At 41.6% G+C, this 111,531-nt stretch overlaps 3 protein-coding genes across 5 annotated transcripts; 1 reads left to right on the plus strand and 2 right to left on the minus strand.

Annotated features, from left to right (window-relative positions):
- Positions 1-10,957: 10,957 nt before the first annotated feature.
- Positions 10,958-19,245, minus strand: ANKRD60 (ankyrin repeat domain 60). The gene is given in 5 exon segments (XM_038750731.1): positions 10,958-11,117; positions 11,119-11,387; positions 12,575-12,740; positions 14,208-14,338; positions 19,071-19,245. Coding segments are annotated over 5 exon segments (882 nt in total). The 5' UTR covers positions 19,237-19,245; the 3' UTR covers positions 10,958-10,967.
- Positions 19,246-25,591: 6,346 nt separating this feature from the next.
- Positions 25,592-73,599, minus strand: LOC119931521 (serine/threonine-protein phosphatase 4 regulatory subunit 1-like). 2 transcript variants are annotated; one of them, XM_038750261.1, is made up of 20 exons: positions 73,582-73,599; positions 73,297-73,341; positions 59,593-59,725; positions 58,631-58,737; positions 54,630-54,772; positions 54,229-54,375; positions 52,115-52,222; positions 49,530-49,595; positions 48,735-48,893; positions 48,011-48,183; positions 45,738-46,195; positions 43,611-43,813; positions 42,306-42,395; positions 40,592-40,777; positions 39,954-40,115; positions 39,436-39,536; positions 32,007-32,127; positions 30,751-30,885; positions 29,187-29,328; positions 25,592-27,136 (listed from the first exon to the last, which is right to left on the minus strand). In XM_038750261.1, the coding sequence occupies exons 1-20, from the start codon at positions 73,586-73,588 to the stop codon at positions 27,021-27,023; spliced, it is 2,802 nt and encodes a 933-aa protein (XP_038606189.1). In that variant the 5' UTR covers positions 73,589-73,599; the 3' UTR covers positions 25,592-27,020. The 2 variants fall into 2 exon arrangements, with proteins under 2 accessions (XP_038606189.1, XP_038606187.1); XM_038750259.1 differs by having other exon boundaries at positions 25,592-27,146.
- A 6,599-nt stretch (positions 73,600-80,198) lies between these two features.
- RAB22A (RAB22A, member RAS oncogene family) lies at positions 80,199-95,862 on the plus strand. Of its 2 annotated transcripts, XM_038750193.1 has the most exons (8): positions 80,199-80,458; positions 84,310-84,389; positions 90,576-90,657; positions 90,904-90,975; positions 91,064-91,170; positions 93,439-93,548; positions 94,163-94,204; positions 94,336-95,862. In XM_038750193.1, exons 1-8 carry the CDS (start codon positions 80,423-80,425, stop codon positions 94,491-94,493), a joined length of 687 nt encoding a protein of 228 aa, XP_038606121.1. In that variant the 5' UTR covers positions 80,199-80,422; the 3' UTR covers positions 94,494-95,862. The 2 variants fall into 2 exon arrangements, with proteins under 2 accessions (XP_038606121.1, XP_038606122.1); XM_038750194.1 differs by having other exon boundaries at positions 94,163-94,428.
- The last annotated feature ends 15,669 nt before the right edge of the window (positions 95,863-111,531 follow it).

A 111,531-nucleotide genomic window follows, 5' to 3' on the forward strand; every position in this document is an offset into this window, starting at 1 on the left:
GGCAAGCCACTTCTCTGTGCCTCAGTTTCTTCAACCCTCTTGTTCTGCGAACGTATTTTTTTATGGTATTTGTCAAGCACTTACTATGTGTCAAGCCCTGTTCCCAGGGCTGGGCTAGATACCAGTTAATCAGGCCAAATACAAACCCTGTCCCAAATAGGGCTCACAGCCTAAGAGGGTGATCCAGGTTCTGAATCCTGGATCCTTGTTACTCATGATGAATCCAGGAGAGGAAGAATGCAGGGCAAATACCCTGCATTTGTTACTCACCTTGTTACTCATGACGAATCCAGGAGAGGAAGAATGCAGGGTCTGGGACTACTTGAAGAACAGGGGGCCTTGGGCAAGCCACTTCTCTGTGCCTCAGTTTCTTCAACCCTCTTGTTCTGCTAACGTATTTTTTTTATGGTATTTGTCAAGCACTTACTATGTGTCAAGAACTGTTCCCAGTGCTGGGCTAGATACAAGTTAATCAGGCCAAATACAAACCCTGTCCCAAATAGGGCTCACAGCCTAGGAGGGTGATCCATGTTCTGAATCCCCATTTTTCAGTTGAGAAAACTAAGGCACAGAGAAGTTAAGTGACCTGCCAAAAGGTAACCCGGCAGACAGGTGGCAGAACTGGGATGGGAGTCAGAGGTCGTAGGTTCAAATCCTGGCTCCGCCACATGTCTGCTGTGTGACCTTGGGCAAGTCACTTAACTTCTCAGAGCCTCAGTTACCTCATCTGTAAAATGGGGATGATGACTGTGAGCCCTGCGCGGGACAACCTGATCACCTTGTATCCCCTAGCACTTAGAACAGTGCTTTGCACATAGTAAGCGCTTAAAAAATGCCATTATTATTATTATTATTAATAGAACCCAGCTCCTCAGGTTCCCAGACCTGAGCTTTAACCACTAAGCTGCGTGGCTCAGTGGAAAGAGCAAGGGCTTTGGAGTCAGAGGTCATGGGTTCGAATCCCGGCTCCACCAATTGTCAGCTGTGTGACTTTGGGCAAGTCACTTAACTTCTCTGTGCCTCAGTTACCTCATCTGTAAAATGGGGATTAAGACTGTGAGCCCCACGTGGGACAACCTGATCACCTTCTATCCCCCCAGCGCTTAGAACAGTGCTTTGCACATAGTAAGCGCTTAATAAATGCCATTATTATTTATTTATTATTAAGCTGCATTAGGGACTGTGTTCAACCTACTTGTCTTATATCTACCCCAGCACTTGTAATAGTAATAATTATTATTATTATGGTATTTGTTAAGCACTTACTATATGCCAAGCACTGTTCTAAGTGCTGGGTTGATACAAGGTAATCAGGTTGGACACAGTCCCTGAACCATATGGGGCTCGCAGTTTGAATCCCCATTTTACAGATGAGGTAACTGAGGTACGGGAAAGTAAGTGACTTGCCCAAGGTCACACAGATGATACGTGGAGGAGCCGGGATTAGAACCCGATTCCTTCTGACTCCCGATCTGTGCTCTTATCCACTAAGCCACGTTGCTTCTCAGCAGTAGTTGGTACAGTACTTGGCACACATAACCACTTCAAAATACCATAATTACTATTACTCTGTGGCTCAGAGCACGGGCTTGGGAGTCAGAGGTCATGGGTTCTAATCCCAGCTCCGCCACTTGGCTGTGTGACTTTGGGCAAGTCACTTCACTTCTCTGTGCCTCAGTTACCTCATTTGTAAAATGGGGATTAAGATCGTGAGCCCCACGTGGGACAACCTGATCACCTTCTCTCCCCCAGTGCTTAGAACAGTGCTTTGTTGCACATAGTAAGCGCTTAACAAATACCATCATTATTATTATTATTTTATTATTAATCAGAGGAAGAAGTAAAGGCAAGGACAGAAGCAGGGACCCCACGATGCAGACCAGGAATTTCTTCTAGTTCTAGTTAAATTGTGATGGATCCCAATTAGATGTGCGCACCCCTTCTGGTGTGTGGATGGATCCTGGCCCAGGAACTACAGTTTAAAAGCAACACTGTATTTTGAGTGTGCAGTTAAGAAAAATTATGGGTCCTCAAAGTGGGCATTAGGATGAGCTTTGCTTCACTTTGATCCCTCCTACCCGCTTCCAGCCCACCCTTCGCCCCAAGGCAATAACAGAACAATAGCTGTAATAGGATATTACACAAACCCTGTCTGAGGTGGATGGGAAAATATAATTAATAAAAACGATTGTAAAAGCATTGTAAAAAAAGAAATCCAGACTCAACAGTGGCCCGACTGGCTAATACTGTTGCTGGCATATACCAGAATAGCACACTGGAAATTTAAAAAATACAATCATCCTGGAAAATTCCAAGCTTTTCCCATTTTTGACTATTTTTTGTATTCTTTATCACTAATTACAGCAATGAATTCATAATTCATAACTTCAACACAAGAAAAACCCCACCAGGCCTCTATCATATTCCAAAAACTCATAAAGAAAATGCCAGTCCAGCAATTACTGTGGTCTGCTGACACAAGAGTTAAGTAAAAACAAGAAAAGCAATATTTTTAATCTCAAATGTATTTTATTTCCTTAAGACTCCTGATTTTAGGAACTGCATAGGTGGCCAGTGAACCTAGTTGACCTGAGTCTAATGTCCAAAGCCCTTGGATTGAAAATATTTTTCCTTCATCTTGAAACTAAAACTTTAGTTGAAAGCTGTCCTTAACCATTTGTTTCCTTTCCTAACAAATTTTCTGCATGGACTCTGTGCTGTGTAAGTTTCACCTATTCCCTGAGGTTTTAACATAGTCTACGGCAGATTAGTCTACTCTAGATGCTATTAAGGATTCCAGCTAAACTAGCAGAAATGGTTGTTTTATTCCAATCAATGAATGGTATTTATTGAGCGCTTACTGTGTGCAGAGCACTGCATTTGGGAGAGTACAATACAATAGAGTAGTCACAAAGTCTATGCACTACGAGTTTATAGTCTAGAGGATTGCCATTATTTATATTCATTCAATTACAATTTTCATTGATCAATGAAAACCAGAACCAAGAATTAAACCCTTCGACACTATAAACTCTCAACCCGTCACCCTTCCAGTTTGCACCAAACGGTGCGAACAGTAATCTCTTACAAGGAGATTACCTGTATACATGTATATATGTTTGTACATATTTATTACTCTATTTATTTTACTTGTACATATCTATTCTATTTTATTTTGTTAGTATGTTTGGTTTTGTTCTCTGTCTCCCCCTTTTAGACTGTGAGCCCACTGTTAGGTAGGGATTGTCTCTACATGTTGCCAACTTGAACTTCCCAAGCGCTTAGTACAGTGCTCTGCACACAGTAAGCGCTCAATAAATATGATTGATTGATTGATTGATTGAGAGGAGCTTGGGAGAAGGAAGGAAGGAAGGAAGGAAACAATGAAACACTGCCTGCAGTTTCACTCATTCATTCAATTGTATTTATTGTGCGCTTGCTGTGTGCAAAGCACTGTACTGAGAGCTAGTAAGAGTACCATATAACAACAAACAGACAATTCCCTGCCCACAACGAGCAACTGAATAAATAGGGAATCTGCAAAGGAGATTTTTCACAGAGAGGCCTGTTTTCCAAATCCTGGGGTACCGTCTTTGTCTCTGCTGCAGATCAAGATCCGATCTGTATTCTGCAAGGTTCCCTTTTGGGCTGGAGTCTGATTACTTTCAATCCCCGGCCTCATTACCTTACACCACTCTGCAATGAACTGCATAAGCCACTTATCAGCCCATAATCCTGATCTATCCAAGTCATTTTCAGTACGTTTGTTCTCTCTTCTGCAGTTACTGCCCACTCCCTATTCCATGTCAACAGCAAACCTGGACACCTGGAAAATTACACCATCCAAGGTCACACCATCAAATGTGAATGTTCCTATGAGCACACTCTGTCCTTACTTTCATCTGTAAGAGATTTATTCATTCGCTTATTATCAGAGACCAGCTCAGTTAATTGTGACTGGAACTTAACCCACCCACTTGATTTATACAACCAAATATTCACCGAATCGTTTGGAATTCAACTGCAGCCCGGCTCTTCAGTACCTCAAAATGAGAGGGTTGTAAACCGGGTCAGAAGTCAGAGGGATGAGGTCTGAATCCTTGACTTCTATTTGGAGTCTTGGAAAGCTTGAATTCTGGAGATGCTTTCCACTTTTCCAAAGATTTGTCTCCCAGTTTCCCGGCTTGAGTAGTAATTGGCTCAATATCCCACTTGGAAAGAACACTTTTACAAAGATATGAAAGCTGTAAATTAAACTGGTGAAAACAGCATGTGAAAAAATGCACTCCCTTTTATAAATGATATCTTTTGGCACATAAGCCCAAGTCAGATTTGAATTTTGACAGAAACAGAGAGCTCAATCTTTGGTGGAGATTCCGATTATTTAGTCAGCATCCTTTGTTAAAAATGGGACATCTCCCTTTGTATCACAACATGGGTGAGCTATTGTCTAGAAAACAATAAGGTCTGCCACCTACTACTACCACCAGAAAAAGTTAAACATCTCATTTTCTTTAAATGACAGAAGAGAAAAAAAGACTACTCTAAACTCACAGTATCTCACGTGATACATTTTGTTAATTTGATTTTGTGCTTTTAATTGGACTGGAATTACTTAAAAATGTTTTTTTTTTTACATATTCCCAACAATGCCCTGACAAAGAAGGCATCCTCTTTGAATTTTTGGTGTGAAAAGGTTAATTCAGCTTTCTTGGGCTCATTGACATACTGATGTCTGAAGGATAGCCTGCTTTGTATTGATTTGGATAAATTGTATTATAATAATAATGATGATGATGGTATTTGTTAAGTGCTTACTATGTGCCGAGCACTGTTCTAAGTGCTGGGGGGAAACAAGGTGATCAGGTTGTCCCACGTTGGGCTCACAGTTTTAATCCCCATTTTACAGGCGAGGGAATGGAGGCACAGAGAAGTTAAGTGACTTGCCCAAAGTCACACAGCTGACAAGTGGCAGAGCTGGGATTAGAACCCATGACCGCTGACTTCCCAAGCCTGTGCTCTTTCCATTGAGCCGCACTGCTTCTCTATGCAGATCAGTAAATCAGCGATTGCTTCAGATTTGTAAAACATAAAAGATGAAGGCATTTTTATTTTTTAATCCTTTAATCTGTGAAATTCAGCAGAGAGAGATGAAGGAACTGGGAAATTAGCCTAAGGTTGCCTTGGGGAAGCCCTGATATCACCTTCTTTCATAGTTCTATACCAGAAGCCTATCACCAAAATTGAGTTATCTTTCAGCTGTGTATCCTGCCACAAAATGAAAAAGCTTTCGATTCAGACAATTTTTTTTCTTAATTGAAGTCTAGAAACACTTAGTTTTCTCGAATATATTCACTTCAGTATTTTCACTGAAACAGTGGCAAAGATTTCTGACAAAGAGCCCAGGAGAAATGGTGAGTGAGAAGTCCTTGGCAGGTTCCCCTGGAAGGAAAGGATGAGGAAAAACAACTGTATTAATAGGGTCCATCACTTGCCAATTTACATCAAACACGAGCTGTAAGGGCCCAGACAAAAAGGTTCCACGCTGCAGCCATGCAAGAAAAGCAGACAACATGTAATGTGACGGAGGAACAATTTTTTTAAATGCTTTTAGAGAAAATAAGGAAGCTTCCTACAAAGATACCCAACAAGATCCATGCAGACTGAAAGATAAAACCACCATAAAACACTCAGTATTCATAATGACTTTCTTCCTAAATATAATAATTGAAACTGCAGAGGCAAAGGTTCGGTGCCTCTGGGCCCCTCTTTCCTCTTGGTCAAGGACAAACCCCCCCGTATGACCTCTGCTGAGCTTCAGAGGAAATTCCAATTAATGAACAAAAGCCAAAAATGAAACATTCTAAATTTCTGAAAAATTCACATTAGAGAATTCAAGTTCAATTAAAGAATTGAACCAGTCTCCAGGCCTAAAAATGAATTTCATTGCTACTTAATTTCAAAATGCTAAAGAGTAGTTCATCTGCTGAGTTTATAGATCCTCTTTAGAAAGGCTAGAGCCTGACTTTCTCGTTTCTATAATATTTAAAATTTTAGTCTGAAATATTGTCTCCAAATAAACGCGCCGGAAAGCAATTCATCTAAATGTTGGTCTCAGAGTGCCCTCTGCTGGGAATTTACAGAATTGTCTGAAAATTCCCTCATGCTCTGACTATTGTCACTATTCCTACATAATAATAATAATAAAATAATAATAATAATAATAATGGCATTTATTAAGTGCTTACTATGTGCAGAACACTGTTCTAAGCGCTGGGGAATTTACAAGGTGATCAGGTTGTCCCATGTGGGGCTCACAGTCTTAATTCCCCTTTTACAGATGAGGTAACTGAGGCCCAGAGAAGCGAAGTGACTTGCCCAAAGTCACACAGCTGACGAGTGGGCGGAGCCGGGATTTGAACCCATGACCTCTGACTCCAAAGCCCGTGCTCTTTCCACTGAGCCACGCTGCTTCTCTTAGCCTTCATTTTGGAAAATGTTACTGATGATATCCTGTCCATGTGTGTGAGGGGGGCTGAAAAGACCATATGTTGTCTGCGCTTCCTTCCTGCCTTCTTTGCACTTAAAGCTATATCCTTGCTGCATTAAAGCAGTGTGGCTCAGTGGAAAGAGCACGGCCTTGGGAGTCGGAGGTCATGGGTTCGAGTTTCAGCTCTGCCACATGTCTGCTGTGTGACCTTGGGCAAGTCACTTCTCTGAGCCGCAGTTCCCTCATCTGTAAAATGGGGATGAAGACTGTGAGCCCCACGTGGGACAACCTGATCACCTTGTATCCCCCGCAGCGCTTAGAACAGTGTTTTGCACATAGTAAGCGCTTAATAAATGCCATCATTATTATTATTATTAACACATAGAGCACAGGCCTGAGAGTCAGAAGGTCATGGGTTCTACCCCTGCCTCCTCCACTTGTCTGCTGTGTGACCTCAGGCAAGTCGCTTCACTTCTCTGTGCCTCAGTTGCTTCATCTGTAAAATGAGGAGTAAAGCTGTGAGTCCCATTTGAGATAGGGACTGAGTCCAACCTGATTACCTTGTGTCAATCCCAGCGCTTAGAACAGTGCTTGGCACATAGAAAGCGCTTAACAAATATCATTATCATTACTATTGTTATTGTTGTTATTATTATTATTATTATAAATGGGCTTGCTCAGTGAAGGGCCTGGCTCGAGTTTTCAAGCCTGCCTCGTGGCATCCTGATTTGGGCAAAGTTTCTGTTAAGCACCTCCTGTCCTGGTTGCTGCATGCCCAGTTCATCTGTCTCCCTCAGTGGTCTCCTAACGATCTGCTGCTCTTTGCATTTAGGCACCCCTTTCAGTTAACCGTAACAGAGCTGCTTAAGCATCTTCACTTCTCTGTGCCTCAGTTACCTCATCTGTGAAATGGGGATCAAAACTGTGAGCCCCCTGTGGGACAACTTGATCACCTTGTAACCTCCCCCAGCGCTTAAAACAGTGCTTTGCACATAGTAAGCGCTTAACAAATGCCATCATCATCATCCTGCTGCCTTTCTTTCCTATCATACGACTTGTCCAGTCGAGCTGCGTCGCAGCGAACACTGCTTCAATGCGGGTGAGCAGAACTGCCAGCAAGCTCTGGAAACAGACCTAAGCATCCTAAATCACCCACGCTTCCAGGCTCTGAGCAGGAGAGGAGGTTCAGCCTATCTCCTACTGATTTAGGAGATTCAGTTAGTGGTTCTTGAGCTCTAGTGCCCTTATTATCTGGGCAATCTCCAAGTAGGTTATTTTCTGCTGCTTCCTCTTCCTAGCTGTCTGTCTCAGACTCATATGAGAGGGTGCTTTGATTTGCTAAATATTTTTAAGCATGTTGCAAAGCGGCATTTCATAAACAATGCTTCAAGATCTGTGCAGCAATGATCTTTTCCACCTTTGGGATCTTTTTAGCCACTGGGGATCATTTAGGGCATTGAAGCAGTAATTCCTTGAAACGTTTCTTAGTACTTGGAAGGAGTGGGAAGCAGCGTGGCCCAGTGGATAGGGCACATGCCTGGGAGTCAGAAGGATGTGGGTTGTGATCCCGGCTCCGTCGCTTGTCTGCTGGGTGACCTTGAGCAAGTCACTTAACCTCTCTGGGCCTCCATTACCTCATCTGTAAAAATGGAGATTAAGACTGTGAGACCCAAATGAGACAGGGACTGTATCCAACCTGACTTGCTTGTACCTATCTCAGCACTAAGTATAGTGCCTGGCACATAGTAAGTACTTAACCAATACCACAATTATTATTATTACTATTCGAGGGAGATACCTGAGTTCCATTTCAGACCTGAGGGGAATAGTTAAACTGTGAATTCCTGTGAGCTTCCAGTAGGGAAGAAAATTTCAGGAGCATATACAACGCAATGTAGACATAAACTCAGCCTACAGCTACCCCCATTTGGAACACCGATTGCCATTTTATGTTAACAGTTGAGGTGCTTGATTCTGAACTTCCCAAGTGCTTAGTACAGTGCTCTGCACACAGTAAGCGCTCAATAAATACGATTGATGATGATGAAGGTGAAAGGGGCCAAGAACCATGTACTGTACTTTGAGCCAGATGCTCCAAGTGTGTAAGCTACTAATTCTGTAGGAAGCTGCATTTACTCCTTCCAAGTACTAAGAAACGTTTCAAGGAATTACTGCTTCGATGCCCTAAATGATCCCCAGTGGCTAAAAGGATCCCAAAGGTGGAAGAGATCATTGCTGCAGAGATCTTGAAGCACTGTTTATGAAATGCCGCTTTGCAACATGTTTAAAAATATTTAGCAAATCAAAGCACCCTCTCACACGAGTCTGTGAGAGACAGACAGCTAGGAAGAGGAAGCAGCAGAAAATAACCTACTTTGAGACTGCCCAGATAATAAAGGCACTAGAGCTCAAGAACCACTAACTGAATCTCCTAAATCAGTAACTATTAGCTAAAATGAAAAACTCAATGCAACCTCTATCACAAAGAATGAAGATATAAAAAGTGAAAATAGAAGAAACAGCAGAACCAGCATATTTCACAGACTGTAATAACCCATGTTATTTGTATACAAATGATACATAAATCTGAACAAATCTGGGACTAAATCAGAGCATTCTAGGATTTCAGTAGTATTATTCGAAGGGGGAAGGTGTGACTGAAAGCACTCTTGAAAGCACGGAAAGACTGATAATGTGCCTAACAACTTTTCCATTCTGCCCACACATGAATTACTGTCCTTTGCTGCAAAAGTCTAATTAATCTCACCTTCTAAAATCAACACCTTGTGTTTGAAAGTAAGACCAAAGCAAGGTGCTTCAAAATATGTTCAAAACAGGTCTGGAGGATGGTGGGGAAGGAAGTAGAAGCAGAAAATTACAAAACTCACGAGAATGCTGATTATGCCTTCCCTCCTGGGAGGAGTCTGCCCCTTCCAATAGTGAGCTCTCCTCCCACCTATTCCTCCTACCCACACAAAACCCCCCTCACCCCCGCCCCCCGCCCCAGGGACAGAGCAGAGTCTCTTGAAGGAACACATCGAAAGGAAGTCTTAGCTTCCTGGCCTGGGTTGTATGTTCCTGGTTGATCTAACACCACTAGAATTTCACCTGGCAATACATTTCTCTCTGCTTAGCCTGAGAAGCAGTGTGGCCTAGTGGATAGAGCACAAACCTGGGAGTCAGAAGGACCTGGGTTCTAATCTCAGCTTCACACAGCTGTGTGACCTAGGGCAAGTCACTTCACCGGGCCTCAGTTACCTCATCTGTAAAATGAGGATTACAATCTTAATGTAAAATGAGGATTAAGACTGTAAATCCTATTGGGACAGGGACTCCTTCCCCTCCCCACAGTACCTGCATATATATAAACATATATATATATATATATATATATATATATATAATATATGTTTGTATGTATTTATTACTCTATTTATTGATTGATTTTATTTGTACATATTTATTCTATTTATTTTATTTTGTTAATATGTTTTGTTTTGTTCTCTGTCTCCCCCTTCTAGACTGTGAGCCCACTGTTGGGTAGGGACCGTCTGTATATGTTACCAACTTGTACTTCTCAAGTGCTTAGTACAGTGCTCTGCACACAGTAAGCGCTCAATAAATACGATTGAATGAATGAATGAATGACTGAGTCCAATCTGATTAGCTTGTATCTACCCCAGTGCGTAGTACAGTGCCTGGTACACAGTAAGCACTTCAATGAATACCTTATAAAAAAAACAACAAAAAGCCTCTATCTGAAGTTAAAAGCAAGCAAGGGTAGGTTCATTAGGGCTCATTTTTAGGTTTGGCCCAGCCACTTCCCCAAGCAAAAGCATTCAGGCAGCGAGGTGGTGAAACGTATTTCTAGACTGTGAGCCCACTGTTGGGTAGGGACCGTTTCTATATGTTGCCAACTTGTACTTCCCAAGCGTTTAGTACGGTGCTCTGCACACAGTAAGCGCTCAATAAATACGATTGAATGAATGAATGAATGAATGAACGGTGGCTGGTTCCTGGCAATCAGATCATCAACTTGGCCTTTGCAGCTTTGAACCTCAGGGGTTTTAAGGATTATCTTGTAAACCTCTTTTAGATTATTTTTCTGTTGCTATTCTTTCCTGTTCAAAGAACTAATTACATTTTGACTTTGGACATTCTCTGGTTGGAGAATTGAATTCAACTGGGTTTTGGCTGGTGCTTTCGATCACACATTGTGGATCACACTGAATACAGGAAGTTTCAGTCCAGTAGTTTTCGTCCTAGTTCAGTGTTATTCAGCTCAGTGGCCCCAATTTCAATCTCCTGAAGCAAATAAGTTTCAGGGTCTCGTACAGTGCTATCCCTTCACCTTCGAACTGTTTTCGAAGGGAGGCACTCTTGGACCCCCCAGAGTAGGCATGGGAACATCACGATAACTAGGTGTGTTCAGGAGTCATTAAACCCGGAGTTCTGGAAAACGTGTACATGAGGTAATTTAATATCTGAGCTGAATTAAATGTAATGTTTCCATTACACTTATGGCTAAAACCTCTCTGGAATCACGCGGGGATGTGTATCCTGAAAGTCTATCGGAGAAAGCTTTAGCGTGATTCTGGATGTCTCCATGTCTCCTCAGGTCAGAAATGGAACTCGGTGGAGTCTTTAGATACTTGTAGGCTCCTGCTCTTTGCACTGCTGGATACTCTCTTTTTCCACTGAAAAAGGAAGAGTTTCTGTTCACTCTGCTTGCGCCTCCATTGCCGTGCCAGGCTCATTGCTGTTTGCCCCTTTGAGTCCCTTTCAGAGACTAGTTCCTCGTGTTGCAGAAGTAAATCCACACAGTTAACATTGCCCATGGAAGAAGCAACATGAAGAGCTGTTCTACCCGCTGGAGTTTTTTTCATATAGTCGATACCTGAAAAAGCATAAAAGGCTGACATCAATCAACGGTACTGACTGAGCGCTTACTGTGTGCGATGCACTGTACTAAGTGCCTGGGAAAGTAAATAATACAACAGGGTTGGTAGGCAAGATCTCTGAACACGTGGAGCTTACGTAGCACAGGACAAAAGCGGCATGACCTAGTGGATAGAGTTTGGGCTTGGGAGTCAGAAGGTGATGCGTCCTAATCCCGGCTCTGCCACGTGTCTGCTGTGTGACCTTGGGCAAGTTACCTCACTTCTCTGTACCTCAGTTCTCTCATCTGTAAAATGGGGATTGAGACTGTGAGCCCCACATGGAACAGGGACTATGTCCAACCTGATTTGCTTGTATCTACCCCAGCGCTTAGTACAGTGCTCGGCACAGAGTAAGCGCTTAACAAATATCACAATTATTATTACTACCAACCAAAACAAGTTCTTCTTGTGATCCCGTTTGAAAGTGCAGGCAATATTAAGACCTGATTATATAATTAATGTTTTAAAGAACCCATCTTTAATTCATTCATTCATTCAATCGTATTTACTGAGCGCTTGCTGTGTGCAGAGCACTGTACTAAGCGCTTGGGAAGTACAAGTCGGCAACATATAGAGACGGTCCCTACCCAACAACGGGCTCATACCAGACTCTCTCCTGCCCAGTCCATACTTCACCCAAATCATCCTTCTACACATCTCTAGAACTCCCTCCCCCTCCATATACATCAGACCACCCCTCTCTCCACCTTCAAAGCATTACCAAGGTAATATCTGGTCCCACTTAAGCCCTCTTTTCCCTGGACTGTTCTCCCTTCTGCGTACATCAATCTGTGACCTTTGGACACTTTATATTTGCCCCAACCCCACAGCACTTATGTACATATCTTTAAATTACATACTGTAAATTAATTATTTATTCATACCAATGAATATTAACATGTCTGCTCATTCTGTTGTACTGTACTCTCCTAAACGCTTAGTACAGTGCTCTGAACATAGTAAGAGCTCGATAAATATGACTGACTGAACTCATAGTGACATTAAAAGGCTTCTAGTCTTGGCAAAATACATATTTTCTGTCTAAACTGGAAAAGTCATTGGTTAGAAAGATAACAGACCAAAGAGATGCCGAATGTTTTCTACAAAAAATAGTACATCACAAAAAACAAGGGGTTGATATTACCATTTTGTAGGAAATAGTGTACCACGGATGAGTGGTTTCTATGTGCTGCAATATAAAAGGCCACAAAAGCTCTGTGAGCCACCCATTCCTTCTTCTCCTTGGCTCCTAAGCACTTTGAATGTGCAGTTTGGTAGGAAGAGTCTTCAGTAACTCCCAAACAGGATAGCTGGCAGGAAAACAATTGTAATGAAAGTTAATGCTAATAGAAGTATTTATTTTAAAGAAGAGATCCCCTTAACTCTCCTCAAGAAAATCTTCTCGAGTCCAGTGCTCACAATAAGGTTTCTGATGCTTTTGGGGAGAGCACCAGGAAAACACAGTAAAATTTTCTGAACTGTGGCAGACTCCCAGACAGTTGAGACAGACACAAGCTTATAATGGCCAAGAAGTCCATTTGTACATGGAGTGAACCTAGCAGGCCTCAGTCCAACCCCCAAAACATGACCAAGTGAACTGTTTGCCTCAAGTGAAAAGGGAACTGGACACAGGTGTACATTTTCTTCTTGGAAATAATAATAATAATAATAATAATGTTGGTATTTGTTAAGCGCTTACTATGTGCCAAGCACTGTTTTAAGCACTGAGGGGAGGGTACAAGGTAATCAAGGTTGTCCCACATGGGGCTCACAGTCTTCATCTCCATTCTACAGATGAGGAAACTGAGGCACAGAGAAGTCAAGTGACTTGCCCAAAGTCACACAGCTGACACAAGTGGAAGAGCGGGGATTTAAACCCATGACCTCTGACTCCCAAGCCCGGGCTCTTTCCACCAAGCCATGCTGCTTCCCTAATCAAGTGTCATCTTTGCCTCAGGCAGACCTGGTCACTGTTGAAGCTCAAACTTATGCATAAACAGATAGAGCCAGATAGGTGAAGAGACACAACAAAAGGTGACCCCCCAAATGAAGGATTGCACTTTAAAGAGGTAAAATATTTCCCTTTGGAAAAAAGCTATTTTTTTGTTCCAGTCACCAATGAGTTCAAACACAGCAATCCTGGATTCAGTATCTATCACTTGGTAAATCTTCACTTGGTAAAGGCTTGGGTACCAAACATACACACAGATTCCAAAATCCCAACAGAGGATCCTGCCTTTCCGTCTCAGACCCAGGGAGTGGAGTGAGGGAAAGAGAAATGAAGTGAAGGGAGACATTTCCATTTCTGCTCTGCTCTGGAGAGAGCAAAATCACTACTTTAATTTTCAGTGTCCAGCCTCCCTCCACCTTGGCTCCTGCCATGTCTTGGAAATGGCACCTGTGTTCACAGGCAAAGGGAATTCAAAGGAGAAAGGGGATAAATTAGAGAGGTAAATTTAGAGTTGGGTAGACTGAGATAGACTTTTGCAGAATGCTGTTAAAGACATCATCTCTGTTAGGCTGTGCTGGTGTAGTTCATAGAATATAACATATGAGACAGGTAGAAACACAATGAACAAATACAAGAACAAGAAATAGATAGGAGAAAGAGGAAGGAGGGAGAGAGAGAGAGAGAGAGAGAGAGAGAGAGAGAGAGAGAGAGAGAGAAAGAATGAACTAGGAAATAGAGAAAAAATAAAAAGAGAAAATGTATTTCTCATTCAAAGCTGGGCAAGGACCAGACATTTCTGCTAATCAAATATAAGAAGCACAAACACCTTTTTGATGTCCCCTTCTATTGCAGCCAGGACAAGATCCTCCCATCCATCTTCATGCCAGATACACATTGTAATAATTCCACCAGGAACAATATCATGAAATCTTATTGTAGACTCATCCATCAAGACTCCTGCAGGGAATTTGTTTTGTTTTGGGTTTTTTTTTAAAAAAAAAAAAGAGCAAAGAGTAACTATTACACTGGTCAATTGAAGAGATTCTTTGACCCTGAACATCAAGAACACATCTCTGCACACTTCACTTGATGCCTTTGTGAATTGTTTTGTAATTATTGAGTTTAAAAATCTTATCTTGATTACAGAGCCCCACCAAATGTACACATAGTTCTTATTTTCAAAATCTTCAATCATAGCTTGTAGAGTGTAAAAATGGAAGGGTTAATAAAACATGATTTAGTGTGTCACATTAAAATGCAGGCCCATGTAAAGGCCCTTCACCAGGAGCATAAAGGAGTTGGAAGATCATGGCCGGGGCCGCTCAGGGCGGGGAGCGGGGCGCTCCGGGGCCGGGGCCCGGGAGCTAGCCGAGCTCCACTCTCCAGGTAGGCGCTCCCCCACACCCTTCCCCTCCCCTTGGGTTCTATATTTGTCCATATTTATTACTCTATTTATTTTATTAATGATGTGTCTATATCTATAATTCTATTCATCCATTTTGATGGTATTGACGCCTGTCTACTTGTTTCGTTTCGGCGTCTGTCTCCCCCCCTCTAGGCTGTGAGCCTATTGTTGGGTAGGGACGGTCTCTCTTTATTGCTGTATAGTTCTTTCCAAGTGCTTAGTACAGTGCTGTGCACCTAGTAAGCGCTCAGTAAATACGATTGAATGAATGGGTTCTAATTCCGGCTCCTCCACTTGTCTGCTGTGTGACCTTGGACAAGTCATTTCACTTCCTCTGTGCCTCAGTTACCTCAATCAATCATCATCATCATCAATCTTATTAATTGAGCGCTTACTGTGTGCAGAGCACTGTACTAAGTGCTTGGGAACTACAAGTTGGCAACATATAGAGACAGTCCCTACCCACCAGTGGGCTCACAGTCTAAAAGTTTACCTCTAAAAGTCCCAGTTTACCTCATCTGTAAACTGGGAATTGAGATGGTGAGCCCCTCTTGGGACAGGGACAGTGTCTGACCCAATTTGTTTATATCCACTCCAGAGTTTAGCACACTTAAATACCACAATTAGTATTATTATTATCAAAAATTCTCAGAATATAATGAACCAGCATGCTTCACACACAGTGATCTACACGTGGACTCAAACTACATATAGCTCCTCTTTCTTGATACCCTCGTTTCTCGTCAAACACATTTATGACATCAAATATCTGTTGAGTAATGGGATTATGACCTCAGAGTTGTCTTCCCTCTTCCCACTCTTGGTTTTCCTGGATTATTTCCTTAGGGACTCTAAATGGTCAGGAAAGAAGACCTTGAAAGCAGTCAACAGCTGCTCTGAGCAGTAGACTGAAATAATAATGGTATTTGTTAGGTACTTACTATGTGCCGAAGCACTCTTCTAAGTGTTGTAGTAGATACAAGGTAATCAGCTTTTCCCATGTGGGGACTCACAGTCTTAATCCCCATTGTACAGATGAGTTAATTGAGGCCCAGAGAAGTGAAGTGGTTTGCCGAAGGTCACACAGCAGACAAGTGGCGGGGACGGGATTAGAACTCACGTCCTCTGACTCCCAAACCCGTGCTCTGTAAACTCGTTGTGGGCAGGGAATGTGTTTATTAATAATAATAATAATAATAATAATAATGATGGTATTTGTTAAGTGCTTACTATGTGCAAAGCACTGTTCTAAGCGCTGGGGGGATACAAGGTGATCAGGTTGTCCCACGTGGGGCTCACAATCTTAATCCCCATTTTACAAATGAGGTAACTGAGGCACAGAGAAGTTAAGTCCCTTGCCCAAAGTCACACAGCCGACGAGTGGTGGAGCCGGGATTAGAACCCATGACCTCTAACTCCCAAGCCCGGGCTCTTTCCACCGAGCCACGCTGCTTCCCGTTTATTCTTGTATGGTACTCTCCCAAGCGCTCAGTACAGTGCTCTGCACACAGTAGGAGCTCAATAAATACTATTGGATGAATGAATGAGGGTTGGGGTTCGGAGGGAGGCAGGGATCGCGATGTGGGAGAAGGAGGGGGAGGGAAGGATGGCATGGTCCTGCCCTGGAGGTATCCCTGCTGAGGGGAGATAGCAGTAGGGAGTATCACTGTTTCTTGTATTGTTATAATAATAATAATAATAATAATAATAATAGCATTTGTTAAGCGCTTACTATGTGCAAAGCACTGTTCTAAGCGCTGGGGGGGGATACAAGGTGATCAGGTTGTCCCACGTGGGGCTCACAGTCTTAATCCCCATTTTTACAGATGAGGGAACTGAGGCTCAGAGAAGTTAAGTGACTTGCCCCAGGTCACACAGCAGACTTGTGGTGGAGCCGGGACTCGAACCCACGACCTCTGACTCCAAAGCCCGGGCTCTTTCCACTGAGCCATGCTGCTTCTCTAACTAAAAAGTGCTCAGTAATAATAATAATGATGGTACTTGTTCAGCGCTTAATATGTGCCAAGCGCTGGGGTACATACAAGGTAATCCGGTTGTCCCACATGGGGCTCCCCGTCTTAATCCCCTTTTTACAGATGAGGGAACTGGGGCCCAGGGAAGTTAAGTGACTGGCCCAAGGTCACACAGCAGACAAGTGGCGGAGTCGGGATTAGAAGCAGCGTGGGTTAGTAAAAAGAGCCCGGGCTTGGGAGTCAGAGATTATGGGTTCGAATCCCAGCTCTGCCACTTGTCAGCCGTGTGATTTGGGGCCAGGCACTTAACTTCTCTGCGCCTCAGTTACCTCATCTGTAAAATGGGGATTTAGACTGTGAGCCCCCCGTGGGACAACCTGGTCACCTTGTAACCTCCCCGGCATTTAGAACAGTGCTTTGAACATAGTAAGCTCTTAATAAATGCCATTATTATTATTATTCTCTGGGCCTCAGTTCCCTCATCTGTAAAGTGGGGACTAAGACTGTGAGCCCCCCGTGGGACAACCTGATTCCCATGTATCTCCCCCAGTGCTTAGAACAGTGCTCGGCACATAGTAAGCGCTTAACAAGTACCAATATTATTATTATTATTATATGCCCGTTGTTGGGTGGGGACCGTTTCTATATGTTGCCAACTTGTACTTCCCAAGCGCTTAGTCCAGTGCAGTGCACACAGTAAGCGCTCAATAAATACGATTGACCTCTCCATCCCCCCATCTTACCTCCTTCCCTTGCCCACAGCACCTGTATATATGTTTGTACATATTTATTACTCTATCTTACTTGTACTTATCTATTCTATTTTATTTTGTTAGTATGTTTGGTTTTGTTCTCTGTCTCCCCCTTCTAGACTATGAACCCACTGTTGGGTAGGGCCCGTCTCTATATGTTGCCAACTTGTACTTCCCAACCGCTTAGTCCAGTGCTCTGCACACAGAAAGCGCTCAATAAATACGACTGACCTCTCCATCCCCCCATCTTACCTCCTTCCCTTCCCCACAGCACCTGTATATATGTATATATGTTTGTACATATTTATTACTCTATTTATTTATCTTGTACATACCTATTCTATTTATTTTATTTTGTTAGTATGTTTGGTTTTGTTCTCTGTCTCCCCCTTCTAGACTGTGAGCCCACTGTTGGGTAGGGACTGTCTCTATATGTTGCCAATTTGTACTTCCCAAGCGCTTAGTCCAGTGCTCTGCACACAGTAAGTGCTCAATAAATACGAATGACCTCTCCATCCCATCTTACCTCCTTCCCTTCCCCACAGCACCTGTATATATGTATATATGTTTGTACATATTTATTACTCTATTTTACTTGTACATATCTATTCTATTTATTTTATTTTGTTAGTATGTTACTAGAGAAGCACCGTGACTCAGTGGAAAGAGCCTGGCTTTGGAGTCAGAGGTCATGGGTTCAAGTCCCAGCTCCACCAACTGTCAGCTGTGTGACTTTGGGCAAGTCACGTAACTTCTCTGTGCCTCAGTGACCTCATCTGTAAAATGGGAATTAATCAATCGTATTTATTGAGTGCTTACTGTGTGCAGAGCACTGTACTAAGCACTTGGGAAATACAAGTTGGCAACATATAGAGACAGTCCCTACCCAACAGTGGGCTCGCATTCTAGAACGGGGAGACAGAGAACAAAACCAAACATATTAACAAAATAAATAGAATAGATATGTACAAGTAAAATAATAAGTAAAGATATGTACAAGTAAAATAATAAAATAATAAATAAATAAATAAATTAAGACTGTGAGCCCCCCCCACCCCGCCCCCCGTGGGACAACCTGATCACCTTGTAACCTCCCCAGCGCTTAGAACAATGCTTTTTACATAGTAAGCGCTTAATAAATGCCATTATTATTAGTAGTAGTAGTCCAGTGCTCTGCACACAGTAAGCGCTCAATCAATACGATTGATTGATTGATTGATTGATTGATTGATAGAGAAGCAGCGTGGCGCAGTGGAAAGAGAACAGGCTCTGGAGTCAGAGGTCAGGGGTTCAAACCCCGGCTCTGCCAATTGTCAGCTGTGTGACTGTGGGCAAGTCACTTAACTTCTCCGGCCCTCAGTACCTCATCTGTAAAATGGGGTTAAGACTGTGAGCCCCCCGTGGGACAACCCGATTCCCTTGTAACCTCCACAGTGCTTTGCACATAGTAAGCGCTTAATCAATGCCATCATTATTACTGAATTAGAACCCACGACCTCCGGCTGCCAGGTTTCCCCCCAAAGCCAGGCTGCTGGGGGAGCCCGGGCGGCTGTGCCCACCTTGGTCGAGGTAGAGGAGCCGCTGGCAGTGGAGCGGGATGCCCGCCACCAGCTCCAGCTCCTCCTTGAGTTGGCGTGCGGTGGTTTGGGGCCCGCAGTGGGGCAGCCAGAAGGTCTCTCCGGACAGCGGGAGCAGCACCCGCAGGCCCAAGGACCCCTCACACATCAAGCCACCCACGCCCAGCGGCTCTGTTAGGGACGGGACGGGACTAGACTGGACGCCCACGCCCCGCACGATCCCCCCGCCAACCCCACGGGCCCGGCCCCACCTTCCTTTGTCCGGCCCCGCCCGTGGAAAGAATCATCAGCATCATCATCATCAATGGTATTTATTGAGCGCTTACTATGTGCAGAGCACTGTACTCGGCGCTTGGGAAGTACAAATTGGCAACATAGAGAGACAGGCCCTACCCAACAGTGGGCTCACAGTCTAAAAGTGGGCTCACCATCATCATCAATCGTATTTATTGAGCGCTTACTATGTGCAGGGCACTGTACTCGGCGCTTGGGAAGTACAAATTGGCAACATAGACGGGCCCTATCCAACAGTGGGCTCACAGTCGAAAAGGGGGAGACGGAGCACAAAACCAAACCTACTAACAAAATAAAAGAAATTGAATAGATAGGTACAAGTAAAATAAATAGGGCAATAAATATGTACAAACATATATACATATATACAGGTGCTGTGGGGAAGGGAAGGAGGTAAGATGGGGGGGATGGAGATGGGGACGAGGGCTTCACTTTTCTGGGCCTCAGTGACATCTGCAAAATGGGGATTAAGACTGTGAGCCCTATGGGGGACAACCTGATCACCTTGTAACCTCCCCAGCGTTTAGAACAGTGCTTTGCACATAGTAAGCGCTTAATAAATGCCATCATCATCATGGGACAACCCGATCAACTTGTAACCTCCCCGGCGCTCAGACAGTGCTTTGCAATCAATCAATCGTATTTATTGAGCGCTGTGTGTAGAGCACTGGACTAAGCGCTTGGAAAGTACAAGTTGGCAACATATCGAGACAGTCCCTACCCAACAGTGGGTTTACGGTCTATAAGAGTGGGCTCACAGTCTATTGCACATAGTAAGCGCTTAATAAATGCTATTATTATTACTATTACCCAGGGCTGACCCCGCCCTTCACTGGCCCGGCGTTCATTCATTCAGTCGTATTGACTGAGCGCTTACCGTGTGCAGAGCACTGTACTAACCGCTTGGGAAGTACAAGTCGGCAACACATAGAGACGGGCCCTACCCAACAGCGGGCTCACAGTCTAGAAGGGGGAGTCAGAGAACAAAACCAAACATACTAACAAAATAAAATAAATAGAATAGATATGCACAAGATAAATAGAGTAATAAATATGTACAAACATATATACATATATACAGGTGCTGTGGGGAACGGAAGGAGGTAAGATGGGGGGGATGGAGAGGGGGACGAGGGCTTCACTTCTCTGGGCCTCAGTGACCTCATCTGTAAAATGGGGATTAAGACTGTGAGCCGTATGGGGGACAACCTGATCACCTTGTAACCTCCCCAGCGTTTAGAACAGTGCTTTGCACATAGTAAGCGCTTAATAAATGCCATCATCATCATGGGACAACCCGATCAACTTGTAACCTCCCCGACGCTCAGGCGGTGCTTTGCAATCAATCAATCGTATTTATTGAGCGCTTACTGTGTGCAGAGCACTGGACTAAGCGCTTGGAAAGTACAAGTTGGCAACATATAGAGACAGTCCCTACCCAACAGTGGGCTCACAGTCTAGAAGAGTGGGCTCACAGTCTATTGCACATAGTAAGCGCTTAATAAATGCTATTATTATTACTATTACCCAGGACCGACCCCACCCTTCACGGGCCCGGCGTTCATTCATTCAGTCGTATTGATTGAGCGCTTACCGTGTGCAGAGCACTGGACTAAGCGCTTGGGAAGTACAAGTCGGCAACACATAGAGACGGGCCCTACCCAACAGCGGTCTCACAGTCTAGAAGGGGGAGACAGAGAACAAAACCAAACATACTAACAAAATAAAATAAATAGAATAGATATGCACAAGATAAATAGAGTAATAAATATGTACAAACATATATACATATATACAGGTGCTGTGGGGAAGGGAAGGAGGTAAGATGGGGGGGATGGAGAGGGGGACGAGGGCTTCACTTCGCTGGGCCTCAGTGACCTCATCTGTAAAATGGGGATTAAGACTGTGAGCCCTATGGGGGACAACCTGATCACCTTGTAACCTCCCCAGCGTTTAGAACAGTGCTTTGCACATAGTAAGCGCTTAATAAATGCCATCATCATCATGGGACAACCCGATCAACTTGTAACCTCCCCGACGCTCAGACGGTGCTTTGCCATCAATCAATCGTATTTATTGAGCGCTTACTGTGTGCAGAGCACTGGACTAAGCGCTTGGAAAGTACAAGTTGGCAACATATAGAGACAGTCCCTACCCAACAGTGGGCTTACGGTCTAGAAGAGTGGGCTCACAGTCTATTGCACATAGTAAGCGCTTAATAAATGCTATTATTATTACTATTACCCAGGACCGACCCCGCCCTTCACAGGCCCGGCGTTCATTCATTCAGTCGTATTGATTGAGCGCTTACCGTGTGCAGAGCACTGCACTAAGCGCTTGGGAAGTACAAGTCGGCAACGTATAGAGACAGTCCCTACCCAACAGCGGGCTCACAGTCTAGTTTTAACAGTCCTCGGCGTCGCCATCAACGGTCCAGCCCCGCCCACCCAGGGCAGGCCCCACCCGTGGAAAGAGCCCGGGTTTAGGAGTCAGAGGTCATGGCCCACTGTTGGGTAGGGACCGTCTCTATATGTTGCCAACTTGTACTTCCCAAGCGCTTAGTACAGTGCTCTGCACACAGTAAGCGCTCAATAAATACGTTGAATGAATGAATGAATGAAAGGGTTCAAATCCCGCTCCGCCACTTGTCAGCTGTGCGACTCTGGGCAAGTCACTTCAATCAATCAATCAATCAATCAGTCGTATTTATTGAGCGCTTACTGTGTGCAGAGCACTGTACTAAGCGCTTGGGAAGTACAGGTTGGCAACATATAGAGACAGTCCCTACCCAACAGTGGGCTCACAGTCTAAAAGGGGGAGACAGAAAACAAAACCAACATACTAACAAAATAAAATAAATAGAATAGATATGTACAAGTAAAATAGAGTAATAAATATGTACAAACATATATACATATATACAGGTGCTGTGGGGAAGGGAAGGAGGTAAGATGGAGAGGGGGACGAGGGGGAGAGGAAGGAAGGGGCTCAGTCTGGGAAGGCCTTCTGGAGGAGGTGAGCTCTCAGTAGGGCCTTGAAGGGCCCTTCACTTCTCTGGGCCTCAGTTACCTCATCTGTAAAATGGGTATTAAGACTGTGAGCCCCCCCCCCATGGGACAACCCGATCAACTGGTAACCTCCCCAGCGCTTAGAACGGTGCTTTGCACCTAGAAAGCGCTTAATGAATGCTATTATTATTATTATTATCATTATTATTACCCAGGACTGATCCCGCCCTTCACTAGCCCGGCATTCATTCATTCAATCGTATTTATTGAGCGCTTACTGTGTGCAGAGTAGTGTACTAAGCGCTTGGGAAGTACAAGTTGGCAAAATATAGAGGCAGTCCCTACCCAACAGCGGGCTCACAGTCTCATTCATTCGTATTTATTGAGCGCTTACCGTGTGCGGAGCACCGGACTAAGCACTTGGGAAGTCCAACTTGGCAACGTACAGAGACGGTCCTGACCCAACAATGGGCTCACAGTCTAGAAGGGGGAGACAGGCAACAAAACAAAACACGTAGACGGGTGACAAAACCCCTCCGCTGTGCGGCCGGTTGGCGTTGTCATGGTTCCCCTTTATGGACGATGCGGAGTGGGAGCCCCAGGGCCTGGATGCGGCCTAGTTTTAGCCCGTTTGGGGCTTTTAGGCAACGGGAAAGGGAGCACAGTCAAGGTGGCACGAAACAATCATCTTCCCCAGCCACTGCGGAAAAAAAAAACATGATAAAAAAAGTCAATACACATAGTTACACCACTGCCATCTTCTCGGACAAAGGCGTTGAACAATAATGGTGTTTGTTAAGCGCTTACTACGTGCCGAGAGCTGTTCTAAGCAGTGGGGTGGATACAAGGTAACCAGGTTGAACACAGTCCCTCTCTGCCAGGGGGCTCACAGTCTTAATCCCCATTTCACAGGCGAGGTAATTGGGGCATGGAGAAGCGAAGTGGCTTCCCCAAGGTCCCACAGCGGCCAAGTGTTGGGGTGGGAATTAGAACCCACGTCCTCTGACTCCCAAGCCCGTGCTCTTGCGAGTGCCTTTGCATCTTGAGGGGGGGTGGCGTGAGGGGCGTTGGATGGTAAGGAACGATACTTCAGGGGCAACAAAATCCCAAGCCAATGCAGAATGAAACCCAGGAGTTCTCACACACTGCAAAATATTGCCCTTGTATCCAGCTGCACTTCAGGGCTGTCACCAATTTCGTAGTTTTTATATTATCAAGTGGTATTTACGGAGCGCTTACTATGTGCGGAACATATATATACTGTATTAAGCACTCGTTAGAGACATGCCACCTTCCTAAGGTATTTTATTTAGAATGCAAAATATTTTACCACGCTACTTGAGACTTCCTACACAAAAATATCTACTTGGGGAACAAAATTTAAAGAAAACTTGGTAACTCGCTGGAACGCCTTCCCTCCTCAAATCTGACAATCACTGTCCCCCACTTCAAGGCCGTATTGAAGGAACATCTCCAAGAGGCCTTCCCCAACTAAGCCCTCCTTTCCTCTTCTCCCACTTCCATCTGCATCACCCTGACTTGTTCCCTTTATTCATCCCCCACCCCAGCACCACGAAACTTATATAAGTATTTGTAATTTATACTTATATTAACGTCTGTCTCCCCCTCAAGTCCGTAAGCTCATTGTAGGCTGGGAATGTGTCTGTTTATTTAGTGTACACTCCCAAGATATTAATACAGTGCTCTGCACACAGTAAGTGTTCAGTAAATACAACTGAATGAAGTACTTTTTAAATTATCTCCTTTATCGATTTCTGCTGGAGTTGTGTTTCATGGGGGGTAAAGGGATGAAGAGGTGGAGGTTTAAGACAGTAAAGAAGCATGTTGCATGAGACAATCATGAGTTTTATTAAGATAAATACAAACATAATGTTACATAGTTTCTATATTTTGCCCATTAGAGCACTTCCAGAGTGCCCTCACTGTTTGGACTCTAAAACCTGTTTTCTGACACGTCATTAGGGGAGAATAGTGTAAAATGCAATGGGTATTATACATCAGTAAATGGGCTAGTAAATGACCACTATACTTTTCATTTGAAGCATCTAATGATTTCCCACAGAATCTAAGCATCACATTAAATTCTTGTCCCTTAAAACCAGTATAAGTTAAACTTGCTTTTATGAAATTATACATTTGCTCCACATGTATTTTTACACAATATAACCTTTTTTTTGAGAAATGAAATGTGAACACAGTTTAAAATCACTGCAGGTATCTACAGTGACAGGCTTAGAGAGCAATTTTTAATTTTAAAAATCACAACCATTGAAAAATGGACATCTTGGAAATATGAGCCATCGGATCTTTAATGTTACAGCTACACACTGTCTATTTGTACTGCTTAAATATCAACTATTTATAAAGTTCAATTATAAAGAACCTGTTTTAAAATGGTTATGAATTTTCAGAGCTAGAAAGGTGCTTAAATCAACTGAGAGATTATTTACAATCTGGAAAGTTATAAAATGGTTCATTAGCCTAACAGAATATTGAATGAAATATCCCACAAAAAAAAATGCTTTTTAAGTGGATTATTGGAACTGACAGACTAGTGGAAATATGAAGAGCATAATGATAAAAGTAAAAAGTATAATTAAAAACATATCTTTGCATATGTTCAAGAAGTAGGGTCAGTGCTTTAGAAATTTATAATAGTTCAAAATAGGGGGGGCAAGAAAAAATTTTTTTATAAAATTTACGCTATTAAAAAATACTAGCAAAAATTCAACATTAGATAAAATACTAAGACTACTAAAAGATTTAACAGTTAAGCCGCAGTCATTAAAATGTGATTGAATTAGAGAGGCATTTGTACTAAATCACAGAAAAATTGAAATGTATATTTTGTGGATTTTGAGAGCTTGAATCATTTTAAAATCTTAACACTCATCCTAAAATTTCTAAAAAATTATCTTGCATGCAAATCCTACACCTCACAAAATAAAACCTAATTTTGGTAAATCTTAATATAAAATTAAGTCCTGTACAAAACACAGAATTCCAGTAAGGTAAATTCTTATTGCTAGGCCACCAAAACCAGTTGACAATCCCAATTTCTAGTCAGGAAAGTCAAAACTGCTTAAATGCTGTGGTAAAATAATGCCTTTAAAAACTGAACATAAGCTTTCAAATATTAATTTCCTCTTGACTCAAACAAATGTGTCTGCAAACCTGCAGCCATGGGCAAAATTGTACAACTACGTTAACTCCTAGGTTTAGATTTTAATGAACGTGAAACAAGAAAGTGATTTTGTAACCTTCAAGCAAACAGAAAGAAAAGTTTTAGAAGTCCTCTTTTTAAGTTATTTCTTAGATTAAAAAATGAAAACCTAAGTGGTTCCTCCAAGAAAATATGAAAAAACAGTAAGTTTGCATGGACATTTACAAAATCTATCTTTAATAGTAAACAGGATAACGCAGAACCTAGAAAACTACATTTTAGAATATTGTGGAAGACAGTTCACAACAACAACAACGATGACGACAAAAACGGTCCAACTTCAATAGTTTCCCCTAATTCCGAAATTACAAGTGCTTGGTTCTTGGACTGGATATAGTTAAATCGGAAGCAATATTTCACCTTCATCCCCTCCCCTGCCAAAATGATTACTGTATGTGCAATAGGTACATGTAACCGTAGTTGTTAATTTTTGTGACGTTTAGCTAAAAGTTAATGCCCAGATATTAAAATTCCTATTTTGAATTCATTAATTTTGAATAACTTTGCTAGATAAAATGAATGGTTTGTCAGTTGTAACTTCCACTAATGTCAACATATACATTTACTCATACAGTTCCAGCAGCAAGAACAGGAGAGGTCGAAGTGCTCAAGAAAAAAAATTTCCAATAACACATTATAAGAATAAAAACTACCATAATATCAAAAGTTATAAATCTTCCTTCAGTACAATTTTAAATGTATTAAAAAAACAAAAGTAATATGGGATTTTAGTTTTAACAACTTGAAATACAGTATAAACTATATATGAAGTATTTTCTGTTTATGGATATATGATTTATGTGGGATTAATATATTTTCTTTTTTCAATAATTATTCACATATGTACACCAATATTTAAGTAAAAAATAAACTGCCATACTATACACTATTCTAAGAGAGGGCATAAGTGCATCCAAACGTTACAGCTTGCTAGCTTCGGGCTTCCAGGTTTATAAACCATTCCATGCTTACAGTAAATTCATTAATAGTAAACATATTTTAAAATAATATGCTATAAAAAACATACATTACTGTGAGCCATTCTGATAATATGGAGACAATGCATAATCCTTTAACCAAAATGATCTACACAATACGAGATAATTTCCAAAGAAAATAATTAAAAGCAAGTTTTACGGGGAAAGCAAAAGCCTTTCTGGTTTGGCAAAATCACAATATGTAATCATCCAATATGAAATGTATCACAGTTGCTGGTAGACTTATTTAGCAACCATTATGAAATTTAATAAATGTTTCCTTTCCAAGCAGATATGAAACAGTTTGACTGCTTTGTGTTACCACAAACCACATACGCAAAAATGCGAAATCATCCCTACTTAGATTTGTAACAGAATCATTCACTTTGCTTTTCCAGAGCGGTAGTGTTTATAATATTCTGATTTGGCTCCAGGGTGGCAAAAAAGGAAACATCTTGATCTCGGTCTGACTGCAGAGCTGACACAGTTTCTTCAACAACTTCAAGGTGAGGGTTACCAGCATTTCTAAAATAAGCTTGAAAAAGGAGAAAATAGCTTTATTCAAGGTTAATTACCGTAGGATACATAAGAATTCCTTCAACCACACCTCAGCACAGAAAATAGTTTCTCATGGAAAAAAATTCCACAAAGTCTTCTGGGTCACAACCCAATTTCCCATGAAAATGAGACCTCTATTATTTTTACGCTTCCTTCATAGTCTCTTTCCTCTTTGACCACGACCACAAAAACTAAGGCTTTTCAGTTGACTGCATTATGTGTGGGATCCCAAATATTCTGAAAGGGTCTGTTCTAACTAAAACTGAATTGGATGCCCAATCAGCCTTGAAGCAAAAATTTGAAGGAAACTTCTCTCCCGTCTTTTTAAAAAATATTCGGATCAGAGATGCCTTTATTATTACTTTACCATGGAAAGGAACCACAAGTAATGTCTGAGTAATAAAAACATAGCTGCAACAATGCCTGCAAGTAGTGAAGGGAGGTTGCCAAATATGCCAGTTAGGTACAAATTTATTTCATCTATTCAAATTTCCAGTTCATCTATTACTTCCATTTAACCTATATCCAGTACACTGAGGAGTTTATTACCAAATTTGTGGATGTTACGGCCCCTTCCCTTTTCCCCCTCTGGCTATTTGTCTCTTTGCCCCTGCATTGCCCTATTTAGAGCTACACTAAGAGTACATACTGGGGAAGGAGAAAATGCTGAAATTCAAAATTTGTCAACTTTGCTACTCGTTAATAGGTCTGACAAAAGGTACGATGAGGGGAAGGTTGAAACTACTGACTCAAATGAGGTTCTGCATGATGTTGATTTCAAATAGTCACGCCACCCGGTATCCTATGGTAAACTATGAGCCACTCTGATTGACATTATGGAAATTCTAGATGTACAATGTAAAGGATTGATGCAGTACTCATCAACTGCAGAAACAATGACTAAAAAGAGTTTTAAACCACTGCCAAGGATAGTTACTGAAAGACTAGCTAGTATAATTACCCAATTTTGTAGGGTGATGTCATATGATTAAAGAAAAGTTCAGGAATCATGACTTGATGGGTGATTTATTTTTCTTCTTAAACCAATCATTTTCCTCCTCAAACAAATTTCTTATTTTTCCCCTACTGCCTTTTGGATTAGGTACAATTCAGCAATAATGTACAGATGAGGACAGAAAAAAAGAGTATCACGAGTAATTGATAAGTTTATTTAAACTATATTTTCTGCAATGATCATGGCTGTTTAATCCTTTTAATTGACTTGCATTCATGCCAACAAATGATGAAACCGGTAAACTAAATAATAACCTTTTAGAAAAATGGCCAAGTCTAATTCCGCAAGAAAAATGGCCAAGTCTATCTCCGCAAGTAATATTTGGTGGAAAATCTGTTCCTGACAAGCATATCCCTAAGGCATAACAAACCCCAAGGACTAAACAAATCCCAAGGGTCCCTGCTCTATGCGCGCCAGGCCACGGATAAAAGCCTCTCCCAAGCTACGGATAAAAGCCTCTCCCAAGCACTCACTCTCAGTCTCAACCTTTCCTACACAAAAACCTCACTGTGGGCAGGGAACATGTTTACTCAGTTGTACTGTATTCTCCCAAGCGCTTTAGTACATACTCTGCACGCAGAAAGGACTCAATAAACACCACTGACGATGTTGATCCCATCAACGGACTTGGATCCTATTTTGTGTATTTGTTTATGTTTTAATGTTTCATCATGTCTGATGTGTCTGTCTCCTATCCTTTCTCCCCATTTAAAATCTCTTGTGAGCCTTTGGAGGGAGAGAGATATTGTCTAATTCCCACCTGTATATTCTTCCAGTGCTCAGTTCGGAGCTCTGCACACAGTAAGCCCTAACTGAATACTATTATTAACACTACTACTACTACAAGTGCTTAGTACAGTGCTCTGCACACAGTAAGCGCTCAATAAATACGATTGAATGAACACTATTCAATTTTGAGATATAGTCTATCAGACGTCACTTTATAAGAGAAGCAAGCCAACGTACAGAGAAGCAATCATTGCCATATGAAAAACTACATACCTTTTTCCAATAGTGTTTGCCTTAGTGCCTTGGCTAACAAAACCCTTACATTTGGCACAGGATCAGAAGCAAGACTTAAAAGGCTCGGAAGCAAGTGTTCAACAAATTGATCCACAGGAATACATTCTTCCCTCACAACTGCCTGCAGTGATTAAAATGGAGCATGGAGAAAAATTTCAGGTGACATGTTTTTGGAACTGACAGTTACAAGTATCCCACTCCAAGTCACTATTTTTCCTATTAATTTAAATTTCCAATTTGGGGAGGGATAGGCATACAATTCAGGGTTTTTCAGACTACAAAATCCTCTACATTAAAAATCTCAGCAATTTAGTATGACTAGGGACCAATTTGACAATTTCACCTAAAATCATAACTAAGAATGGAAGGGTAACCGACTAGTTGGAGACTGAACATATCAAGCTAAATTTAACTTCTGAAATAGGGAATTGCTAAACCTACCTTCTAAAAGTTATATTCAAAATACAGCAAAAACCCCTAGACAGGATTAATTCTTTACACTCAAAATCCTGCTAAAATATTAATCAAAATCAAATAATCTTATGGAAAAGGCACTACTTTTTATTCCCCAAGTGGATCTTGGGCTATGAAAGAGGCCAGCTAGTTTCGTTAGCTGCAATCCTACCACCTCCTTAAGAAGAATGGATGATTGCTCAGCATCAGAAGTTCAGCATTAGAAGTTACTCTACAAATGGATGGTAAATGCCCCTATATTGTGTAATTTTTAACATCATCTCTAAATCCCTAGTCTGAATTCAATCCTTGTCTTTCTTTACTTAACTGCTAGCCAAGGAGACTGCCAGTTCTGAAGATGCCTTGTGGAATTTAGATACTAGCCAACCACAGCTTTGGTAAAGACAAGCCAAATGTCACACCAAGCCTTTGAGAGCCTAGATGAGTTGCTCCCGAAACAAAGGTGGGAAGGGGCACAATGAAGGACAAAAGGATGGATTCTATTATATCTACTCCAGCTGTTAGGACAGTGTTGGGCACACAATAAGCGCTTTATAAAAAACATTATTATTAGTAATAGTGATCATAGTATCCTTCAAGCACAAAAGGTTGCTACAGCACCATCTCAACATTTTGTCACTTCAACCCCCTGTTAGCTGCTAACTAGGACTTAAGATAACGTGCCCAAAATATCTGTGGGGTCCCTAAACCTGTTCCCCAGTGCTTTTAATGATGATGGTGGTACAGTGGCATGTTAAAGGGAAAAAGGGAAGAGTACTGGAACAGGGTTATGCCAGGTATGTTATTGCGAAAGTCTAATCCTACAGCAAACTAAAGTTATGTCTAAACTCTTTAATTTAGCTACAAGTCAATCTCTGACCAGTATCTATGTTCCCCAAATGCCTAGTACAATGCTTAAGTACTTGATAAATTTGCCACTGTTGATGACACAATCACTCCTGGCCTAGGCTGAAATCTGAACTGCACATGCAAATAGTTTATTATTAACTGTAACTTTCAACTTAGGAGGCTGATTTCTCTCCTATGAACTTGTCAATACACATAAAATGTTCAAAAGATGCAAACTAACCTGACAAATAAAGGCAAAAGCTTGTCTTCCAACCCACTTAGAACAATGTCGGAACCTTATGATGAGTTCATTTATGAAATTTAACCCCAAGGCACTTGCATTGTTGGAATAGAATTTCTGGAGAATTGCCACAACCTGCAAAAAAAAAAATATATATTTAAAATGGAATATCACCCATTTGCATAGGGAAACATTCCTGAGGCAGTAGTCTAGAGCAGTTTAAACATTCTCCCCTCAATTTAATATGAACAGAGAACAATTCTCACAACCTAGGACTCTAAAGAACTGGGAGAAAATGCTTCTAACTTATAAACATGTATGTTAAAAGGAAAAGAAATAAATTATAAGATTATTATAGTGAGACCTCACTGTAATCATCAACTGGATCCATACACCGTCCATCTTAGAAGTGCTGCTCTAGAATAACTACATCCCACCCCCAAGTATTGTGTGGTACTTGTAGATGGAGACTCCCTTGTGCCATATGGGGCTGGGAGAGAAGCTATATGAAAGCACAGGGTAAAGGGAATCCTCAGCATCAGGTTGAACTGGAGGAGGAGTTCCATTTCCCTCAATCCCACAGAACAGAGAATTCCCAGGGATAAATATGAAATCCATAAAGGACCCACACGGATCTGTGTACTTCAATATAATAGGACCACACTTCAATTTTAAGAATTCAACTTATGACATTTCTACCTTAATAATGTGAGCTATTCTCCTGAAGAATATGTAATTTTTTTTTCTTTTACCTGTACTATGTAAATATTTGAACTCTCCTTTCAAATGTGATTTTCTAGAGATCAACAACTGGTATGAATTCATTTAAAACAGCACCTCCTTTGCTCTGCAAAACATTCTAGATAAATTTTATTATACAAAACACAATAGACTGCAAGCTATTTGAAGTAGGGGACTGATTCTTTCACTGATTTACGTTTTCAAATCTCCTAATATAGCGCTCTGCACACTGGGAGCTGTTGGTGATGAAGAAAACCATACTGAATGCAAAACAAATGACTTTAGGAACACTAATTTGTTTGGAATTTGTTAATCAAATAATGTGATATATATTCAGAGACAAAAGATCTGGTTTTCAAAAAGACAAATTACAAAAGACCATTAAATTTCACAGATCATGTGTGGATTTAACAGCTAAGGTCTGGTTATAGGCTCAAAAAATACTGAAGTGTAAATAGAAAATGATTAAACATTTGTATTTTCAGAATCACAGCAGAAAAAGTATAAACTCTTACTAGTTTGAAGGAGATCCACCGAACTTCAGAAACTTTATCTGCACAGAGTTTTAGTGCAATATGCATTAAGTAGTCATAAACATCATTGGGGTTATAGAGTTCCAAAATTAGGATAAGCTGTCTGAAACAGAATGAAAATCTATTAATTTTTAATAAGCGATCACATTTAACTGTTTTTCTGAACTCATACTGATGATGAGAAAATAATCAGGTTCAATTTTAAAAAAGTAAGTTTTTTTGTTCCTTTTAACTCTCCTCTCTATTCCCCTCGTGTTCTATCGTTTGTCTTTCTTTCCTCCCAAGCCAACCTTCAAGCTCTAAGCCTGATCTTGATGCTCACACTTCTGTCACCCTTATCACACTGATCCCCTGGCTCGGAACACCCTCCCTCCCCAGAAAAGACAGATCGTAACTCTTCTAAAATCCCACCTCCTCCAACAAGCCTTCCCTGAATCACTTCCCTGCACCCTGAGCTGTATCATCCCTTCAGCAAATTCTAGCACTTATATATATATATACATATATATATATCCATCCTCAGCAGTAGTTAATGTTTTTAATTGCTCAATTATTTATTTTGAACGTTAGAATTCTAAATATCTTTATGTCTGCCTCCCTCAGAGAGTAGATTCTTCGTGGACAAAGAATGTGACACTTTATTTTGTTATCAAGTAGAGGGCACAACACCAAGTGGGTGCTCAATAAATGGTGTGCCTGTGTCTTACTCTTTTTCATTTACCCCTTTTTTTCCATTTCAGTCTCTCCCTTTTTCTGTCCCTTTCACTGTTCCTCTATTCCGCTCATCCCCTCATGGAGCCTCTCCATTTCCCTCCTTATTGATCTTTTCCTCCTCCACTCAATTTCCCTCTCTACCTTTCTCCTACACCTACATTCCTTAATTGGTTATACATAACCCCGGTCCTCTAACTCCCAGGCCAGTGCACTTTCCACTACGCCACGATGCTTCTCATCGATCTGCCACATTTCCTGTTCCTTTTTCTACTTTGCTGCTCCTTCTCCAGCCCCTCCTCACCCACTGATTTTTATTTTTCAGGGGCTTTACTCTCTTCCATTCTCACCCCAACCTTTGCTCCTTATTTTCTCAAACAACAACACTCAATATACATGCAGTAAAATTGGGGCAGGGATGCAGGAACTGTTCAGGCCCCTGACATAATTTGTATATGGGTGTACAAGTTGATTATATACAGAAAGATATTTTTAGGGTTGAACAATGCAGACAATTCTCTGGGGTTCTCTGGGGTTGCCCATCAGGAAAATACAGTGGAGGACCTCTGAAAGTAAGAGCTTCCAGGTTTGGGAAGGAAAGAAAAAGGATGTGCTTGAGAAGCAGGAATACTAAAAAAAGCAAAGAGTTCTCCTCTTTAATCTCACTCAGAAGATCTTCTGTCCAAACGTAGATAGACCAAAGTCTGAGTGATTTGCTTGGGGCCAACAAATGTGGCTCTGGGTGCTTATGGGTATAAATAGATATATTATATCATTTGTCTAAAAAAAGACCAATTTAAATCATTATTAAAATGGAAAGCTGACAAGCATGAAGAGAGCTAAATTTAAATTGCTTTGAAATGGAATTGCAAAAATTGTGAGACTACATAAGCAACATAACTGGATCTCAGCCCCCTCCCCAGCAGCTTCCTATCTTGCTGCAGACTTCCTTTTTATGGTATTTGTTAAGCACTTACTATATGCCAGGCACTGTACTAAGTGCTGGGGTAGATACAAACTAATCAGGTTGGACTCCGTTCATGTCCCACTTGGGGCTCAAAGTCTTAAACACCATTTTAGAGATCAGGAAACTGAGGCACAGAGTAATAAAGTGATTTGCCAAGGTCACACAGCAGACAAGTGACAGAAACAGGGTTAGAACGCGGGTCCTTCTGACTTCCAGGTTTGTGTTCTATCCACTAGGCCATGTTCATTCATTCATTCATTCAACTGTATTTATTGAGCGTTTACTATGTGCAGAGCACTGTACTAAGCACTTGGGAAGTACAAGTTGGCAACATATAGAGATGGTCCCTATGCGGGCTCACAGTCTAAAAGGGAATAATAATAATAATGGCATTTATTAAGTGCTTACTATGTGCAAAGCACTGCTCTAAGCGCTGGGGAGGTTACAAGGTGATCAGGTTGTCCCACGGTGGGCTCACAGATTTAATCCCCATTTGACAGATGAGGTCACTGAGGCACAGAGAGGTGAAGTGACTTGCCCGAAGTCTCACAACTGACAATTGGCAGAGCCAGGATTTGAACCCATAACCTCTGACTCCAAAGCCCGTGCTCTTGCCACTGAGCCACACTGCTTCTCTCTGCTGCTTTTCCAACTCATTTAAAAACAGCTGTAAAAAGTTCTTCTCTCCTCTTCTCATTTGGTTTTTAGAAACTAAAGAAAAAATTCAATGTTGGCAAAAAGAGCCATCAGCAACCGTAAAACTTCTGGTAATGGTTATGGCCACATAAACACGGCATAGACTCTCTTGTGATTTCCCCAGAATTCCAGATTAGCGCTAGTCAAATACATCTTCGCAAACTCCAGTTTCTGAGAGGAGAATAGGAAGAAATGAAAACAGAGGGGAATGCTATTTTGAAAGAAGCTAGGAGCCAGCAGAATTATTCAGATACTTAATTCTCTGGGCACCGCTGGCTCCAAGCTGCGTGAAGAATTACATTTAGTTCTACTGCATTTAGAACTGCAAGAAGTAGGTCACCAGAAAAGCAATAATCAATACAGGGCTACTAGAGAAAGCAATAATGAATTATAAAATTCAGCCACTAGAGGTCACAGGGCTCTCGTTTGCCTCTCATCGTATTTGAAGCAAAAAATGATACATAAACACCCATGCCCATCACCCCCGCCAGCTCTTCCGTACATTCAACTCCCTTCTCAGGCCCCCGGTTCCTCCCCCTCCTCCTTCCCTCACCCCCAACGATCTGGCCTCCTACTTCATTAACAAAATTAAATCCATCAGGTCCGACCTCCCCAAAGTCTCTTCCCCCCTTTCTCCAACCCCCCGGCTCTCAACACTCTCTGCTACTCTCCCATCCTTCCCAGCAGTATCCTCAGAGGAACTCTCCTCCCTCCTCTCAAGTGCTACTCCGGCCACCTGTGCTTCTGACCCCATTCCCTCTCATCTTATGAAATCTCTCGCTCCATCCCTTCTCCCCTCCTTAACTTCCATCTTCAACCGCTCACTCTCCACTGGTTCCTTCCCCTCTGCCTTCAAACATGCCCATGTCTCTCCCATCCTAAAAAAACCCTCTCTTGACCCCACCTCACCTTCTAGTTATCGTCCCATATCCCTCCTACCATTCCTTTCCAAACTCCTTGAACGAGTTGTCTACACGCGCTGCCTAGAATTCCTCAACAACAACTCTCTCCTCGACCCCCTCCAGTCTGGCTTCCGTCCCCTTCATTCCACGGAAACTGCGCTCTCAAAGGTCACCAATGACCTCCTGCTTGCCAAATCCAACGGCTCATACTCTGTCCTAATCCTCCTCGACCTCTCAGCTGCCTTTGACACTGTGGACCACCCCCTTCTCCTCAACACGTTATCTGACCTTGGCTTCACTGACTCCGTCCTCTCCTGGTTCTCCTCTTATCTCTCCGGTCGTTCTTTCTCAGTCTCTTTTGCAGGCTCCTCCTCCCCCTCCCATCCTCTTACTGTGGGGGTTCCCCAAGGTTCAGTGCTTGGTCCCCTTCTGTTCTCAATCTACACTCACTCCCTTGGTGACCTCATTCGCTCCCACGGCTTCAACTATCATCTCTACGCTGATGACACCCAGATCTACATCTCTGCCCCTGCTCTCTCCCCCTCCCTCCAGGCTCGCATCTCCTCCTGCCTTCAGGACATCTCCATCTGGATGTCCGCCCGCCACCTAAAGCTCAACATGTCGAAGACTGAGCTCCTTGTCTTCCCTCCCAAACCTTGTCCTCTCCCTAACTTTCCCATCTCTGTTGACGGCACTACCATCCTTCCCGTCTCACAAGCCCGCAACCTTGGTGTCATCCTCGACTCCGCTCTCTCATTCACCCCTCACATCCAAGCCGTCACCAAAACCTGCCGGTCTCAGCTCCGCAACATTGCCAAGATCCGCCCTTTCCTCTCCATCCAAACTGCTACCCTGCTCATTCAAGCTCTCATCCTATCCCGTCTGGACTACTGCACTAGCCTTCTCTCTGATCTCCCATCCTCGTGTCTCTCTCCACTTCAATCCATACTTCATGCTGCTGCCCGGATTATCTTTGTCCAGAAACGCTCTGGACATATTACTCCCCTCCTCAAAAACCTCCAATGGCTACCGATCAATCTGCGCATCAAGCAGAAACTCCTCACCCTGGGCTTCAAGGCTCTCCATCACCTCGCCCCCTCCTACCTCACCTCCCTTCTCTCCTTCTACTGCCCAGCCCGCACCCTCCGCTCCTCCACCACTAATCTCCTCACTGTACCTCGCTCTCGCCTGTCCCGCCATCGACCCCCAGCCCACGTCATCCCCCGGGCCTGGAATGCCCTCCCTCTGCCCATCCGCCAAGCTAGCTCTCTTCCTCCCTTCAAGGCCCTGCTGAGAGCTCACCTCCTCCAGGAGGCCTTCCCAGACTGAGCCCCTTCTTTCCTCTCCCCTCGTCCCCCTCTCCATCCCCCCGTCTTACCTCCTTCCCTTCCCCACAGCACCTGTATATATGTATATATGGTTGTACATATTTATTACTCTATTTATTTATTTATTTATTTATTTTACTTGTACATTTCTATCCTACTTATTTTATTTTGTTGGTATGTTTGGTTCTGTTCTCTGTCTCCCCCTTTTAGACTGTGAGCCCACTGTTGGGTAGGGACTGTCTCTATGTGATGCCAATTTGTACTTCCCAAGCGCTTAGTACAGTGCTCTGCACATAGTAAGCGCTCAATAAATACGATTGATTGATTGATTGATATTCTACTAGAAGCATGGAATGTTGAGTAAACCTCAATACCTCAAACAATGCATAATGAGTAGCTTTCAGTGAAGAGGAAATCTTTAGTTTTCAGTTGGTACAGAGCAAAACTGCATCTTGCACAGCTGAAGCAGCCAGAGGCTTTTCTATAGCGTAAATTTCATTTGTGAGACTCAGAAGCTACAGCAATGGTAAAGCCGAACCAAAAAAGGCCCAGAATAAAACATAAAGTGAGGAATCTTTAATATTCATTTTAAACCTTTTGAGAAATGATTTCTCAGAATCAGACAAAAACTCCTCACCCTCGACTTCAAGGCTGTCCATCACCTTGCCCCCTCCTACCTCACCTCCCTTCTCTCCTTCTACAGCCCAGCCCGCACCCTCCGCTCCTCTGCCGCTAATCTCCTCACTGTACCTCATTCTCACCTGTCCCGCCATCAACCCCTGGCCCACGTCATCCCCCTGGCCTGGAAAGCCCTCCCTCCACACATCCTCCAAGCTAGTTCTCTTCCTCCCTTCAAAGCCTTACTGAGAGCTCACCTCCTCCAGGAGGCCTTCCCAGACTGAGCCCCCTCCTTCCTCTCCCCCTCCTCATCCCCTCCGCCTTACCTCCTTCCCCTCCCCACAGCACCCGTATATATGTGTATATATATATATATATATATATGTGTACATATTTATTACTCTATTTTATTTGTACATATTTATTCTATTTATTTTATTTTGTTAATATGTTTTGTTTTGTTGTCTTTCTCCCCTTCTAGACTGTGAGCCCACTGTTGGGTAGGGACCATCTCTATATGTTGCCAACTTGTACTTTCCAAGCGCTTAGTACAGTGCTCTGCACACAGTAAGCGCTCAATAAATACGATTGAATGAATGAATGCCACACTGGCTGATACCATATTGTCTCAGGCTTTGTTTTGCTTAGTCCTGAAAACCTTTCTCTTTCCCCACTGAAGCTACCCATAGAGTTGTTGTATGGGTACTTTATTGTTATTCATTTTACATGTCTCACTCAGGGGAGCTAAAATGAGGTGAACGTAGCAACGCTACTAGATTTTGTTCCCGGGACTTTGTTGTCTATGATGTTCACATACCATTTGATGTCATGTGTGTGTGGTGATGCTTGCGGAACTGTTCACCAAGTCAGGGTGATGTCTGAGGTGGGTCCAACTTCCTCAACCAAAGAGAAGGTTCACTTTAGCTTATCTGAAACTTGATGCTACATTATTTGATACTCCGAAGTAATGTGCTGGACTTTTAAATTCTATTTCCTGAGCTTTCACTACACTACTGGGCAGTGGCCTTTTAGAAGATGAAATTCTGTTAGGAAATTTAGTTCTGCCAACTGCCAATGAAGATACCTGGTTAAGGACTTCCCTGGTATAGGTCTTGATTTCCTTCAGATTACTGACAGTTTCAGTGTTTGACTGTCTCTGAAAAGTGCTTCACAATCATTTGCTGGTCAATTTGGAGGTTTGCCTCAACATGAAACAACTCTTAATTGACTAAATAGTACACTTTAAGCTTAGATTAGAATCTACTAGGCTACTGTACCCAATGGATTAATGGATTAGAATCAAAGTCAGATGGCTCTTTTGAATGTTAACCAGTCTTGGACATTCCTGCAAAAATGGAACAGTTTACTGTGATTGCCAAATTTAATGACCAAGTCAATAAAGTGGGAATAAAACATCTGTTTTCCCTCTCTCATACTGTGAACCTCATGTACAATGGGAACTGTGTAATCTTATCACAAGGAGCAGCGTGGTTTAGTGGAAAGTGCACAGGCTTGGGAGTCAGAGGTTGTGGGTTCTAATCCCGGCTCCACCACTTATCTGTCAATTTTGGTCAAGTCACTTCTCTGTGCCTCAGTTACCTCATTTGTACAATGGGGATTATGACTGTGAGCCCCATGTGGGACAACCTGATTAGCCTGTATCTACCCCAGCGCTTAGAACAGTGCTTGGCATATAGAAAGTGCATAAGAAATACCATCATTATTATTATTATCCCACAGCCTAACGCAATTCTCGGTACAGAATAAGTGCTTAACAAATACCACAGTCATCTGCATTATTATTACTATAGTAAAAGTGCCTTGCATTGTGGTTCCTAGTAATAAAATATTGCATGGGTGCTCAATAAATATGTGATAGAAATAAGTCACTCTTAATCCTCCAAGTTACCACTAATACATATGGGTACTCAGTACATGATTTGATCAGACTACTCTGAAACACTAAAATTCTAAGATGCTTAAATGTCTTCAAATATTAGCCTTATCTGTGTTACGTATCAAAACTTCAGGTTTTTGAACAATTTAGTCTATTTCCCAATTTCAATTTAGATCTCCTGCATCTATGTGAGCTACTATAAATTTGCCGGTATCTCTCACCAGGGCGGGGCCGCGCTACTGATACACCCGCCAACTCACATTCATATCTTCAAAAATCAGGCATTACTTACTCTGCTAGTTCATATCGAAACCTCCAATTCCTACTGTTATCGGTGACCACAAATTCCTGAAGCTGGTAAAGGTATTCTCTCCTTTTGTCTGCATGTAGCAACTATAAATTAAAGCAAATTTTCCCCAAAAGTTTATTAGTAATTACAAAAACACTCTAAAGACCGCCCCCCCAACCAAGTATACCTACAATTTTGAGTTCGATACATGATTTTACTCCTTTCACCTCTGTGGTGAACACCCGAATACATGTATTTTTAAATTTTGCATTTTTTATTCCTCTGTATTTTATAGCTAGTGTATTCACTTGATGATGCTAATACACAGTCCTTTTTCTATCCTAATTATTAAAATTTCTGGTCACAGGTGCAGTTTTTCAATTAGGCCCTTAACTAAAGTTTAATGAAGTATATTAAGCATTATCACTTTAAGTGATGAACCCCATAAAAAAAAAACAACTTTTGTGTGCTTGAATATTTTTATTCTAGCATAACACACCCTGGGGAAAAATTCCTCCTACCTTTAGGAAATCATAAAGGTGTTTAAGAACTCCAATTCGTACTTCATCCAGATCTTTCAGGAACCCATTGAAGATAGGCACCAAATCAGCTGCTGTTAACTGATCTCCAAGAATGACAGCCAACTCATGAATTGAGAACGCTAATGTCCGACGTACCTTCCACTGGTCAAATTAAATGCCCCCCGCAAAAAAAAAAAAAATAAATAAATATAAGAACGATCCAATTACCAATCAGAAAGATCCACTTAAGTGTCCTGTTTAGAGAAAAACATGTGGATGTATCTCCCAAATCTCATATCTGAATTCTTCTGTTTTTAACTTCTTTCCAACTTGAAGACATGTTAAATTTTTTCAACATTTACTCAGAAATAGAAAGGGGGGAAAAAAGAAAAAAAAGGCAGCCTAATGGGGAGTAAAAATACAGGAAGGCTAAGATTAACATAAGAAAAATGGACATAACTACCAGAAGTGAAAAGGCATGAAAGAGGAACAGAAAAAAAATAAAAGCATCACATTAAGACAATCTCTCATTTCAGTTTTCATCTGTACATCACAGTATGAAGAAATAGCTGTTGCTATAGTTGTTCTTAACAGATTACAACAAATCCTAAATTTTAGTTTCTTAACAATATATTTACCTGTACGTCTGATGCGAGTGTTTCATAAGTATCTTTCAAACAATGCCAATTCTTCCTGCCCAACGTCAGAGCCACCCCCGGAAGACTATAAGCACAGTGTTTGGTTATATCGGTGTCGACAGTCTGAGCTCGAGCTGGGTCAGTCATTGACAAGTACTGATCTAATAACGGTTGAGGTATAATATCCTAGGAGGAGAGAAAATAATTATACTTTGCACTCTGAGTAATGAGTAAAACTTTGCAAATGAGTAAAACTGCCCTCAGAAAAGCAGTTCTATCCTTGGGAGGGGAAAGTGATTCACTGGAACGATTGGTTTCTCCTGTCATGAGTGGGGTGTTCATTCCTTAAAGATAAGTTTGAACACACTGGCTCACACCAAAGTTCATTAGTTTGTTCTTGATGCTCCACTGATAAGAACTGAATGTCACAAAACAGAATGACTGAATGGAAGGGTTGAGATTAACCTACACTGAAGCAGAATTGACCATTTTCATTGCAACGGTGCACGACTAAGAGTCCATACCAATTCTTCCATAAGGTAACTGAGAAGAGAGCAAAATTTCAAGTTTGCCTTAGAATTTAGTTGGGTCATCAAAGTTTACTTCCACAATAATAGTTTTTGTTTACCAATTGTGACAGCAATGTGAGGCTAGAAAGGTTCAGTTTCAGAAAGGGTGGCTAACTCTTAGTCCCACCTCCGAAAAGGTGGGATCTGCTTAGCTATCAATCATGCTAATAGTGGTTCCACCAAGGAGCATGGCCAATCACAAGGGAGGACTGGGAAAGGGAAAATGAAGAGGGAAGAAACTCTATGACTATTTTGAAGTGGTTGGTGATGTTACTTTCAGTGGGAAGGATCTGGGCATGGATCCTAGGCAAAAGTCCCAGGGAACAGGCTTGAGGAGCTAGAATTCTCCAAGAAGGCTGTATTAAGCAAAAACATTACCAGGACAACCTGTGGATGCGGTAGACCACAGTGAACTTGACTGCAGAGAAATGCAAGGGTTTGGGGAGAAGTAACCCCACGGGAAATTGTGCTTGTGCAGGTAAAAAATGAACTTTTTTGTTTTAAGTAGGTACACTAATGTTAAATCTTTTACTATTAAAAATGTCACTTTAAATCCTCATCCAAGTGTTCTATGTGGCCAGAGTGAGTCGAAACAAGGTATGCTTCAACAGGTAACATCGAAGATTTTCTGTGCTCTGTAAACAGGACAGATTAGCTGGATCCCAGATGGTTCCCTTGCCATGAGGGATACTCACCTAGTTAGACAATGGATAGTGGCAATGTTTTAGGTATTAATTTTTTTTTTTTTTTGGGGGGGGGGACACCTCATGGTGCACTCTGAAAAAACTACCCCTTGTTTTGGAAAAGAAAAAAACAAGACCTTTATGATCCCAGGGACATCACTGAGCATCTAAGGCTTCTACCAAAATAATCTTCAAAGTTAATTCCCACCAGAAAGAGGACTGAAGGAACCCCAAAATGTTTCACCAACATATTTGTAAAACTTCTTTTTCTATTAACACTGGATAAAAACATTTTAAAAAACGAAACTTCAAAGCTTTGGTTTGAAAATCATGATGCATTAAAAAAATATCCAAATAGGAATGCTTATCTTTGGCTAGTTTTCTTAAAGTAAAAGTTTTTGAAGCCATTAAAGAACCATTTTCAACAATTTGCTTCCCAATATCATCAATGTTTTCACACACCTGCAATTTAGATTTATCTTCAAATGAGGAAGAATTAGGATTCTGTTCATTTTGCAAAAGTTCACTGGTTCCATTAAGATGTTCTGGGTCCTAAAAGAATTAAATGCACGTATTACCCATTTGCCTCCCCAAAATGGGAGTCTTACTGTTCATCCCTTAAAGAGATACAAGCAAACCATGACTTGTTTCAAGCTATGATGAATGGCATTGACATTTCTAAATTTATAGTCTTTTCAGCTTTATAGCACAACGATTTTGAAATGTCAGTACGGGCCTGCGAGTCAAATTCTTGTCCAACAATTCCAACTTCCTCATGGTTCTAAAAGTTGAAAGGCCGGCTTCTACCACCCCACGCTTGCGGAAGGGTTTTCACCTCAGGGTTGATGGGGAAGTTGCAGTCCTGTGAAGCTGTAGACTGTAAGCTCCATGTGGGCAGGCATTACATATACCAACTCTGGTGTATTGTGCTTTTTCAAGTGTTTAGTATAGTGCTCTGCAAACAGTAAGCTCTCAATAAATAGAGAAGCAGCATGGCTCAGTGGAAAGAGAACATGCCTTGAAGTCAGAGGTCATGGGTTCAAATCCCGGCTCCGCCAATTGTCAGCTGTGTGACTTTGGGGAAGTCACTTAACTTCTCTGTGCCTCAGTTACCTCATCTGCAAAATGGGGATTAAGACTGTGAGCCCCCCGTGGGACAACCTGATCATCTTGTAACCTCTCCAGTGCTTTGTTGGGTAGGGACCGTCTCTATATGTTGCCAACTTGTACTTCCCAAGTGCTTAGTACAGTAAGCGCTCAATACGATTGAATGAATGAATGCTTAGAACAGTACTTTGCACATAGTAAGCACTTAATAAATGCCCTTAAAATAAATAAATAAATATCACTGATTGGATGACTGACTAGGGGCTCATAATGGAAGACAAGCCCCCGGCCACAAGGCTACAATCCCAGATTCGCCCTCCCCGACTCCTGCAGGATAGGTCTTCACCCCGAACAAAGGCAGGTAGGGGAGAAAGTCACCACCCCACAAACCAAGGGATCAAGAAGAGTTGTTCAAACTTTGTGAGCCATAATAAGTTACCCAATCATACAAAATAATCTTAGGACATGTGTTTATGGTGTTAGAATGACAGCAGTAGTGCTAAGATTCATTCAGTAAGTCAAATTACTGTATATGTAAACAATGTACCATAATTCATAGTTCAGTTGAGTCAAGGAAATCAGAATGTAAATTCCTAAATTGATCACACACATACTAAAGGTGCAGCAGGGGGTGGGGAGGGGGTGGGGGTGTGCACTTACTTGGCTCTGCAATCCCCTAATCTTCAATGATTCAGCCATTTCCTCCTGAGTTGACACAGAGGCCAAAATATTCTGATTTTCTGTCGCAGGGATAGGATCTGAACTGCAAAGTTCATTTTGTTCTTTTGAAGCTTTGTCCTCTGAATCACTCATGGAGTCGAGATGAGCAGCTCTAAGTGCAGCTGATAATACCTGAACCTGAGCTGCACAAAAATATAAACATTTAAGCAATTTACGGAAACAGGATGTTTTAGTGATTAGTTTCATAAATCTGTTTCACTCTTCAAAACAAAGCAAGAACAAATTGTTCTTGAAGAAGGAAACTGTTATTTTAACTGCTATAAAGTCTTGCAAACAAGCATGAGCAAGGGAGTAATTAATGTTTTCCAAAGAACCGTACTGTTTATAAAATAGATTAACTATTAATGCAAATTGATCATGAAAACTAAAGCCTTCTCTGATGACCCTTAAAGGGAGACAGCACAGTCAAACAGAAAAAGGCATGGAAACAATAGAGTTCTTGAACAACTTCCCTGTCTCAATTTTCCTTCAGTAAAGGGACATAATTCATCTATAGCTCAGTTCATTGAAGTTTTAGATATCCTAGGCAGCAATAAAACCATGAAATATTGGAAGCAACGTCCTGCTTCACAAGCCCACAGCTTTCTAAACTAGTGATTTGCCATAACAATCGGTGAGGTTCCCAGCGTCTGAGCTTCAGCCTCACTCTGAAACTAGGATACCTGTTTCAGAGTAAAATGGATCTGAAACTATGAGGAAGGTAGAGGATGCTTGAACTCTCCAGATTTTGAGGAGGGCAGTACAGAAAACATAACCAAGACATGCCTTCTTACCCCTAACTCAGCCAGGAAACAAGACAGGCTAAAAACTGACCTCCTTTCTGCTATGATGAGGGCTGCATGAATATAGGAGATACCCCAATTTTATTCTATCCCACTCTTTAACCTGGAGGGAGGGCCATTTTTAGCTAGAATTCAGGACCCCAAGAGAAGAGAGGATTCTAAGGCACCGTTTCCATACCCTGGGATGTGGCCATGGGTAAACCAGGATCAGAAACAGGATCTAAGCATTTCCTTCACACCTTATTTATAACTGCTGAGAAAAAGTGGTACCTTATTCCCTGAAACCTGTGCATTGTGAAAGTCATTCCCTTCCTTACAAGACAAAAAATGTTAGACACTTTGAACTCCATGGAGATGCATATAGATTCAAAGTATTATTCTTTTCAATTTCTAAACGCCAAAGATTATTGCACATTTTGTCACAAATCTTTTTTAACACTTGAAGCTGGGAAAAATAGGGTTATTTATAAAATGATAAAATTAAAAATTAAAAGTTTAAAGATTCATGAATTTGAAAACTCATTTTCTCAAAATACATTTTTCGTAAATTAATATACATGAGAGACACTTTAAAATTTTCTTTCTAAATTTAAGGTCACAAGCTAGGCAAACGCGTAACTGGATTTTCCGCAGTCCTCTAACAGTGTTAATCCTCCCGACAAAGTCCTGTTATGTGTGCCTTGGCTGCCTCTGTGGGCCATTTCTTCCAACATCACATCGTATTCTAGCCTAATAGATGCACATTATTGGAAGAATGCTCCCCAATTCCCTAATGGAATTCTATCTACAACACTTTGGAATAATTGAGTCTACCTCCCAACCAGTCATACAGCTCATAAACTTACAGAATAGCATATAAGTGGGAAATAGCATATAAATGATTCTGTTTGGAACTCTCTAAATCAAATAAGAATTCTAATATACCAGTGGACCTAAAAGAGTTGGGTTAAGCAAAAAGCCAGCAAAGTTTGTCTTCTACTAAAGCATTAAATGCAAATGGGGAAAAGCCTGGGGAAGAGGGCTTACGTTTCACCTTGTTAGGTGCAAAGACCTTGGTGGATTAGTTAGGCATGATTTTGATAGATTCCCAGAGGTGTTACTATTTTGACCTTCTATATCAAAAAAGAGACTGCTCTGCCTGTAATCCGAAAAGGTGGTAAAGCAGTACTCTATTTATGAGCAGGATCATATATAGGGGGGTTAAGAGAATGAGTTTATACAGCAAATTCACATAGATATAAAATTTCCTGCTAATACAATTTACCTTGAACATCTGGATCATCCATCATATGCTCCTGCAAGCTTTCCAGGACTTTTTTAATTTTGTTACTGGCCACACAATTACTATACACAGAACTGATTTTAGAACATCCATCCTCCATCTGCTCTTTCTTGGTCTGAAGCAATTCCAAATCCTGACTTATATCAGGGAGAGGAGTGCGCCAGTAAAGGAAATTATTGAATATATCTTCAGAATTTCCAAAATGGACTCTAGAGTTCAGTTCCTGGCAACTGTTTCTTTGCAAACCATTAACGTTCTCCAGCACATGAGTACTGTCACTCTGGGAATCGCCGGTTAGCTCGCCTCCAGGAGCAACAGGATAGACCACAGTCTTTTCCTCTTTGTCAGTACATGAGCTTTCATCATGTAAGAAACAAACGGCTCCTGTTGATATTCTCTCGGTCAAAGCACCTGGCTTGATTTTCACGGCTGTTACAGAACTAGGGGAAAAAATACAATTAACACTACAATAAACCGGACTTAAATTGGCAAAAGGAAGACAAGGAAGTAGGATGGCCTCGTGGAAAAAGCACAGGCCTGTTGGTCAGAGGACCTGGAGTCTAATCTCAGCTTCTCCACTTGCCTGCTGTGTGTCCTTGGGCAACTCACTTAACTTCTTTGTGCCTCAGTTTCCCTGTCTAAAATGGGGATTAAATCCTACTCCCTCCTACTCAGACTGTGAGCCCCATGTAGGACAGGGACTGTGCCCAAACTGATTATCTTGTGTCTACCACAGGGCTTGGTATAGTGCTTAGCACAAAGGAAGCACTTAACAAGTATCATTAAAAAAAAAAAAAAGATTGGGCTAACTTGATTAAGATCTCTGTCCATCATATGTTCTATTTTGCCACAGGTGTCACCTCAAAATTTCCGGGCCTTCCAGGGTTAAATGAAAATATACACTGGAAATATGGAGGCCAGCCCACCTTTCATTCATTCATTCAATCGTATTTACTGAGCACTTATTTTGTGCAGAGCACTGTACTAAGTGCTTGGAAAGAACAATTCAGCAACAAATAGAGACAATCCCTACCCAACAATGGGCTACCTCAGAATATGAAGAAATGGCTTGGGTCTTGTTTTACAAGTCTTTTCCCTTCCAACCTTTCTACTCCTTCCCAAGCGCTTAGTACAGTGCTCTGCACATAGTAAGCACTCAATAAATACGATTGATGATGATGTGCTCCATACCATACAACAATCAGAAGCTGAGTTTTCCTTAGCAGACAGGCTTTGGGCAGACCAAGAAGCTAACAGGGAGTTTTGAGAACAGCAACAAGCTCAGTTTTGTCTTTACATGCAAACATTGGGGAATGGAATGTCAGTTGAGCACATTTATAAATCTTTGCAATGATGTCATCTTTAAACATGAGCAGAAAAAGAAAAAATGTGCATTAGGTTAGTACAGTTTAGTGATGAGGGTAAATTTATGATAGTCACTTATCCATACTGTAATTATCCCTATTCCCCCACTTACAGAAGTAAAGACATTTTGCAGAAGGTTTGCTTTCTACCCAATTCGTAGCACTGTCAAGGTCTCAGTATTTGCTTTTTCATTAGTTAACTCATCGATACACTTTTTGCCCTTAAAAGAGCAAAGGGAAGGAATTGTGTAATCAATTATACTTCATGTATACAATATCTAAAAATACTTCAGCTGAAATTATTAATGAAACATGATGGCTGCACTGAACTGAAATAGTCTTATTTCAAATATAAAATACATGCTACAGTTGAAGTTATGGCCAAATTAAAACAATTAAATTTTGAACTCCAACTCCTTCATCTATTTTTCAACATGGTACACCTAGAAGCTCACCTCAAATACCTATTCCACCTCTTATCCACTTGAATTTCACTCTAAATGGGTGAAGTCACCAGAGCTGAGGAAGAGAAGCAACAGCAGCCGGGCCAAATGCGAAGGGTAACCGATCACGCTGCTGTTGCTGCCAGCTCCCCCAGATTCATGTTTCGAGGTGCATGGAGCCATTTTCTGCTGTGCTTCCAGCTGGGCCTCCCAGAGTTTTCACCTTCTCAGAGAGTCCAAGCAAGAAAGAAGTCACTGGCAATCTGAGCTGCTACTCCTGGCATAACAGCTTATGGTCCTTATGATCCTTTGAAGTAAGCCCAATTAAAAAAAAAACCTCTGTTCTACTCTTGCATACACATAAAAATCACAATTTCCAAAACTCAAACCTTTTCAATTGCGGTTCAAGTGAATCACTCAACTTTTCTGATACTCTTTTGGGGCTTACCAAGAGGATGAAGCATTGGTAGAACTGCCTGTGGAGTTAGAACTGGAAGTTATATCTTGTGCTAGAGGTCGAATGCTCAGAGTTCCATCATCTCGGATATACAGGCCAGCACTGGATGGGTTTGCAAAGGTAGAAATAAATGGACCGAGGGATTGAAAAGCAGCCTGGCGAACCTAGAACAATACAAAAGAAACAAAAAACATTTTCAGTATCAATTACCTGGCTCTTCCTGATTTCTATACCATCACTATACCTGGGTCATATATTTTAGTTCAGCACAACAGATACATTCAAGTTAGCCTTGATAATTTTAGGATAAGTGCCCTGCATACTGTAAGCACTCGACAGATGATTGATGTTCACTTCAATTTCTTCCTGTCTACGATTGGCTCAAGTGAATGTCATCCGGGTTTTACTAAAAAGAACATAAATTTGCTCACAATTTTAGATAAATGTACACAGCATTCCTTTTCACATTTTCTCAAGAAGCTATGACGAAACCAAACTTCTACAATTGCAATAGAGATTTACACAGCCACTGGAAATTTTAAAAGGAGAATACTTTTGACCAAATTTTATCTGAGTTGATTTCCAATTCTATTGTGTATCTACAAATTCAGCATTTAGGAAAGTTATTTTTATTTATAAAACACGATGCGAAACATTTGCATGTATATTTTTTATCCAAGGAATATATCCGTTAATCCATGATTCCAAAACTTACCCATCTACACGGATCACTGATAAGACTGATAAAGAGAGGTGATAGTTTGATCCTTCGAATCTCTGGAGAAGTTGTATAGGACACGGCCATAAAGCATTCAGCACAAGCTTTTCGCATTCCCCACACACTATCAGAGCAGAGTTCAAAAAACTTAGGGATCTGCCAAAGCAAATTAAAACAAAGCCACTGAAATTTAAACAGTAGTGTGAGATCCCTATTTTATTTGTGCGCAAATAGTAGTAAGCTCATGATAAAGAAATTCAAGAAAAAGTGCAATAACATAAACGGGATAAGATGGAATAAAACAGAAATTAATAATGCAAGGAACTAAATTTTGTTTTACCCTTTTCAAAAACAGGTTTAAAAGAATTGTTACTGATTATGGGGACTTTTTTCTATCAAGCAAAAAAATAATTTTATTAAAATTAATTTGGTTGGAAAATGGGAATATTAAATTGCCATAAAAGAGGTCTATAAGCCCTTGGTGTGTCACCACCTACCTTTCACATTGCATTCAATGCTAGTGACCACTTAAGAATGCCCCTTTGGCAATATTTGCTCTTACTGTGCTTAAAACAAAAAAACAACTGACCTCCTGAAATGGGATAAAAGTGAAAGAAAACACTTTAATGTAAAGAGAATCTACCAAGGCCCTTTGTGAAATTCTGTTCATTCAGCAGTGATCAAATGCTTGAAGAGGCAAGAAATAAAATTACAATTTGAAAATGAAACTTTAACATTTATTTCTAAATATCTCAATATGTCAGGGATTATAGTTCTTTCAATTTTACATACCAAAAATTTCTCAGTAGCTTCTTGCCCAACTGCATTGCAAATCTCACCAAAATTTGCAGCACAAACCTGTAGGGACAGAGCACAGCCATTTACAGAACTCATATTTAGTTTCCTTTTGTCTTTAAAGAAAATCTACAATAAACTGTCAGTAATAAACGGGAGCCATTCCAGAAATGTTATCGCAGTAAGTGATAAAGCAGAATTAGGGTAATTGAATACACCTAAGGATTTTAAGGGCAGATAATTACAAAAAGTAACTTTCAACCGCCCATAAATGCTTTACAACCCACGCTGCCTGGAACCAGCAGCGAGAAGCAACATGGCTCAAAGGAAAGAGCCCGGGCTTTGGAGTCAGAGGTCACGGGTTCAAATCCCGGCTCTGCCAATTGTCAGCTGTGTGACTTTGGGCAAGTCACTTAACTTCTCTGGGCCTCAGTTCCCTCATCTGCAAAATGGGGATTAAGACTGTGAGCCCCCCATGGGACAACCTGATCACCTTGTATCCTCCCCGGTGCTTAGAACAGTGTTTTGCACATAGTAAGCACTTAATAAATGCCATCAAAATCAATCAATCAATCAATCGTATTTATTGAGCGCTTACTATGTGCAGAGCACTGTACTAAGCGCTTGGGAAGTACAAATTGGCATCACATAGAGACAGTCCCTACCCGATAGTGGGCTCACAGTCTAAAAGGGGGAGACAGAGAACAGAACCAAACATACCAACAAAATAAAATAAGTAGGATAGAAATGTACAAGTAAAATAAATAAATAAATAAACAGAGTAATAAATATGTACAACCATATATACATATATACAGGTGCTGTGGGGAAGGGAAGGAGGTAAGACGGGGATGGAGAGGGGGACGATTTCTTTATCAAAAGAAATAAAATAACCCCAAAGCCGTGGGGATAGGACCAGACCGGACCAGGATGTTGGGGCTTGGCAGTCCCCTCCCATATCTTCTTCCCAACCTGATCTAGACCTGTCTGATGCTGCTTTGGAAGCCTTGAAGTACAGGTAGATAAGATCTGCACAGCAGGGACAGGGCAGAAGCAGTCAAGACAGGACAATTAAAAAAAAAATGCCTCCTGGAACAGGTTTCGTTATCAGTGCAAGGGGTAAAGCTGCACGGTTATCAGCTTTATAAAAAGATATGGAACAAAGCATGTCCCATTATTGATTACATATAGGTGTCTTGAGAAAAAACTGGCAAAAAAAAACAAGATATCTTGTAAAATCGGAACACGCAATTTCCTAAAGAGAATTCTCATGAAAAGATATTGAGATTCTTAGTATAAGGCCTGCACTGTGAGTCTTTCAGCTACAATCTGCAATGCATACAGTTGTAATAACAGTGCACTAAAGTTTCTGTGGACAGAATGTCCCATATCAAGGACTTCAAGGAGTATTCTGGAGGACAAGGCAAATAGGCAGTGGAAGTGGCCGGATTTATCCAAGATGCAGTGCAGGGATGAGATGGACAGTTTTGATGGCTGACTGGGCAGAGACAAAAACTTCTCATTTCTCCACAATGTCCTTCATACCACTGGAAGTGGAGTATACAAATATGCACAAAATTTTTTCACACTGTGGACCTTGAGCTTATTTATCGTTTATTATATTAGTGTAATTTGTTTAAAAGCACGATGTGCAGAGGTGGAATGCAGTTCCAATGGTTTAATTCTTCCGCACCCTAGTCCAGCGGGAAGAGCAAGAGCCTAGGAGTCAAAAGGTCTGAGTTTTACTCCTGGCGGCACCACTTGCCTGCTGTATAACTTTGGGCAAATCAGTTCACTTCTCTAGGCCTCAGTTCCATCAACTGTAAAATGGGGATAAGATCCTTACCTTCCTCCCTCTTAGACTCTGAGCCCCATGTGGGATAAAGACTGTGTCTGTACTCATTATCTTGTATCTCCCCCAGTACTTAGTACAGTGCTTGGCATACGGTAAGCCCTTAGCAAATGGTATTTACTATTATTATTATTATTATTATTAAACAGCCCAGGGCAGGCCTTCTGGAGAATCAATCAATCAATCAATCAATCGTATTTATTGAGCACTTACTATGTGCAGAGCACTGTACTAAGCGCTTGGGAAGTACAAATTGGCATCACACAGAGACAGTCCCTACCCAACAGTGGGCTCACAGTCTAAAAGGGGGAGACAGAGAACAGAACCAAACATACCAACAAAATAAAATAAGTAGGATAGAAATGTACAAGTAAAATAAATAGAGTAATAAATATGTACAACCATATATACATATATACAGGTGCTGTGGGGAAGGGAAGGAGGTAAGACGGGGAAGGAAAGGAAACCTGAGGAACAGAGGTGTCCTGCTGTGACAGTCTCCAGCCAGTGGTAGTCAAACAAAGCCACTGTACTGCTGAAGTCATATGCTCTATCTCAGACTCAATTTGCTTAGCAAAAAATTTTACTCATAAATACAGCATAATGAATGCTAGATGAAAAGTTTTAAGAGCTACAGATTGGCCACATTCTTTTCACTCCACTTGTGACAGCTGAGAAATTTCTGAACAATATGTCAAACATATTAAATTATGGGTCAGGGCATTCCAACCTTTCGAACTTGAAACAGCTTCCCATCACCGCACAACTCACAAAATCGAGGAAGCAGCAAGCGTTCAACTGTAGCTTTGCTCAACATTGAAGCCATTTTACAGATTATCTATATACACAAGAAGAAAATAAAAATTAATTTGAAAAGATACTATCATGCATTTTGGTGTGGAAAAGTCATGACATAAAAGTTGAAACAAACATAACACCCACATACACCCTTTCAAAATCTGCTTTACTAAATTTTAAATTAAATGTAAATGGACATGTGGATCGAGAAAGCCTATTTTAAAATTTGAAACTTTGCTCTAGGTCCTTATTCAAGCAAAAGATGTTTCACACTTCATCTTGTATCACTGATTAGCCAGGAGGCAAGATTATTGTTTTTAAAAAGAGAGATTTAATTTACTTATACTTTGTGGCAAAAATATGTAGTTTCATATCTTGTGAAAGTAAAAAGTACCCACCAGGGTTAACAGAAATAAGGAAGTGAATATGATTACACCAGTGATTTTGGGCTGTATTTCATGCCTGAAATTAATCATATTCATCCAGCAAAGCAATAGGAAAAAAGTTATTGGGGTCAACACTATTAATAATGAATGAGAACAATCACAAGTGCCTTGTAAACCTGACTTGAAAGAAACAAAAATGTGGATAAGTAGAGACAACCCACAACCGTGACTCACACAAATATAAGCTGCCAGGTATCAATAAAAAAAGAGCATTTAAATAAGAACTAATAAGATATTCAAGAACTCTTCTCCTGAAATGAACTTTGCTGTACAAGAAATCAAAAAACCTCAAAATTTTTCCACTTCATTTCGGTCACATTACTCAGCAGTAACAACAAAACTATTTAAAATGAATACCAAAATTAGCTGTGATGCCAAGTATCAAAATAATGGCTAAAAACAAGGAACTCAAAGTCAGAAGTCACAGTGGAAAATAGCTTTCCACTAAATAGTTATAATTTTGGAATACTAATTTCTTGTATGCAAGGTCCATTACAATTGACCCCAAAAGACTCAAATTCATTATGTTCAATATATTAGAGTCACACCATGGGATTCCTCCATTTCCAAAATTGTAACCCAGGTAGACTCCAGGAAAGGAAAAACAAAAAGGCAATACTAACAAAAGTGCCTAGCAAAAATTAAGAGGAAGGGGAATCTAAAATAAATTATGTTTCTGTTACAATTAGTCCCAGAACTTACAAGGAAAAAGCTATCACACTTTTCAAAATGGTTTCACAGACACTTTGAGGAAGCAGGCATAACCACAAGCACTATAGATTCTGCAAAAGATTAAAATATCTCTAGCCACAGAAGACTACGTGTGTACTCAGCATGGAAAGGATTGCACTTCATTCTTTATTCTGTTAAACTACACTTCTCAAGAGAGTTACATCAGTTATCTTTGAGCACAGAGCAAAACTACATATAATTATAAAAGATATGCACAACTGCAATGTCTTTCCAAAGGCAGATCAGATTTTAACATGCCTACTGTAAAATTAAAAATTAAGGCCAGTGTGAGCTTATGAACTTAATTTATCTATTACCAGTTCAAGACAAATTTCACTGCTAAAATGGCACCTTGGAATTTTGCCATGTTTAATTATATTATACCCAGTACCATTTTGTAGACAATTTAATTACTTGGAGCAAGCTAAGTGATTTTATAAAACTCTTGATAATTAGAATTTCTCCTAAACCTAATCCTTTTTTATACGTATGAAGTGTGAAACAATACGGACCAAAAATCCTCACTTCTTTCTTTTCACTGGGGAAAACTGTTTCGTAACGACATATAGTTGGACCACAATGTTTTACCAACTGGAAAAGGGAAAAATTATCTCTCCACATTGCACCTGCATTTAAACATGTCATTTAATAGTGTTAACATGCATCCCAGAATCCCCTGTAGAATTGCAAACACCTCATGCATGCACAACAGTGCCCTAGTTGCGGCATCTGGTCCTCTCCACCAGAACTCAGCCCAAACCCAATCAGAGTTGCAGGGCTCTCCGACCTGAACAGATACGCAAGCAAACTGGAGTCAAGTTCTACGAGTTTACAAAGTAAAGTGTACGCACCCTAAATCATTACTTACATTCACAGCTTCTGCTTTGTATTCATCATCGCTATCTGGAGCAGATAGGTCCAGGAGTATTGGACAAACCTTATTTTCAATATCATTCTGAAAAATTAGATCCTGCTCCAGTAGAATTAACAGGACTTCCTGACTTGCTTTTCTAACCTACGGTACAACAGAACAGAAAATTAAAATAAAAGGTTTTTTTTAGAAGTGATTCTCCCTTTCCCACCCGCTCTAAAAACTGAAAGGATGCCTAAAACAAAAAACAAAACATTTCTATCAGTCACTGAGCCCATTCAATCTATTTTCTGAACTGTGAGTTATTAAGGGTATCACTTCTCACTACTACAAAAAAAAAAAGCTATAAAGTCATCATGCCAAAAAAAAAAATACTTTTGGTTCAGAATTTTTCCAACCTGATTATTTGGGTCTGTGAGATATCTCACAACAATGGGCATAAGATATTCAGAGAATGCCATTGGGAAGCTTGGTCTGCTTTCTTGCAAAAACATGGCAATGGGAGGAATTTGTTCCATCAGCTCTGTCCGTACTGTAGGTTCTGCAGTTAGAAGGAGAGAATTATTTTGAAAAATTGAAAAAAAGAACCATATCCAGATATATTGAGAACTTATGGCTTTTGCTTCCTCCAACACTCAAGTACAAAAGTACTCTTTCAATATCATTTTTCAATTTGTGAATTCATGATAAAAGTACTCTTAAATTCCAATATGTTATAATGCAGTAGAAAATACCAAGGTAATAATTGTGGTATTTGTAGGAATTTACCCAGTGCCAAGTACTGTACTAACTGTGGGGTAGATACAAGATATCCAGGTCAGAAACAGTTCCCGTCCCTCATAGAATTCAGTCTAAGGAGGGAGAACAGGTATTTAACTTCCATTTTACAGGTGAGGAAACTGAGGTACAAAGATGTTGCATGACTTTCTCCTGGTCATAAAACAGGTAATTTGCAAAGCCAGAATTAGAAGCCAGGTCCCCGTCTCCCAGGTCCTTGCTCTTTTCCCCCAGGCTACCCTGCTTCTCAGTAAGAAGGAATGTCAGAAGAAATAAAAAACATAAAGGAATATCAACCCCATTAAAACTAAAGCATGAATTTTAAGGTTTTTACCCAATTTCTATTCCATGAATGAGTTTTAATTGGGTTAAAAGGTCCTTGCTCTTTTCCCCAGGCTACCCTGCTTCTCAGTAAGGAGGAATGTCAGAAGAAATAAAAAACATGAAGGAATATCAGCCCCATTAAAACTAAAGCATGAATTTTAAGGTTTTTACCCAATTTCTAGTCCATGAATGAGCTTTAATTGAGCTTTAAATCCCAATTAAGATTTTTTATATTTTATATTTTTTATATTTTAAATTTTCACTATCAAAATGAATTTATAGTTCCATCAAAAATCTGCCACAATCAAAGCAAACAGAATTAGTATACTCCTATAATGAGTTACCTACATTGCCCTTTCAGCACTGACTCATAGTTTTGGAATGTGGTATCTGGAAAGTTTGGTTATTTCTGAATGCATCACTTTTACTATGTTGCTGAGGGAATTTCCCTTTCACAACCAGGACATGGGGGGCAGGGGGGCCGGGGGAGGCATGATTTGAAAAGGAGTTTCTCCTAGAAACAGTGACTTTTTAGGAGGGCTTTGAAGGCAAGGAAAGGTGAAAAACAGATTAGAACCAACAGATTTGCTTAAAAGGGATAAAGGGCATGAGGTAGTGTAGAGAGAAAGGAAAGCAGACAGGAAAAAGGAAGTAAGCTAAGAAGAGCCTTTGAATCGATTTTTAATTTTTTATATGAAAATCCATAAGAGGTCACTGGAGATTTGTAATATGCTACAATGTTATAAGAAGGTTAAATGGGAGTAGGAAGAAGGAACACTGTTCCCCAAAGACCACGTAAGAAATAACAGGTAGGTTTTTAAGGTTTTACCACATGTTATCTGATTTCTATTACCCAATTCACAAGATCTACTGACTTGGCTATGTATTTTTGTACTTTTTTTTATTGGGTTAAACCCAAAATCAATTTTAAATTACCACACAAAATTTTGGGGGGATTTTTCCCCCTTTTAAAACAAATGTGTCATTTTTCTTAATGCAAGCAAATAGCCAAATGAAAATGTGGCATTTTTAAATGCCCCCTATTGAAATTTCCAGCAGCAGTTGTGTTAAAAATATGTCAATACTCTCGGTCCGGCAGCACTTACATGAGCTGCTTTCCTGTTGACTCGCTACCTTGCACACCCCACAACTTCAAGGTTTCTGTTCCCGTTGATCTGACTGAGAAAGAGCATGGCACACCAATGTAACTTCCCCAATCGTCCTGAGGACTGATTGTGTCCTTAGTTCTAGGTACTAAATTGAGACTGTTTTCATTTTATTTAGTGACTCTCCTAAAATAGCCTGTGAACAGATAGCTGTGAGGTCAAGGGTGCATCATTTGTCAACAGCAGAAAGGAATATTACTAGCGAATCCCTTGCCCTGTAGATGCTAATGTCCATAAAGTTAAAATAAAACTGGAAATTTTAAATAAGATATTTTTATTTAAATCTGGTTATACCCTAATTTTTAAAATCCCCAACCCCACAATTTCCCTATTTTAAATAAGATATTTTTATTTAAATCTGGTTATACCCTAATTTTTAAAATCCCCAACCCCACAATTTCCCTATTTTAATACCAGAATACTGGGCCCTAGATATAAAGGTTAGTCTATATAATTTCAATTCCTAGAGCACAGACGTTAAATCCAACAAAAAACACTCTTGCAATGTGATCAAATTAAGACAAAGTACTAAAACCCACTGATTAAACACAACTAAAACTCCTATAATATTTTGTTAAACTTTAAGCCAATATTTAGCAGTCTTCCTTTCTTCAGTCCATACTTATCATTTTTCTTAAATGTCTTCCTAAAACCTCCAGTGGTTTCTCATTCTTCTCTTCATTAAACAGAAACTGCTAATCAATGGCTTTAATCAATCAACCAATCAACACTCTCTCACTCTCTCTCTCTCTCTCTCCAACTTATCCATTTGTCTCCCACTATAAGCCAGGTCTCACTCTTCATTTCTCTAAATCAATAAGTGGTATTTACTGAGCACTTACTGTCTGTGGAGCACTATACTAAGTACTTGGGTAAATATAATAAAACAGAGGTGGTAGATATATTCCCTCCCCATAAATTAACCTACACACTGTGTCTCATTCTCCACTCTAGCAACGCTCTCTTGCTCATACTCTCTGTCGCTCATGGCACCCAAAATACCACTGCTCTCCCCATGTTCAAAGCCCTTCGGAAATTACATCTTCTCTGGAAGGCCTCCTAAAACTAATTTCTAATCTCCTTACCCTCCCTATATCCCCCAACTATCATTTCAGCAGTTCCACACCACCTAGGCACCTCTGTATCATTGATGTATATGCCTTTAGTAGTAGTAATAGTAATTGTATTTATTAAGTACTAGTCAGTACACAGGTAAGAATTAGACATGGAACCTGTCCCTCGAGGGGCTCACAATCTATGAAATCTTTACAATCTATTACTTCCTTTAATCTGCAATTTACTTGAACTTGTCTTCCCTGCTAGACTGTAAACACCTTGATAGCAAGGATCACATTTACTAATCAAAGCACATAGTACAGTGCTTAGTACACTCAGTACTGATTGATTACTACAAATAAAAATAATTTTTATACATGTGGATATATAAGATATATATGGGGAGTCATATACAGCCCCCAAATAGTTCACTAAATAGAATAATGCATTCAATTGGTTTGAAAACTTAACCCATTTTCAATCAGATAAGGATGGGAAGCAGGGCTTACAATACAATTTCTTCAAATTCATACCTACAAACTGGTACATTTTTCTGTTATTCTCTATGCATTGACAATGAAGATGAGCATTCTATTAGTTACTAATCTTTGCAGCACTACTCGTTCATCTTTCTTGAGTCTATCAAAAAAACTAGCACACTGAATGCAAAGGGGTAGAGGTGGGGAGAAACTATGATTTCTACCTAAAAATGTCACAAGTTACAATAAGTGTAATAATACATTATTTCTGATGCAAAAGACATGGTGAATTTTCACATATTTTAGCTTTACCTCAATAGAAACTGTGACTAAACCCTTTAAATAAAATATTAGGTTACAATAAGTAAATAGTCTATATCACATCATACCATTTTGAAAATATAATTTTGAGTCCTATTCCACAATTTTCCACATTACTTCTGAAATTCATTACTTTAAGAAAACTTTACTTTTAAAATTACATCCAATCTTTAAATTAACCAGATGATAACACTGATTCCCAGAACAAATGGAAATGTGCTTTGACAATAATTTCCTCTGAAATGAAGACAAAAGTTATACAATTAATTCACAAACCTGTATCTTCTGAAAGCCTCACCACTATTTCCATTACTGTCAAGAAATCTTCCTCGTTATTACTAAAATCCCTGAAGACATCCAAAAGTCCTCTCGCAATAATTTGTCTGCAAAGTGAAAACAATACATTTTATCATCCTTCGAATGCCACATTCCCTAATAAAAATTTGATACAATAATAGATATGCTACTATAAAACTTACGCTGAACTGTGAAGTCAAAAGAATGAAGATTTGAACACCAATTTTAACAGGGATTTTTAGCACAATCACCTTGCCCCCTTCTACCTCACTTCACTACTCTTACTACAACCCAGCCCACACACTTCATTTCGCTAATGCTAACCTTCTCACTCGATCCTGTCTCACCGACGACCTCTCGCCCACGTTCTGTCTTTGGCCTGGAACGGCCTCCCTCTTCACATCCAACAATTACTCTTCCACCCCTTCAAAGGCTTATTGAAGGCATATCTCCTACAAGAGGCCTTCCCTAAATCCTCCTTTCCTCTTCTCCCACTCTCTCCTGCATTGCCCTGACTTACTCCCTTTATTCACCTGCCATCCAGGCCCTCAGCATTTTTGTACATATCTGTAATTTATTTATATGAATGTCTGTCTCCACCTGTCGACTGTAAGCTTACTGTGGGCAGGGAATGAATCTGTTGTGTTGTCATACTGAACTCTCCGAAGTGCTTAATACTGTGCTCTGCACACAGTGAGCGTTCAACAAATACGACTGACTAATAGCCTATCAATTTATTTGAGCTATTATTTCCAAAGTTCCGTATGCAAGTTAAATTTATAACAACCTTAACGATTTAAGACTAAACATCCCATTACCCATTATCAATTCTTTACCGGGTGATCACGGAAAAAAATAAAAAGACTTTCATAGCACACATTTACCAAAAATACAAAAGAAAACAACCCATTAAACAAATACTAAAGGATCGTGGTCCTTACCGGTTAAATATATTATCACTAAAAGCGTACTTTTCCAGTCGAGCTAGCGGAGTCAGATTATCCTGTCCCGGAATGTCCAAAAATGCTGTTATCCTCATGCTATCACAATCTGGTCCATAATCTTCAAACCCAACTTTTGAAAAAACACACAGATGTAACAGAACAATGTAAGAAAACACATTCATGAAAATGTTGCCATGGCTGCTCTTCCTCTCGCAGTTACAATATTTCACATTTAATGAAAAGCTCCAAATCTTCCCATCTAAGACCATTAAAAATAACTGCAGGGATCAATATAAATGAATACAACATTGTTATCTTCAAGAAGAGATGCAAGGCCTCACTTTCCCTCTTCAAGACTTCTCCCTGCCATATACCATTAATGTGACTTAGCCCACTCAACAGGATGGACTCAAAGACATGGAAGTTGAAGGAAATTTATTCTCATCAAAATGCACTTGTCAGGACAGCCTTTGGTCGATGGAGCGGAAGAATAATATTAGAGAATTTTTAAAAAAAAGCAATGTAAGTTTGTTCTCCTTACATAAAGTCTGATGCATTTTGTATTTGAAAATGTACCTCAAATCTTCTCTGTCTCACTGCTGACCTCTTGCCCACATCCTACCTCTGGCTTGGAAGCCCCTCCCTTCTCATTATCAGACAGATAATTGCTCTCACCCACTTCAAAACTTTACTGAAGGCATATCTCCTCCAAGAAGCCTTCCCTGACTAAGCTCTCCTCTTCTCCCACACCCTTCTGCACCACTCTTACTTGCTCCTTCATTCATCCTCCCTCCCATCCCCACTGCACATTTGCAGATATCGTTATATATTTGTAATTCATTTATTTATTTATATTAACGTCTGTCTCCCCCTCTAGGCTGTGAGTTCGTTGTGGGCAGGAAATGTGTCTTTTTGTTGTTATACCGCATTCTCTCAAGAGCTTAGTACAGTGCGTTGCACACAGTAAGTGCTCAATAAATACAATTGAATGAATGAATGGGAAGGACAGAAATCAGAGATAAAACATGGTAAGGACTGGATTACCCAAACACTAAGTAAAAATCATGAAGTATCTTCCTGTTTTTCATGTCCCCCAACTTTCTTCCTTGTTCCCTCCAGTTACTGTACTCCATTTCCTTTCCCTTATTTTTATCTCATTCTTTTGGTCTCCCCAGCTTCATCTCTCTTCTGGGTCGACGTCTCTCTCTACCCATTTCTTATTCACCTCTTAACTTTCTCGCCTGTTGCTATTACTTTCTCCATCTCATTTGTGCATGTACAGAAGCCTCACAGTTCAGGGTTGCCATGCTCAGCTCTTTGTTGAGCTGCTTGTCTGACTTTAATGCAGCTGAGCAAGACATTTTCAGGAGAGTTGTCTATTCGACCCATCTGATGAAACCTGGACTAAACCGTTTCTAAACAGAAAACTTTCTTGAAGATACTAGTGAGCGCTAGGCACAATTTGACCCGAACGTCTAAACAAGGAGCAACCTACATGTGGCAGAAATACCCATTTAAATCTTCTTTTTATCGTAAAACTAGATTACCCAATTCCCTACTTTTAAACATTTTACCCAGTGCAGTTAACTTTTTGAACTATTAACCTTGTTTTTAGGAACCATCTCACAAAATATATATTCTTTTGAAACAATATTTTTTTAAAACCTGGTAAATAGTTTGGGATAACTTTTCAAGAAGTGACTTACTTAACCCTATGAATGTTTTCATATTGATTCCAGTAGTAGCCAATGTTATACTGGACTAGGAGAAAGTTCTAAAAAAAAAAAAAACAAAAAAAAGACCCTCAAGAGAAAAACAGATTTGTAGGTCTCTGAGGTTAATTCCATGAATATTGAACATTAACTATAATGATCTAATTGGCATGGAAGAACTCTGAAAAATTTAGAAGTGCTCTATAAATCCAAGATATTAATATAGCTAACCAATCATCCCTTTGGAAACAGTGGTAGTAAAAGTACTTATTAAGCACTTACTATGTGCAGAACACTATATTAAGTGCTGGGAAAAATACACAGTGAATTAGATATGGTCCCTGGCCCTTCTGGGGATAAACGTTAACTGCATTTATAGTACCTCAAATTTGACAGCAGTCTCTTTGGGCTAAAAGAAAATGTGATCTCTTTCAAGACTTTTCCTGAGAATGCTTTCTTGTGTTTCTTTGTCTTCCTCTATTTGTGAAAACCCTGATTTTAAGAAAATGTATTACATCCTCAAGGTTTTGATTCCAATTCAGGTTAGAGAATTGTGGCCGTGCCCACTACACTCTCTCTCTAAAGTACTTGCTGTACATCTACACAGACATTTTCCAAGTAACTGACATGTATAAAACTTACAGGTGGTTAAAATTGGAGTTGTCTCACTCTTTAGAAGCAATTTCACTTGCCAAAACTGTAACTTTGGGGAATATGAGAAGGAATAAAGTATGACTGTGGGGGATATGAGAATGAAGCAAAGGTGCTCACTACCTAAACACTGCCTTTGATCACTGCATATATCCACTGCTTTTCTATGGGTGTGTGAGACTAACATCCACTTAGCATCATAATTAAGAGGCAGTACATTATTTGCTCTTCAACATATAGGTTCATCTGCAGTCAAGTATCCTCCATGATGCAATGAGGTGATGCTCCTTGAAAATGTGGTTGAACCTTGGGGCACACTTCCCCAAATTTGATGCTATATATTACAACTGATTCCAAAATTGCCGCAGAAGTCATATGAAATCCCTTTATGTGCTCTATTTTGTAATGATGAACCCTGTCCCTCTAGTTCCCAGGCCCAAGCTCTTTCCACTACACCACACTGCTTTCCTGGACCTGGGTTGTAATTCCAGATCTGCCACTTGTCTGCTATATGACCTTGGGCAAGTTGCTTTACTTCTCTCTGCCTCAATTACCTCATCTGTAAAATGGGGATCAAGACTGTGGAGCCTCATGTGAGAAACAGGCTGTGTCCAACCTGATTATTTGGTATCTACCCCGGCACTTAGTACAGTGCCTGGCACATAGTAAGCGCTTAACAAATACCATTAAAAAAAGTCCTCCAACCCCCAGGTCTGTGCTCTGTCCACTGGACCACACTGCTTCTGGTGTCTTAAGGAACAGCTCTTTTCCACGTTCACAATAAACTCCTTTGTTCAAGCGATGAACCACAAGTCAACCCGAATACTGTTCACATTTCTACTGCTACATAATTTGGGGTGGGGATCATAACTTCTCTTCCTCTGCTTAAGCATCCTTTGCGTGCAGAGCACAGTAATAGGCACTTGGAAGAGCATAACAGAATTAGTGTGGACAAGAACCACTGAGAGCTAGATGAATTCCCAAAGGGAGTGAGTGTAGCTTGAGAAGAGGAGGCGGCCTTAAGGACACCGACAGTGAGGGAGTGGGAAGCAGAGGGAGAGCTGGCAAAAGAGAGCAAGAAGGTCACACAGCAGACAAGTGACAGAGCCGGGATTCGGCCTTGATTACTGTATCAGCCTTCTTGTTGACCTCCCAGCCTCTTGTCTCCCCCCACTCCAGTCCATACTTCACTCTGATACAAAAACATTCAGGACATGCTTGCCCACTCCTCAAGACACTCCAGTGGTTGCCCATCCACTTCCATATCTAACAAAATTTCCTCACCATTGGCTTGGAAGCAATCACCTTGCCCCTTTCTACCCACCTACTACAACCCAGCAGGCACACTTCATTGCTCTAAGGCTAACTTTCTCACTGTTACTTCAATCTCATCTATTTTAGAGCACCTCTCCCTCAGGCCTGGAACGCCCTCCTTCCTCAAATCCGACACACAATTACCCTCCCCACTTCAAAGCCTTATTGAAAGCACATCTCTTCCCTGAGGAAGCCCCCATTTCCTCTTCTCCCACTCCTTCTGCATCGCCCTGACTTGCTCCCTTTATTCATCCTCCCTCCCAGCCTCACATGCTGTATGCATGTACATATCTGTCATTTATTTATATTATGTCTGTCTTCCTTCTAGACCGTAAGCTCGTTATGGGCAGGGAATGTGTCTTTTTATTGTTATAGTGTTCTCTCCCAAGCGCTTAGTACAGTGCTTTCCACACAGTAAATGCTCAATAAATACGACTGATTGAATTAGACCCTTGAAAGGCCAATGAAGGATCTGGAAACTGTTCCTTTCATCATAATGTACTCTACCTCTTGTTGTTGATGTCCTTGTTTATTATGTTAATGCTGTTTTGTTTCAATCTTTTCTATATGACCAACTCTCTGCCCCCCTTTTAGAGCCCAGTATGGACCAGAGACGGAATGTGAATTATCATCCTTAGAACAGTGCTCCGCACACAACAGACATGCAACAGCTTGCTCTGAAGGATGGAATGACAAAGAGTACAACACGATGGGAGTGTCAAGGCGATGAGTGAGAGCAGGGATGGCTTGAAATGGCTAGTGTAGGCTGACTGCAGCCACAGAAACAGTGATTACAGATGTCAAAATTGTACACCGTAGTAGCCAAAGTCATAAACTCAGTTCTGCAAGACATGTACTTTCACTCTGCATTTTGGCTAGGATGTGACGGTGGAATTAGGGAGTGTAGGGAGTGATCATCCGAGGATGAGTCGCTGTGTCAGAAGAAATCATTATATTCCTATGAGCAGCGCTCGACGTGGGCGAGTACTTCAACACACGTTTTCCTTAGAGTGGGGTTCTGCAAAAATGGAATACTTGCATTACGGAACTAGGTGTGTGTAATTCATGTGAAATATGACCACAAAAAACTGTCAAAATCTGGAGTTCATAAATCCTCACAAAAAGCATTAGTAGGTAAATAGTCCTGCAAATGTCCTACGTATTTCATCTTTTTAGTAAGTCTTGTAGAATAAGAGAAATGGAAGTCATTAGTCATTAACAAAATTTCCTTCCTCAAACTTGTTGAGAACTTCCGCAAATCACTTAGCTATTAAGTACACTAGTCTCATTAGTCATTCCTAGTCCCTAATTCTCATGTGAAGTCACTAACCATTTGCCCACAGCTAAAGTTCAGAACTCTGCAAAGAACAGACACAGCCCACAGTTTTCTCTCCCAACCTTAGATATCTCTGTGATTGTTTGGCCCTTCTGCTCCAAGACAAAACCCAGGTAATCCACTACTGTTCATAACCCTAAGTTTGTTAAATTAACAATAGTATTCTGGCGGGTTGATGTTTTTCCAATATGGCCTCAAAAGCTTTATGGACACAAATACATTTTGCTCATCAGTTTTTCCACTAACCTTATTTTTTAACCCACCAAAATGATAAAGAAACAGCCTCTCATCAGAGCAATAAAGGAATAAATATATGGAACAGTCTGCTAAAGCACTCAGTCTTGGACTTCACAAATCAACAAGGCTAACAGTTAAAACTGTAATCTGTAATGACCAAAGTTTCCACTAGCTCCTTTTGTCTTAGAACTAAACATTTGAAAAGAAACTTGCCTGCTACTTTTGAGGATGCTGGCAAACACCACTATTTACTCACATAATGGCCTCTCTGCATAACTGCCCCACGCTGATGTCTGGAGAGAAATAAAATATTTCTTAAACCACATAATTCTAAGAAGTGCTGGAAGTGCACATGGTGGGAGGAAGAGGCAAAGAGTAAGGACACCAAAGCACCTCAGAGATAGTTGAATCATGGGGATGGGCAATTTCTTAATTGAAACTGGAGTACACTGTTGCAGAAATAGATGAGAGAAGGGTTTTTAAATAATATCTGCTAAGTGCTTACTATCTGCTAGGCACTGTGCTAAGCGCTGGGGTAGAAGCAAGATAATCAGGTTGGACACAATCTATGTTCCACATGGGACCTACCACCTTGATTTTACAGATAAGTAAACTGAGGCCCAGAGAAGTGACTTGCTCACAGTCATACAGCAGACCAGTAGGGTAGCCGGGATTAGAACCCAGGTTCTCTGACTTCCAGACTTGTGCCACGCTACTTCCCGATTCATGCCTATTACATGCAGCTTTTAAGAAGACTGAAACAGAAGAACCAATCAGGTGTTCTTTAACCTTCTTATTCCTTCTCCCCTGCTTTCTCCTTACTATCTTTTTTTCCTCTCCCTTATTGCTAGATTAATTCCTGCAAGATGTATTAAAAATCACACTCCTGTTTTGTTACAAAAATATGGAAATAAAGTGAGGCAATTATGCAAGGTCACGCCAAATCACATAAACACAGAGTGCCAAGGGGACTGAGAAGAGGAAGGAAGAGACACACAATCTCTCTCTCACACACATACATGAAAGGACAGACCCCTATCCATTGAGAGAGACAGACAGACACTGGGAGGCAGTGTATTTATGCTGCTGTGCTATGTTCTAGATGACCTCTGCTTCCTCCATCATTATTGCCATCACCAAAAAAACAGAAGTCCTTCTGGCCTTAACCACTGTCTTTATCCCACTGCTTCAGTAGCTGGGGCTCGGGCAGTGACAATCTAGGAAGCATCATAAGGTTGACTGGTCACCAGCCCCTCTGGGGTCATTTCTAACAAAGCTCTGTTCCTCTGCGAGAAAGAATGCTGCTGCAGGTGGGCACTGATGGGGAGAATGGGGGAGAGGCATGAGCACGCCGACAGTGCTTCTCCACATTATAAAGCTCACAACTAATGATCGATTTTGTTGATTTAATCATTTAATTTGTAGTATTTATTGAGCACTTACTGTGTGCAGAGCACTGTACTGAGCGCTTGGGAGAATACAACAGGGTTGACAGGCACGTTCCATGCCCGTAAGGAGCTTACAGCCTAGAGGCAGAGACATACATTAAAATGAATTATGGATAATCACAATTTAATGTATTTTCAGCCTCACAAATTGCTCCATATTTTAACTTCCCCTTTAAAACTGCAGCCGCCTATTAGAGCTACATTCTGACTTCCTATGAAAACCACAGATGGGCTGAGATTAAAAAACTCTGAAACATAAAGCAATTCATACTTCATACTGTATTTCTTCTTTCCAACCCCTCGCCCCCCACAAACAGCTCACCAAGAAATGGCACATTAAACGTGCTGTCTGGCACAACTCGTCTCAGAAGCCTAGGCAAACTAAAAACTAAACTATTGCATGGATAACTTCTTAATTGTTTTCCTTTCGCCTATTACAAATGTTGAAACAACCCTTATATTTAAATCCAACTGCAGGGAGATTTACTGTTGTAAATCAGGCTTATAAATGAAGCTACTTGACAGACGTTTTCCCAAGCATGAAGACTCACAACTTGTCTCTGACACTCATGCTTCCAAGTCAAAATTGAGGCAAGGTGGTGCTTTCTTTAGCTAGCTGATTTTCTGGGTAAATGACTCTGTTCCTGCACATGACAATGTTGAACAACAATCATTTGCAAAGGAAAAAAAGACAACTTGACCGCTCTCCAAAATCTTTGGTTTTCCCACAGAAAAAGAAAGAGTAAAAGAGAAAGACAATAAGCAGACTTGGCACTTTTCACTTCAGTGCTCCTAAAATACCCATTACTGAGAAACTTGATGGCCTTCGCTCATTAATATGCTCATTCTTCTTAAGTTAGAGGGCAAAAATCATTAGTCCAAAATTATTCAGGAAGTCAGAGGAACTGAAAGACCAACTAAGTTATTTCATCTAAGCCAAAGACCAGGCTGCCTCAAACATTTTTATAAGTGTAAAATCAGATGGAGTATCCAGCTCAGAAAATCTTTTATTTTTAATTAGTGTATTCTGGTATAAATTTTACACTTTTTAAAATTTTTGTTATTTCCTGTTGCTATGCTCTTCTGGCACCTTTTCAAATCTGTGTCTGTATTTCTCAAACCAAGTTGTTCTGTGGGCCCCAAACCTATGGTCCAGTCCCAGGTTGAACTAGGTCCAGACTCAAGTTGAACTTTTTTTTTTAATGGTTTTTGCTAACTGCTTACTATGTGCACGGCACCATACTAAGCGCTGGGACACATACAAGATAATCAGGTTGTGCACAGTCCATGTCCCAGGTGGGGCTCACAGTCTTAATCCCCATTTCACAGATATGTAACTAAAGCACTGAGAAGTTAAGTGACTTTCCCAAGGTCACAGAGCAGACATGTGGCAGAGCCAGAATTAGAACCCAGGTCTTCTGACTCTCAGGTTCATATTCTTTCCAGTAGGGCAAGCTACTACTACATAATGAACTTGATCCAGACTTGTTACCAAACCTCTTCCTACCTTCAAAACCTCATTTGGGTGACCCATTATTACCTTAAACTTAAAATGGCCCGAACTCATCTCCCTATTTACCCATCACTGTTAATGCCACCCTCAAGCCCCTTTTTAAAGATAGCAAACTTAGGGTCACCTCTGGATGTGAAAAGTAAATGGGAGATAATAATTAACCCATCTCCAAGTCCTGACATATGCTTATTTATACCATATAATCTTCAAAATATCCCATGGCTGCCCATTCCTCTCTAAATCAAGCAGAAACTCTGGCTTTAAGTAGTATTAGTACTTTTAGACTGTGAGCCCACTGTTGGGTAGGGACTGTCTCTATGTACTTCCCAAGCGCTTAGTACAGTGCTCTGCACACAGTAAGCGCTCAATAAATACGATTGATTGATTAGTACACTGTTACTAGATAGTTGGTAAATTCAGAATGAAGAAGAGACAAGGGATTCACACTTTACGGGTGAAAATAAATAAAAGTGATTGAATAAATGCATATCTAAGAATTCTGAGGTTGGATCCCAGTAAGTTTGCAAATGCTAGAGTTGGTTGAGGGGCTCAAACAGCTTTGGGTGTGAAGAAGGTAATCAGAGCAAGTTGGTGGGAGGAAATAGGATTTTAGGAGGTGTTGAATGTGTAGTCTTCTAGATTAGAGGGAGGGAGGAAGAGGGGGGAACATAACGAGTCAGAAGATATAGGCAGAGGAGCCAAGAGTAAGGTATAGCTAGAAGGTTGGCATGGGAGGGGAAAAAAAGATTCGTATTTATTGGGCGCTTACTAGGTGCAGAGCAATGTACTAAGCATTTGGGAGAGTACAACGGAATTAGCAGAAACATTCCCTGCCCATAACAATCTTACGGTCTAGAGGGGAGAGAGTTGGGGAATAGTGGGTGAAGAGAGCAGATAAGAAAGGTAGGGTGAGTTAGGAGGGAGCCCTGAAGCTGATTGGGAGGAGTTTTTTTGTTTGGTTTGGAGAGACACAAAACTCCAATGGAAGGTTTGGAGGAGGGGAAATATGCTGGCCAAGCAAAGCCTCAAAAGCGTGATCCAGGGGAAGAGGCTGGGGGGCAGGAAGACCAGAAAGAAAGTTGATGCAATAGTCTAGCTGTGATACGATCAGAACTTCGACCAGGAGGGTAGCAGTTTAACTGGAGAAGGAGGGGTGGATCTGGAGTTATTGTTTAAGAGAAACCTGCAGGATCTGGCAATAAATGGAATTTGAGAATTGGAAAAAACAGCATGTTGTCAAGGGTGATATAGAAGTTGCAGGCTTCTTGGATGGGGAGGATACTGGTGTTATCAACTGGTGTAAGTACTCTATTTATTTATTTATTTATTTATTTATTTATTTTACTTGTACATTTCTATCCTATTTATTTTATTTTGTTGGTATGTTTGGTTCTGTTCTCTGTCTCCCCCTTTTAGACTGTGAGCCCACTGTTGGGTAGGGACTGTCTCTATGTGTTGCCAATTTGTACTTCCCAAGCGCTTAGTACAGTGCTCTGCACATAGTAAGCGCTCAATAAATACGATTGATTGATTGATTGATCAACTGTGCAGAGTACACTCAATCAGCTCTCTAGCTCCTACTTATTGAACCTTGTATCCCACTACACTCCAGCTCACAATTTCCATTCCTCTCAAGTTATCCTACTGACTCTGCCTCCATGCCCTCTCATTGCTCCTCAACCTGGAATTCCCTATCTCTCACATCTAACAGACCACAGCCCTCCCCGTTCGGGTGTGATCAGTGCAGAGCTTAGTGTAAGGATTACTTACAGGACCTACTCCTATTAATATATCCCAAGCCCTCGTAGGCTTTTTAAATAACAGCACCACATTGCTGACTCAAATTCAGCTGTGGTCCAGCTGTGGTTATTCCTAGCCAGTCCTTCCCACCCCATTTTTGGATAGCTTGCTTTCTGTCCCTAAATGTACTGCCTCGCACTCGTCCCTCTAAAACTGATAGAGCAAATCAAACAAACCTCTCAATCCAACCTCACCACCATGGCGATCATTTTGCTATACATTACGCCCACTGCAAACAATAAAACGACTTAATCCTTGCACTTGGATTCCCACCTTGTATTTGCCGCCTCCCGTCAACTCCACAATTCTTATAAACTCATGGGTAAATGTATTTATATTAATGTCTGTCTCTGCCTTTAGACTGTAAGCTTGTGGGCAGGAGAAGCAGCTTGGCTAAGTGTAAAGAGCACGGGCTTGGGAGTCAGAGGTCATGGGTTCTAATCCCAGCTCCGCCACTTGTCAGCTGTGTGACTTTGGGCAAGTCACTTAACTTTTCAGCCTCAGTTACCTCATCTGTAAAACGGGGATTAAGACTGTGAGCCCCACATGGGACAACCTGATTACCTTGTATCCCCCAGCGCTTAGAACAGTGCTTTGCACATAGTAAGCGCTTAACAAATGCCGTCATTATTATTATTATTACCAACTCAGTTATTAGTTATTAGCACTTAGTACAGTGCTCAGCAAATACGGTTGATTGATTATTCACGCCTCGTCTTCAAAAGTGTCTGAAAACTTTTCATGTGATCAACTCCACAGAAGCGAGATGGGAAGAACCCTGTCATGATCCACTCCCTTGGAAGATGCCTTGACCTTTACACCCCACCTTTCGTGCAGCTCACCCCCTTGAAGAACTACATTAGGTATTTCAGACATTTAAAAATCTATTTCACCCTCCACCCCAAAACAGGGCTCCTCTCTCATATATACCTGTATATGTGTATATATGTTGGTATGTATTTATTACTCTATTTATTTATTTATTTTATTTGTACATATTTATTCTATTTTATTTTGTTAATGTTTTGTTGTCTGTCTCAATCAATCAATCAGTCGTATTTATTGAGCGCTTACTGTGTGCAGAACACTGTACTAAGCGCTTGGGAAGTACACGTTGGCAACATATAGAGACAGTCCCTACCCAACAGTGGGCTCACAGTCTGAAAGGGGGAGACAGAGAACAAAACCAAACACACTAACAAAATAAAATAAATAGAATAGATATGTACAAATAAAATAGAGTAATAAATATGTACAAACATATACATAAATACAGGTGCTGTGGGGAAGGGAAGGAGGCTCTGAGCCTCAGTTCCCTCATCTGTAAAATGGGGATTAAGACTGTGAGCCCCCTGTGGGACAACCTGATCACCCTGTATCCCCCTCAGTGCTTAGAACAGTGCTTTGCACATAGTAAGTGCTTAACAAATGCCATCATCATTATTATTATTATTGAGCGCTCACTGTGTGCAGTAAAAGTAAACATATGTATATATGTTTGTACATATTTATTACTCTATTTATTTATTTATTTTACTTGTACCTATCTATTCTATTTATTTTATTTTGTTAGTATGTTTGGTTTTGTTGGCTGTCTCCCCCTTCTAGACTGTGAGCCCGCTGTTGGGTAGGGACTGTCCCTATATGTTGCCAGCTTGTACTTCCCAAGTGCTTAGTCCAGTGCCCTCCACCCAGTAAGCGCTCAATAAATACGATTGATGATGATGATGATGTTTGTACATATTTATTACTCTATTTATTTATTCATTTTACTTCTACCTATCTATTCTATTTATTTTATTTTGTTAGTATGTTTGGTTTTGTTCTCTGTCTCCCCCTTCTAGACTGTGAGCCCGGTGTTGGGTAGGGACCGTCTCTCTATGTTGCCAGCTTGTACTTCCCAAGCGCTTAGTCCAGTGCCCTGCACCCAGTAAGCGCTCAATAAATATGATTGATGATGATGATATGTTTGTACATATTTATTACTCTATTTATTTAACTTGTACCTATCTATTCTATTTATTTTATTTTGTTAGTATGTTTGGTTTTGTTCTCTGTCTCCCCCTTCTAGACTGTGAGCCTGTTGGGTAGGGACTGTCTATGTTGCCAGCTTGTACTTCCCAAGCGCTTAGTCCAGTGCCCTGCACCCAGTAATTGCTCAATAAATACGATTGATCATGATATGTTTGTACATATTTATTACTCTATTCATTTATTTATTTTACTTGTACCTATCTATTTTATTTATTTTATTAGTATGCTTGGTTTTGTTCTCTGTCTCTCCCTTCTAGACTGTGAGCCCACTGTTGGGTAGGGACTGTCCCTATATGTTGCCAGCTTGTACTTCCCAAGTGCTGGGTCCAGTGCCCTGCACCCAGTAAGCGCTCAATAAATACGATTGATGATGATGATGATATGTTTGTACATATTTATTACTCTATTTATTTAACTTGTACCTATCTATTCTATTTATTTTATTTTATTAGTATGTTTGGTTTTGTTCTCTGTCTCCCCCTTCTAGACTGTGAGCCGGTTGTTGGGTAGGGACTGTCTCTCTATGTTGCCAGCTTGTACTTCCCAAGCGCTTAGTCGTCATCATCATCAATCGTATTTATTGAGCTCTTACTATGTGCAGAGCACCGGACTAAGCGCTTGGGAAGTACAAATTGGCAACACAGAGAGACAGTCCCTACCCAACAGTGGGCTCACAGTCTAAAAGGGGGGGGGGGGGGTGTGCTCTGCACACAATAAGTCAGTAAATCAGTCAATCATATTTACTGAGCGCTTACTATGTGCAGAGCACTGTACTAAGCGCTTGGGAAGCACAAATTGGCAACACATAGAGACAGTCCCTACCCAACAGTGGGCTCACAGTCCAAAAGGGGGAGACCGAGAACAAAACCAAACATCATCAATCAATCGTATTTATTGAGCGCTTACTATGTGCAGAGCACTGTACTAAGCGCTTGGGAAGTACAAATTGGCAACATATAGAGACAGTCCCTACCCAACAGTGGGCTCACAGTCTAAAAGGGGGAGGCAGAGAACAAAACCAAACATACTAACAAAATAAAATAAATAGAATAGATATGTACAAATAAAATAGAGTAATAAATATGTACAAACATATATACATATCTACGGGTGCATACTAACAAAATAAAATAAATAGAATAGAGACAGAGAACAAAACCAAACATACTAACAAAATAAAATAAATAGAATAGATATGTACAAATAAAATAAATAGAGTAATAAATATGCACAAACATATATACAGGTGCATACTAACAAAATAAAATAAATAGAATAGATATGTACAAGCAAAATAAATAGAGTAATAAATATGAACAAACATATATACAGGTGCTGTGGGGAAGGGAAGGAGGTAAGATGGGGGGATGGAGAGGGGGACAGGAAGGAAGGGGCTCAGTCTGGGAAGGCCTCCTGGAGGAGGTGAGCTCTCAGCAGGGCCTTGAAGGGAGGAAGAGAGCTAGGCTCAATACAATTGATTAATTGATTGCAGGGCACTGTATTAAGCGCTTAAATGAAGCCGCCGCTCCCTCCCGAACCCCTCAACCCGAGGGCCCCCCACCACCTCGCCCACCCTGAGGGAAAAGCGGGGAGGGCGGAAAGGAGGAGGAGGGCGGGCCAAGGGGGGGGTAAGAGCAAGCCAAAACTGCTACTTACAATCATCTAAGTCATCCTGCAAGTCCACAAAATACAAGGGGATCTCTGAAAACCAAGAGACAGACAGGAGATCACCACGGGGGCTGAGGGGGGAGGAGGAGGAGGGGGAAGTGGAAAATTCAATCACAACAACGAAGCGGAAACCTCTGCAGCGGCGGCTCCGGCTGCTGTTGCTGCACGGGAAGACGAGGAAGGGAGAGGAGAAAGAGGGGAGGGGAAGGGGGAATGGCGGCGGCAGCAGCAGCGAGAGCGTCCACAGGCCAGAGGAGCGATGGCTCCACTCACCCGCCATCTTGGAACGGCTCTGAGGGAGGCGGGGGGGGGCGAAGGGGGAGGAGCCGCCCTCGCTTCCTGACCCGCCCCAAGCCCCGCCTCCCACGCCAGAATCGAGCGCTGATTGGCTGGAGCCCTCGGCTTGCCCTCCGAGGAACACCAATGACAGCCCTCGACTCCGTCCCCGCCCCCCCGCCTCATTCACTCATTCGATCAATCAATCATTTGTATTTATTGAGCGCTCACCGTGTGCAGAGCACTGTACTAAGCGCTTGGGAAGTACAATCAATCAATCAATCGTATTTATGGAGCGCTTACTATGTGCAGAGCACTGTACTAAGCGCTCGGGAAGTACAAGTTGGCAACACATAGAGACAGTCCCTACCCAACAGTGGGCTCGCGGTCTAAAAGGGGGAGACAGAGAACAGAACCAAACATACCAACAAAATAAAATAAATAGGATAGAAATGTACAAGTAAACTAAATAAATAAATAGAGTAATAAATATGTACAACCATATATACATATATACAGGTGCTGTGGGGAAGGGAAGGAGGTAGGATGGGGGGATGGAGAGGGGGAAGAGGGGGAGAGGAAGGAAAGGGCTCAGTCTGGGAAGGCCTCCTGGAGGAGGTGAGCTCTCAGCAGGGCCTTATGAGGACCAATGACAGCCCTCGACTCCGTCCCCGCCCCCCCGCTTCATTCACTCATTCAATCAATCAATCAATCATTTGTATTTATTGAGCGCTCACTGTGCGCAGAGCACTGTACTAAGCGGTTGGGAAGTACAAGTTGGCAACATAGAGAGACGGTCCCCACCCAACAGCGGGCTCACAGTCTAGGAGGGGGAGACTGAGAACGAAACTGAACGTATTAACAAAATAAAATAAATAGAATAATAATAATAATAATAATAATGATGGCATTTGTTCATCATCATCATCAATCGTATTTATTGAGCGCTTACTATGCGCAGAGCACTGTACTAAGCGCTTGGGAAGTACAAATTGGCAACATATAGAGACAGTCAATCAATCAAGCAATCAATCGTATTTATTGAGCGCTTACTATGTGCAGAGCACTGTACTAAGCGCTTGGGAAGTACAAATTGGCACCACATAGAGACAGTCCCTACCCAACAGTGGGCTCGCAGTCTGAAAGGGGGAGACAGAGAACAAAACCAAGCATACCAACAAAATAAAATAAATAGGATAGAAATGTACAAGTAAAATAAATAAATAAATAAATAAATAGAGTAATAAATATGTACAACCATATATACATATATACAGGTGCTGTGGGGAAGGGAAGGAGGTAGGATGGGGGGATGGAGAGGGGGAAGAGGGGGAGAGGAAGGAAAGGGCTCAGTCTGGGAAGGCCTCCTGGAGGAGGTGAGCTCTCAGCAGGGCCTTATGAGGACCAATGACAGCCCTCGACTCCGTCCCCGCCCCCCCCGCCTCATTCACTCATTCAATCAATCAATCATTTGTATTTATTGAGCGCTCACTGTGCGCAGAGCACTGTACTAAGCGCTTGGGAAGTACAAGTTGGCAACATAGAGAGACGGTCCCCACCCAACAGCGGGCTCACAGTCTAGGAGGGGGAGACTGAGAACGAAACTGAACGTATTAACAAAATAAAATAAATAGAATAGATAATAATAATAATAATGATGGCATTTGTTCATCATCATCATCATCATCAATCGTATTTATTGAGCGCTTACTATGTGCAGAGCACTGTACTAAGCGCTTGGGAAGTACAAATTGGCAACATATAGAGACAGTCAATCAATCAATCAAGCAATCAATCGTATTTATTGAGCGCTTACTATGTGCAGAGCACTGTACTAAGCGCTTGGGAAGTACAAATTGGCAACATATAGAGACAGTCAATCAATCAATCAAGCAATCAATCGTATTTATTGAGCGCTTACTATGTGCAGAGCACTGTACTAAGCGCTCGGGAAGTACAAATTGGCAACACATAGAGACAGTCCCCACCCAACAGCGGGCTCACAGTCTAGGAGGGGGAGACTGAGAACGAAACTGAACGTATTAACAAAATAAAATAAATAGAATAGATAATAATAATAATAATAATGATGGCATTTGTTCATCATCATCATCATCATCATCAATCGTATTTATTGAGCGCTTACTATGCGCAGAGCACTGTACTAAGCGCTTGGGAAGTACAAATTGGCAACATATAGAGACAGTCCCCACCCAACAGCGGGCTCACAGTCTAGGAGGGGGAGACTGAGAACGAAACTGAACGTATTAACAAAATAAAATAAATAGAATAGATAATAATAATAATAATAATGATGGCATTTGTTCATCATCATCATCATCAATCGTATTTATTGAGCGCTTACTATGTGCAGAGCACTGTACTAAGTGCTTGGGAAGTACAAATTGGCAACATATAGAGACAGTCCCTACCCAACAGTGGGCTCACAGTCTAAAAGGGATTTGTTAAGCGCTTACTATGTGCAAAGCACTGTTCTAAGCGCTGGGGAGGTAACAAGGTGATCAGATTGTCCCATAGGGGGCTCACAGTCTTAATTCCCATTTTACAGATGAGGGAACCGAGGCACAGAGAAGTTAAGTGACTTGCCCAAAGTCACCCAGCTGACAATTGGCGGAGCGGGGATTTGAACCCATGACCTCTGACTCCAAAGCCCGTGCTCTTTCCACTGAGATGTGTACAAGATGTGTACAAGTAAAATAAATAGAGTAATAAATATGTACAAACCTATATCCTTACATACAGGTGCTGTGGGGAAGGGAAGGAGGTAACACGGGGGGGATGGAGAGGGGGAGAGGAAGGAGGGGGCTCAGTCTGGGAAGGCCTCCTGGAGGAGGTGAGCTCTCAGTAGGGCAACAGGAGGACCAGGCACATTATCTGCCCAGAAGAAGTTCACCTTCGACATCCCGGCGTCAAGTCACGTGTGTTATTCCGGAGTGGATCTGATGCCATCATTTCCAAATATCGCTGTGCAATGTTCCTTTCGCGGCCCAAGGAGAAAGAAGACACTGGATTAGTATTTGGCCTCTCGACCTCTTCCCTGTCCACACCTTCCTGGAACATGGCTCTCCATGTTACACTCATTCATTCATTCAATCGTATTTATGGAGCGCTTACTACTACTACTAATAATGGCATTTATTAAGCCCTTACTATGTGCAAAGCACTGTTCGAAGCGCTGGGGAGGTTACAAGGTGATCTGCTTGATCTCGTCCCCCTCTCCATCCCCTTCATCTTACCTCTTTCCCTTCCCCACAGCACCTGTATATATGTTTGTAAATATTTATTACTCTATTTATTTATTTATTTTACTTGTACCTATCTATTCTATTTATTTTATTTTGTTAGTATATATGTATATATGTTTGTAAATATTTATTACTCTATTTATTTATTTTACTTGTACCTATCTATTCTATTTATTTTATTTTGTTAGTATATATGTATATATTATGTTTGTAAATATTTATTACTCTATTTATTTATTTTACTTGTACCTATCTATTCTATTTATTTTATTTTGTTAGTATATATGTATATATGTTTGTAAATATTTATTACTCTATTTATTTATTTATTTTACTCGTACCTATCTATTCTATTTATTTTATTTTGTTAGTATGATTGGTTTTGTTCTCTGTCTCCCCCTTCTAGACTGTGAGCCCACTGTTGGGTAGGGACTGTCTCTATATGTTGCCAGCTTGCACTTCCCAAGTGCTTAGTACAGTGCTCTGCACACAGTAAGCGCTCAATAAATATGATTGATGACGATGATGATGATATGTTTGTACATATTTATTACTCTATTTATTGATTTTACTTGTACATATCTATTCTATTTATTTTATTTTGTTAGTATGTTTGGTTTTGTTCTCTGTCTCCCCCTTTTAGACTGTGAGCCCACTGTTGGGTAGGGAATGTCTCTATATGTTGCCAACTTGTACTTCCCAAGCGCTTAGTACAGTGCTCTGCACATAGTAAGCGCTCAGTAAATATGATTGATTGATTGATTGGTTGTCCCACGGGGGGCTCACAATCTTACTCCCCACTTTAGAGATGAGGTAACTGAGGCACAGAGAAGTTAGGTGACTTGCCCAAAGTCACACAGCTGACAATTGGCGGATCCGGGATATGAACCCATGACCTCTGACTCCAAAGCCCGTGCTCTTTCCACTGAGCCACGCTGCTTCTCCTGTACGCAGAGCACTGTACTAAGCGCTTGGGAAGTACTCGAGCCCCGGCCCGTGGCTCAGTGGAAGGAGCCCAGACTTTGGAGTCAGAGGTCATGGGTTCGAATCCCAATTTTGGGCAAGTCACGCAGCGTTGCTCAGTGGAAAGAGCACGGGCTTGGGACTCAGGGGTCATGGGTTCAAATCCCACCTCCACCAACTGTCAGCTGTGTGACTTTGGACAAGTCACTTAACTTCTCTGTGCCTCAGTTACCTCATCTGTAAAATGGGGATTAAAACTGTGAGCCCCCCGTGGGACAACCCGATCATCTTGTAACCGCCCCAGCGCTTAGAACAGTGCTTTGCACATAGTAAGCGCTTAATAAATGCCATTATTATTATTATTATTATTATCCCGACTCTGCCATTTGTCAGCTGGGTGACTGGGCAAATCACTTCATTCATTCATTCATTCATTCATTCATTCATTCATTCAATCGTATTTATTGAGCGCTTACTGTGTGCAGAGCACTGTACTAAGCGCTTGGGAAGTTTAAGTTGGCAACTTATAGAGACGGTCCCTACCCAACAGTGGGCTCACACTTCTCTGGGCCTCAGTTCCCTCATCTGTAAAATGGGGATTCAGACTGTGAGCCCCACGTGGGACAACCTGATCTCCTTGTATCCTCCCCAGCGCTTAGAGCAGTGCTTTGCACATAGTAAGCGCTTAACAAATGCCATCATTATTATTATTTTCTGTGCCTCAGTTCCCTCCTCCCCAGCGCTTAGAGCAGTGCTTTGCACATAGTAAGCGCTTAACAAATACCATCATTATTATTATTGTCTGTGCCTCAGTTCCCTCCTCCCCAGCGCTTAGAGCAGTGCTTTGCACATAGTAAGCGCTTAATCAATCAATCGTATTTATTGAGCACTTACTGTGTGCAGAGCACTGTACTAAGCACTTGAGAAGTACAAGTTGGCAACATATAGAGACAGTCCCTACCCAACAGCGGGCTCACAGTCTAAAAGGGGGAGACAGAGAACAAAACCAAACATGCTAACAAAATAAAATAAATAGAATAGATATGTACAAGTAAAATCAATAAATAGAGTAATAAATATGTACAAACATATATACATATATACAGGTGCTGTGGGGAAGGGAAAGAGGTAAGATGGGGGGATGGAGAGGGGGATGAGGGGAGAGGAAGGGAGGGGCTCAGTCTGGGAAGGCCTCCTGGAGGAGGTGAGCTCTCAGTAGGGCCTTGAAGGGAGGAAGAGAGCTAGCTTGGCGAATGGGCAGAGGGAGGGCTTAATCAATCAATCAATCAATCGTATTTATTGAGCAATTACTGTGTGCAGAGCACCGTACTAAGCGCTTGGGAAGTACAAGCTGGCAACATATAGAGACAGTCCCTACCCAACAGCGGGCTCACAGTCTAAAAGGGGGAGACGGAGAACAATACCAAACATACTAACAAAATAAAATAAATAGAATACATATGTACAAGTAAAATAAATAAATAAATAGTGTAATAAATATGTACAAACATATATACATATATACAGGTGCTATGGGGAAGGGAAGGAGGTAAAATGTGGGGGATGGAGAGGGGGATGAGGGGGAGAGGAAGGAAGGGGCTCAGTGTGGGAAGGCCTCCTGGAGGAGGTGAAGGGAGGAAGAGAGCGAGCTTGGCGGAATGCCATTATTATTATTATTATTATTATGGGCAGAGGGAGGGCTTAACAGATGCCATCATTATTATTATTGTCTGCGTGTCATCTGTAAAATCTGTGAGCTCCCCGTGGGACAACCTGATCCCGCTGTAACCTCCCCAGCGCTTAGAACAGTGCTTTGCACATAGTAAGCGCTTAATAAATGCTAATTTAAAAAGAAAAATAAAGGAGGGAAGGAGCGAAGCCTCGCGTTCGGGCGTCCTGGTGTCGGCTCTGTCTCCCCCTTCTAGACTGTGAGCCCGCTGTTGGGTAGGGACTGTCTCTATGTGTTAACGACTTGTAGTTCCCAAGCGCTTAGCCTAGTGCTCTGCACACAGTCAGCGCTCGATCAATAGGATTGATTGATTGATTGACTGATTGAGGGGTCGGAGAATTGGAGGGGGAAGCGCTTAATAAATGCTAATTTATTTATTTTTTTTAAAGAGAGGGAAGGAGCGAAGCCTCGCGTTCGGGCGTCCTGGTGTCGAGTCTGTCTCCCCCTTCTAGACTGTGAGCCCGCTGTTGGGTAGGGACTGTCTCTATGTGTTAACGACTTGTAGTTCCCAAGCGCTTAGCCTAGTGCTCTGCACACAGTCAGCGCTCAATAAATACGATTGATTGATTGATTATTGATTGATTGATTGAGGGGGCGGAGAGTTGGAGGGGGAGGAGAGGTCAGGTGACTGAGTGGGCCGCCCCAAGATGGCGGCGGCGGCGACGGTTCGTCAGGGCCCGGGCGGCAGGTCCCGCGGTTGCTGCTGAGGGGGAAGACGAGGGCCGGGCCGGGCCGGGCAGGGCGACGGGGGCCGCGTGAGGGAGAGGACGAGAGCGCCGGCGCGCCGGGGCCGGCCGTGCCCCGGTTGCCGGGGGATGCTTGTGCTGGGCCCGGCCTCTCCCCCGCTGTAGGGCGGCGGCGGCGGCCCCGGCCCCCGGACATGGCGCTGAGGGAGCTGAAAGTCTGCCTGCTGGGGGTAAGTCGGCGGCAGCCCACATTCCTTCCGTCGTATTTATTTTTTTAAAGGCATTTATTAAGCGCTTATGAGGTGATCAGGTTGTCCCACAGGGCGCTCACAGTCTTCCATTTTACAGATGAGGTCACTGAGGGCCTGAGAATGATGGCATTTATTAAGCACTTAACTGTGCGCAAAGCACTGCTCTAAGCGCCGGGGAGGTTACGAGGTGATCAGGTTGTCCCACGGGGGGCTCACAGTCTTCCATTTTACAGATGAGGGCCTGAGAATGATGGCATTTATTAAGCCCTTACTATACGCAAAGCACTGCTCTAAGCGCCGAGGAGGTTATAAGGTGATCAGGTTGTCCCACAGGGCGCTCACAGTCTTCCATTTTACAGATGAGGTCACTGAGGGCCTGAGAATGATGGCATTTATTAAGCCCTTACTATGCGCAAAGCACTGTTCCAAGCGCTGGGGAGGTTACGAGGTGATCGGGTTGTCCCACCGGGGGCTCGCAGTCTTCCATTTTACAGATGAGGTCACTGAGGCCCAGAGACTGATGGCGTTTATTAAGCCCTTACTATGCGCAAAGCACTGCTCTAAGCCCTGGGGAGGTTACGAGGTGATCAGGTTGTCCCACGGGGGACTCACAGTCTTCCATTTTACAGATGAGGTCACTGAGGCCCGAGAATGATGGCATTTATTAAACACAATGCGCAAAGCACTGTTCTAAGCGCCGGGGAGGTTACAGGGTGATCAGGTTGTCCCACCGGGGCCTCACAGTCTTCCATTTTACAGATGAGGTCACTGAGGGCCTCAGAATGATGGCATTTATTAAGCCCTTACTATGTGCAAAGCACTGTTCTAAGCGCTGGGGAGGTTACAAGGTGATCAGGTTGTCCCACGGGGGACTCACAGTCTTCCATTTTACAGATGAGGTTACTGAGGCCCTGAGAATGATGGCATTTATTAAGCCCTTACTATGCGCAAAGCACTGTTCCAAGCGCTGGAGAGGTTACAAGGTGATCAGGTTGTCCCACCGGGGACTCACAGTCTTCCATTTTACAGATGAGGTCACTGAGGGCCTGAGAATGATGGCATTTATTAAGCACTTACTATGCGCAAAGCACTGCTCTAAGCGCCGAGGAGGTTATAAGGTGATCAGGTTGTCCCACCGGGGGCTCACAGTCTTCCATTTTACAGATGAGGTCACTGAGAGCCTGAGAATGATGGCATTTATTAAGCCCTTACTATGTGCAAAGCACTGTTCTAAGCGCTGGGGAGGTTACGAGGTGATCAGGTTGTCCCACCGGGGGCTCACAGTCTTCCATTTTACAGATCAATCAATCAATCGTATTTATTGAGCGCTTACTGTGTGCCGAGCACCGTACTAAGCGCTTGGGAAGTACAGGTTGGCAACATATTGAGGCAGTCCCTACCCAACAGTGGGCTCACAGTCTAAAAGGGGGAGACGGAGAACAAAACCAAACATACTAACATAATAAAATAAATAGAATAGATATGTACAAGTGAAATCAATCAGTAGAGTAATAAATATGTACAAACATATATACATATATACAGGTGCTGTGGGGAAGGGACCCACGTTGTCCCACAGGGGGCTCACAGTCTTCCATTTTACAGATGAAGTCACTGAGGGCCTGAGAATGATGGCATTTATTAAGCCCTTACTATCTGCAAAGCACTGTTCTAAGCGCTGGGGAGGTTACAAGGTGATCAGGTTGTCCCACGGGGGGCTCACAGTCTCAATCCCCATTTTACAGATGAGGTAACTGAGGCACAGAGAAGTGAAGTGACTTGCCCAAAGTCACACAGCTGACAGTTGGCAGAGCCGGCATTTGAATCCATGACCTCTGACTCCAAAGCCCGGGCTCTTTCCGTTGAGCCATGCTGCTTCTCCAGAGAAGATAAGTGACTTGCCCAAAGTCACACAGCTGACAAGTGGTGGAGCCGGGATTTGAACCCATGACCTCTGACTCCAAAGCCCGGGCTCTTTCTACTGAGCCACGCTGCTGTGCGCTAAGCGCTTGGGAAGTACAAGTCGGCAGGCCCCGACTTGTTGCCGACTTGTACTTCCCAAGCGCTTAGTACAGTGCTCTGCACAGAGTAAGCGCTCAGTAAATACGATTGATTGATTGATTGATTGACCGCCCCGGGGAGCCCACCACCCGGGGTCCAGCCCCAGGGTGAACCCTTCACCAAACCCAGCGGGACCCCCCTCTTCCTCCCTCCTTTCCTCCCTCATTCCCTCACCCACCGCCTAGAGAAGGAAGCAACGTGGCTCAGTGGAGTCAGAGGTCGTGGGTTCTAATTCCGCCTCTGCCACTTGTCAGCTGGGTGACTTTCCCTCGGTTCCCTCATCTGTAAAATAGGCAGTAAGACAGTGAGCCTCGCGTGGGACAACCTGATTACCTTGTAATAATAATAATTGTGGTATTTGGTAAGCGCTTACTGTGGGCAAAGCACTGTTCTAAAAGCTGGGGAGGATACAAGGTGATCAAGTTGTCCCGTGTGGGGCTCACAGTCTTAATCCCCATTTTACAGATGTGGGAACTGAGGCACAGAGAAGTCAAGTGATTTATCCAAAGTCACACAGCTAACAAGCGGCGGAGACGGGATTTGAACCCGTGACCTCCCACTCCCAAGCCCATGCTCTTTCCACCTGCTTCTACCCAAGGGCTTAGAACAATGCTTGGCACATAGTAAACGCTTAAAAAAGACCATCATTATTACTATTATTATTATTGTTGTTGTTACCAGAGCCCCGACCCCTGGCCGACCCTCCCGCGACAACTTTGGGGGCCTGACTTCAGGTTTCCTCAGCAGGCTACAAGACGATGAACAAAAGTTTCAAGTTTTTCTCTCCCCTCCCTTTTCACCTCCTTTACCCTTCCCTCCCTTCTGTAGTGAGGGCAGGGGATGTTACCCTGGCCTCCACTTTTTCTTTTCCGGACTCACCCCAGAAAAGGGAGATTAATCATCACGTTTTTGTGCCTTGACTGGCACCCGGCACTCCCTTTTCCTCCCTTTAATTTGGGTAAAGTGCGTAGATCAAATGTCACATAATTGTGGATAACTTTTAAATCGTGGCAGGAAGTTTTCTCGTTTTAATGGGTGTGTAGCCCCTGGAGTGTGTGTAACTTTTCATCTCAAAATAGCGCTTTCTCCATTAAATGGTAGTTAGGAATTAGCCACACCCTCGAGAACATATTTTGTGAGATTGGGTCTTTCCATTACTACCTGAGCTAGAAGAGTGAACGTTTCTGAGAGCACATTCAAATTTCAATTTACAAATATATTGACATGAACGGTTTGAAGGCTAAGAATAAATTTCTTATCAGATTGAAGCATCAGCTTCCTGTCTGAAACTCTTTATGATTTTTTGGAAGATACTTTTGCCTCCATGAGAACGGGTACAATCATGTTTTAAGTAATGTCTAAAATGTGGGTGTTTAGCAAAAGGCAGTTACATTAAATAGGGTGTGCCGGGAGTATGCAGACTTACTCAGATCACTTCAGGCGGGCACTCTCGATTTGCTTATGTATTTCCCAGTATAAAATCTTACATTTCCCAAGGCAGGAACTCAAGTTTAGCCCTAAATTATATTCACTTTTAAAAGTCCATCATCTGAAGATACTTAACAAACCTCCCTTTTTTATATAAGACATCTGTATCTGTTTTGAGATTTCATTTAATCACCGTGTTCAGTTTTAATGACAACCTCCTTTGTTGTCACAACTTCTGAAGCTTTGTTCTTTAAATGTTTTCCAGAAGTACTTACCTTGTGTCAAAAGATGGGTATCAGTGTACAGTAGATAACTGTCACTAACAAAATTACTTTTTTCAGGACACAGGAGTAGGCAAATCAAGTATCGTATGGCGCTTTGTCGAAGACAGTTTTGATCCAAACATCAATCCAACAATAGGGTAAGAAATGAATAAATGTGTATAAGTAAACATTTGAAAAGATGCTTTGTGTCATATTCCATCTCTGCCAAATTCTGATCTTGTGAAAGAGAGATTGTTATACATCATTTTTAATAATGTCCATGAAATTATGGTGGTTTTGATTTTTAGATCTAAATATCTTCAACTCTTTCAAATGAATGATTCAGATTTAATGACAATCAAGGATAACATTTTATTTGGTATTGCTATTCGTAAACTCCAGTAATCATTCTACTGGTTGTTTTCTAATTATAACGATTATAATTTATCACCCAAGTATCAGCTCCATTCATTTGAAAATGTGGTTTTCCCCATACTGTATAACCATTAGTGGCTGTTTCGCATGACAGTTATCCTTTGATTAATAGTGAGATTGCCATATTGTAGTTAGAAGTTTTATGCTGCTGGAGAAGTTGACCCAAGAAGAATTGGTAGCTCTAGTTGTCACTTTATTGGTACAGTTATTGAATTCCCTGCTCTATATGCAAGTCCCCCATAAAATTCCCACAGGTGGAAGGGTATAAGGTTAAGCCTATAGGATTAAGTCTTTGCTTCTGTTTTAAGGGTGACTGCCCTTGCAGAATCCTTAGGAAAAGAAAACTTGTGGATACAACCTTTTCTTGAAGTGCCTCCAGGTAAGCAAGGATTGGCAGTCAGTCAGTCTTGCATGGAAAATCTCCAAAAGTGATTGAAGACCTCAGCGGATGATTTTGATGATTCATTAAATGACACACTTCCCACAGAGCCAGATCTGAAATTTTGCAACCCAAATAATTCCAAAAAACCTTTTTTGGAGCAAGAGCTGTCACCTTTTAAATATTTATAAAATCAGGATTCTCACCACTTTTTGAAGTGATGGTGGAGGTGGGGGGGTGACTTTAAAGTTGGCCCGATTTTTAAGTTCACCTTAAATGTGCAGAACTGCTTAACAGGTTAATCCAGCACTTTGGTAAACTCCAGTGTAGAAATCTTAAATTCTGAGGATTTGGGCATATCAGGACTTTTTTTTTTCCCACCAGATTAATACATAGCTCTTTCCCCTTTCCTCCGACACAATACGTGCTCTTGGTACATGCCTTTTCCCACCCACTCATCTTGCTTATGCTCAGTTCTCTCACTATCTTGTCCTGACCTCTCCCTTGCAACAGTAGCCAGTGCCATTACCAGCGATCGGAGACTGTTCCCTTGGGAAGGTATTCTGATCAGTGGGTGAGATGGAACCTCCTTAGCCCAAGACTCTGTTTCCCTTTGGAGAGGAGAAATAGCTCAAACTGAATGAATGGCCTCAGATTAAGGTGATATACCAGCAGAACATGTACAAGAAGAAAGCAACCCCAGAAACTGCTGGTAAAAATCTTCCATGTTTTTGAGGTCATCCTGCACCTTGACCTACAGGATCAAAAATAAAAATGTAACACATTGTGACAAAAAATTTTTTCCCCTGGGAAAAAAAATCTTCAGTATTTTCATTAGTTTGCTGTGAACAGTCTAGAGGTAATAACACTTCATGAGACACACAAAGGTCTACCCATTTTGCATGGAAATTATCCTTAACTTTGAAAATCCTAGAGGCCTTCCCTGACTAATCAAATATGTACTAAACGTTACCTCTTACAGAGCACTACAATTAATAGCATTTGGAAAACATATGAACTTGCTCCTTGAAAAAATTAAGTGACTGATTCAGACATTCATAAACAGATGACACAACAAATTAGCACTTTGCACACAGATACTTATTAAAGGCTGTTGATAATAACTTTACACAACAAACCTCCCCCAAGTGTTTACATTTGCGTGCATTTTATTAGATCTGATTGCTTTGGGTGCAAGTATGCGCTTCTCTGAAATTGGACTAGGAAGGTATTTTTCAACACTTTCATTTATGGATGGGCTGTGGAGGAGGTGGCATATCAGAAGGTCTTTGAAAACAGAACAATAGAACCTTTGGAAATATGTATTCCAGGTCTAAGGGTGAGGTATTTCTGGTTTGAGGGGAGGGAGTAACAGCTGAGGAGTAAGAAAGAACAAGAGGACATGCAAAGGAAGTCAGTTATTGGAATCTGAGGTCAGAGATGTTAGGAGTACAGTTTAAGGCTTGTGGACAGCAAGAAGGTTGACCAAATGATGGAAAACTGATGGTAGCTAAAGAACTGACATTATAACAACGTTCAACAGTATTGACTTTGTAAAGCAATTAAAATACTGCTTGTCATATGTTCTCTGTCACTGCCTAGGTGTGCTGTCTAAGACAGATGTTTTGTTGGTGCCTTATCTCAGTGCCACTCAGGCTCTTGTTGCTGTTTGCTAATTAGACATAGCGCTATTATCAACTGGGAGGTGTAAACAAATATATTTTCTGAGTCCTGATTATCTGAGCCTTGGCAAAAGCAGTTTGGATAGAGTACTGGCCAAAGTGAGTCAAACTGGGAAGACTTGTTGGGGAGGAAGCCGGCACATTGTGCAGTCCATAAATTTAGAATAATAATATAAGGGAGGTATTTTTTCCAAGCACTAGGATAGATTCAGTCGGATCAGATACCGTTTCTCTCCCACATGGTCCTCAAGGCCTAAGGGGGAGAGAGAGTGAGTATATAATCCCCATTTTTACTGATGGGGAAAGTTAGGTACAGAGAAATTAGGTGATTGACCATGGTTACATAACAGGCAAGTGGCAGAGCCGGGATTAGAACCCAGGTCTCCTGGCTCCCAGGTCTGTGCCGTTTATACTAGGCAGAGGCAGACAGGTTAAAGAATGGGGAATATGGGAAGACAGGAATGTAGTGGAGAAAAAACTAGATGAATGAGAAGCCAATATTTTCCTTTTGAGAACATGGGTAAAATATGGGTGTGAATTTTATTTTGTGGGGAAAAGGCAATCAGGGCTGGGCTGTGGAAATAAGCAGGCTAGAAAGGCCCAGAAATTCTCACTTGGGTCTACTGTAGACCTGAGAATAATGAGGTAGCCGTGTCCAAAATACCATTGGACAAAATCAGTGGCTGTGTTCCAATTGCCTCCCATTGAATTGAATTATGAGGTAGAAAAACCTGCCCAAAATACTGTTGGGCAAAAACAATGGCCACGCCCCCACCCAAAGTGGTTCATTGTGGACAGGGAATGTATCTGTTTAGTGTTGTTTATTTACACTCAGTAGATGATCATTAAATGCCATTAACATAATCTAATTCTGCTGCAGTGATGTAATTTATTCCCCTCTGTTTGATAATCTTCTCCTCTACTATGGTGCTTCATTTATTCAATTGTATTTATTGAGTGCTTACTGTGCGCAGAGCACTGTACTAAGTGCTTGGGAGAAACCCAAGGTCGTATAAGCTTACACAATGCTCAGCCATGTTCCCTGCCCAAAACAAGTCTGGGTTGTAAACAGTTTAATTGGAAAGCTTCTAAATTTAAGATGTGATTGTTCTCCAGCCTGCAGAAGCTCCCCATGCTTTTGTTTAAGCACATTGTTTGAATTTTACATGTCTTTTATTTGACAAATCCCATAAGCGTCCTTTAGAGCACTAAACAGCTAAATGAAACAGACGTTTTAGAGGGCATCTGAAAATTCTTTCTATGATAAATCTCGGTCATTTTTCTAATTTTACGTTCTCTCCTGCCGGAAGTGTAATGTTACACTTCCACAGCTAAGAATTAATGTAGCTGTGCTTCCATCAATAATAATTGTGGTATTAAGCACTATACCAAGTGCTAGAGTAGATAGAAGACAATCAGGCCCCATATGGGGTTCACAGTCTGTGTGAGGAAGAACAGGTATTGAATCCCAATTTTGCAGATGAGGGAGCTGAAGCACAGAGACATTAAGTGACTTGCTCAGGGTCACACAGCAGGTAAGTAGCAGAGCTGGATTTAGAACCCGGGTCCTCTTAATCAGGTCCATGCTGTTTCCATTAGGCCACACTGCTTCCCCTTAAGGGCTAAATAATAATGTCAGTGGCTTAGTAGCTGGGACCCTGTAATTCTAATCTTCAACAGAAAACTTATTGGTTTCTCATTTTGTGTATGTACACCATCTGTGCTTGCTACCACTAAATCCAAATTCTTTCCCATGGTTCAAGAAACTAAATTGGCTAGATAAAAATTGATAGATATAAACTGGTAACTATCTTTGGCTCCAATGGAGAGATGGATGGAAATCACTTCCTAATGGCTAACAAAGATTGATGGGAAGCTATATTCATGTTTTAAAAGCTTATTGGGAAAACAAGCTGTTTCCTTAGGAATACTTTATAACCAGGCATTTTTGTCTGTGAGTCTGAGTGAAAAATCCTTTCTTTCACTTTCTAACTGCCCAATACATGTAGAAAACATAAACTTCTCTTCTCATCTTGTACATTCCTGGGAATTTCAGTGTTTTAGATGCTGCTCTGTTAGCCATAATTTCATGCAAATACAGATTGGAAAATCATTAATGCTCTTTTTCCTAGCATTTGAGACCAGTATTTTGTTGCTCGTGCTTCATTGGTGTTGCAGTCAAACATTTTTAGGCTCTGTTAAGTTTGTGTTTCCTAAACCATTATTTTTATAAACAGCCTAATCTTAATGAAATGCGATGCATTTAAAATTGTGCATGTGTGGTAAAAAAAGTATGAATTACCCACAGTCCTTTCCCCACTTTTGTGTATTGTCTGTTCTCTGGTGTGCTTCTGTGACTGCCGTTTTTCCAGATCATTTTTCTCTTTGTAACGTTTCCTCTTTGCAGAGTTGCCAACTTTTCATTTTAAACAAGTGGGTGAACTTGATTCAAAAAGGCGTGATTGATTTGTTGGGGTGGAATTTTGAAGCAGGGGTAGGGGGTGTCCAGAAGGTACGGCTTCCACAGCCGCGACTGGGGGCTCAAATCCCTGGCATGAAACCCCCCACCCTAGGAGTGCCAAAAGACCCCAGCCAGGGCTGAAGTCCCACCACTGTCATCATCATCATCATCATCAATCGTATTTATTGAGCGCTTACTATGTGCAGAGCACTGTACTAAGCACTTGGGAAGTACAAATTGGCAACATATAGAGACAGTCCCTACCCAACAGTGGGCTCACAGTCCCACCTGGGCATCTGAGGAAAGAGGAGCTCCCATTTGACCCTGGAGCTCCTTTCAGGCCAACATAGACACCTGTTTTTCCCAACCAGATCCCACACAGTTGGGAGCCCAAGACAGAGGAACCCAGGAGAAGCCAGTAGAAACCCACCAGGATCCAGGGCTGACCTGAGGGATCCCAGCGTGCCAGTCATGGAGGGCAAAGAATGATGCCAAAAATGCTCATCCTGCACAAAAAGCTCTGAGCACTAAGTTAATGGCTTCATCTTCATAATGCCACGTAGCAGCATTGTACTAAGCAATTGGGAGAGTACAATACAACAACAAACTGACACAATCCGTGCCCGCAACGAGCTCACAGGACCCAGGTTCTCGCCAGAATCTGGAATTTGAAATTCTGACTACACTTGTGGGTTTTATCAGAATATCTGGCTATGCTTGGAGCCATTTGAGATGTGGCAGACAGGAAACAAACCATAGCTAGGGATGGTTTGGCGTGGCATGCTAATTACATTTAAGCCATAACCATTTTGTTGATTGGAGTCAGTCATCTTTAATGAGAGATAATGTAAGCTTTGATTTGTTTCTTGCTTTTACACGTGTCATGGTTAGCAGTGTTGATTTTTTTTTCTTTGAATGGTATTTAAGCGCTTACTATGTACCAGGCACTGTATTAAGCGTTAGGATAGATACAAGATCATCAGGTTGGACACAGTCCCTGTCCCATGTAGGGCTCATTGTCTTACTCCCCATTTTTCAGATGAGTAACTGAGCCATAGAGAAGTTAAGTGACTTGCCCGAGGTCACACAGCTGCAAGTGGCAGAGACAGGATTAGAACCCAGGTCTTTTAACTCCCAGGCCCGGGCTCTTTCCACTAGGCTTTGCTGATTTCCTACGGAAATAGGTGTTCTTGGAAATGACAGCTTTTGGTAATAAATATTTTTACCTGGAGTATTAACATTCAGTTAATATTGTTAAAAAGCATATAAACCTTGGAAAAAATGACGTGTTTCATGAAGCACTTTTCCTTTGAGTTTTGTTTTAATGTGAATAAAAGGATGCGAGTACTTCATTTTGAACATCTGATTACATCAAAATATCTTTCAGAGCGTCTTTTATGACGAAGACTGTCCAGTATCAAAATGAGCTACACAAATTCCTAATTTGGGATACAGCTGGACAAGAACGAGTAAGTAAATGTCAAAGTTTACTTTGTGTTTTTCCATGTCTTGACAGTTTGCTGGATTCCTTGGTATACATGGAAGTGCTTTTATTTTTCTTTGGGCAGATTAATTTTTAAATCCCCTAAGGAAAGTGTTTCATATCTTTAATGTCTTCACGTTACAGTTTTTATAAGCCTTTTTTGATTGATATTTAAAAATTGGAAATATTTGAAATAAGGGGGGGTTAGCTGAAGCTCTTTGTTTCCTTACAGTTCCGTGCCTTAGCACCAATGTACTACCGAGGCTCAGCAGCAGCTATAATAGTTTATGACATCACAAAAGAAGTAAGATTATGTTTCTTGTAACTTTCATATTACTCTTCTTTCTTTTCTATTTCATTTTGATTTATGCTTTTTTTCTACTTTACAACAGGAAACATTTTCAACGTTAAAAAATTGGGTAAAAGAGCTTCGACAGCATGGACCCCCAAATATTGTTGTAGCTATTGCAGGAAATAAGTGTGATCTTATTGATGTAAGGTAAGTTTTTATTAGAATGAGAGCTTGGAACTTAAAATACACTTTTGTTTAAAGGAAAGTCTGGGGTGTCTTAAGGAAAATATCAAAGTAGACATTTTGTTTTTTCATATACAGTTCTTTTATCTATAAAAGAGAAGCAGCGTGGCTCAGTGGAAAGAGCATGGGCTTTGGAGTCAGAGGTAATGGGTTCAAGTACCGGTTCCGCCAATTGTCAGATGTGTGACTTTGGGCAAGTCACTTAACTTCTCTGTGCCTGTTACCTCATCTGTAAAATGGGGATTAAGACTGTGAGCCCCCTGTGGGACAACCTGATCACCTTATACCTCCCCAGTGCTTAGAATAGTGCTTTGCACATAGTGAGTGCTTAATAAGTGCCATCATTATTATTATTAATATTATAAAAATACTTTTTCACTACACATTTTTGCTGGAATGTGTCAGAATAAGAAACAACCTTTCAACAGTGCCTGTATGCTTGGATACTTGGATCTGCTGTGACCCTTTGTGCATTTGATATTCCCCCCACCCTCAACCCCACAATACTTTTGTACAAAGCTATAAATTACATATCATAAATTATTTATATCAATGTCTGTCTCCCTCTCTAAACTGTAAACTCATTATGGGCTGGGAATATGTCTTCCAATTCTGTTGTATTGTCCTCTCCCAAGTGCTTAGTACAGTGCTCTGCACACTGTAAGCACTCAGTAAATACCATTGATGAGGAAGCACTCAGTAAATGCCATCTGATGCTAAATCATGACGCAGTGGCGAAAGAAATAGTTGTAGATGTGCTCTTAGTATTTGACTTAGAAAATTATAGCACAGGTTTTCCCTAACCAATCCATCAGTGGTATTTAATGAAGGTTTACCGTGTGCGGAGCGCTTGGGAAAGTACAGTAAAACTGATCTGGTAGATGTGATTCCTGCCCACAGAGATCTTATAGTCTACAGGGAAAGATATTAAAGGGGATTACAGATAGAATGAGGATGTGTTGTGGGAACATGAAGGGGGAGGGAGTTCCAGGCCTGAGGCAGGGTCTGCAAAGGTGCGACCTCACTGTAGGTATAACTAGGCTTACTAGAAGAACTTGGGGCACCCTTAATTTTATCCATACAGTTCTGGGGGCAGGGAGGCTTCCTGCACCACCCCTTGAACACAGAAATGGCTGAAAGTGGAGCCAAGGTGTTATGGTTATTTCACTTTTTGTCCTGGTGATAGTCACAGCTCCTCAAATCCGTTGAAAAGGAACCTTCCCCTTCCTCTTCGCGGTCCGTCCCTCTGCGCCACCCTCTCCCACCCTCCATACCAGGGAACCTATAGGATGTTTCAGGGACAGGGCAGATGTCAGGGTTCCCAAACTGCCACAGTGACTCGTAAATCCCATGGGGCCAGTTTATCCAGCCTCCCTGCCATTTTTAAGACTGAGCCACCATTTTTAAGACCTGCAGCTGAGCAGCAATAGCTCCAGGTTAGCCAGTCTGTCCCGACCCGATGACAGAGCTGTTGCTGCTTTGCTGTTGATTGTAGCTGTGACAGAAGACTGCAAAGGTGGTGCAAAGAGAAGGGAAAGTACACTTGGATCTGCCAGAAAGTGTGTTTTCATTACATTTTTGGATAGGACGCGATGGCAGAATAAGAGAACATTAGCCTGACAATGGGCATCTGAATGGATTCAGCATAATACAGCATATAGGCTGATTGGTTAGAAACACAGTGTTGGGCGTGGGGTATTTTCTAACACAGGCTCTGCAATAGTGCAATTCCCATGTTACAGGGAAGAATAGTTTTACCAAAAGAACCCAGTGGCACGATTAATTTGGTACTTACAGTTTTGAAGCAGGGCAATTGTCTACCCCACCCCAAACACCTAGAAAGAGGCTTGAAGTGAAGAACTGGGTGTACTCTTTTCTCATCCTTCAGAATAATTTCAGAGTTCCTGGTATGTAGAAGGGATAAATGACATTAAAAGAGTTCATTCTGAGAAAAAATATGACAGAAATTTTTGGGACCAAGGTACTTGCTACCTAAATCTTATAATACTATTGCTGATTGAAGAAACAAACTCACCTTTTTTGATCATGCAAATAGATGCATTTACTGGATAATCAGAGGTCAAGAGTTTCGAGGTTATGTGGGTTAAGATGTTTCTGTATTTTTCCTGCCATTCATTGAGGTTTCTCTTTGTAGTAATGCATTTTTGTCATGTTTTCACAAGGAAAAGCAATTTGAAATTACGATAGTTAACATTTGGTTCTCTCTTCCAGGGAAGTCATGGAAAAGGATGCTAAAGACTATGCTGATTCTATCCATGCAATATTTGTAGAGACCAGTGCTAAAAATGCAATAAATATAAATGAACTGTTTATAGAAATTAGTAAGTGCTCTTATTGGTTAATATGTTTTCTCGGTTTACAAAAGCAAAAGCCAATTATCGCAGACTGAAGTTCCTATTTTATTAGCGGTGTCCTAGCTTTGCTCTCACTGAAATGAGATTTAAGAGAGCAAGATGACTTGGCATACCTCTTATGTCATAAAATTGAAACACTGCAATATTGGAATACTTATAAATAATACTTAGTAAAAATACTTGTACTTAGTACTTATAAAAAATAAGGCTTAGAATTTGCCTACCTAGCAAATTATAGTATGAGGTAAAGCAAAGGAGTGTGTTATAGCATTAGCTTTTTGAAACTGATATTGTAAAACGTTTTTGCTCCCTTACAAAGGTCCCACCAGGTCTATTGCAAATACCATCATTATTATTATTATTATTATTATTGTGTAAGTCCTCTAATGTCAGTAGACATTACCTGGAGGTATCAAAGATGTTTTTTTTCCTGCCTTTCCATCTGCTTTTCTCCAAAAATTGATTTCAGGTTCCAAGAATAATTAAAATGAAAATGAGTATGTAGAATTTTTTTATAAATACAGTTGAGAGTTGTGAAATTTAAACGTACTAAATTCACCCCTGGCCTTTTTTTGGTCTAGGTCGAAGAATTCCATCAACTGATACCAACCCCCCAACTAGTGGTAAGGGCTTCAAACTAAGAAGGCAGGCTACGGTGCCAAAACGCAGCTGCTGTTGACTGGTACTCAGCCGTTAAGACTTGCTCCTAAAGTAGGTGGTCTTGAAAGTTAATGGGGTTTTTTTGAGTCTGTAGGATGTCTTGGATTTTCACCTGGTTCATCTTCCTACGAAAATCAACCAATTCATTCCTGGCATTGTTCACTTCCTGAAGACCGCAGTAGTGAAATTCCAGTCCACTTGGACGTCCCGACAACCAGATGGAATATGTCATCAAGTTTTTGGTCTTGCTGAAAAAGAATGTATAATTGTATTGATAGAAAATGATAAAAATGTTTAGCAATCTTGTCATCAAGATTTTATGTGATATTTTGGAAAGGGAAATACAGCACTTTCTTGGTTCTTGAAAATAGATTTTGAAATTATAGTTTTAAAATGAAGCGATTTAGCATTCCATCAAACCTTAGGAGTCTGACCATTTTAAATATTGCAGAAAATCCAAGTGGAAGGAGGGCAACTGTTAGATGTATCCAAAACTTAAGTTATGACAGGACTAATGGAAGGGATCTCAACCTCTGCTGTCCCCAAAGCACTTTTCATTTAAAGGTATTAGCAAAAACATGAATGCAAACTTAAAATCTTGGTAATTCTTTTAAAAAAAATTTTGACATAATTTATGTGTATGCAGATACATTTATACGCACTTTTTTAAAAATAAGCTCACTATCAAGTTGGTGGTAAGAGAACATAGAACAAATCAAATTTAATATTCTCAACTGACTGGCAATAAATGCAAAAATAGTGTAAATGCTGCCAATGTTTTTATTTAGCCCAAATGGTTTTGGGGAAATAACTATTTGTTGCTTAGCACATGTAAAGTTTTGTATTATATTTATGAGATCAGTACTTTAAAGTATTATAAATTATGTAAATACAGTAGCAAATTCTTAGTTTCATTCAGCACCCCATTTAACCTTGCACTGAGTCTAGGTTTACTCACCAGTTTCCAGCTGTTCTTTTTGGAAAGCGTTTGAATACACTCCCTTTGAAGGACAATTATATTGTTCTGAGAAGAGCATTTAGCACTTACTGAAAGAAATGATTTAAAATTAGCCACCTCCCCCCATCCTATCTGGGGGCACATACTAAGTTAGTCAAATATTTCACCTTAGCAGCACCCTCTACCCCTTACTGCCTTAGGCACAAAAGACAGAGCTTGAAACCCAAATTACTTGCCTGGTACTGATGAAAATTACTCATGAGTCGGGGTAAACCTCACATCTTTTACTGTAAGCAGTTCAGTTTAGCCTTCAGTATCTTTATACTGCCATTGCTAATGATAACACTCTTCTCTTCCTCCACTTCCTCCCTTAAGGACCCTAACAAGCATTTTAATAGTGTAGTTTAAGAATAAAACATTTAAATAAGCCACATCTGAAACTCCCTGGTTCATTTGAGTATTGCCCCACATTAAGTATCTTAACTGAAGAAAACAAAAGAATAAATAGGAAATGGAACTGTGTTTAATTTACAACTAAATCATGTCGTTCAAAAACCTTAGAGCCGGTCTTAAATGAATAAATGAATAATTTGAACTGTTATGGTAATTGTCTGTGATGAATTCATAATATGAGTAGGACTTAATAAAAGTTGTAATCTGAAATAAGCATTTCCTCCTCTTCTTACAATTGGAATAATTCTCTTTACCTCAAGAATGTAGCTGTACAAGTCCTGACAATATCATTTTCTCTCCCTCGGGTGTTCCTTAATGCTCCCTTATGTTTCATTGAGAGTTTGTTTAGAGATCATTGTAAACATATACTTTTAGAAATCATACCATTAGTCATCTCTGTGCTACATTAATTAGTAGTGTCCAAACTGCACTGCTTCGTCTTTAAACCCAACTCTATAAAAACAAGAACTATGGTTGTGCTGAGAAATTGGATAAAGTTTATTGAATTGAGTGCATCTATATAGATCTTCTCAGTGTTCATTGCAAAATATTCATAATACAATGAATTGATGATTTCTTGATGCTGAAGGCACTTGGTATAGGAAGATTGGAGACATTCATTTCATTTTAACTACATGTTTTGGACATGGGTAAACATGATTAACTGGTATCTATTATAGCTTTTTCCTGTATTCCCCTCTGTAAAGAGATAGCATATGTCTGTTTGCTACAGCATATTTTATTCACAAAAATGAATGACTTCAAATTTAAAATGTTCTCTATATATTTCCAAAACCACTTCCTTCTAGACCCGTTCACTTTAACTTTTTTCCAGCCGTACTATTGAAGGATACATGGATTAAAGAAAACAGAAGTATCTACCGTGCTTAGAACAGTGCTTTGCACATAGTGAGCGCTTAACAAATACCATCATCATTATTATTATCATGCTATTGAAAAAAGTTCTTGAATTATATTCCTAACCTTTTTTGATACTTCACTAAAAACCTAGTTAATCAGAAGTAAGGAGCAACCGTTCGTTTTTAAGATTACTAACCAACCCAAATGAAAAAAGGTGTAAGTATATTTTATGTTCTCTTGTTTGTACTTCATTTTTTTTATAGCCATATCCTTTACAAGTGGTCTCAAAACTGCATTAACTTAAATTCATCCTTATAAAGTTCCTCTTAGGATTCCAGGCAGTTCAGCAATTTTTCGAGACTAAAACATTACTGTCCTCAAAATATGTGTTCACTCCTTTCAGAAAAGTGGTGATGTACTCAAATTTTATTCAGTATTATAGTTTACTTAGTCTCCAGAACTCTTCTCCCCAAGTATTTTTTTATTTCACAGCTATCAATTTTTAGGGGAAAAATGACTAATGGGAAGTAATGTCACAGGTAAATATGAATTACTGTTGCTTGAAAGCACTGATTTTAACCAAATGTACTTTTAGAAACAATTTGAAACTTCCACAGTTCACTTAAAAATGATCTGTACTTCATCCAAACTCTTCTGTACCCAATTGAGGCTTACCATTTACTTAGCCGTAATCATCAAATTAATGTTGAACTATACAATTCAGAGGTACTTAATTATCATTTACATATAGTACTTTTCATAAATGGAAAACAGAAAAATGCATTAATTTGTCCTTTTTTATTTGAAGCTCATCATAAAAATACTAGATGACAGAAAAGCTGTTGATAATGTTGAGGGTCAGTGAAGAGAAAAGAAAGGTGTCTCTGAGATACATGTTTTCAGTTTAAATATATGGACAGAGAAATTTCATTTATTTTTCAGTAATTGTCTTATATCTTGATTATGGTATTGTCGTAATGGAGGAAGACAGAGCTAAGCACCCAAAATAAGCCTTCATAATCTTGAAAAATGAAAATGTCCTTTGATGTTTTAGTAGCCTCTTTCCAACTGTCAAAGTAATAATAATAATAATAAATAATGATGGCATTTGTTAAATGCTTACTATGTGCAAAGCACCGTTCTAAGCGCTGGGGAGGATACAAGGAGATCAGGTTGTCCCACGTGGGGCTCACAGTCTTAATCCCCATTTTACAGATGAGGGAACTGAGGCACAGAGAAGTTAAGTGACTTGCCCAAAGCCACACAGCTAAGTGGCAGAGCTGGGATTAGAACCCCTGACCTCTGACTCCCAAGCTTGTGCTCTTTCCAGTCACACTGTGAGTTTTTAGCCAGAAGGTGGAAAATGGATTATTTTAGGGTTGAAAAAATGTTCAGGCCACAGCTAGCTGTCATTGCCTCCGTTTTCAGAGCAAAGTGAAGTATTTGCACGTATTTACTGTGTATATATCTTATCATCCAAGTATGAGTTCTTACAAATTTTACACATTTTCTTTAGACAGAGGGTGGAAAAAACACAATATACTTTGTATAAAACTTGTCCTGGGGGCTTTATGCACCTTTCAAAAGCAATTTTGCTGATGATGGTTGTTAAGCGCTTACTATGTGCCAGGCACTGTACTAAGCGCCAGGGTGGATACAAGCAAATCAAGTTGGACACAGTCCCTGTCCCCTGTGGGGCTCAGTCTCAATCCCCATTTTACAGATGAGGTATCTGAGGCACAGAGACATGAAGTGATTTGCCCAAGGTCCTATAGCAGACAGGAGGTAGAGCTGAATTAGAACCCATGACCTTCTGACTCCCAGGCCTGTAGTCTATCCACTATGCCATGCTACTTCCCCTAATTTAGATGATTCAGATGTGTTTTCAATAGGCTACTCTCTTGAGTATTTGAAAGTTTATACCACCTCCAAATTGAGATAGAAAGTATCCCATTTCTCCCACAGGAAAATTCAGTACTTACAAGCCTGTCATTATTTTTCCACATTCCTACTAAATACTAAAGCAAATTAAAATTCTTGTTTAAGCTCTGAATTCAGCTCTTGAATTCTGGGGTTAGTTGACTAATTTGTGAGTTTGGGGTGGGAGGCCCCCTTTACCTGTATCTTTAAGCCACAAATTTGTCTGATCCACTAATCACTGCAGAGTGTGTGTTTTGTTTTTTTTAACGGCATTAGTTAAGTGCTTACTATATGTCAAACACTGTTCTAAGCACTGGGGTTTGTACAGGTCAATTAGGTCAGATAAAGTCTCTGTCCCGCATGGGGCTCACAGTCCAAGTAGGAGGGAGAACAGGTATTGAATCCCCATTTTACAGTTGAGGAAATTGGGGCACAGAGAAGTCAAGTGACCTGTCCAAGGTCACACAGCAAGCAGTTGGCGGAGCCAGAATTAGAACCCAGGTCCTCTGACTTCAAGGCCTGTGCTCTTTCCACTAGACCATGCTGCTTGTTTTACAGGATAAATACCATTGATTGATTAATTATCCCACTAAGTTATTGGTATTTATTGAACAATTACTGTGCACGGAGCTGTACTGTGTTGTACTAAGCACTTGGGAGCATACAGTACAAGATAGTTGCTAGACATGTTTTCTGCCCACAAGGAACTCACAGTCTAAAGGAGCTCACAATCATAATGTGAATCCAACGACTTCTTTCTAAAATTAAGAGTATATCTCTCCTACCAAGCTATTTTTCAGTAGCCCCCTACCTCCCTTTTAATAGTGAGGAGGAAAGAAGAAATTGTGTTCTGGGAATAGGCCCCAAATCGTTATTCATCATTTAACCGGCCTTCTCTCCTCAGGAGTCTTCACCCTTGCTAGTTTTAGAGTCTCAGACTTCTGAAAAAACCCTTTTTTAAGGCTTTTTACATACATGAGTAGGATTTTATTGGGGTTTGGAGTTTTTTTTGTTTTGGTTTTTTAAAAGAACTACCTTTGGCGTAGGGTTTTCTGAAGATCGACAGTCTCGAATGAACAGGTTATCATGTGTAAGACTACAAAAGGGAAAAAAACACTTTGTACGTGACATTTTTTAAAAAAATCATTCCATTAAGTTGAAATGACTGAATTGAGTTGTCTGTCTTGACTCTGAAGAACAGAAATCTAGACTATACGATAGTCTCGTTATAAAACATCAGTGAGTTACGTGGAAATCTGTGTTCTGTAAAAATATAACAAAAACATTAGATTTTTTCCCAAAAGCTAGTAAGCGCTATTCAGGAAAATGATACAGAAGACAAGCTTTTTTCATTGCATGTGAATAAAATAGCATAGCTAAAAGCTCACAGTTCCTGTGTTTTTCTGTATTTCTTAATTTCTGTAGAAAAAAATATCTTGTTTCCTCCAGGGCTAGAAAGGCTTCTAAAAAAAATAGATCAAATATAATGTCACTGTTTGGACCATCAAAAATATCCAATACGGTCCAAAGTCCATTCTTTCATGGTGTACTGCAGTCAATCAACTGAACATAAAGAACATTTTGTCCCAAAAGCAACAGGCTTAAAAATTTAGCACAAAATGTTAAACTTGATGATCATATTATAGCTCCATGCCTGTTTCTCATTAGGTGGGATATTTTCTGTAGCAATAAGATGTGAATACTATTTCAGTAGGTGTCAAAAATGCATGACTTTCTAAAAATTGATGTGATGAGTTCATTTTCTAGAAGAGTATGGTGCCCAATACCTTATCAGAAGTCTTCAATTTGTAGAAAATATATTTTAAGCAGAATATTAATCTGGGTACAGTCTCTCTGTGCTTAAGAATCCAGGTGCCAAATTGCACCTTCTGATTCATTTCAAGCTCTCAAATCATGATGCTTTTATTTTGAGGATTCTAATTCCTTTGAAATTTTGAGACATTAGTTCAAATACTGTATCCAACTGACATAAAATGCTAATTCTAGTCATTCCCCTGTAAATTTCAAAGCCTTATTTCATGTACTTTACAGTGTTGTTAAAAGCAAACTGTTTAGCAAGAGACCAGAAGACATCGTCATAAGGATTATGACGTGTGCTTTTTGTGTCAAGAATATTTACCCTCAGTAGGTAAGATATCCTTTTATGAAATGTTCTTCCACTGAATTTTATAACCTAATGAATTAAGGCTTACCCCACTGGACTTCCCGAAGAGAGGGTCGGTAATGAATGGCTATACTATGTTCCAGGGCATGTATATGTTTAAGCTTTTAAAGAAATCTATAAACTCTAATGCTTATCCAGCCATGACACAACATTCGATGTATTTAATTGCGTGGTATTTTCAAAGCTTTTCATCTTAATCTATAACAGCAACAATAAAACAGGATTATACTTAGGAAAATACAGGTTTCCTAAAATTAAGACAAGCAGATCATTCTTTTGAGTTAACCTTTTGAGGGTAATGTACGACATTACATTTTGCCTCAAGTTCTAGAAGATAAAACCTTTAATCTTATTTTCTGTCTAAGAAGGTATTAAAAGCTTACTAAATACCTAGCACCAGGTAGATACAAGGTTACAAGAATGGACACAGTTTGTGTCCCACATGGGGCTCACAATCTATTTCATCTCCATTTTACTGAGAGGGAAACTGAGGCCCAGAGAGGTTGTTACCTGTCCACAAACATACTGCAGGCCAGTGACAAAGTTGGCACTGGGATTCAGGTCTCCTAACTGTGCCCTGTGCTCTTTCTATGAGGACATGTTGACAAAAAGCAATTTTGCTCTATTTGTTTCCTTTTGGGCAGTCCTCAAGGTTGTTTGACCATTTCTCTGTCCTTAATTATTTTACCTTTTACCTCCTGTGTGACCTGCAAAAAGTTCTTTCTTACAATATGAAAATGTTAAAAAAAAATGTAAATATGCCCTCTTGAATTTGTGTCCTAAAATGTATTATTCCTGACATTCTGCACTAAGCTGCCTTATGTAGGATTCCGAGTGGTTTAGTTTGAGCTGATCCTTCCAACTCAAGTTTCAGGAAATAGCTAACATGGTCAGAAGATACCTTTTAAGGAAAGACTTTTACTAAAACTTCAGAATTTCCATAGGGAAAATGCTGGTTATGGCCCACCATACGCTCTATTTTGTTAAATGTTTCTCTTTCAAATGTCAAAAGTTAGTTTTCAGTAGACTATTTAAGCTATGTGCAATTCCAAATAAGCATAGATCAAATAACTCTTGAAAGTGAATGGTAAAAATTTGAAGAAGCCCCAAGTAAAATAGGTTAACTGTGGAACCAGCAATTTCTACTCCTCCTAAGGATGTTTTGCCTTTGAAAAAATATATATATGTATCTATACATATAAACTCAATCTGATGCAAAGGATTAAAATACTTGTGCCTTTTTATAATAGCATCTATTACAGAACATAAAATGTAGATGTTCAGTCGCTTTGTAGCACTGTACAGACTGCTCAAATTCACAGCCACTGCTTCACTGCATGATATGTAGCCTAATTACTAGTGATGAAATATTGTAATGGTTACCAAGATTACGTGAATGTTTCAAGACTTGATTTTTACAGTCTTACTCTTAGGCTGGACCTAAGATAATGTATGTAAACAATATCATAACTATGGTATGTAGATGCTAACAAAAGGTATGGTTTTGGTTTTTGTTGTAAGATTTTTGTTATTCTCTTATCCAATGTAGTTTGCGAAAATGTTGATTTAGCATATTTTAAACTTCATCAATTCCGTTTAAGCATTCCATAATAAACTTTTATAGTGTAATAACATGCTACATTACTACAAGTTTGTGTGAGGGTGTAGACATTTTATTAATAAAATCCTATGTTTACAACATGCTGTTTGTGTAATCAACATGTTTTGCCTTCTAAAAGCAAATCTCCCTACTAGATATTTAGAAGTATACCAACCCCATGTAGCCTTCTGAACTACCTTATCCTTGTGGCTCACCTCTTAGGTTATTGAAAGTCAAATATTTAAAGGGGGATAGACTGGCTTCCTTAAAGACAAGATGAACAGATTAGAGCTCATGTGTATAGAAAGACAAAAGCAGGGAAGATGTGCTAAATCTAATCATGAGAGCTGAGAGAAAATACGGAATCGTATATCAAATGCCACAGTAGCAAAAACAGATAGCAGCTATTACAGTTTAAATATGGAAACAGGAAATACTGTAAAATTCAGAGTTTAAAGTTGTACAGACTGAAAATGACAAAAAAAAAAAGCTTCCATAAATTCACAGGCCAGGTTTGTAATTGTACATTCCTAACAGTGCAGATGGAGGTCAAGGAAGGCAACTCACATTTTTACACTAATCAATTAATCATATAAGCATCTTTAAATATGATAAAAGCTTTATCTGGCATCTTACCATTCAAAACCTGTAGAGACTGGCATCTCAGAGAACGTTTTCCTTATGGAAAAAGACCTTCAGTGTTGTTTTTGCTTTATAATGGTATTTAAGTGCTTTCTATGTGTCAAACAGTGCTGTAAGTGCTGGGGTTGATGCAAGTTAATTTAGTTGGATACAGTCCCTGTCCCCCATTAAGCTCAGAGTCTAAGTAGGAGGGAGAACAGGAGAACTGAGGTAGAAAGAAGTCAAGTGACTTGCCCAAAGTCACAGCAAACATTTAGCAGAGCTGGGGTTTAAATCCAGGTCTTCTGATGCCCAGATCCTGCTCTTTCCACTAGGCCATGCTGCTTGATTGATTGATGCTACCTTTCCTTAGAAGAATTCCCATAACCCATTTAAATCCGTAATTTCAAACCCTGTGAGTCTAAGAAATAGGTAGAAGAGATCCACGTTTAAAATGACATCTCTTCCAACATGCTTATTGAGCAGAAAGACAGGAACTTTACCTCATTTGCCAATAAATTGGCTGAAAAGATGAAAGGAAAGCTAATGTTCAGCCTTGTCATTAATCCAAACACTTATCCTATCCTGCTTCAATTACTTTATCAGCCTACTTGCTGACCTTCCTTCCTCCTGTCTCTCCCCTATGCTGCCTGGATCATTTTTCTACAAAAACGCTTGGACCATATTTCCTTGCTACTCAAGAAACTCCAGTGTTGCCCATCCATCACCACATCAAACAAAAACTTCTCACCATTGGCTTTAAAACAGTCGATCATCTTGCCGCCTCCTACCTCACCTTGCTACCCACCCACTATTCAACCCAGCTGGCACACTTGCAAACCTTCTCACTGTCCCTCTCTCGTCCATCTCGCTGCTGACCTCTTGCCCACAACCTGCCTCAGGCCTGGAGCACCCTCCCTTTTCATAACTGCCAGACAATTACGCTCCCCGCCTTCAAAGCCTTATTTCATTTCAATCATTTATTGAGGGCTTACTGTGTGCAAAGCACTGTACTGAGCACTTGGGAGAATACAGTATAACAAGTAGACACATTCCCTGCCCACAACAAGCTTACAGTCCAATCCTCCAAGAGGACTTCCCTGATTTAGTCCTACTTCTTTTCCCACTCCCTTCTGTCACCCTGACTTGTTCCCTTTATTCATCCCCCCTCCCAGCCCCACAGCACTTATGTCCATATCTGTAATTCATATCATCATCATCATCAATCGTATTTATTGAGCGCTTACTGTGTGCAGAGCACTGGACTAAGCGCTTGGGAAGTACAAATTGGCAACATATAGAGATAGTCCCTACCCAACAGTGGGCTCACAGTCTAAAAATATATATTAATGTCTGTCTCCCCCTCTAGACTGTAAGCTCTTGGGCAGGAATGTGTCTGTTTATTGGTATATTGTATTCTCCCAAGTGCTTGGTGCAGTGTTCTGTACACAGCAAGTGCTCGATAAATTGAATGAATGAATGCTCCTCACTGAATGGGGGTTTATGAGTTTTATGACTATTCTATATAACCTGCCATTGCATCGCAATGGGCAACTGCGCATGCTTGGGCAACAGAATCGTGGAGAGGACATGGGTGGCTTGGGGAATAAACTACAATTGAGCTCAGTGAGAAAGTGAAGTGTGGGGCTGAAAGCAAAAGGTAAAGAAATAAGGACCAGAAGTGGCTGTTCTGGAGCGAAAATCCACTCAAACAGATATAGTAAAAACAGGTGAGCTCCAAAGTGAAAGGCGATGAAGGATAGGTATGTCAACAGAAAGCAGAGCAACCGTGGAGGGAAACATTTAGAGCTGGCTGGCTAAAACCTTTGTACATCCCAGGCATGATGTTTCGTTCCTTTGCTACTGTGGGTTGAAACCAGAGCAGCCAGGCCACTATAGCCTCTGGAGACTGTCCTGGTTCAGATTCAGGGTTCCTCTGGGGAACAACCCCTCACCTTCAACGACTCGTTATAGAATGAAACTTCCAACTTCCCCTCCTGTCCAGCCCCCTACCTACTTCTTTTAATAGCCCCTGGTGAGTCCTTCTCTTTGCATTGGTTTATCTTTGAGTGAAAGTGAGGGGGAGAAAGTGAATGTGAGGGTAAATGTGTATAGATGAGTGTGAAAGAAGGTGAATGGGAGTGAATGTGGGTGTAGAAACCCTGCTCCGCATCTCCATGAGCCTGGGTGAAACCAGATTTTTCTAACAAGGTTTGAAATGCTAGCTACATAATATTTATCAATTGAAGCACGAATAATAGCAATTTAGGTTCCATTATCACCTCTCACAAGTAGCTACACGGGAAACCTTGTATGGGCTCAAACGCAACGTTAGCTTCTTTTAAGGTGTGATCCATCGTAAAGCCATTTATTATTTACTGTATGTCATAATTTATGAATTTTTTTAAATAACAGACAATAACAGTGCTTAGAACAGTGCTCAGCGCTTAGAACAGTGCTTTGCACATAGTAAGCCCTTAATAAATGCCATTAAAAAAAACTCTCCCCCCTTCAAAGCCTTATTGAAGGCAATCTCCTCCAAGAGGATTTTCCTGACTAAGCTGTATTTTCATTTCTTCATCTCCCTTCTGCATCACGCTGACTTGCTTCCTTTCTTTACTCATCACCCCTCCCAGCCCCACAGCACTTATATACATATGTGCTTAACAAATACCATTATTATTATTAATAATCATATTTATATTAATGTCTGTCTTCCCCTCTAGACTGTAAGCTTATTGTGGGCAGGGAATGTGTCTGTTATAGTATCATATTAGACTGACTAAATTCAGATAGCATAAGACAATACAATTTTAAAACGTGAAAGAATCACAGACCTGGAAATGAATCCCAAAGGGTTTGTAAAATTTGCAAGAAAATGTTAAACAATCTAAAATAGAGTAACAAAAAGAAGGTTCTCTGTAATTATAACCAGTGAATTGCAGGAGACTAAAAAGGATTAGAGTATTTTAAATAGCAGAGAGATCAGAGGCCTGGATCTGATGAGCAGAAGATTGTGATGGACAGGAACAGCTGAAGAGGAAGGATACATTATAAATATTACAGACATGTACTGGAGTAGGGCTCCCTTAGTATTTCAAATGTTGCAGTATTACAAAGCTCTTCCTCTGTGGTGCAAACTAATATGCTCATCAATCATTTCTGTCAATTAGGAAAACATTTTGCATTTCAGCTATAGATAACCTCTGTGTGTGTGTGTGTGTATGTAGATAGATATAGACATCTGTATATAGATATGTATTATATATCACCTTTATTTTCAAAGATGATGCTTCTGACATGAGATCCAATCCACGTGTGTATGAAGGTGGCTAAAAAGACCATTGTGTGACCAACACCCTCATGCACATTGTATGCATTTTAAGATAATTCCTTGCCGTGCTGATGATCTTACCATATACTGTGCCTGTTCCTTTTTTATCGTTACTTTTTCTATATATTTTTGCACTACAAAATTACTGTTTACCAGGCACAATAGTCTAGTGATCCAGTTTTGAGGTTCCTGAGGCAGGCGGTGTTTTGAACTCCTTTCCTAGAGCTCCTCCTCATGTGGGATAAGCAGTGCATTTCTATATAAGGTTGCTCAGGCTCGGGTGTCCTCAAGGGACACTGCCATCTTACCAGTAATTGAATAACCAATTTCATGGGCCATCTATTTGCATAATACTTTTATTTTAGAGTGAGGTAGGGGATATCCCGTTTTTGGATGGATATGTGTTTGAGTCAGTAGTGTCATTTTTTTTGCATTTGAACACGATGAGCTTGGGGAAAAGCATTTTGCGGGCTTTGAGAGGGCTGGTCCAAGACAAAGAAAGGAAAAAGTGGGGTTGAGGGAAAAAGATATAGATGTCAAAATCTCAAGGGTTCAAAGAACCGCACCCGCTCGAAACCCAGATGATAGCTACAATTTTCCAAGCACCAGAAATAAATGCCCCAGAACAAAATCTTGAAATAAACCAAGAGGCATGTCTTTAATGGACACCTTGCCACAGTACAAATTAATATAATAATAAGGAATTCATCTGAAAAACTTCATACTTAGTGGAAAGAGTGCGGGCTTGGGAGTCAGAGGATGTGGGTTCTAATCCTGCCTCTGCCTCTTGCCTGCTGTGTGACCTTGGGCAAGTTACAATTTCTCTGTGCCTCAGTGACTTCATCTGTAAAATGGGGATTAAAACTGTGAGCCCCATGTGGGACAACCTGATTTCCCTGTTTCTGCCCCAGTGCTTAGAACTGTGACAAGCACTGGTATTTGTTAAGCGCTTACTATGTGCCAAGTATTCATTCAATCGTATTTATTGAGCGCTTACTGTGTGCAGAGCACTGTACTAAGCGCTTGAGAAGTACAAGTCGGCAACATATAGAGACATATATATATACATATACATGTATATGCACATATACATATACAAACATATACAAACATATATATCCTTCTCCTTCCCGTCCCCACAGCACCTGTATATATGTATATATGTTTGTACATATTTATTACTCTATTTATTTATTTTACGCGTACCTATCCTATTCATTTTATTTTGTTAGTATGTTCGGTTTTGTTCTCTGTCTCCCCCTTCTAGACTGTGAGCCCACTGTAGGGTAGGGACTGTCTCTAGATGGTGCCAACTTGTACTTCCCAAGCACTTAGTACAGTAAGCGCTCAATAAATACGATTGATGGTGATGATGATGATGACTCCCAAGCCCGTGCTGTTTCCACGGAGCCACGTGTCTGTTCTAGCGTACTCTCCCAAACGCTTAGTCCAGTGCCCTGCAAACAGTAAGCGCTCTCTATATAGGACCGTCAGTGCTCCCCCGCCTCCCGGTCAGAGGGAGTCCCACCGGCAAGGGAGCAGCCTCCCTCCCTTCCTCCCTGCCTCCCAAGGTTTTCCAGGCCCCTCTGGGGCAGCCTCCCCGTCAGCGCCCGCTGGACTCGGAGAACCGGGATGCAGAAGGGATCCATCATCATCATCATCATCATCATCATCAATCATATTTATTGAGCGCTTACTATGTGCACAGCACTGTACTAAGCGCTTGGGAAGTCCAAATTGGCAACATATAGAGACAGTCCCTACCCAACAGTGGGCTCACAGTCTAAAAGGGGGAGACAGAGAACAAAACCAAACATACTAACAAAATAAAATGAATAGAATAGATATGTACAAGATAAATAAATAGAGTAATAAATATGTACAAACATATATACATATATACAGGTGCTGTGGGGAAGGGAAGGAGGTAAGATGGGGGGGATGGAGAGGGGGACGAGGGGGAGAGGAAGGAAGGGGCTCAGTCTGGGAAGGCCTCCTGGAGGAGGTGAGCTCTCAGCAGGGCCTTGAAATAAAATAAAGGGAGTAAGTCAGGGCAATGCAGAAGAGAGTTGAAGGAAAGGAGGGCTTAGTCAGGGAAGGCATCATGGAGGAGATGAGCGTTATCCAGCACCATCTGATCCTTCATGCTTGTCCCTCTTCCCCGCTTCAAGTTTGGCTGGACTTGGGCGAGACCACACCCCATTAAGCCCCCTCTTTTGGCCAACTGGCTGTAAGAGACACAGTCCCTGCCCACTGGGGGCTCACAATCTAAGTCACTCAGTCCATCAGTTGATAGGATTTGAGCTCCTACTGTGTGCAGAGCACTGTACTAAGCCCTTGGGAGCATACATTAGAAAACTTTAACAGACATCCACCCTACCCAAAATAAGCCTAGAAGGGGAAGCATTGACTTTGGAAAAACACAGTTTTTTTCCAAGAGTTCAACACTACATGGCCCCTGCTCTTAAGAAACATCCAGTCTGTGATGGACATTAAAGCTGAGGTACACAGGCGGAATGGCATATACGAGGTTGGTCCATGAAGTGACACTCGCTGAACCTAACGTAAACTCGAATTGGCAGTTTGAGATTAAGAATACCTATTCATTTTATTTTGTTAGTATGTTTGGTTTTGTTCTCTGTCTCCCCCCTTTTAGACTGTGAGCCCACTGTTGGGTAGGGACTGTCTCTATATGTTGCCAATTTGGACTTCCCAAGCGCTTAGTACAGTGCTCTGCACATAGTAAGCGCTCAATAAATACGATTGATGATGATGATGATGAGGATCTCACCGCCGCTCAATGTCGGGAGCCGGGTTTTGTCCGGGGGGAGGATTTGACGCCTGGGGGAATCTCCCTAGGAATGCCAACCTCCCAGGGAGGGTCCCTTCCTCTCTGAGGCGCCAGTCCTCCTGAGAGCTATCCTCCTGATAGCTGTGGGGCTTTGGGCAAGTCACTTAACTTTTTGGTGCCTCAGTTCCCTGTAAAACGGGGTTTAAGGCTGTAAGCCGCCCCGTGGGACAACCTGATCACCTTGTAACCTCCCCAGCGCTTAGAACAGTGCTTTGCATATAGTAAGTGCTTAATAAATGCCATCATTATTATTATCCTTACCACCTCGGGGTGCCAGTATCTCCCCGACTGGATCTTCCCCCTTTTAGACTGTGAGCCCACTGTTGGGTAGGGACTGTCTCTATGTGTTGCCAATTTGTACTTCCGAAGCGCTTAGTACAGTGCTCTGCACACAGTAAGCGCTCAATAAATACGATTGATTGATTGGTGGTCTTTATATGTTAGACAGTCCACATATGTTATATGTTTATATCATCATCATCAATCGTATTTATTGAGCGCTTACTATGTGCAGAGCACTGTACTAAGCGCTTGGGAAGTACAAATTGGCAACATATATAGAGAGAAGCAGCGTGGCTCAGTGGAAAGAGCCCGGGCTTTGGAGTCAGAGGTCATGGGTTCGAATCCCAGCTCCACCACAAGTCTGCTGTGTGACCTTGGGCAAGTCACTTAACTTCTCTGAGCCTCAGTTACCTCATCTGTAAAAATGGGGATGAAGACTGTGAGCCCCGCGTGGGACAACTTGATCACACTGTATCCCCCCCCCCCCAGCGCTTAGAACAGTGCTTTGCACATAGTAAGCGCTGAACAAATGCCATCATTATAATAAATACGATTGATGATGATGATGATGACTGACTGACTGACTGACTGACAGAGCGATGAGGCCTTCGGCCGCGGTGGCCGACGGGTCCGCGTTCCACGCGCCCCCCACTTGCGTGCGCACGCGCGCACTACCTTTCCCTCGAGCCCCTCCCCCCCGCCTCGGCCCGCCGGGCTCGCGCCTGGGCGCGCGGGGGCTGTGCCTCGTCGAGTCCGCGAGCCGCGTTGGCTGGCGCGTGCGCGCGCGCGCACTACCTGTCCCTCGAGCCCCTCCCCCCCACCTCGGCCCGCCGGGCTCTGCCTCGTCGGCTGGCGCGTGCGCGCGCGCACTACCTTTCCCTCGAGCCCCTCCCCCCCGCCTCGGCCCGCCGGGCTCGCGCCTGGGCGCGCGCACGCGCGGGTTCTGCCTCGTCGAGTCCGCGAGCCGCGTTGGCTGGCGCGTGCGCGCGCCCTACCTTTCCCTCGAGCCGCTCCCCCCCGCCTCGGCGCGCGCGCGCTCTGCCTCGGCGCGCGAGCACTACCTTCCCCCGAGCCCCTCCCCCCCACCTCGGCCCGTCGGGCTCGCGCCTGGGCGCGCACGCTCGCGGGGGCTCTGCCTCGTCCCGCGAGTCGCGTTGGCTGGCGCGCGCGCACTACCTTTCCCTCGAGCCCCTCCCCCCCGCCTCGGCCCGCCGGGCTCGCGCCTGGGCGCGCGTGCGCGCGGGCTCTGCCTCGTCGAGTCCGCGAGCCGCGTTGGCTGGCGCGCGCACTACCTTTCCCTCGAGCCCCTCCCCCCCCGCCTCGGCCCGCCGGGCTCGCGCCTGGGCTGTGCCTCGTCGAGTCCGCGAGCCGCGTTGGCTGGCGCGTGCGCGCGCGCACTACCTTTCCCTCGAGCCCCTCCCCCCCGCCTCGGCCCGCCGGGCTCGCGCGCTTGCGGGCTCTGCCTCGTCGAGTCCGCGAGCCGCGTCGGCTGGCGCGTACGCGCGCGCACTACCTTTCCCTAGAGACCCTCCCCCCCGCCTCGGCCCGCCGGGCTGGCGCCTGGGCGCGCACACACGCAGGCTCCGCCTCGTCGCGTTGGCTGGCGCGCGCGCGCAGTACCTTTCCCTCGAGCCCCTCCCCCATCTCGGCCCGCCGGGCTCGCGCCTGGGCGCGCGCGCGCGCGCGCGGGCTCTGCCTCGTCGAGTCCGCGAGCCGCGTTGGTTGGCGCGTGCGCACCACCTTTCCCTCGAGCCCCTCCCCCCCGCCTCGGCCCGCCGGGCTCTGCCTCGTCGGCTGGCGCGTGCGCGCGCGCGCTCTACCAGTCCCTCGAGCCCCTCCCCCCGCCTCGGCCCGCCGGGCTCGCGCCTGGGCGCGCGCGCGCGCGGCCTCTGCCTCCTCGAGTCCGCGAGCCGCGTTGGCTGGCGCGCGCGCGCGCACTACCTTTCCCTCGAGCCCCTCCCCCCCACCTCGGCCCGCCGGGCTCGCGCCTGGGCGCCCGGGCTCTGCCTCGTCGCGCGAGCCAGCACTACCTTTCCCTCGAGCCCCTCCCCCCCCACCTCGGCCCGCCGGGCTCGCGCCTGGGCGCGCGCGCGGGCTCTGGCTCGGCGCGCGGGCTCTGCCTCGTCGCGTTGGCTGGCGCGCGCGCGCGCACTACCTTTCCCTCGAGCCCCTCCCCCCCGCCTCGGCCCGCCGGGCTCGCGCCTGGGCGCGCGCGCGCGCTCTGC

This window comes from Tachyglossus aculeatus, chromosome 8 (assembly GCF_015852505.1).
Source record: "Tachyglossus aculeatus isolate mTacAcu1 chromosome 8, mTacAcu1.pri, whole genome shotgun sequence".
NCBI classification, from domain to species: domain Eukaryota; kingdom Metazoa; phylum Chordata; class Mammalia; order Monotremata; family Tachyglossidae; genus Tachyglossus; species Tachyglossus aculeatus.

What these genes read in the sequence shown, in the direction of transcription:
- RAB22A (XM_038750193.1), top strand. Translation starts at nt 80,423, where the DNA reads ATGGCGCTGAGGGAGCTGAAAGTCTGCCTGCTGGGG. An exon ending in TTTATGACATCACAAAAGAA is followed by an intron (nt 90,976 to 91,063) that starts GTAAGATTATGT and finishes ACTTTACAACAG; the next exon opens with GAAACATTTTCAACGTTAAA. An exon ending in TGTGATCTTATTGATGTAAG is followed by an intron (nt 91,171 to 93,438) that starts GTAAGTTTTTAT and finishes TCTCTCTTCCAG; the next exon opens with GGAAGTCATGGAAAAGGATG.
- LOC119931521 (XM_038750259.1), bottom strand. An exon ending in ACCAATGCTTCATCCTCTTG is followed by an intron (nt 46,196 to 48,010) that starts GTAAGCCCCAAA and finishes TTTTTCCCCTAG; the next exon opens with TTCTGTAACAGCCGTGAAAA. An exon ending in AAGATAAATCTAAATTGCAG is followed by an intron (nt 40,778 to 42,305) that starts GTGTGTGAAAAC and finishes CTCTCCTCCTAG; the next exon opens with GATATTATACCTCAACCGTT.